This window comes from Cervus elaphus, chromosome 21 (genome assembly GCF_910594005.1).
Source record: "Cervus elaphus chromosome 21, mCerEla1.1, whole genome shotgun sequence".
In the NCBI taxonomy this organism is placed as follows: domain Eukaryota; kingdom Metazoa; phylum Chordata; class Mammalia; order Artiodactyla; family Cervidae; genus Cervus; species Cervus elaphus.
Genome location: NC_057835.1, coordinates 29,747,114 through 29,869,009, shown reverse-complemented (window position 1 = coordinate 29,869,009; position 121,896 = coordinate 29,747,114). Strand labels below are relative to the sequence as shown.

The following is a 121,896-nucleotide window of genomic DNA, read 5'->3' as shown; positions in this document are numbered from 1 at the left end:
GCAAATAGTCATACTCTAGGTTATTTATTTTGGAAATACTACTTCTCTTACATCAGATTTACCTTAAGAAAAGTAACTGTATGTTGTACTCTACAACACTACAAGTAGATTAAACTGGGAAGTGTCATTTTACTGTCTTTTGCCTGTAAATGTAAAAGTAAAGGCAACGACGTAAGAGTTGTATTTTCTCTCAAGACAGCACATCATCTGTGTGTGTTCAGCAGTTGGAGAAGGGCGGGGGCACGTGTTCTTCTGTCCCTCCCAGTGCTTCTCAATCTCCAGCAGAGACGTTTTCTGTAATTGGTTTTCCACATTTGCCAAGAGTCTGTTTCCTCTTAACATTTAACATGTTTAACAGAAGTCTTGTAATAGTTCCAAAAACAATAAAACTGGTCCCAGCTATACAAATGATACACATACACAACACATTGGGTTGGTTTTTTTTTTTTATCATGGTTTTGGTTTTGTTCTTTTCAATAATTTTCAGTGTCAAATCATGCGACAGAAGTAAAAAGGCTTCCTTCACATTAACAAAAGCCCCTAAAAAAATGCCATCTGAGGGCTGTCTGCACAGAGGCCATCCGGGACAGAAGGGCCTCTCACTGTTCTGCCCTTCTTCGTGATGATGAAGTGGGGTTACGGTTCAATTTAATGCTGTGTCATCAGAAGGAACTAAAACTTACTTGAGATGCATGCTTCTGAGGCATTGGTAAGGCAGTCCTTAATTTGACAAAGTCCATTTCTCACACTGTCAAATGTTAACATAAAAAAGCAACACTGTCTTATATTTGATCCCACTCACTATCACTCCTAAGAAGGGGGTTAAAACATCCCTACAACAAGTAGATATTGGACAGGTGAAAAGAATGTAGATTTCTTTTTCAATTATGACTTGATTGAAATATTACAAGTTGTAGTATTATTAAAGCCTCTTTAAGTGCTCCAAGGAGCTGGATTTAGGAAGGACTTTGAAATTCCAGAGAGGAATCAGAGGTACTGACAAGCTGGAAACTGTGGCACTGATAACAAAATCTCCTCCATCTCGTGCAAGGCATTCTAACCCTGTCTTCATCAGTAAACTGGAATCTAAAAGATAAGACTTTGGCAATAAAAATAAATAACCCAGGAGAAGGGATGTCCCTGTCACTGCAGCAGGGAACGTCCCAGAGCTGGCAGGGTTCTGTATCCTCTGACCCAATGCATGTCAGGGAAGCCTGTTCATACATTCTCCCATCCAGCCTGGCTGTTCTCTCAAGGAGCCCAAAGTTTTCTACCTGACCCCAATGGGCCCTGAACTAAAAGCCCTCTGGTACTTCAAGCCTGTTGGGAGTGACCAACAGTGCAGCATCGGGGTGACCAATGACCTCATCGGAAATGCAGAGGCTCAGGTGAACCCCGACCTGCAGAATCCGAGCCTGCATGTTAACGTGGTCCGAGGGGCACCCCCCACCGCCCAGTTGAAGACCAAGCAAGAGTGTCCAGAGCTGGTGAAGTGGGAACCACCCCTTCCCCACCCCCCCGCCTTGGATCCTGTGGGTGTCATGTGAGCAGCTGTGTCCCAGGAGTGGGAGATTTGAGGGGGAATAATAAAGGGGTACTTACCTCACAGCGCCCCATCAATACATGGAGTTCAAATTATGTCATCACCAGTAAGGTCAAAAACAAGACAAAACAAAGAATTGGTGGGCGTGCTTGTCAGCCAGTGGAAAAATCTTATGTTTCAACCTGCACCCATTTCTTAGGGTTGCTGTTTTAGCAAAGAATTGGGTGACCCTGCAAACCCAGCTTCTTTCCTGAAGCCAAGACACTGGCGGGCGGGGCCGCTCCGGCCTGGGCACTGGGCGCATGTGCGCGGCCTGGTCCAGCAAGGTGGTACCCGCGGTCCTTGGCTCACTGCCCCAGCGCTCACCACTCTGTCCTGGGTGGCACGTGGCCTCTCCTGGGGGTGTGCTTCTTCACAGGGTGTTTCCTTCCTCTGGAAAAAAACAGTCGTGTTGGATTAAGCTCCCCTCCCGACCCCCAACCCTAGTGTGACCTCACATGAAAAGATATCATTTCTAAATAAGGTCATGCTCTGCCAGCCTCGGGGATGCGGAGGTGAGAATACAGGGGAGAGGGATGTGGGGGAGAGGGCAGAGCAGCCTGAAAGTCTCGCAGGATGTCTTTCCAGCCGGACTCTATGACACCCTCGCCACCCCCTTTTCAATCCCGTGGCCCTGGCACAAGCCCCAAGCGACCCTGACGCAGACACAGCCTCACTTGCCACCCAGCGCCATGGGCTCCAGGATCCTGGCGGGGGGCCCACCTTGCCAGCCCGCACTGCCCCCCAGCTGGGGAGGCAGGCCCCAAGGGTGCAGGGGCACCGCCTCGTGGGGAATCATCCGAGTACAGCGACAGCGACAAGGTCCCTTAACCACATCACGGCGCACACTTTTATTGTTCTGAGGTCCCTACACCAACCTCAGAAGTTTCAAGTTAGGGGCTGTTCACTCACTCATCAAATATTTTTTTCTTTTTCTTGGCCTCGCCATGTCACATGTGGGATGTATTTCCCCGACCAGAGATGGAACCCGTGACCCTGCATTGGGATTGCACAGTTTTAACCACTGAACCGCCAGGGAATTCCCACACTCATCTAACATTTGATGCCGAGTTGGTACAAAGCCTTGTATTCAGCACTGTGGGATTTGAGGGTTTTGCTATTAAAAACAAACATCAAATTAAATAAATTTGGGAAATTAATCCAAGGTTGCAAATAATTTTTTAAAATCTTGCCAATTATATTTTAAAATTGCCATCATAAAAGCAAGGACTTCAATTACTTTATATTTATTTAAAATTTGCATTTCTTTGAACAGGTAATAGAAAAAAGTACTAAGGATGATCATGAAAAATAAATGTACCTCCCACAGGGGCAAATACTATTTCTTGAAAACAGCCATTTCAACAGCAAAGAGGTAGGAAGAAAATAATCTTAGAGAAAAAGAGATTTTTCAAAAAAAGAAACAGTTGGAAAAAATATATGGATGAATAAAAATATAAGTGGATGAATAAAAAGGAAAAATATATTTTCAATATATATTTATTTTTTCAATATATTTGTGAATTATTATTTTTACAATATACTTGTATATATACAAAATATTTATTTCAATACATGTTTTTACAATATGTATATGTATACATATATATTTTTTCCTTTTTTCTTCATCCATTTTTTTTTACAAATATTTTTTAAACTCCTTTTATGAATGAGGCATTGTTTTAGATGCAGGAGATACATCAGCGATCAAAACAGTTAAAATAGCATTCCCTGCCCTCTTGGGCTTTATGTTTTGGTGAAAACTGAATCTGAAATTGAGACACAGGAGTCCAGGTAGGTGAGGCTATAGGAAGAGTGTGCCTCTGCGGCCAAGAGCCACCTGGTGTCCTGTGGGCACACGTGACACGAGGAGGGTGTGAGTTTAGAAGTCGCCCACCTGCCTTGCCCAGGACTGGTCAGAGCCAGGCCAGGCGGGCCAGCTGAGGGTCTTCATGTGTGGTGCTGAACAGACTCGAGAAACAGTGTCTGACAATGGAATTGGTCCAGGTGTGAGTGAAGATGCAGGAGAAGGGTGTCGAGGTGGAGGTTGGAGTGATATTATGGGACGGAGAAGAGAGTGATGTTTAATGTTTTGATGGGGTTTCTGCTCATGCAAAGAAACCAGCTAAATCTGTCTGCCATTTGCATGCTTCCTTCTTCCTTCTTCAAGCATCTGGGTGGGGCTCTAACCTAGGGAGCACAGTTCAACAACTGTGATGATCACCAGGCTCTGCCTGTGATTCTCCCGTGAGATCTGGTGAGAAGCATGCACCCCACTCTCCACGTTTTAAAAAAATTAATAGACTTAAAAAAATTAATTTACTTAATTGGAGGCTAATTACTTTACAATATTGTAGTGGATTTTGCCATACCTGGCATGAGTCAGCCATGGGTGTGCATGTGTTCCCCATCCTGAACCCCCCTCCCTCCTCCCTCCCCACCCCATCCCTCAGGGTCATCCCAGTGCACCAGCCCTGAGCACCCTGTCTCATGCATCAAACCTGGACTGGCGATCTATTTCACATATGATAATATACGTGTTTCAATGCTATTCTCTCAAATCATCCCACCCTCGCCTTCTCCCAAAGAGTCCAAAAGTCTGTTCTTCACATCTGTGTCTCTTTTGCTGTCTCTCATATAGAGTCATCGTTATGATCTTTCTAAATTCCGTATATATACATTAATATACTGTATTGGTGTATTTCTTTCTGACTTACTTCGCTCTGTATAATGGGCTCCAGTTTCATCCACCTCATTAGAACTGATTCAAATGCATTCTTTTTAATAGCTGAGTAATATTCCATTGTGTATATGTACCACAGCTTTCTTATCCATTCGTCTGCTGATGGACATCTAGGTTGCTTCCATGTCCTTGCTATTGTAAACAGTGCTGTGGTGAACACTGGGGTACACGTTTCTCTTTCAATTCTGGTTTCAATGGGATTGCTGGGTCGTATGACCCAGTTTTCTAAGTTTTTTTAAGGAAAACTTAAGGAAATAGACTTTTTTTTTTAAATAGAAATTTTAGGTTTATAGAGAGGTTTCTATGTACTTCCTCAGCCATCCCCATATTCCCTATTAGCATCTTGCCTTAGTGTGATAAGTTGTTACAACTGATGAATGCATACTGATATATTTATCATTAACTAAAGTCAGTGTATTGGGGGCTTCCTTGGTGGATCAGATATTAAAGAGTCTGCCTGCAATGCGGGAGACACAGGTTCAATCCCTGGGTTGGGACGATCCCCTGGAGAAGGGAATGGCAATCCACTCCAGTATTCTTGCCTGGAGAATTCCATGGACAGAGGAGTCTGGCAGGCATTTGTATTTACTTTAATTTCTGCCGCACCATGCATCATTCAGGATCTTAGTTCCCTGACGAGGGATCGAACCTATGCCCCTGGCAGTGGGTGCATGGAGTCTTAATCACGGGACTGCCAGGGAAGTCCCGGGAGAACTCATCTGTACATTGTCTCTAAGGTAGAAGGGTGGGTCGTGGAGCCAATCAGGGCAATTTGTCTTGTGACGGAACTAAAAGAGCCCACCTGCTGGGCAGGACACCACGTGGAAAACTCAATTAGGCCGTAAGCAGGGACTCCCATAGTTATTATTTTTCAATGATTTGGATGCTAAATATGAAAGAATATCTCATTATATTATCTAGTAGCACATTCATATGATTCACTCTATTTACTTGGCAAATACCCAGTATTTGCTGCATGTTCATTTACACTGAATTGAATCAGGTGCACACTGAGTGAATATCTGCTGTTTATTCCTGGATGACATTTCATAGCTAAAAAAAAAAAATGAAAGGCTGTTTTTTAGGATCATGAACCAAAAGAAGTACAGAAGAGAAAACAAATAGTTGAAAAATAAGCATAAATGAGAAATGATTAAAATAAGTGGAAATCATAAAATGCCTAAGATTTGGTCAAATAAAAAGCAAAATGAGCAGAAATTTCCTCCCTAAAATGCGCTGAATTTAAAAATGCATAAATCAGATTAATTTTAGATTTTTGAAAACAAACTGAGCTCCTTAAACTTCTGTTTCTGGTATTAATGTCATTATCATAAAAGTCCTTGCTGCACAGACATATCTTGTTCCTGGATGACAGCATTTAATATCATAACAATGTGGATTTCTCCCCAAATTAAACTATACATTTAAAACAATTAAAAAAAATTAAAAGCCCCCCATAGAATTTTGGAGGTTTTGAGAGATGGTGCTAACACAGAAATGTAGTCACCTGTGACACGATAAAAATGTCAGTAACAAGTCAAATACGCACATAAAAATGTTTGTCTGAAGTCAAAGCAGTTAAATGGAATGAGAGAAAGAAGAACTGCTTAATAAATGACACTGAAACTAGAGATTTTCAAGTTGCCAAAAGTGTATTTTTTAAATGAAAAATCCCACTGTCGGTAACAGTACAGGAAACAGAGCGCTCTCACGGTCTGGTGGGACTACAAACTGGTACATTTCTGGAGGAAAATTATTTATATAAAAATCTATACTATCATCGAGTCAATGGGCATGAGTTTGAACAAACTCCTGGAGACAGTGAAGGACAAGGAAGTCTGGTGTGCTGCAGTCCATGGGGTCACGAATAGTCTGACACGACTGAGCGACTGAGCGACTGAACAACAAGAATTTCTGCCTGAGGGCTAGTGTGCCTCGTCCAGGGCAGGCCTGGGGGCTGAGGTCCTGGGAGCAGTGCTCACCTGTGAAGGAGGGGCCCTGGGCTGGGGCATATCCTTCTGTTTCTCAGAGGGTCCCCGGTGGGCAACGAGCCTGGGGCACCTGCAGCAGCAACACCTCTGCTAACGCTGCCCATCGCAGGCGTGGTGTCCTCTCCCCTCCGATTCTGCAGGTCTTCACTGTGCCCCTGACATCCTCTTCCTTAAAACTCACTTGTACCCAAATCTCTTCTTTGTGGGGAATCAAAACTTAGAGAACAGTTTCCCAGTTTTCTTCTTTTGTTTACATTCTCTGCAGAAAATAGACTGCACTTTATAACACGTTATAAAGGAAGGCAAAGTTTTTTGAAAAAAAGGAATTCACTGGGGACTTCCCTGGTGGTCCAGGGCTTAAGGACTTCACCTTCCGATGGAGGGGGTGTGGGTTCGATCCTGAGTTGGGAAGCTGAGATCCCACATACTTCAAGGTCAAAAAGCCAAAACACAACCAGAAGCATGTTGCAACACATTCAATAAAGACTTGGTCCACATCAAAAAAAAAAAAAAATCTTAATTCAAAAGGAGTTCACTGGACTTCTAGAAAAATGAGATAAATTGAATACATGCATTTACCTCCTCCCCAAGGTCTCAGCAAATGGCATTAAAGAAATAAAATGGACAAGCACACAGGGCAATGAGGAAAGGAGAGGAAGTTGGCCGTGTACAAGGAATGCCCACAGTACTCTGACTGAGGAGAGGGAAAGTCTGTGAGCAGGGAGCCAGTCACTGGGGAAGAGGAGCTGGAGGCACGAGGCTGGCTCCCATCATCTCCCACTGATGCTGAGCCAGGGTGCCCATCTCCATCCCTCTGAGCACAGGGCCTGGAGATTGACAGGGATGCCAGGCACCACAGGAGCAGGCGAGGAGCAGGGCTGAGAGCTCCAGGGAGGGGATTATCAGAAGGGGACGGGTGGGATGAAGGATGGTTATTTTTACCTTATGCCTTCTAATACTATTCATCGTTCTTTTTAATTAGTTTATTTATTTCTGGCTGTGCTGCGTCTTCATTGCTGCACGGGCTTTTCTCTAGTGGCAGAAACTGGGGGCTACTGTAGCTGCGGTGCTCAGGCTTCTCATTGCAGTGGCTTCTCTTCTTGCGGAGCACAAGTCCTAGGCACGTGGGCTTCGGTCGCTGAGGCACATGAGCTCAGTAGTTGTGGCTTGCCGGTTCTAGAGCACAGACTCAGCAGCTGTGGTTCACGGGCCTAGTTGCTCTGTAGCATATGGAATCTTCCCGGACCAGGGATCAAGTCGGTGTCCCCTGAATTGGCAGGCGGATTCTTACCCACTGAGTCACCAGGGAAGTCTGACTATTCATCTTTTAAAAAATCTATGTGCAAGCATCATTTTAATACTTAATAAAATGTTGAAGCCATGTTTTTGTTATTTAAATGCAGGAAAATCAGAACCAGGTTGGGCGCTAAGTACTATTAGATCGTCAGACTGATTCACACACACACTTGTCCATCGTAGATGTCGTCACAATAGCCACAAGGTGGAAACTGGCCAAATGCCCGTCAGTGACTGAATGGACAAGCAAACTGTGGTTGATCTACTCGATGGAACAGTATTCAATCACAACCAGGAATGAAGTACCGATGCATATTACAACATGTGTGAACCTTAAAAAACATGCTTAATGAAAAAATCTGACACAGATGGCCACATATTCATATGATTCCATTTATGTGAAATGGCTAGAATAGGTAGATCCACGGCCACAGGACACAGATTAAACGGTCACCAGGGGATGGGTGGAGAGGTAAGGAAGAATAACAGATGAATAAGTATAGGGTATCCTTTGGGGATCGTACTGGCTTGTTCATGCCCCATGTGACCGCCAAAGCCTAGCTTCATCATAAACACAGACTAGGCTGATTAAAGGGCCGATTGGCTCCCTTTCTTACTGTCTAAATCCACAATCCAAAACCACATTGGTTATGGACTGAATAGTGTAGCTCCCCTCCCAAATTTGTGTTGAAATCTTAAACCCCAGTGTTTTAAGATTGAGTGTGACCTCACTGGGAGATACAATCTTTACAGAAGCCATCCAGTTACAACGAGGTCATTAGGGCAGGCCTCAAACCATACGACTGGTGTCCTTGTGCAAGGAGGAAGTTTGGATTCGAAGAGAAACACAAAGCAATGATGATGCAAAGAGATACAGGGATGACAAGGCCATCTACAAGCCAGGCGAGAGGCCCAGAACAACCTTCTCTCACAATCCTCAAAAGGGGCTAGCCCTGCCAACACCTTGACCTTGGATTTTTAAGCCTCCAGAACTGTGAGATAATAAATTTCTGTCATTTAAGCCCCCCAGTTTATAATACTTTGTTATGGCAGCCCTAGCAAACTAATAAAACATTGTACATAATCCTTTTTACCTTAAAAGGCATATTGGTTGCATAAACATGTTACCTATCATGTAATGGCTGGTTGCATGGAATAAACTCGTGGTCCTCTGAGACAGTAAGTTCCTGTTCCAGTGGACAGGTCCCATGAACAGGCAGCTTTTTGGCCAAAGCCCCTGACAGAACCATCTCTGACCACAGTCGTTAGCAAAGGCTTTCATAATTCTGATTGCAAAGAGGATGCTGAATTTCAGTGCTTTAACATAAATCAGCACCAGCTTGAAAGCCGGGTATGACATGAGGTCTGGATATTTGTATTGGCCACTCCCAACACACACACAGGTGCATGAAGACACAGCCGAGGGCTCACTCTGTGGCCAGTTTTCACGTTCTTATGTGAATTTGGTATAGCAGCTCCTGGGGACTGGAATGTGGCAATTTGAATGCAAAATCGATTGTCAAATATGACTGCAACAGTCTTCTCCCTGGGTGAGTGACCATCTCACCCTCCAGCTAGTTGTCTTCACTCTTGTTCTGGATGCTCTGTACCTTGCTGGCAATATTCAAATGATCAAAAATGATTTCAGGATCTCAAACAACCCCTCTTGATTGGCTTACGCCTCCCTTTTAATTTGTTCTCCCTTGCTTATTTTCACAACAAGAAGGATGTCATTGCTGAACTTGTTTTATCTCCACTTCCACCGTCAGCATCACAATCGTAAGATCACTCTTATACACATTTGACACCTATTTCAATTTTAAACTGAATTCTGCGCTTAAGTAACATTAAAAACTGTATCTTTAACATCACATCAAGGAAGTCCTGCGTTGTGTCTGGTTTTTCATGCAATCTCTAGGTAAAAATGTTTCATATTTTGAATAGCAGCTGGATGTGTAAATTATTCCAAAGCAGGAAAATGTAAAAATAACATCCCTACAGATTAACTTTGCTTCTCTCAGGATGTACGCGTGCCACACAGTGAAGCAGGTGGTACATTTCCATGAATCCAAAGCTTCAACATGAACTTTCACCTAAGGGACACAGACAACCCGTCAAAAAATGTCTTCATTCATTGGATATAAGGGACGTATTAATTTCCTAGGGCAGCCATAACAGTGCTGCTGAGTGACTTGAAATAGCAGGAACTTATTCCTTCACAATTGTGGAGGCTCAACCCCTGAAGTCAGGAGTTCGACAGGGCTGTAACCCCTCTGGAGCCACAGGGGACTCCTCTGGGCTGCCGGTGGCTTGGTGGCCATCTCTCGGGCTCCTGGGTTTGAGGCTGTCTCGTCACACAGCCTTCTCCCCGTGTCTTCACATGGCCACAGTCCTGCTTTAGTATGACTTCATGTTCATGCATCAGATCTGCAGCCATCGTATTTCCAGAAAAAGACAAATTCTGAGGGACTAGGGGCTAGAACTTCAGCATGTATATTATGGGGGCAGGGATAGGGAGCACGATTCAACCCATTGAAAGGGGATAGGGTAAACTTCACATATGTAACTTTTGAGGGCAACTCATAAGGCAGCATTTTTGTTTGATGGAGATAAATTCTTATTTACAAGAAAGTGCATACTGCACACCGTTGTTTAGTCGCTAAGTCGTGTCTGACTCCTTGTGACCCAATGGACTGTAGCCCACCAGGCTCTGTCCATGGGATTCTCCAGGCAAGAATACTGAGTGGGTTGCCATTTCCTTCTCCAGCAGGTCTTTCTGACCCAGGGATCAAACCTGTGTCTCCTGCATTGCAGGCGGATTCTTTACCACTGAGTTACCAGGTTAGCCCATACTGCACACAGGCACAAAGAATTATAAAGCAAGTACCCCTGTAACCCCCCTTCAGGCCAAGAAACAACACTGCTACACCAGAGATGCCCCGCATACCCCTCCTTCATCAACACCCCATCAAGGACCCATCCAGCACCCCACATTGCATCTAGTTGTCATGTTTGTCTCCTCCAATCTTTGACTGTTCCTTATCTTTCACAGCCTTGAATTTTTTCTTTGGCTATGCCATATGGCATGTGGGATCCTTCCAGACCAGGGATCGAACCTGCACCCCCTGCAGCAGAACTATGGAGTCTTATAAATCATTGGACCACAAAGGAAGTCCACAGCCTTGATAGTTTTGAAGCGTACTGGCCACTTACTTTGTAAGGTTTTCCTCAATTTGGGTTTGTCTGAGGTTTCCCCACGGCTAGGTTGAGGTTATACATTTTGGGCAAGAATTCTCCAGCATTGTGCCATGTGGTCATGTCACTTTTCCATACTATAGAGGTCCAATCATTAGTTTTTATTTCGAGTTCCTGGTACATTATGTTTGATTTTCGTTATTTTCAGAGTATGTAAAATATTACTATAGTTTTGAGTCAAACAAAAATGTATATTGAAAGGTGCTACTTGTCCCCAATACCCCATTCCTGTTCCTCCTTACTTTCTACTCTGAACTCAGCCATTCTCTGTATGTAACCAGTCTTTTGAGTTTCTAGTATTTCTTGTGTTTCTTCTGCACAGATGAGCAGGTACATATGTATTTTCTTCTACTGCCTTTCTTATTAAATGAAGGATGGCGAACTGTAGACATGCTTGCGCGTTGCTTTTCTCACTGAACAATATATCCTGGGAGTGACGACGTCAGCACACACTTTACACAGTGGTGGAGGACTGTATCGTGTGATGTTCCAGGTCACTGAAGCATTCTATGTGTAGACACAGGCCATTTTCAATTATCTTGCCATTACAGCCAATGCCGCAGTGAGCAGCGTTGTGCACAGGGCTTTTGCACTGCTGGGAAGTATCATCAGGTCTCTTCCGAGAAGCGGGAAGGCCAGGTCAACGGCTAAGCGTATCCTGGTTCCATAGGGATTGCGAGTTCCGCTCCAGAAAGGGAACATTAAGTCTGCACTTTCACCAGGAACAGGAGACATTTCACCGACAGAATGTGTTGTCATACTTGTATATTATAAACTTCTTCCAATCTCATAGGAGAGAAATGGTACGTGTTAATTTCCATTTCTCTGTTTGAAGTTTATTTTTTGGCAGCACTGTGCAGCACGTGGGACCTTAGTTCTCTGGCCAGGGGTTAAGCCTGTGTCCCCTGCAGTGGAAGCATGGTCTTTTTTCACTTTGGCTACAACACTTCAACACCATTGGTCTTCACTGAGGTATGTGGGATGTATAGTTCCCTGACCAGGGATCAAACCCGGGCCCCTTGTGTTGGGAGCAGAGAGTCTTAACCACCAATCACCAAGGAAGTTATGTTTTGTTTGAATTTTGAAATACATTTTAGGGACACTTCTGTTATCTTTTTTTTGGTGAGCTTTTCTCCTAGCAGGTTTTTGCCTCTTGTCTTTCAGTTTTTAAGAGCTGACCTGATGATTTTCCAAAGCTAACGAACACCAAGTATATACACTGGCACCTTGAAGTTTCTTATCCTGACTCCAACCAAGTGAGCCCTATTGTCTAGTATATACCAACACGACACGAGAAACTCTACTTCTGGGGTTGAACACCAAAGTGCGTGTGAACTCTTTCTAAGAAACACAGGGAGGTATAGTTCAATTACATATCATGGAAGAGGGTCATTTTTTCCATTATTATGGTTTCCTTTCTGCATTATTTTTTAGCTCACAGTCAAACCCTGGGCTGCCAACCTTAGTACTGTGCTTAGATGAGGTTTCACTAGCTACAAGAGAATAAATGTTTAATGTTTTCCAAAGCCAAACAGAATTTTTGGAGTGATTAGATGTTTTAGTATCATATACATTCCTACTCTATTAGAAGAAAATTACAGACTATTTCCTGTGAATAGGCTACTTTTAAAAAGTATACACACACACACACACACACACACACACACACACACACACACACACACACACGTATGTATAAGCCAATCATTCTGCTGCACACCTGAAACTAAAACAATATTCTAAATCAACTCTATGTCAATAAAAAATTACTAAGTGTATGAAGATAGAGTTTTGCTTTCACATGTTGTTTGAATTGTATATCTAAGTATATGCTCTTTCAAAAATTTGGTCTTAATTCAGTTTTGTTAAATCCAGAAGGCAAATTATAATGCTGTCTTTATGAAGATTACCACTTTGTGATGTTACATGTTGAGACATTACAAGTTGTATTTTTTTTAGTGATTGATTTTCTAGCTCTTAAAACATGTCCATGGATGCTACAAAAACTGATCAAAGACCACTTAAAGACTTGAAGTTTTAAAAGGTTCGGTTCCAGGCATCACCATTACATTATTTGTGAAACGGGAGAGTGGAAACCAGAGAGTAATGCTGCTTTGTCGACTGAAGTCAAGGATTCATCACATGTTTCTTAATGGCAGGTGAGGTATGCAGAGAAAGTGGTGTTAACTACGGAGAAGCCCCCACATGCCCCTCCTGCCCAAGTCCCGAGGCAGGGAAGGCTGTGTATAGGGGTTGCATTTGAGGGCTCCAGCTCTTCTTAGGGCTTTCCTGGTGGCTCAGGTGGTAAAGAACTTGCATGTAATCCAGCAGACTCGGGGTAGATCCCTGGGTCAGGAAGATCCCCTGGAGAAGGGACTGGCAATCCACTCCAGTATTCTTGCCTGGAAAATCCCATGAACGGAGGAGTCTGGTGGGCTTGTCCATAGGGTCTCCCAAAGTCGGATGTGACTAAGCACACATGCACGCTTTTCTTAGGTTACTAAGATACATGTGTTTTGTTGTTTTTTTACCATTACTTTCTGTTTTTATACTTGACTTATAGAAGAATTAGAGGAGACAGCATGGAAAAGGAATATGTTAAGCTTCTGGAAAAATTAATGGCAGCTGAAGAATCATCCTCTTCCTGGTTGAGTGGAACAAGTCTTCATTGTCTCACCTTGTCCTGCCCACCACTGATGAGTGAATGGGAAGATTGGGAATTTGGTAAGACCACTTCCAGGGAAAAACAAATATAGTAAAAATACTCAGGAACCTCAATTTCCCCTCACCTTTCCCTATGCCCACAAGGAGCTTGTGAAAACTAAGACAGCGTTAGGTGACTTCTCCCAAGAGCAATGTCAAAGCTTTGACAGAGCATAGCTGAATCTTCAGGGAAGACAGGCAGAAAGGTGAAGTCAGTGAGTAGATTGAAAGTAGTTGGTTTCATTCTTAAAAATACTTGCTTATATATATCATCAATAACAAAGAATTTTAATACTGTTGAAAAGATTACCACATTCTAGCAAAATTGTTAAAAAGGGTAGTGTTAAAACATTCTGACCCTTTTAAAAAATATGCTTAAATACACGCCAAAGCTGTGGATGGACTAAAAAAATTAACTTCTTAAAAAAGGATGTGGTCATAATAAAAAAAAGAACATTTTTATACATAGGATTTTATTTTGCACTGCTATAACAATTTCATTATAGACCAAGGGAGATAAAAGAAAAAGGGTAAAACCACCACACTGAGTAAATTACTAAAGCTTTTCTACTTTTAACAGGATTTTCCATCTGGTAGATTTATTGTCATATCCCCTTCAAAACAGACAAGATGCTTACCATATTTTAAAGATTATAGGTTGCCACTGAAAGAAAAATTTTACACAGTCACTGTACATCAAGGTTGAAAAACTGTCCTGCATGAAAAATATACTTAGAAATCATGTGAATAAAAGGAAAAGAAAACATTATTGTTGAAAGAAAGATTAAAGTCCTCGCAACGTGCCATCTACACGTGGACACTCGATCCTCCTGGAGTTGCTCAGGTGGAGAGAGTCCGTGCTTCTGCCCAGTTCACTCATCATACTGTGTTTTTACCCAATGGGATACATTAAGGCAAACAAATCCTTCTCTGAAGAGATCTTAAAGAAACTGTGGACAAATAGCAAACTTTTGGCATTAAAACAGGTTAACACATACACAGCCTTTAGTAATAATGTACATTTAAGCATATTTCTCTTGGACTAGTGACAAGGAAAAATGAACATGCTTGTTAACAATGTCAAAAAGTTTTAAAATTCAGTGTCCAAGCAATTCCTAATGATGCTTCTGTAGCTTTAAGCTCTAAACAGTATAGAATTTATGCAAATGCATTAAAGAATTCAAGCTTGGCAAATTACACCCAAGCAGGTTATTAAACTATATATACAGAAAGTAAATGATAAATACAGAATTAAGAGTCCTTCTGTTTTCCTTAGAGCCTTGAAAATTGACAAACTTTTGAGGACAGTTCTATAATATTAAACATTAGGTAACCACGCATGTGGGGAAACCTAACTCCACAAACTGATTTAAAATACTCAGGATGACTCTGTAGTGTTTCATACAATTCAGTTCGTAGGTAGGGGCACGAGACAACATTTAACAAAAATAATCACATCAATTGACCTAGAAATCAAATGCAAATAGATATGAATACAATCTCCAAAATCTGTCTTTTTAAGTGAACATTAACCATTTATTCAAAGTTATACAAGAATTTGAAGGATTAAAGTCTTCTGTGACATAAAGCCATTTCAAATAGTTTCATGTCTCAGCTGAGCGGGAGGAGAGGGTGAAAGGATAGGTGAGCAGCCCCTTTCGGGCATCGAGACCGTACAAACAGACTCAACAGCAGCCTCCCCCGGCCTGCTGTCCTCCCTGACTGCCTGCGTGTGTGGCATTGGTAGCAGCATGCTGAGGGCCAATTTTAATGCCATTTGCCTGCAATAAAAGAGAAAAGGATAACATAAAGGTTGAGTTTAAGAAATCCTTTGGTTTCTTAATGGTACGATATTACCAAACAACTAAAATATATTTTTAAAACACATCTATTAAGCAAATTTTTGGCAACATTTAAGACAGTATCTCTCAGGGAATGTTTCTTCCTTTTAAAGTAATACTGTGGAAATATTCCTGAAGACAATTCCTTATCACGGCCAGGTACTAGGTTAACAGAAACTGGAGAGCTGCTTTTAAGGGAATTCTCACAATGGAGAGACTGTTTAAAACGAAAGCATTAAAGGAGGAAAATGTGCAAATCTTATGCCGCTCTCACACAACGGACAACCTTTCCTCTAGACAGCGTTTCTGCTCCATGTTGAATCAGCTGTACAGGCTAAGGGCATATGAGTGTTCTGTGTCATCAATAATTTCTATGATCCCCAAAGACATGGCAGCTTGCCAGGAACCCACACACAGAGTGGTTCTTTCATTCATCAAACTCACACTTATGTCTTAACCCTCACTCCCTCAAGTGGATTTTACCTAAAAATACAACGCACGGAGAAAAGTAATACAGTAGCTTCAGAAATTAAGCTCTTAAGGAAACTCGACGTCACAGTAAATCTCAGATTTATAGTGCTTGGCAGTTGTTCTGCAACAGTAGTAGCCTTGGGGTTTCTGGCACTGGCTGAGTATTGACAGCAGCTGATGTGGTTTCTTTTCGCTCCTTTGACTCCTCTTTAATAAAAAGCATGCCCTATGGCTCATTGGTTTTGCCCCCTCTGGGCTGGTAGCAACTTCTTGAGGAATCAAGGAGTCAGACTTGGCAGTAGGCCAAATAAATCGCACGGCCTGTTGGCTCCTGACAGCACGTTACAATCAAAGCCGCACCAGGCACAGTAAAGCAGTCAGCTACTATATGAAACCAGACAGACACAATGAACGCCCCCTTGTTCACAGAGGCCCAATTACTGTTCCATTGATACGGCATTAGTCTCTGAATGGTATCGCCGCGAAATTAACTCAAGATCTACTGCCACAGAAACTTTATCACTACAGATTACACTTTATCACTACAGATTACAAGAAATCGAAAAATCAAGTACTTTTTGGAAATCTTGGGTGAACTGTTGCTTGTTTTAGCAAAGAATACTGAGGCAAATAAAAAGAGCCTCTTGTGTCCTGGCCAAGAGACACACACACACACACACACACATAATGTCCTCCCAACACAGGGCCTTCCTCACTGCACCTCGGGGAGGTATAAGGGCTTTTCTCTCGGAAGCAAGAAATCCTAACATGGACTGGCAAAAACATTTATGTAAAAGTAAATAATATACCCTGTTCACATAAAAATTCTAAAATAAATAAAGATAAATGCATGGTGGGGATTTAGGTCAAAATGATGGCCTTTGGTAAACACTCTGAATTATTTGCTTCAAATTTTTATATTTTATCCTAATCACGTTGATCAAATCTGGCTCAGAATAATTTTAGAAAAAGAGAGAAAAAAAAAGCTACCCACAAAAACCAAACAACCAGCGCCAACTGCCAATTACATGTATTAACTCGGTCTCCTGAAAACACGCTATGCTGAACTGGGAGTAATTTCCAAATTGGGCATTTCCCTCTTCCGCACCAGACAACAGAGAGAGCATCCTGCACGAGGAACACTGCACATGCATTTACACACTAGGAAATTATTCCCCAAAGCAGACGACACCATATGGATGTGTGGATGAAAGTGGATTTTCTTCTCTTTGGAGGATTTCTATTATTTTGCACTGCTTGCAATAAATGGATAGGGTCACTTACTTTAATCTGTTTTCATAGATAAACTGATGCTTTACAAAACATAAAGATTCAGCTATTAAACAACATATAACAAACTTTTAATTACATGATTATAAACTAATATTTAACTGACAGCATAGATCGATTTTAGGAATTTTTAAAAATATAAATTGACTCCAAGTAATTAAAATTAAATTCTAGATTAATTAGTAGCCAATTGTATGTTTATACCTCATTATTAATGTCAAAGACTCCTTCTTGGATTTTTTCATAAATTTCTTTTGCTGTATTAATAAATGCCTGAAATATAAGATAGATAAGTTAATTTAAATTATTTAAAACCACATAGTAAAAGAACATTATATAAAAAGGTCTATAAAATATCACAATGTTCAACATAAGAAAATCAACCAATGTAACACATCACATTAATAGAATATAGGACAAAAATTATATGGTTGTTTTAATAGATGCAGAAAAAGCATTTGACAAAATCCAACACCTTTTCACAATAAAAGCATTCAACAAACTAGATATTGAAGGGGACTTCCTCAACCTGATAAGCCACATCTAAGAAAACCCAGAGCCAATATCAGACCCAGTGGTGAAGTGGTTCAACAAGACGAGGATGTGTGGGAACTAACACAATCAGTCATAAAGTAGAAACAACACACCTGTTCACCAGCTGGTGAATGAAAACCAAAATGTCGTGCAACTCATACATTGGAATAATATTCAGCCCTAAAAATATAAAGTACTGATTCATGAGATAAGCTTGATGAACTTTGTGAAGTAAAGTAATACAGATATGAAAGGTCACATAGTATGATTCCATTTACGTGAAGTATGCAGAAGAGGTCAATCCACAAAAGGAAAATAATTATTGGCTGCCAGGGATTACGGGAAGGGAGGAATGGAGTGATGAAAATATTCTGGAAGACAGTGGAGATGGTCGCATGACTCTGAACATACTAAAATCCACTGAATTGTACCCTTTAAAATATGATATGTGAATTGTATTTCAAAAGAAAAAAAATCATGGCTGGGCAAAGGGGAGACCAAAACATAAGAACAGCACACATGGAAAAACACATCAGCTAGATAAGCTGCACAGACACCCATGACGTAACCAGCTTATTCTTGGAGGTCACTGTTCCACACAGGATCCTGTCTGGCAGACAACGTGTTACTTAACATACAGTTCAGGGGGGAAAGAGTCAAAGGGTACTTATAAAGAGATAAAGGCAGTTCAACTTCTATGTCATATTGAATCAAGTTTCACCCTTTTCCCATGTAGCATACTACTAACTGACAAAAAATTAGTGATAGAACATTGTAACCAAATGAAGTCTCCAAATATCAAAATTAATCCAGAAACAGCCTATATTTAAGATAATAAGATATTTTACACATTATTGCCAATGCTACAGAAGATGTATACAAACTCTGCTTTTAAACCACCAGGTTTGAGAGATAATAGTGTTAATATTATATTCAATTAGCATTTTATGAAAATTCATAAAAGAAGGTTGTTCTCCACTACTACTGATACAGACAATTCAAAATTTAAAAAGTAAACAGGTCCATGGAGCAGAACACATCTTACCTTCCGTCTTTTCTACACTAGAAACAACTGACTGCTGCACTTGCCACCAGAGCTTTTGTTTCCTAATTAACAGGACTGATATGTTTTCACCTTTAAAGGCCTTACAGCTCCCCAGAGTAATCAATCTCCTGCAGCTCAATTACTGCACCAAGAACACCCCAGCCGGTGCCGGGACGTGCGCGGCAGTGGCGGGGGCACAGAGGTATGAATATGCATCAGCTCTAAGTGGCTGATCGAATCATCAGAGAGGGTCATGAGAACTTGCAGCAAAATAATGAGAAGAATTAATCACTGCAGATTCACTAGGCACTCAGGAAGCCAATGTGCTTTTCATGTGTGCGCGTTGGAGTTAAAGTGAAGGAGAAATTGGCTTTCAGCCAACTATGAATTGATTCACATTCCTCAAAATGGAGGTTATCCTTATAAGTAAGGGAAAACCTAACTCTATTTCCAATAACATGTCAATTACAGTGATGGCTGGGCTAACTAAACACTGAAGTCAACAGATTCATAAATTCACAGGGTTGGAATCCTTTTCAGGGGCACCCATACTGTGTACGTTTCACTAGAACATCAGACAGAACTACAAGGTCGCATAAATGAACTATAACTTCATATAAACAAGCATTTTTATTATGAAGATCATTACACGTGCCGATGGATGTAAAAAAATTGACTTTTTTGCCAATCTGTTGATGAATTAATTTAAAAACTGGCTTAAGAAAGCTACATTTTCTAAATCACTAATTTTATCACTTAAACAGTACTTAAAGCTTTGTTAAGCAAGCACCTTCAAGAATATTTGTACCCAATGGACGTAGGATGTATTTTATATCTGAAAGATATGCAATTAACTCAATTATAATTAAATATAACAGTTATCTTTTATAATTCCCATCATCTCAATGAAATACTATTTGGACAATACTACATTTACTTGTCATCCAACTCTGATTACATGTTAAAGACACTGAAATAAAAATATTTTCCACTTCTTTCAGCACATTATAGAGAGGATATTATATAGATGGATTGTTTCATTTATATCATAGCAAGGATTAATAGTTAATATATATTACTAAGTGATTAATGATCAATTTTAATGATACCTTAAGAGTTTAAAATCAATGTAACAGATGTAGGCAGCAGTATACCTCTTTTATACACTGAAATTGAGTTCCTAAATATAGTGACACATTAACCAAATACTGTTAAGGTTTAGTAGAGATAAAATAAAACTTCTAAGAGAAGAGCCTTGCCTGTCACAGATAATAATTGTCCACTAAAGCTTCAAAGCATTTCAAAACTCAGAAAGAGATACATATCTGTTATAATAATTGACTAGAATTTTCTTTCATTGCTCATTTCACTCCAGTCACTAAAAATCAGTCTGCATATATATTCTCCTTTTTGACTGGAGGATAATTGCTTTACACCGTTTCTGTTGTACAGCAGCGTGAATCAGTTGTATGTACACACATATCTTCTCCCTCTGGAACCTCTCTCCATCCCCCATCCCATCCCTTCACATATATATTTTAAGAAACAGATGTAATAGTCTGAAATACCTATAGAACACAGAAAAAAAAATCGAAGTAATTAACATTAATAATATTACAAAGCCTTTACACCAGGCTCATGTTTTGCCTTTCATTTTTTTTTTTTCGGTTGCACTGCATAGCATGCATGATCTTAGTTTCCTGACCAGAGACTGAACCCGGGGCCCCGGCAGTGAACGCGCCAAGTCCTAACTACTGGTCCACCAGGGAATTCCCTAAAGCTTAGGCTTTAATAGGACAGTCTTAAATTGCAATTCCTTCCAATTTTAGACATCATTTTAACTAGTTTTACTTTTTCTATTCCCCAGGCTACCAACGCAAATTATGAAAAGGAGGGGAAAGAAGACGGGAAAGCGAGCGAGTGAGAAGGATGTCTTGAGTGGCCGGTGGCGATGCGCATGCGCAGCATCGGGAGCCAAGCCACTCTTCAGATTGGCTGCGGAGCCGTGGGCCAGTGCAGACCGGGCTCACGGCTCCTGATGGAAGGGGGCACATGTTGACCAAGATGGCCCAAGTCAAGAAGGAGAAAGAGGCTCAGGATTTGCTGTTTAGCGTAAAACAAAACACATTTTTGAAATGCCTTCATCATTCTTACAGATTTCAATGTTTACCAGGGAAAGACTGTGTAACAATTAACTTATCTGGAATAGTTATTTCCTTACTATCAGAAAAGTGAAGCAAGATGATGGCAGAACTCCAGAAAATTTTCAGCACTGGTTAATTAACATAATACTTTGAAAACATGACATCCTAAAGATCCCTGCAGCTTTCTGCGACACATTAAGTCAGAACCACAAATGTTACATTCATCTCTATCCATGTTTCAAATAGTCAAATCTGAATAAATAGGTTATAGGACAGGAAAAAAAAACCTGCTAAGAAGCTGATGTGAAAGGATTTCATTAGGCCTGTGAGACAATCCAGGCACATCCATGGTTGAGAAGTGTAAACAGATTTCCTTGTAGCCAACCTACCCTGGCGAGGCCTGACCTCCCATGCAGCGCCCACGCAGGCACCTGAAGCCCCACTCTCTCCATTTCCCATTAGCTCCCCGCTCTGCTCTCCTCTGATTAATTGCCGTGTCCAGTTCCTTACCTTTATTAGCCATTAACTGCCTTCCACTTCAGACATTAATCTTTCAACCCCTAGCAGTAGTTACCTGAGTGATGCTTGATAATACCTTGCCTTACTGAGGTTAAGTTTTCAGGGACTTCTATAGCACAAATTAAAATATACATAACCACAAAGAAATAGAGTGCATATCCCACCTACCACCTGGCCAGTATCCAAGGGCACCTACTCCATTGTTGACTGAACTGGTACTTCTTGGGGCATGGATGAAAGGTTTGTGGATAAGGGCAATGTAGATAGATCCTACTGCTGCTGAAATGAACCAGTTTAGTCAAAAGGATCTCAGCACGAGTGCTGACATTTCAGCTGCAGATGCAGGAAACGTAAACCCTCTGCCCTGGCTGAGAGAGGGAGGACGCGTGCAGGCCAAGCCGGGGGCAGGGCCGACTGTGGACACTGAGCCCAGAGTGCCTGCTCAGCCAACAAGCGGGAGCACAAAGGGGAACATGAAGTCATGGTTTGTTTTTATTAAGGGCTTTACAGTTTTTAAGGCAAAATATTGAAAATAAATGGTCTAGAACAGAGTAACATTTAAATTACTTGTGTAACATGCTGCCACCTGGTGGCTAGATAGAAGTTACAGCATTTGTCGTGCTCGCTTCGGCAGCACATATACTAAAATTGGAACGATACAGAGAAGATTAGCATGGCCCCTGCGCAAGGATGACACGCAAATTCGTGAAGTGTTCCATATTTAAAAAAAAAAAAAAGAAAAAAAAAAAAAGAAGTTACAGCATTTGTTAGGTGACAAAAATACATAGAAGTATCTCAGTTTTACTTAGACATCTAGAATAGATGTTAAAGAGCAAAGTGCCCTGTAGAATAAGCGACTCTTCGGTTCTCCCTGAGAACTGGGAAAAAGAGCTAGAATGTTGCTGAATTCTCTTTTCCATTGCTTAATCAATGCCATGGACAATACTGGTGTTCACTTGCCAAAGCTTCTATTAACCCATATTTACCAAGTATTTACTGTATGGGTCGGTCACTATGCTAAGTGATTTACACTGGTTTCATTATTTCTGAAAAGAAGTTCAAAATATGTGTAAAAATGAGGAAGTTACTTTTGTGAGTTGAAGCTGTACATGTAAGCTTGTTAGCAGAACAGAAGGTGGGGCTCTGAACCAGGCTTGGGAGGCGGGTCAAAGGTCAGTGTGGCCTCTTACCACATGCAACCTCTCTGTAAAATGGGGGCCACAATGATGCCCATGCCACAGACTTGTTGGAGGAAGAAGGTTAAGCACTAAGACCAGCGCTTGGCTCGTAGGTAGACCTTGGTGCAGTACCCACCACCAGGTATATGAGGGCAAGGGATAGCTATGGGAACCACAGGAGAAGCAGGTACAGCAAGCAGAACCCCCAGGGAATGAAAACATCCTGATTAAATAAAACTAAGTATCAAAAGGTAAACTAGCAACACATAATGTGTACAGAGTGAGTTCTCAAGAAGAAAGTGCACTGAGATAAGACTTTGATATTATGCAGAGATAGGACAGTCCTGTGAAAAGGACATCAGACTAGAATTTAAGATGGGGCTGTTTACACATGAAGCTTCTTCAAATTCTGTGACTGATTCTATCTGCTTTAGCTTCAAGGGAGAGGCCTCCCACACACAATGACTTCTTACAGTGTTTCACGGACACCCTGCAGGGGCCACCCCTGGGGGGATGAGTGAGGAAGGAGGGTGGCCAGTGGCAGGAGAACCAGGGCACAGCCCCTATTCCACAGAAGAGCCGTTCTGCTCTTCTTTCTTTCATCTAGTTTTCTGTGTTCTATTAGGAGAGACAGCAGCTGCTGAATCTACTGACCTGTAATAATTCTCACTGTACAGGCAGCACAGACTGAGCTGCAAAAAGAGAAACGACTTGCCCAAGAACAGGCAGGCAACACTGGAGCAGAAGCAGGATGAAGATCCTGCCCACATTTATCCTCTTTTTACTAGGATCTCTTATCTTCAATACAACTCAAAGGAATTTTCATTTATTTTGCTTACATGGCCATTAAAACTGAACATAAAAAGCACACACTTCTCATATCCTTTAAAAAAAACTTCTAGCTAGCTAGAAGTTGTTTTGGATGGCTAAGTTTGTTTTTGTGTTACTTATAACACAGAGATATATTTAATTCTGTGTTAATTTAGTTCTTCCATTCAACAAGCGTAATGAATACCTGATTCATACCAGGCACTGAGCATGCAGTTACATACTCAGGTACATGCATGTTTTGATCTCAAGGATGTGGTAACACAGGACAGATGTAAACCCAAGATTGGAACACAGCACAGAAACTTCCACAACAGTTGTTTAGAAGGGTAATGTGGCATGACTGCTTCCATTGGTAAAACAACCGCCCAGAGAGAAAGTCCTGTGAATGAAGGCCTGAAGGATAAGTAAGCTCCCACTCATTTATTAGAAAAATCAGGGGAGGAAAGACCACCCTGGACAGAGGGCCACATTTTAAGCTTAGTTAACATGGAAGCTGGGGACAGTGAGCCATGGGAGATGAGGATAGAGAGGTGCCCAGTGAACTCTGAAAAGGGAAGAAGTCTGGGGACAAAATCAGAGGGTAGCTTAGAGGAGGAGTTAAGAGGAGGCAAGGCTGGTGACAGGAAGGCCAGTAAGGAGTTTAGGACAATAATCAAGCTAAGAGGTGAAGGCCTGACAAATTGTAACAGTGGCAACCAGAACAGAAAGCAAAGATTAAACTTAATATTGCCTTTGGAGAAATTAACAGGACTTGACAAAGAACACGGAAAGGATGATAAGATGTTTAAGGATGACTCCATTTTTGGCTTAAGTGACTGAGATGGAAGGTTATGTTGTGAATCAGGTTTTAAGGAGAGAATGCAAAGTTTATTTTACACACATGGAACTCTCCCACCGATGGGAGCCTTGAGAGCTGGTGATCTATAGAGTTGTGTGAGTGTTTAAATGTGTGACATGCACATAGCAGCATTACAGTCTTCAGAAATGTCTAGCTTCCCTGGTTTAGAAGTAGAGAAATTGGATGTAACTTTGAAAAGTTAGTCTGGTTCTGATCATTCCTGAAGTTCCCTAGGATGATGGCCAAACGGGGGTGGGGGTGGGGGAAAGAGGAGAAACATTCTGATCTTTGGAAGGGAGCAGTAAACATTTATTACACTAACCCCCCCAGAGGGATGCTGGAAGCTTGCTAAGGTCAGGTCAGATTTACAGTGAAAAGCCCTGTGGAGAGTACATCATTCGAAATGCCAGGCTGGATGAAACACAAGCTGGAATCAAGATTGCTGGGAGAACTATCAATAACCTCAGATATGCAGATGACACCACCCTTATGGCAGAAAGTGAAGAAGAACTAAAGAGCCTCTTGATGAAAGTGAAAGAGGAGAGTGAAAAAGTTGGCTTAAAGCTCAACATTCAGAAAACTAAAATCATGGCATCCGGTCCAATCACTTCATGGCAAATAGATGGGGAAACAATGGAAATAGTGAGAGACTTTATTTTGGGGGGCTCCAAAATCACTGCGGATGGTGACTGCAGCCATGAAATTAAAAGACGCTTGCTCCTTGGAAGAAAAGCTATGACCAATCTAGACAGCATATTAAAAAGCAAAGATATTACTTTGCCGACAAAGGTCTGTCTAGTCAAAGCTATGGTTTTTCCAGTAGTCATGTATGGATGTGAGAGTTGGACCATAAAGAAAGCTGAGCGCCGAAGAATTGATGCTTTTGAACTGTGGTGTTGGAGAAGACTCTTGAGAGTCCCTTGGACTGCAAGGAGATCAAATTTCCTTTAGTCAATCCTAAAGGAAATCAGTCCTGAATATGCACTGGAAGGACTGATGCTGAGCTGAAACTCCAATACTTTGGCTACCTGATATGAAGAGCCAACTCATCGGATAAGAGCTTGATGCTGGGAAAGATTGAGGCAAAAGGAGAAGAGCGCGGCAGAGAATGAGATGGTCAGATGGCATCACTGACTCAATGGACATGAGTCTGAGTAAACTCTGGGAGTTGGTGATGGACAGGGAAGCCTGGTGTGCTGCAGTCCATGGGGTCAAAAAGAGTCGAACATGACTGAGTGACTGAAATGAACTCAACGGCCCTGTGGAGCTCACAACGCTGAGTACAGGGCTAAGGGGACAGCAAACCCCTCAGTTTACACCCACATTCCAGCTCTATGAAACACCTGTTCTACCACTTACAACACAGCCCAAGGCAAGGAAGGTGTTATCTCACTTGGAATTCAGTCTGTAAATCTCCAAGTACCAGGAGAGGACACCAGTATTAACAAGAAGCCTTGAAACTGGTCTTCTTGGTTACTGAAGTATCATCGTCACGTGCTTCCCCCCAAGACAGAAATCCATTGATCCTTCAGGTTAGATGGCTCGGCAGATTACTACAATCTGTCTCTGGGTTAGCACACTGTATTTTCAGTTATCATCTTGGCTCTTATCTTCAGTACATTAGCAGCTAAGTCAGGAATTTCCAGCCCTGATTTTTCAATAGTTTAAGATATTTTTAATTATTAAACTTTTCCCTCAATTTTTTTTCACATTTATGTATTTATCCTGGTTTCCCACAAATTTCCCATCTTAACTTTAAGAAAAACTGATGAATATAGGGAAAAATCACCCATCAAATGGCTAAGAAACTGGGAAGAATATCTGACACAGTGACAACAGTTTGACAAAGAATATTTCATTGACACCACAATCATCTTTGGGTCCTAGAGGGAATGCAATAACGTCAAGTTTTGGTAATTACAACTTTGAGAAAAAGAAATTTTAATGTAGAGAGGAAATACAAAGAGAAAAACAAGGTAGGAATTATAGAAGCAAATATACCACTTTTAGAGTATTTGGACATCTTTAGAAAGTTGGCCTGCTGCTTCTGGGAAGGGGTACTTTCTGTCGCCTGCCATAATCTTTGAGGCAGTTATTCCTGGGTCTAAAAAACCCTTTCAAACCACAAAGACTCCAGGTAGCTACCAGAGGGAGCTCCCAATCAAAGGAGAAGCCAGTCTATTCATCAGTGTTTTCAAGAATCTCACAGGTTTTAGAACACTTAGGGCAAAGAAGGTTTTGGACAGAATTGCACCTACAGATTAACAAGTGGGACCAAAGCAGAAGGTGACTAAAGACTGCAGGGAGAGGAGAAGGGTTAAAGAAATTAAGTGAATACTTAACCATCCACACATTTATCTACTGTGTAGGGAAACAACTGTGCTAGATATTTGGAGATGCCAAGATAAAAATATGGTCTAGGTTTCCAAGGAATTCTGTCCTTATGTTGAGCCAACGTGAAAACAAGAGTCATGACAGAGTCATGAGCGTGTGAAGATAAAGCCATGACCAGAATGACCCAGGAATGAGTAAGCACAGAGAAACAAGCACAGAAGGGGGACTGTGTGGGTGGTGGAGGGGGCGGTGTGTGTGTGTGTCCCACGTCACAGCATTCCATGAGGAAGGAGACTCAACGACATCCTTGAAGGCTCAGTAGGAAACGGGGCATTTCAAGTGCCGAGAACACATTCTGTGGATGCACTCCCAGTTTAACATGAAGAGTGAGGAGGGGTGGGCTGGCAAGTGAAGGGCCTGTTTTCCAAGCCAAGGAGTTTGTTTCTGAAGTGGTGAGGAACCACTGGAGGGTTTTAATAAAGCTGGAGAGTGACATTCAGTTTTCCTTTTTTAGAAAGGTGTTATAGGCAAGAGTGTGGAGGACTGAAAAATGAAGATGGGGAGTCCAGTTAGGAAGCGATCATAGAAGAGGACAGTGTGGAGAGATACTTAAACTAATAGGCAGAAATAGTAATACACATGTGGAGAGCAACACACAGCAACCGAGTGTGAAGAGGCAGGGAAGGGGGGTGCCCTGGGATACAGGAAAGGGGACTTCGCAGACGAGGGGAGAGGAGGGCCAGCAGTGGTCAAAGTGGAGATGGACATACAGCCTAAGAAGGGTATTCCTGGATTCAGGCGATAATTTCAACATGGAAATAAAAGACAGTAAAGGAGTCTGGGAGGCACAGATAAAAAGAAGATTATGATATCATGGAGCTAAGAAAAAAGAAAGTTTATAGAAGAGTGAGTGGTCAGAAGTATCACATACCCCCCAGGGACTATCAAAGGTAAGAAGAGAAAAGATTTGTTAGGTGAGGCAACTAGGAGGTCCAGCAAGACCCTGGCTGTGATGGCCAAAGTCAGACTGGGAACCTAGCTCTGAAAAAGAATGAGGAAACAGAGTGTGGCGCGCCGGCTGCTCACTGCAGAGGCTTCTCGTGTAGCAGAGCACAGGGTCTAGGCCCATGGGCGTCGGCAGTTACAGCTCTCGGGCTCCAGAACACAGGCTCAGTAGTTGGGGTAAACAGACTTAACTGCGCCATGGCATGTGCAATCTTCCCAGACCAGGGATCAAACCCGTGTCCCCTGCATTGGCAGGTGGATTCTTATCCACTGTGCCTCCAGAGAAGTCCCCTTTTTGTGTGATTATAGATGATACTGTATTTTAAATTTTGGTGTTCATTGTAGATACATAGAAATACAGTAGATTTTAAAAATATGCCTTGCATACTATCAACTTGCTGACCTAACTTATTAGCTCTAGTGTATTTTGTAAATCCCTTGGCCAGAGGACTGGAAAAGGTTAGTTTTCATTTCAATCCCAAAGAAGGGCAATGTCAAAGAATGTTCAAACTACCACACAAGTGTACTCATTTCACAAGCTAGCAAGGTAATGCTAAAAATCCTTCAAGCTAGACTTCAACAGTACATTAACTGAGAACTTCCAGATGTACAAGCTGGATTTAGAAAAAGTAGAGGAACCAGAGATACCAGAGATCAAACTGCCAACATCTGTTGGATCAAAGAAAGCAAGAGAATTACAGACAAACATGTACTTCTGCTTCATTGACTATGCTAAAGCCTTTGACTGTGGGAAACTGCTAAAGAGACAGGAATACCAGACCACCTTACCTGTTTCCTGAGAAACCTGTATGCAGGTCAAGAAACAACAGTTAGAACCAGACATGGAACAACAGACAGGTTTAAAATTGGGAAAGGAAAAAAAAAAATAAAAAAAAAAAATAAAATTGGGAAAGGAATATATATCAAGGCTGTATACTGTCACTCTGCTTATTTAACTTATATGCAGAGTACATCATGCAAAATGCTGGGCTGGATGAATCACAAGCTAGAATCAAGGCTGCCAGGAGAAATATCAACAACCTCAGATATACAGATGATATCACCCTAAAGGCAGAAAGCAAAGAGGAACTAAAGAGCCTCTTGAGAAAGGTGAAAGAGGAAAGTGAAAAAGCTGGCTTAAAATGCAACATTCAAAAAACGAAGATCATGGCATCAGGTCCCGTCATTTCATGGCAAATAGATGGGGAAACAATGACGGACTTTTATTTTCTTGGGCTCCAAAATCACTGTGGATGGTGACTGCAGCCATAAAATTAAAAGATGCTTGTTTCTTGGGAGAAAAGCTATGATAAACCCAGACAGCACGTTAAAAAAAGCAGAGACAACACTCTGCCAACAAAAGTTTGCATAGTCAAAGCTATGGTTTTCCCAGTAGTTATGCACTATGGAAGAATTGGACCATCAAGAATACTGAGTGCCAACGAATTGATGATTTTGAACTGTGGTGCTGGAAAAGACTGTTTAGAGTCCCTTGGACAGCAAAGAGATCAAACCAGTCAATCCTAAAGGAAATCAACCTTGAATATTCATTGGAAGGACTGATGCTGAAGCTGAAGCTGCAATACTTTGGCCACTTGATGCGAAGAGTCAACTCAATGGAACAGACCCTGATGCTGGAAAAGACTGAAGGCAGGAGAAGGGGATGAGGATGAGATAGTTGGATGGCATCAATGAGTTAATGGACATGAGTTTGAGCAAATTCAGGGAGATAGTGAAGGACAAGGGAGCCTGGCGTGCTATAGTCCAGGGGATCACAAAGAATCGGACACGACTGAGAGACTGAACAAAAACAAATTCTTGGGATTTCTACAGAGATAATCATATCATCCACAAATACAAACAATTTATTCCTTCCTTTTTGAGCTGTATGCCTTTATTTCATGTCTTTATGCCATGTACTTAAATCTTCTGGAAGGAACAAAACAGAAGAACACAACTTTCTGGATTGCCACTTACTCCTGAACCCAATCTGAGGTAATATGAGGCAAAAATGAACCAAGGGGACCCCTGCTGCATCATTCCTCAGATCCCAGGGTCTCTAGCTGGTTGGCCTTCTTCTTGCTACTTTTCGGTCTTCTTATAACTGTTTTACATATAATGCTCAGAGTTTTAGTTGTACTCAGCAGGAAAAATAGGTGGAAAGTCAGTCTACTCCATCTTCCCAGATGCAGAAGTCCTTTGGTTATTATTTTCATGTTCAATTAGTTTCTAAGTTGTGTACAGATTCAAGTTTGATTTCCTTTGGATCATAGAATGGACTTCCATCTTCTTAAAATATTTTATCATGAAACATTTTTAGCCTTTAGGTAAGATCTCACATGTTATATTATGCAATGCTTATCTATGAATCCTTTAAAATGGAATCTAAAAAGATTATCTCCTAATATCCTTGGCTTCTGAGAGGTAAATTAATTTACATGATTAAGAAAAGTGCTGCTCTCTCAAGAGTATGGAAAATTCCTGCCCTGATCAAATTTAAACAATTATTTTCATTATTAACCACAGATACAGAATTTTTGTAATAACGCTGCCAAAACATTAATGAAATATACTTCATTTAAATGTTCAGTCAAATGACAATAGTAATTTTCTACTTATAAATAAACACCTACTGTGACTTGTTAAAAATTAGAAAATGAACACAAAGGCTTCAGAGTTAAAACCAGAAATTCAGAATTACTTTCCGGTAGTGGCTGTCTTGTCATCTGACTTCACAGGACAGCTCTTTCATAAAATACAGATAGTTCTGGTTTTAAGGTTCTCAAAATCAACACGAAAATCCACTGTTAATAATCAATAAAGATATGTTTCCTATGTCTTGAAACGACCACAACACACTAGCCCCTCCAGTTTCAAATCCAACCTCTAGGAAAGGAATGCATCACTGAAACAGGCAGCTTTCTGTCTATTTTAAGTTAAACAAGAGGACAGAATGGATTTCTCTCTGGGTTTGCTGTGTAAAGTAAAACATTTTCATATGTCATCAAGTTGCAATTAATTGGCAACACAGGTAAAGCATTAGTTGGAACCTGTAAGAAACATATTAAGGACAATCACAGAGCACCTCATTAAGTGGAGATGAACAGGATATCTTACCTAAGAATTCTTCAGTGAAAATACCAATGCTGCTGAACTACTATAGTCAACTTCCGGGTTCAACAGGTAATTAGACGAGTATTATTCCTAATAAATATGTATTCACTGTTTACTATGTGGAAGGTCCCGTGGCTTAGGACCCCTATCCTTAAAGCAAGTGCTTCTCCAATCATTTCTGCAGCTTTTCTGCAGCTGCTTTTAAAATTCTTACCCAGAAGGTGGAAACTGCAGCATTACTCTGTGCAAACTACATATTTTCTTAAGTCTCATTTCTCCTTTTTATGAACTAGAGTGTAGTCATACATTTACCTTAGAGAGGATTGACTGCCTACTCCTGCATGTGTAGTATATAAATCCCATATCCCACATACACAAAGCACAGAAAAATATGGTGTGTTCAGAAAACTTCCACAGTTCAGGTTGACAACAGAAATAATTAAGATACCACAAATCTTATTTATTAAATATGGCAGAATTCCCATGTTTAATATAATGTTATATAGCAATAATACTTCCTCTATTTAAGCAGAAGTGGATGCAAACAGCTACAAATGTTTAGCGTCTTGAAACATTTCCAAATTTCATTAGTGTTCTTTTTTTCCCCTCTTCAACCACATTAAAAAAGATTTTAGGCAAAGTATATACAAAGATCTGTTAAATCATTCTGACTTCAAGAGAAGGCTCAGAATATAATTTGAGAATCTGATATAACATGAATGTTACAAGGTATTTCAAAGGAAAGAAATTTTGTACTTTCAACAACTATCTGTGTCTAAAAAGCCTATGGGGTATAACCAACAAATGATTAACAAATGATTGCTATTACGTAGAAAGATAAACATTTAAAAAAGGCCTTTATTTACCTCTTCTACATTAGAAGCAGTCTTAGCAGAAGTTTCCATGAAGATAAGTCCGTGTTCTCGTGCAAAAGCTTCACCTTCTTCTTTTTTTACTTCTCTTCTAGATTCTAAATCACTGAACATGGGAAAGAAAGGGCTCAGCTATCAACCAACACAATACAATTAGATTCAAAGTTGTGCTGACCATTTTTCCAATTAATTTTTCACACATAATAATTAACTGCATTATCCTGTGTATTATGAGAGTCAAAGTGCACACTGCTTAGTTTCAAAGAACTAACAATCCAAGCAAAGAAAGATTCTAAGTTAGAGTCCTAGAATGCTAAAACCAGAGAAACTCAAAGGGAACATCAAGCCTCAAATCCCACCTTTGAGTACAGTGGGTTACGAAAGAAGGGAACTATCTTACTCAACATGATGAGAGAGCAAAATTACACTAGACTCCTCATCCTTCAGCCAGACTCAGAGTCTGAATATGATTAAAAATAAGACACAATCCTCAGAAATTACAGGAAGTTGACTGATAAAATTCAAAGTACTACTGAAACATTAATTATTCATCCTAGTTGGTTTAATTCCCAATAAAACTGTTAATCAAAGGAGAGAGAGAAAAATAGAAGTCTAATTTAGAAATTTTGGACACAAGTACGGTATCCATTTTTATCATACTGGAATCGTATTAGTTAAGGTAGGGGTAAAAAGTAGCTGTCTCTTCTTCAAGTGTGTTTTATTGTAAAAAAAAAAAAAAATTAAACTCAGTCTGCATAACTGGATGAAGATAATCTATCCAACTGAAATCTGGGGCCCTCCTGCGTGCCAAGCCATTTCCAGGATCTGGGGACAGATCACTCATCAAATTAGACATAAAACACCTCGCCGCACCCCCTACCCCCGCCGCCCTGGCCACCTCATGGAGCTTATATTCTAGCAGGAATAAAAAATAAGGGTTGGGGGACACCCTCAACAGTGATATGGCAGTGTGCTACTGAAATTCAGCTCCCTTATCTTATCTCATTCTTAAGAGTTTTGTTATCTGAAATTAGCCTTAAGTTACACAAAATCTTCAAGAAAATACTTTCCCTTAACTGCCCTTCATCCCATTTTATGTGTATGCCACATTTTATTTAAATAATCCCTTATTTGGGGATATTTCAAGTTAGTCACAAGTTTTCCCTACCAGCATCTCTCATGATGTTTGCATTTGCAAATGTTATATTAGCAGAGGGTTAAGGGTATGTACATATAAGGAGTTGTTTGAAAAAAAGAAAGTGGCACTTCAGTGTTCACTTCTTCTGTTTTAGCACCCATTTCTTCAGTTTTCCAGGCATAAAATCATATTGTGGTCTTTGACTTTTCACCCCATTAATCCCACTTAAATCACTTTTACTACTTAAGTAGTAAACCATTTTCTTAACTTATGCTTTCTTGTTTAGGGTATTCTAATCCTTTACCTATTAAAAACTTTCATCTTTGTAGACTCTGCTTTCTAATTTCTTGTATAATCAATTCCAAATGCCACAGTTAAGAAAAATCTATGTCATCTGTCATTCTGACTAGGTCACTATCTTTCTCAAATGGTTCCACTGGCTCCCTACAGCTTAATCCACCTAACTCAAAAATGGCTTACTCTCTGTCTCCAGGTTTACCCCAACTCCCGTTATCTGATAATAATCCCATTTATCTCTGTTCATTGCCATTCACTCTTTGAATGTCATACATTTTTTTTTTCTTAGTTTCTTCCCTAAAATGTCTTTCCACAGCTAGTGTATCCTAAAGAACTACCCTTCTACAATCATTAGAAACATGTTTGGTATACACTATAGTTTGCTCTTTCTTTTCACAACTGAATTACAGGCAGCAACCAAATTTAAGCCACCAGTAAGTAGCTTCTCCAGTGGCTCAGGGGTAAAAAGCTGGCCTGCCAATGCAGAGTTTGCTCCCTGGGTTGGGAAGATCCCCTGGAGAAGAAAATGGCAACCCACTCCAGTATTCTTGCCTGGCAAATACCATGGACAAAGTGGTGGGCTATAGTCCATGGGGTCGCAAAAGAGTCGGACATGACTTAGTGACTAAACAACAAGCTGCCCCCGTCTCGTTTTAAACACAAGGAAAACACTGGTAAGATAAAAGTGTGAACTTTTCCTTTATTACTCAAACATTCTCCTCTTACTATTTCACACATCACCACTGAATGGTAGTATGAATACTTCCATATTACTGAATACAAAGACCAAAGCTTCCCTCCAATAGCCTTAATCTTAAAAGAATTTTGATATTTGAGGGGAATGACAGAATCAATCCCCCATGGATATGGAGGAACAATTGTATGTTCTCTTAACAGCAAACCTCAATTAAAATAACACTAAAAAAATTTAATTTATGCCATTATAATATTTAATTATGTTACTTTCTTTTTAACAGCTTTACAGCAATACAACTAACATAAAAATAAAATCACGTTTAATAGAAAACTTGATGAGTTTGATATGTGTATACCCGGTAAAGCCACCAGTCTCCTTATTCCCCACTGTAATTCACCCTTTCCTTCCCCTGTGCCCTAGGCAACTAATGATCTGCTTTCTGCTACTAAAGAATAGTCTGCATTTGCTAGGGTTTTATATAAATGGAAAATAGCATGTCTCCTTTTTCATCCTTTTTTCTCGGGTAAATGCTTAGGAGTGAAATGGCTAAGTGGTATAGCAAATGTGTGTTTATTTTCTAAAGAAACTCCTAAATTGTTATGCAAAATCATTGTATTATTTTATATTCCCACCAGCAGTATGAGAGTTTCAATTTCCTCTAAATCCTTACCAATATTTGTTAAGTTGATCATTCTCTATGTAAGTAATGTTTGACAAAATCAGAATCCCTAAAATTTTATATGGTTTCTTCTACAGTTTTTTTTTTAATACCTTTAGCTCTTACGTTGAGGTCTATAATCCATTTCCAGTTAATTTTTGTATATGGTGTGAGGTAAGAATCAACGTTAATTTTTTGCACATGGTTATTCAACTGTTCCAGCACCATTTGAAGAAAAGATTACCCCTTCCCCTACTGAACCATGGCATCTTTATCAAAAAACAAACTACCTGGGTATAGACTGACTTCTTATTTCTCACTTTGTTTCAATGATCTATGTCTATCTATGCCAATATCAGACTTATTACAGTAGCTTTATAATAAATCTTGAAGTCACTTTACTGAAACCAGCAAATCCTCCAATATTAGCTATTCTATGACCTTTGCATTTTCAAATAAATTTTAAAATCAGCTTGTCAATTTCTACCTGCTTAAAAAAGACTGAAGCATTTTGAGATTACAATGAATCTGCAGACCAATTTGTGAAAAGCTGACATCTTAAAAATATGTATTTTCCAATCCATGAACATGGTATATCTCTCCATTTATTTAGATTTATTTTTTGCACTAGAAGATTCTACAGATAAGAAAGCAGTCATCTAATAGAGGAAGTTTATGAAGACTATGGTAACTACAGTTTAGAACTGGTAAATCAAACAGCTGTGAAAAAAATGTTTTTTTAAAATTGTTTAGGGATTATTTATTTTTTGAGACACAGTTGACATGTAACACTGTAAGTTTAAGGAATACAACGTATTGACTTGAAGCATTTATATAACACAATATGACTACCACGGTAGCATCAGCTAGCACTTCCATCACATCATGTATCATTTGATTTTATGGTAAGAACGTTTAAGATCTTGTTTCACAGCACCTGGTACACGGTGCAGTCCTGCTAACTATAATCACAGCGCTGTACATGAGGTACCAGAACTTATTCATCTTCTAACTACAGGTCTGCACTCCTTTGGCCAACATCTCCCCAATCCATTTGTTTACACTACTCTCTCATTATCCCTTTAATATCTAAAGGATCTGTGGTGATGTTACTCTTTTATTCCCAATAGTGATAATGTGTGTCTTCTTTTCTCAGTCTTCTCAAGAGCTAGCTTTTAGTTTTACTGGTTTTCTTTTCATTAACCTCCTTATTTATTTTTGTTTACCTTAGGTTTACATTGCTCTTACCTTTCTAGTTTTAATCTTAAGGTGAAAGTTTAGGTTACTGATTTGAAACTCTTCCCTAATAAAAGTGTTTTGTGTTATAATCTCCCTCTAAGCACTGCTTTAATTGCACCCCACAAGTTTTCAATAATTGTAGATATATTAAAGAGAAACGAACTTATGAAAAACAGATACTAAAGCAAGTAATTCTTGTCCATGGAAATGCAAGCTGAGCCCTGGTGGAATACAGCTATCAATCTATGAATTTTGTTCAGTTTTGTATCCATCTGTAAATTCATTTCAGCATTCCTTATTTGATTATAAACGTGTGGCATTTTGAGTTCTCTTTTGAACTAATTGTACCATCTTACTGGTTCCCTCATTAATGGATGAAATAAATAAAAGCTTTGTTGTGTTTATTACCATATAAGAGTAATACTTTTACTTTTCTAAAAATATTATCTTTTAATACTATTTTATAAACCTGAAGAATGAATGAATTCTGTATCTAGCAATTTAAAAATACTAGTTTTAATTGTTACCACTGTAATTTTCTACTAAATTAGTGAAAACTTTCCTACACTCTTGAAAGTTTATAGAAACTACGGTCAAGAAACTGTTTTCCTATGTATTATACTATCATTTAAAACAAACACAAAGACATTCACTGCAATTAATATAAGGTAAAATAAGATTGTAAAAATACTATTAAGATGACACTAATATGTAAGTCCTAGAGGTAAGCTTAAAAGTACTAAATATGGTATCTATTAAACAATATTATTAATAAAAGTGCTTTGGCCTTCAAGTAGAAACACACATGATTAATCCATGTATTGCATTAACTCATGTAATACATATTAAATCACGATAAAGGGAAAAAATGTTTTTCTGAGTTCTGTATGGATCCTTATTTCTACTGCCAAGTATTTTGGATAATACCGAACAGTGACCTAGCCACCAAACAAATCAGTGGGTTTTATTTTAAATTACTAATCAGATAAAACTCCATAAAAATATTATTTAAAATACAGCTTCCAACAAAAACTATTTCAAATAATAATAAATCCCAATAAAGCTTATGATCTGTATTTTAAAAACCAAAAGAAACTTCTTAATATTAAAAAAAATTTCTTAATTTAAGAAATCAATAACTTATATTTTGGACAATGTACAAGACAGGCACTTTAACAGTGACCACATAAACAGCTATCCAGTCTTCACCATTAGGCAATAAAGATTTAAAGATATAGTCTTTTTACCTTTTATTTCCAATAAGCATAATGACCATGTTGGAATTGGAATGCTGGCGGGCATCTTCTAACCAGGTTGTCAAGTGGTTGAATGTGTCTCTCCTAAACATAAATGACAATCTGATGGCTATTTTCGAAGTATTTTCCCTAAGTGCTATACAATGAACAGTATACATTCCATTAAAGATTGTTTTTAGCCATATGCAATGAAGAAACAAGAAACAGATTTTAAGTACAGTATCTGGAGTCACAGCTCAATGACTATAGTTCAGTTTAGGAATTAAATGTAACCTCACTTCAGGAAATTCCAATGTATAAATATCATTACCAAACTGATCAACTTGGGATGCTTATTTATATAAGAGAGCAACTCAGTTACAGATTTCTGTAGGAAATTTAAATTTAATTCAAGATACACAAATTTTAAAGGCAAGTAGTCAGGACATAAAGGCAAAGCTATACTTTTACTACTGATACTTGGAAAAATTCTCTGCGTTGCCCACTGAGCAGAACCACTTGCAAGTTCTCACCTTGTAATATCATACACTAGCAAAGCCCCTGCTGCTCCTCTGTAATACGACCGTGTGATGGAACGGAAGGACTCTTGCCCTGCCTGTGAGGAGAGAAGAAAAGTTTGAGAGTTCCCTTTAGTAAACAGCCCTCTGTGTTTCCTTATTATTCACATGTGGAATATATCGACAGGGAGATAATGAGTACATAAAAGGAAAAGAAGAAATCCTAACTTCACCAGTTTTAGGAAAAAGTCACGCAATACCACTACTGCTCAAGTCAACCAGACGCACATGCAATCCACACCCCGCCACCCCCCAAAACAAGACCTCGAAACCTTTTTTGGCAATCCCTGACAACCCAATTTACTGAATGGCTTCACAATACATGAATCATTATTAGAACACAGAATGGACTCCTAGCAACTAAGCTCTGAAGACAAATTTGAAAGGAAGCAAATAACCCAGAGCCTCACATTTGAATTCAATAACCCACTCCCTGGGGCAGCTGTTGACACTAGAATAAATAAAGTCCATTGTAAATAAATGATGAATGACATCTTTACGCCCACCATCTGCTGGTGTAAAGGTTGTTGGAAGGCCAAGGATGCAGATTTTATCAGTTATATCATAAACTGCAGTGAGCTTTCAACAGTGATCAGATGGAATTCTTTGAGCAATCATTTTATTATGAAAAAACAGAAAATGGTTCTGAATTTATGTAATTCTTTTCTCTACACTTAATCAATTTTCTCTGTATTTGATATATAATGCTTGTCAAAAGGCAAGAGGACATAAAGTCATCTTAATACCCACTTGTGAAAACAGACTTCAGAGATACTAGTTAATTTCTCTCTTCTACTAGCGGCATTAATGTTCTGCTTTTTAAGAAAGGGTGGTGTGGGATGTCTTTTGCCTCTGAATTTAAAATTGGGGACAGTTCTTATCGAAAATAACTTTTCATTTTTAATCATTTCAACCTTTGAGAAAAAAAATGGCATGTAAATTAAGTACACAACAAAGTCTGCTTTCACAATTTTTTAATTAAAAATCTACTAGCTCCTTGCATTCTGAGTTCTGATCTTCCAGTGTAAATATTCAGTCCTTCCCACCCTCAGAATGCACATGGACAGCTCGGGTTCTGCCCTGTTCTAGTAGTAATACTCAAGCGCTGTCACTGTGGTTCTTCCTATCCTCCGCCTAGCACTGGGTCTGGCAAACACCAGACATGCAGAGAAAGCCTGCTGAGTGAAAGAATGAATTCTAATGTCTCAGGCAAATGCACAAAACGATTATCACTCCATTCTGATGTCACATCCATACTGATGTCCGCCTAAATGAGTGGACATTAGTAGGTCCTGACATACTAAGATTCAGTAAAAAAGAACTTCTCCCAGTGGAAACTAAAGAATGAGACCTTCTTTTGGTAACTTAAAAATAATTCTGGCAGTATGTCTTGTGAAAAATTAGATACTGAGAAAGCCATCACATAAAAGGGCTGTAAAAACAGCCAACTCGTTTCACAGAATTTGAGGTTAAAACACTAGATACTAGCTGGAAGTAGGAAACTACTTACAATTATTTTTATATAATTTATTGAGACACAGCTTTCAAAAAAAAATTCAAATCCAAGTTCAAAAGGCAAGCCTTATGGGAATTTCCTCTTCAACTGCTTAGTATGGGAAAACGAAGGACTAGATTTTTAAGAGATTTACTTCACCGTGAATGATATATACCAAGGAAGGATTATGTGGTAAACAATACAAAAAAGCTAAGTATCTTATGTGTTCAAGACGAAAATCACGTTTAGAGCTCTTCTACATCCCAAGTCTATACAAAGAGCAAACGTAAAAGTTCTTTAAATGGATCTTGGTGGGATCTTTTGTGGGATGAATTAAAATGAATATAGTTGACCCTTGAACAACATGGTTTTGAACTGTGTGGATCCATTTATATGTGGAGCTTTTTCAATGGAAAATAGTCTGAGGTTAGTTGAATCCACGAACATGGAAGAACCGGGGATAGGAAGAACCATGGAGAAGAAGGGCCAACTATATAACCAGATTTTTGAGCGTGGAGGGTTGGCAACCCTAACCTCACACTGTTCAAGGGTTAACTGTACATTGCTACAGATCATACAGAAGAACTATACTGAGATCTAAAACTTCAGGGTTTATAGTCCAAATAAGAAATAGTAAAACGGAAACAAACTTAGGAAAAGCACATATTTGCATATCACTTCCATTCCTCCTGAATTGTTTTACAAAGAAGAAACATATTGCAATATGGAAATAATGTATATTATGCATCACTTTATACTAAATCCACTGGATCTGGATCCTGCCATAATTACAAAATCAAACAAAAATTCAACCAAAAAAATGACATTCCAAGTGACTGTCATGAATGCAGCTATGCATCTTAAAATCTATGATTACTCTGTAATAAGCAAAGATCAGTATTCAGAAGTTTCTTGAGACCGGACTTGTAGGAACAACATCCCATACTCTGGCCTACTGAACAACTAACTGCAGAAAGCTAGCCCAGTGGTTAATGATCTTGATCATATTAAAGTAAAGTAATCTAGTCTTTAAAAAACACTTTAATGTAAACCTGTCCAAAGTGTGATCAACTGATACTATTTTAAGTGAAAAGAAAATCAATATAGGATATATAGATGTTTTTCATCCTCTTCACTATAAGATGGTGGCTTAAAGAGATCTTAGAAGTTTGAAACTGAACAAGATATAGAATTATTTGTAGAAAGGGATTCCTAATAGCAGCTAAGGATATAAAGATTCCCCCAAATTGGCTTCCCTATGTGCCTTTCTGTTGATAACAATTTCTGTAGTAACCAGTTTGGTAATTTAACAACTCCTCCTCTTCTGTTACCTCCATTAATATACAAGTCTACATGCATCAAACTAGTGTTCAAAAATCTTTACCCTGAATGTAAATCCTAACCTCTTGGGCATCTGATTTCTATTTGTTTCTCTAGAATTTTATATTATTATTCAATAAAAGTCTTATTCATACAGCCATTTTTTTCCTACTGGTATTCTATCCATATTCTGAATATTCCTGCTTCTGTGCCTCTATTTTAACTCTTTGTCTGAAAATTTTTCTCCTCTTTCTACTTCCCCAATATCTATTCCCTCTGAGGACCAGTTCAAGCTCCATAATCCTCTCACAAAGCTAGGAAGCTTGTCCACCACAGCCTATACTTAGCCTTTTCCCCTTCATGTGATCATTTGGGTCTAATACTATTGATTAGATAAAATGAACACACTATTCACATGCTTATCTTTTTTCCTCCTTAGATCTTCTTGAGGGATAGCCCAATTCAGAATACTGAAGTTTATTTATAGCAGACATTCAAATATGTCATCTTCAATGATCCCAAACAGCCAATCAAGTTAGAAAATTAAAAGTTGTGAGAATCAATACTACAGTAATACCTTTTAGTTTGTCAGTCATTTATCTAACAACTCCAGTTACATGGAACACAGCTGAAAGCTAAAAAGAAAAAAGGATTTCTAAGTAGCCAACTAAGCTGTCCAGGGCCCAAACAAGGAATCTCAGGTACTTTACTCAACTTACAAATCTAGACCTGTGATCAAGGACTGCTGTTATCAAGGAAAAAGATTCTGAGGTTTACATGCAAGGGTAAGACTTCTGGTTTGGATGACTGCAAGATTAACAAGAATCACAGTAATTTTTAGGCTGTCTTAGTGTCAACAGCAAGGATGGAGAAAAAGTCAACCAGGACTATTTAATTCTAGGTTTTTTAAGGGAATTTCATATAGAAACTTAAGAAGATTCTGGGAAGAGAAATAAAGGTTGCAAAGATCTAAGAAAGAAGAGATGTTGAATGCTTTGACAAATTTAAGAATATTTACTTTGAAAAAAGACTTCAGAGGATGTAACTGCTGACTTCAGATTCTTTTAACGCTGTCATGTAAGAAAAGCAGATCACGGGAGGTAGACATTAATGTAGAGCGACTTCAAGTAAAGTATGCAAGGCACAATGTATGAAAAACATATTAAAGAACAGTAAGCAGTTTAGTTCACACTACAGTGAAGGATTTGGGTTGCACAAGAATGTTTTATTAGCTAAGGAAGCAAACTGGTTTCTGTAAAACAATCACTTCTGGAAAAGAAGAGAAACTATTAATATAGAAGTAGAAAAGATTTCCTTTTGGTTAGAGATCATTAATTAAAATCTCTAGGAAAGAAGGGAGTTTGTGTATTTTATTTTTCTCTTTTCTGTGCAGTTTTGAAGTTACATTGCTTGAGAGAACATAAATCCAGAAAGTTATGATATGCTACAGGTTGGGGGTGGGGGAAACACTAAGAAATGGTGAATGCATAAATTTGCACTGCAGAAAGAGGAAAAAGAAAGCATAAAAATAGAGTCCCATATATGATTCTCAAACAGAGCAAGACAGAGATTTAGGGTTTCCCATTTTGGGATGACTGTGTGGCATATAGGAAAGATGAGGAAACCTAGGTCTCACGACAGCCTTCAGAAATTCGCTCGGCGTTCTTAAGAATCCAGTCTGTGAGACTGAATATTCTTCAAGATACCTTCTTTCAGTAATGGCTATTAAAGGTGACAGGTGAGACACTAAGACTGTAAGATTAGGAAAAAAAAAAAAGACCGGGGGCATGTGGCAGTAAAATTCCCTGTATTTTCCATTTCATTTACTAGTTTAGAGATATGCTGTTTGTTGTCCTAAACCTTTCGGATTTTCTCAATTGGGGTTCAGCGAAGACTTAAGTCCTAATTGCCCTAAGGCAGTGGTGCTTACAGTGGGATACCTGGACCTCTGGGAGTCCCCAAGACTCCTGAAGGGCCCATGAGGTCCTCCATTCTCCAACTACCTATTTGCGTGAGGTTGTATTCTCTTCATCAGTTCAGTTCGGTTGTTCAGTTGTGTCTGACTCTTTGTGACCCCATGGACTGTAGCATGCCAGGCCTCCCTGTCCATCACCAACTCCTGGAGTTTACTCAGACTCATGTCCATTGAGTCAGTGATGCTGTCCAGTAGCAAACTGGGCACCTACTGACCTGGGGAGTTCATATTTCAGTGTCCTATCTTTTTGCCTTTTCATACTGTTCATGGGGTTCTCAAGGCAAGAATACTGCAGTGGTTTCTATTTCCTTCTCCAGTGGACCACATTTTGCCAGAACTCTCCACCATGACCCATCCGTCTTGGGTGGCCCTACACAGCATGGCTCATAGTTTCATCGAGTTAGACAAGGCTGTGGTCCATGTGATTAGATTGGTTAGTTTTCTGTGACTGTGGTTTTCAGTCTGTCTGCCCTCTGATGGAAAAGGATAAGAGGCTTATGGAAGCTTCCTGATGGGAGAGACTGACTGAGGAGGAAACTGGGTCTTGTTCTGATGGGCGGGGCCATTCTCTTCATAGACTTCAACAAAACAACACACAAAAGACTTGATGCAGAGGGCGACACAAGAATCCAGCTGTCTTCTACTAAGCAGAGTGTAAAGACAATTTTCAAAATGTAACAAAATGACACTCTTCACACTGGAAAATAGATTTTTGTCTTGGGAAAATGGTCAATTTCCATAAAAATTGCATTTTTTACTCTAATATACAATGAGTTTATCAGGGTTATTCTACAATCAATCAATAATGAACTGTTTAATAAGTTTCTCAGCCTTAAACTCTAGTGATAGTGATAGCTATAAGCCACATAAGCAAAGGCTCTTTGAGGTCTCTACATATCAATTGTATACAATGAAGTACTTCTCTTTTATGCAGAAGATGGGAAAATAAAGAAAATACTCATGCAAATAACTTTCCGTGGTTCAGATGAGAAACTGCCATTAAAAACTATGTGACAGGATATTGAACTTGCATTCGATGAATGTAAACGACAGGATTGGGAGCAAGGTAGCATCAAGTGCTCAGGACTAAATCCTATTTTTAGAATAAACCAATAAACTATCACATCAAGTGACTCTAAGGTACTGACATTCATATATTTTAATTCACATGTATACTTTAGACAGTATACTGCTTGTTTTTCTTAAAAACACAGTTTCTGAAGCATTTCTATTTGGATCCCATAGCCTGAGCATTTGCTCAAATATGTTCCCCTACACCTGACACCTAGGGTACCGCTGTTGAAAATATTGCATGATAAAAATGAATCTTTTCTGTTACCACATTTTATGTCATGGTTGCAGGTGTCTAACAAACCATAACAGTCATAAAATAACATTAAAACTGAACAAACACACAACAATGTACTTTTATAAAATGACTTTACTGAGGTCATACAAGGTATCTGCGCTATACTTACCGTATCCCATATCTGAAGTTTTATCTGTTTTCCATCAATAGTTATCATTCGAGCACCAAACTCAACACCTGAATAGAACAGAAAGTGTTTTGTTAGGCAAATTAGTGGGAATATATTTCACATTTAAGGATTTTTTTTTAAAAAGGGTATTTCTAGGACATGCTATGCCAAATGATACACAGATTAATAAATACATCTTCCATCCTTAGAAAATGTATAAGTTAAGGCAGAGGTATTCATAAGACATAGGCTAAGAATATAATTAAACACTAAGATATCTGAGTCTTGTGTAGTCAAGACACCAACTGTGGCCTTCATGTTTTGCAGGCTCAATAATATTAAAAATAATTAGACATGAGATTCAAGAACCAATTTCTTAAAAACTATTAATGTGGTTTAACAATCACTAAAATGGATAGATGAATTTCAACAGCATAGTCTTAGTTCCATCACGGGTTATCAACCAGGAAAGAAATCTCCAAGTTCATTCACTAGAGATGACACTGTTTAAACATATTTTCAGACATCGCACCATGAATAAATACACACAGAACCATACAGTTTTATATAAATGGGAACACACAAATGCTGTCCTGAAATTTGCTTTTCAGTCACTATGTCATAAACATTCCATACCACGAAGTACTTTTACAATAAAAAAATTATATAAAACTATACCATTATTTTTAATGGCTACATAATAGTCCTGTGTGTTATGTATCTTTAGATATACATGCATTTTATTAAGTTGGTACTCTATTGCTACAAATTTTGGTTGTTTTCAAATCTTCACTAAGTAGTTAATGCTGAAATGAATTTTTTGCATATATTTTTCAACTTATGATGATGAGTTTTGGCAAATTACAGGAGACAGGACTGCAGGTTAAGGGAATACAAACTTTACACTTATCAGCTTACTACTTTGGCTTTTTTCCTTGCATTTACCATCTTTTGAAAATACGCATTCAATCATCAAAATAGGAGGAGGAGAAAAAGAGGAGCTAATTTCAGAAGAGCAAACAGCTGTGAAGGAGACTCTGCAAGAAGTCTATCACTTACATTACACCAAATCATTACTGCTTGGAGTGTGTTCTTTCAGTATTTAGATCAGAGTCAGGGTGACGGGGAGACACACATGGTCCCCAGAAACCAGATGTCATCCTGGCAGAAAAGCAGCTTTTAGTTGCCCAGGGAAGGGCACGCTGCCCAGTGCCAGAATTTCATTTCAGCATCTCCTATAATTCCCCCAACTGTGATCAGGAAGGTGAGATAGAAAGGTGATTTACCCTTCCAGGATATGTAACTTGATTGAGTTTTTATTCTGTATTTTATTATTTATTCCATATTAAGTGCAAAGTCAATACAAAGAAACTAATGGTATGTTTCTCAGACTCAGAAATACAGGAAAGGCACAGAGAAAAGACCTAGGAGTCAGGATATACTAGAAAGAAAAATGCAAAACTGTACAATTAACCTCATATAAAACCACTACAGTGTTTACACATCTACCTATCTATATTCATATAGTCATATACCATCTATGCCACAGGATGGGGGGATACCCAAAACAACAATCCACCAGCTCACTCAGTGACATGAAAATGAGTGGCTGAGGAAAGAAACTAGTGGCTAAGGATGGTACAAATGCTCTTTGAAATGCCCACTATTTAAAAGTTATGTCCTAAAGCACAAAATTCTACAGATAGCAAGATAGTTGACAAAATGGAAGCCTTTTCATCAATCTATTGTAGCCACAGAGAGAAATCCTGTTTTTCCTCCCACTGTCATATAAAGGCTTTTAACCACAATCCAAAAACATCTGCATTGCTCAATGGGATTCAAGATTTCTTAAATCCAATACATAATGTCAAATTTGACGAAAAAAACAATGGCAAATTTGAAACAGACCCTTGACTGACACCATGGATGGGTAGGCAAGGCAATCAAGGACCAGCACCCTGAGCAGAGGGATGAAGGTACTCAAACTGACTGGCAACCATTCCATCCTTTGACAGGAGGATGGCTGTTATGGTTTCTGCTTTCCAGCCTCTTAGGATGCTTCACTCCTGCCCATTTCCAAGTCCACGTCCCCACCCTCTTGTGGATTCTATATAAAACTCCAGACACTCTAACACATCCCTTTGCTTAACTTAACCCACAGTTGAGTTTTGGCATATTTAGCCCTTTATTCAAAGTATATATACACAGAGACTACTGACACTTAAAAAGTCTTCAAAGATTTTGCCTATAAAAACACACCTAATTTTATTTATTTTTTCCATTTATTTTTATTAGTTGGAGGCTAATTACTTTACAACATTGTAGTGGTTTTTGTCATACATTGACATGAATCAGCCATGGATTTACATGTATTCCCCATCCTGATCCCCCCTCCCACCTCCCTCTCCACCCGATTCCTCTGGGTCTTCCCAGTGCACCAGCCCTGAGCACTTGTCTCATGCATCCAGCCTGGGCTGGTGATCTGTTTCACCATAGATAGTATACATGTTTCAATGCTGTTCTCTTGAAGCATCCCACCCTCGCCTTCTCCCACAGAGTCCAAAAGTCTGTTCTGTACATCTGTGTCTCTTTTTCTGTTTTGCATATAGGGTTATCGTTACCATCTTCCTAAATTCCATATATATGCGTTAGTATATTGTATTGGTCTTTATCTTTCTGGCTTACTTCACCCTGTATAATGGACTCCAGTTTCATCCATCTCATTAGAACTGATTCAGATGAATTCTTTTTAATGGCTGAGTAATATTCCATGGTGTATATGTACCACAGCTTCCTTATCCATTCATCTGCTGATGGGCATCTAGGTTGCTTCCATGTCCTGGCTATTATAAACAGTGCTGCGATGAACATTGGGGTGCACGTGTCTCTTTCAGATCTGGTTTCCTCAGTGTGTATGCCCAGAAGTGGGATTGCTGGGTCATATGGCAGTTCTATTTCCAGTTTTTTAAGGAATCTCCACACTGTTCTCCATAGCGGCTGTATTAGTCTGCATTCCCACCAACAGTGTAAGAGGGTTCCCTTTTCTCCACACCCTCTCCAGCATTTATTGCTTGTAGACTTCTGGATAGCAGCCATCCTAACTGGTGTGTAATGGTACCTCATTGTGGAAAAACACACCTAATTTTAAAACCATGTTATATGAAAATCAAGACTGTTTCTAAAGCAGGAAAATACAGAAAGATTGCCATTTTAACTTCACTTATTAATAGAGTCAGGACAGAAAACAAAAACAAGAGGCCAAGAAACTAGTTTTAAAAGGCTACTACTATATTATCCAGGAATGAGATAAAAAACTGACAAGCACAGTTGATTACTGAAAAACTATGATTTCTGTTTTCCTATCAAGTGAAACAGAAACAAAGAAGTCAATTTTAGCTTCAAAAACAACTCTTCCCAATTTACCTTCTCATAACTGGGTTCATTCAGTGCAGGCTTTACCTTTGTATTCTATGTGGTAAAAGAAAATGCTGAAAGCTGAAGTGTCCTAGAAGTTTTAGAAACAAGCAAAAACCCCAAACCTTACACATCTCCTCTGGACTGTAAAAATTTTAAATCATTTTAGTTAAGTATATATTTGTACATGTGTATGGGTATGTATATGCTTAAGAAGCTTATTTAGAAAGTTTTATTTCTTTTTTATGAGATAAACCATCATCCCCTACGCCCCTGAGCCTCTCTTCCCAGATACATTTTCAATTAACAGCCAATTCTGGCTGCCAGAGAAATTATCTGTGGAGCCAAAGGCCAGGCCTCATTTACCTGACACTGTCAGGGAGTGATGCTTATTTTTTCAGATGTTACTCACTTCCAACCTTCCAGGACAAAACACTCTGAGCGTAAATACACACTTTCTAAATTACCTCTGGATCGTGATTATCCTTGTAGAGTAAGTGCTTGCATCCTTGCATAGTAAACATTTATTTAGTATTTAACAACTGATACCAACTAATTGTGTGACCCTGAGCAAGTTACTGTATCTCTTCTGTTTTAGTTTTTATTTGTAAATGATATTAATGATACCATTAGTCATTAATACCCATCTCATAAAATTTCTTCAAGATTAAGAGTTATTACATATGTGGAATCTAAGAAATGATACAAATGAACTTATTTATAAAAATGAAAATATAGGCACAGAAAACAAACTTTCGGTCATCAAAGGGGATGGGGGCGTAGACATAAATTAGGAGTCTGGGATAAACACAGACACACTACTATATATAATATAGGTAAACAACAAAGACCTACTGTATAGTACAGTACTCAAGATCTTGTAATAACCTATAATGGAAAAGAATCTGAAAAAGAACATATATATGTATATATGTAAAACTGGTTCACTTTGCTGTACATTTGAAACATAACACTGTAAATTAATTTACATTGTTACATTAATTTAATTAGTGTTAATTAATTAATGTTAAATTAATTTACATTAATTACATTAATAAACATTGTAAACTTCAATTTAAAATAAAGTTACCACATGCCTTAGTTACCATATACTTATTGCCTGGCACACAGTAAGTATTTTGTATGGATCCATTATTATTTCATACTATACTCCAAGATTTCTAACTAATGATGACACGTCACTCATGAGGTGACTACTGATGACAGCCCCAATGAAACAGGACCCCCTGCCAGAGCCAGGGCACGTGGAGGTGCAGAGGCAGAATGAGGCTCCTTCCCTGAGATGGTGCTGCCAACCAGACAGCAGGATGGTATCAAGTTAACAGCCATAAGGAGCCCTCCTTAGACCGTCTTGAGAAAAAAAAGGATCTAGATCTACTCCTGGAACTTAGAAACTGCAGAGGTTCAAAACAGAGACTGGTGGGGAAGAAGGCTGATACTCCTAGAAACAACACTATAGATACTAGCAAAAACAAAAGGTATAGATATTAGCTAAGAAAAAATTATGACTTACAGATAAGGCCAAAATGTCTACCTAGAACATGCAAAATAATTAAACAATAGTCATGGTGGGAAAAACCTGTTTGCAATAGCAACAAAATCCATAAAATACAAAAATAATGTAAAAGCACAAGACCTTATGTAAAACTTCACTGAAGAGCATTTTAAAAGCCAGAATAAAAGAAAACATCTTATGTGTATAAATAGCTAATTTTAATACAGTAAAAACATAAATTGTCTCCAAACTAGTCCATAAATTTAATATATTTCCTACCAAATTTTAAAAGCCTCACTAAAAATTTTGCAATTTGGCAAACAGACTAAAGTTCAACTGGAGAACAAATATACAAAAATAATTAAGAAAATTCAGAAAATTTTTTAGAAATTTAGAAAATGTTTAGAAAAGGAAAAACGTCAATCACACATTAAATATCTAGAAAGTGACTGTAAATGCCAGTATGATACTGCCTCGTAAAATAGAAAAAAGAAGGAAGAGAAAGTCCCCAAACAGGCTGACATACATACAGAGATTTAGCAGATAACAAAGGCTAAACCAAATAGGAAAGAAAGAATGGCTGATTCAATTAATGGTGTGGGGCCACAAGTTATGTAGGGATTAAAGAAAATAACCTACATGACCATATACCAGATGAAGTATAAATTTATAGTATGAGAATATTTTAAAGAATACGCATATAATTCATATACGTGAAAGGGCATCCCTTTCTTAGTAAGACTTGAAAGTCATAACAAAAAGCATCAATGAACTTGACTAAAGAAAACTAGTAGTAGAGAGGGCAAAGATAAAAACACATAATTCAAAGAAAAGACACAGAAGTGTTTCTCAAACATATTTTAAAAAGTTCAGCCGCACTAAAAACTAAAGAGTTGAAAAGTCAAATAGCAACTTTTCTCCCTCCAATTCACAAATATTAAAGCCATTCATAAGCTGCAGTCACAGCAAAGAACAGGTACTTTAGGACATCCGTGGAGGAAAAGCAAATGAGAACAGCTTTGTATGTGTGTTTATGATATATTTAAAAACTCTAGAAGGTGATACACATACCAAACTCTTCACAGTGGTTGTGGAGGGCCAAAGGCAAGTTTACATGGGGAATTTAACCTTCTTTGGATTTTTACAGTGTTTTCATAACAATCACAACCTGTCAGGAAAATATCTTTATGTTCTAAGATCAGGAAAATGGTCTTTGTTAGATCTGAACCAGATGTTCACAAGGTCTTTTCAGCTATCTTCCTAGTTCTTGGCAATGACATTCTAAATAACTTCATCAGAAAATTGAACCCCAAATAAATGAGGCATAGTTTTAATTGGTCTCTTGTGGGGCACCTGATATGGGAAACGATACCACCTTTTCCCCAAGAGTATCCTTTCACTTTCAGTAGTCACTTCTTAGAGGCTGACGGTTTAAAGTGAGGGAGAGAGGAAGCAAGGTGTAATGAACATGTAAATGGCCTAGCTTCTGGATCAGTATTTGTCAAACTGTCCACTCGTAGGTAGTAAAATAAACACAGTGGGAATGAGTGGGCTATAACTAAGAGGAGGGACAAAGCAGCAGAGGGTGTACACAGGAGTAATTATAATGACATAACTATAAGGCTTAGAATTAAAGCTGGGTAAGGGGAGAAGTAAGAAAGCAAGAGGGGTGAGAGTACAAAGATGGCGGAATCAATGGATTTTACATCTGATGGGGTAAATAAACTTTTAGCGTTAAGAACTAGAAGGTGTGTGAGCTCAAAGGACAGCAGGGGTGGTCAGATAGCCAGTCACAAGAATCCAAGACTCTGGAGTAGTTCCAGACGCTGTTGACAGAAAGGTCCTGGGCAAGACTGTGCGGGCAAGGAGCTCAGTGGAAGCAGGATCACAGAAGAAGCGCAAGTAAAGGAAGTGAGGGGCCAGGATGTGTGCGGGCGTGTGCACAGGGTCCACAATATGAAGCCTATTTCCACCTGGGGAACCCACACACATATTCACAAAAGCCATTGGTCCAGTGATTCTCAGCCTTTAATGCTCATGTGAATCACCTAGAGACCCTGTTGAGATGCAGAATGGGAGCCAGTAGATCCTGTAACCGGAGAAGGCAATGGCACCCCACTCCAGTACTCTTGCCTGGAAAATCCCATGGATGGAGGAGCCTGGTGGGCTGCAGTCCATCGGGTCGCTAAGAGTCGGACATGACTGAGCGACCTCACTTTCACTTTTCACTTCCCCGAATTGGAGAAGGAAATGGCAATCCACTCCAGTGTTCCTGCCTGGAGAATCCCAGGGACGGGGTAGCCTGGTGGGCTGACGTCTATGGGGTTGCACAGAGTCGGGTACAACTGAAGTGACTTAGCAGCAGCAGCAGCAGATCCTGTAACAACCCTCACACAATGCTGATGCTGCTGGTCCAGAGGAACAGCCCCTGAGCCACCCTCTGCATGGCAAGGCTGGGGTCTGGATCCTCAGTGAAATTGTGCCCAGGAAGTTTTTTACAGATGGCTCTTTGATTCCCAGCATAACAATTCTCACTGAGATAGCAGTCAAAGGGTAAGGAACATTTTATATAGTCTTCCCTTGCCTTTTATTTGCCCTTTGCTAGCAGTTAATAATTCTTCATCACGACCCAACCTTAACCTTGTCACCTTTCTCTATTCATCAAGCAAAAGTAAGTATGCAACAGAATCAAGACACTGCCTCATGCCTACTTTAGCAATCATTCTACACTCCTAGAAAAAGTATGTACTAAGGACCTTCTAAATTATTTCTATGTCAGAAAAATAAATTCTTGTGATGGGTGTCATGAGTATAGTAGTTGGTGTCCAACCAGAAAAACAGAAACCATACTTAAGTATTGAAAACAGAGGGGATTTAAAGTAGGGAACTGGTTATGTTGAAGGCAGGGCTGAGAAACCCAAGGAGCAGAAGGTAAGGCAACCCAGAGATCAGGAACAGCCGGAAGCTGCTGCTGTCCCCAAACTGGGGGGCAGAGAGAGAAACCAGGATTTCCAGAGCCCAGGAACCAGACCACCAGTGACCCTGACAGGCAGGGACTTGTACTGAAGCCATGGAGGACACACAGTAAACCCTGGCAGAAAGGGGAGAAGACCCTCAGCTTCTTTCTGCTTTTCTCCTCCGAACTCCCAGGGCCTCCCATCAGCGAGCCCAGAGGAAAGCCGGCCAGTGCGGTTACATGAGTTAAGGTTTGCTGAGAACTCCCTCTGATCTACTTCCCCATCTCTCTTCACAGCAGAGCCTGTCCTCTGACAGCAGCGAGGCTCAGGCCTATCCTCCCTACTGGGTGTGCTTCAACGAAAAGGAAGACACTTTTGACAGTACCCTATAAAAAAAACAACATGTCTCGGGACCGAGTCATGCCTAAGAGGTGGCCTCAAGGTGCAGACCTATTAAAGAGCAGATCCCTACAAAAAAGGAGCTCCCCCAAGTTAAAATGCATCATGAGAACCAGCATGAAAGAGCAGCACCTGTCTTACCCATCATCAGCAGACATAATTAAAACTACCAAGATGAAAATGGAATCTGCATGTTCTTACTGTAAGTAGCCAGTGAGGAAAGATGTTTAATACATGCACAAATACATTAGGCTTGGCTGAATACCATCAACTGATCTAATAATCTGATTTATAAACTCTATCTTCAATTTGGTACTTTAAAAATACACAGGACATGAGAATCAACTTGTTAGGAATAGTGAGTTAATGACACCTATAGAAAATAAGCAGTCACTGGCTGAAAATACACATTAAGCTATTAGTTCTTAAGTTTAACTAGATTTCCAATTACCTTATTTATACATGGTTGACTAATCTCTATTGCAGCCATAGAAGAAGAAATCTAGATTCTTTAGCTTTCGGGGTGTAATTTTTTAAAACAGATTAAGGACCCTGAAATAGCACACTTACTTAAAGTTTTTAGTTTTTCACTTAATTTTATACTTGTGCATATTAATGAATAATATCACTAAAAACAACCAGTAGAGCTAACAGTAATAATAGCTAAAATTTGTTGACCATCTCTTACCAGGAACTCTCATTTATTCTTCACAATTGAGGAAACTACAAAATGCTTGATGGTAGTTTTTCTGGATTAATAATTACAGGCTGGCCTGGAGCACTTACCACACTGTTAGGCACTGTTTCAATGCATCACATTTACTTACTCACTCACTGTTCGTAACGATTTTGTGAGATGGTCCTACTACTTTTCTCATTTTACAAACAAAGAAACTGAGGCATGGAGTGGGGAAGGGGTGTGTCCGGCTAGTGGCAGAGCCCTGATCCGAACTCCAACAAAACGGTCCACGGTCTCTGCTCTTACCCACCCCTGTCTTGAGATACACTGAGATATACTATCTCTCAATCTTCTGTTTCATCATTAAATACAATCAAGATCAAGTATGACTGTCTGCTGCATTCCAACCACTCTTACAGAGTGGTGTAATATCATTTTTACTGCAGATACAGATATTTTAAACCCAGTTGTGGAGACTAAACTCCAGTACAGCAACAGGTCTAGTTTCACTGACTTCTGACTCCTCACTAGCGCAATGAGCCCTCTAGCATATTCCATGTCCACTACCCCAAACTTGTGAGTGTGTCTCATCTCTTTGTAACACTTACCAATAGTAAGGTCATGCACTGGCTGAAACCTCTTGTCTGTAAACTGTAGCAATAAGCATGATTTACCAACACCTGAAAGTTAAAAGAAAAAAAAAATTAAGAGGAAAATTCACAGAAATTAAGAAATACTTCATAAAAGCACTTAGAAGAGAGACATTCAGGGTTCCCAGTGCTCTGAGAGCAACGTGCCATGCTTTCTCAGTGCTATACCACTGATGTGAGTGAAAGGTGGTGACCAATCCAAAACCTCCTTTTCATCCTTCATGCTCATTCCAGCATTTCAGCTTGGAAGATGGGAGTGGCAGGAACCTCCAGCAGACAACCAAGCGGCCTCCACCACAGAGCTCATGCGGTCAAGGGTTCCTGCACTCCTGCTTTTTCTGCAGTAATGAAATTTAAAAAACACAGTGCTTTCCTCTTTTTATAGTTTATTTTACCTTGGTCTCAAAAAACAAATAAAGAAACAAGAAATAAGTGTCTGGGATCTACTTTAGTGGGAAAAACTGCTTGTTTTATCTTCTGGCTGATTCACTTTGAAAGTGAAAGTCGCTCAGTTGGGTCCAACTCTTGACGACCCCATGGACTATACAGTCCATGGAATTCTCCAGGCCAGAATAATGGAGTGAGTGGCCTTTCCCTTCTCCAGGGGATCTTCCCAATCCAGGTCTCCCGCATTACAGGTGGATAGATTCTTTACCAGCTGAGCCACTAGGGAAGCATTGATTCACTTTGGAATCGACTTTAATCTGAATGGCATTCCTTCACTCTTATCATTGAAGTCTTGAATAACTTCCCAATTTTCAAGTTAAAGGCAAAATTTCTATATACATCCTACTTGCCCTCTGAGGAGAACTGAATATTGAATACCACACCACTTCCTACTCATTTTCAGGCCCATAACCTTCAGTTCAGTTCAGTTCAGTCACTCAGTCGTGTCCAATTCTTTGCGACCCCATGAATCACAGCACGCCAGGCCTCCCTGTCCATCACCAACTCCCGGAGTTTACTCAAACTCATGTCCATCGAGTTGGTGATGCCATCCAGCCATCTCATCCTCTGTTGTCCCCTTCTCCTCCTGCCCCCAGTTCCTCCCCATAACCTTACAGGAGACCAAATCTGCTTACTTGGTAGCATCGTGCACTTATGAAACACAAAGGCAGTCATCATTCATTCATCCATTCACTTATTCAAAAAGTCTCTGCTGAATGCCATCACATGGAAAATGATACGCTTGTTTCCTTACAATCTAGCACAGGGAGAGAAATTAAGCAGAACAAATGCCCAAATAATCTGTATGAACTGTAACTTAAAATAATTGTAAGTGCCATCTGAAGCAAGAAAATAAAGTACCATGAAGAAGAGTAACAGAACAGACTTCGTTTAGACTGAAGGGCTGAAGAAGGTCTTTCCTAAGTGACACAAACTGAACAGTTCAATGTCTTCTAGGTTATTCACTCAAATGAGAGAAGGACAATGAATACCTTGTCACTTGCTACCTGTCTTAAGGCAGAGAGAAGTCACTCAATAATTTTGCTGAATGACTGGCCCTAGTGTCAAGTGTCAAAATGAACAGTAACAAATCAAAGACAAATTCTGTGTGTGTGTGTATATATATAGTGCTTTTTTTTCTTTTTTAACTTTTGTTTCTTTTTTAAAAAGTTTTGGCCTTATGGGGCAGCATATGAGATACCAGTTCCCCTTGCGGTGGAAGCATGAATTCTTAACCACTGGACCACCAGAGAAGTTCCCCACATGGCTGTGTTTTAGGAAGTATTTTATTTGTTCAAAGTTTTTTGAACGTTTTAAGATTCTAGTTAACTGAATATAAGTTGGAATTTCAAAACATTTGACTTTTTTTCTCTTGTATTCTCTTTTATATTACAAAAGGCACAAACCCATTAGATTTCTAATACCCCTTCAACAGCCTTGCAGGTCTAGGAGAGAAAGGAAAATTACTATTTATTAAGTGTTAAAGTACAAAATAGGTGAGCAACTGAGATATGAATCTTCCGTTCTGCTTTTAAAAAGAGACTTTAAAAGTAGTTTTAGGTTCACAGTGAAACTGAGCAGGAAGTACAGCAAGTCCTCATAGCCTCCCTCCCCACGGGACACAGCCCCTTTCACCACCAGCCTCCTGCACCAGAGCTGTAACACTTGTCACAACTGATGAACCTGCCCTGACCTACCATCACTCAAAGTCCACAGTTCATATCTAGGTTCATTCTCGGTGTTCTCCATCCTATGGATTTTACAAATGTATCATGTATCCACTGTTACAGTGTCACACAGAGTACTTTCACTGCCCTAAAAATCCCCAATGCTCCATCAGTCCTGCCCCCTCACCACTCATCTTTTTACTGCTCCGTAGTTCTGCCTCTCTCTGACTGTCACGCAGCTGGAATCATAGGGTATGTAGCTTTTCCAGATTGGCCTCTTTCACTTAGCAATATGCACTTAAGATTCTTCTTTTTTCTTCATTTCTATTTTTAGCATTCAAAATTTCCCCATATGGTAGAGAAAAAAGTTATAATTAGAAATTACAGATCTTATTACTGAGGGACCTCAAGAATCATCTCACAGTCTGGTAATTACTTCAGTGATACAAGAACCTGAAACCCTCTTCTTATCTCACAACAGAGTATGGATTGCTCTGGTAATAGCAATACCACTTACTCTGACCAAGTACTGACTTCATTTTCAAGATACCATATTCTTAGGGAAAAAAAAAAAAAAGATACCATATTCTTTCTTCAGATAATCAAAGTATCTTTCAAAGCAGAGAATATATCCAAGTGCCACTATGGTGTTTCCCAGGTCTCCTTAGTCACCTACCTATTTGTCAGGATCAGTTAAGTTTACAGATAGCTTATCTTATTCAATATATGCTGACTTATACTATTTTAATTCTGGATAAAATACTTGGGGTTTCTGGCTCACAATCACGAACACTTTTCCAAATTGCCAAATTGAATTGGTTAGGCTTTTTCTCAGTCCTCAATTTATTTGACCCAGAAACATGATCTGTTTGTGCCATCAAATATTTCTATATAATTTATCTACCTACAACCTCCTTGAAAATGACGATTTCTGGCTTTTTCAGGCTATAATCATCTCCTTGGTCCCTTAATTCTGTGACAACTGCTCCTCTTCTTAAATACTGGAGGTTTCACCACCATTTCATCTTTGGTTATCTTTTCTCTTCAGCTGACAGAACTAACTCAGTCCTCTAGCCCCAACATACATCTATAAATTAGTGATTACCAAACCCATCTCTCTAGCCACCATCTTAATTAATTTCATTCTCATTATATCCAACTGCCTTCTGAACATGTCCACTTTAACTCTTTCAGGCTGGGAATGAAAACTTGTAAAACCTAATCCATTCCGTTTCATGTTCCTGCCTACCATTCTTCCAACAACTCAAGAGTCACCTTCAGTATTTCTTTATCTCTGAAGTTGGTTCCCAATGGATCACATCAACAAGAAAATCACTTAATTCCTTTTCTTCCTACAGCTAATGGCTCACCAATCTCATCAGTTCTCTCAGAAATACCTTGAATTCCATGCTTTCCCCTCTTAATCCTCAATGCTCCAATAAGGCTCCAATGGCTCTCAATAAGACATGGTCTTTCTGCCTTCCACCTTTGCCTCAAATCTATTTGTATAAACCTCTGAAAATTTTTGGTAAAATGCACATATATAAAATTTAAGCCCTCCAAAATACTAAACAACATTCTTTGAGAAATTGTTATCCCAACAGATCATATTCTCACACCACAGTCTAGAAAGCCTGTGGTTAAGCACAACACATCACCTTCTGTCCTCTGAGGTGACACCACATTCTTTCTCTGGCATCTCGCACCAAGGAACTTGTCACTTCTTGGCAACTCTAAACTCATGCTTAGAGATTCCAAAGCTTTCTTCACTAAAGCACTCCTGCTCCAAAGATGCTATCAATCCCCATGCATAACTAATATGGGGATTGGTTCCTTGGGTTTCCATAGTATTTCCTTTATGCCTCAAAAGCCTGGTTAGAATCCTAACTCTGTCACTTACTAGCTGTAACATGGGGCAAGGAAACTGAACTTTCTGAACTTCAAAATTCTATCTATAAAATTGGGGAAATTCCTATACTTTCTTTGGTGCACTGTTGTAAGAATCAGATGAAATAAATATAAAAGGGCTCCTGAACAGTAAGAGTTACCTGGGTCCAGTTTATAAACCTTCTCTGAGCTATATATTTAGGACATGTGCCTTTTTCTATAAGCACAATATACTTCAATAAAAATGAAAACACTGTGATGGTCTTTCTGATGCATCAACTTGACTAGGCCCCTTCCAATTCCTGGGTGCTGTTGTGAAGCCATTTGGTAAGATGTAATTAAATTATAAGTCCACCCTCAGTTTCATAATGGTGTAAGTTTCATTCTTTTGTATGTGGCTGTGCAGTCTTCCCAACATCATTTAATGAAGACTGTCCTTTCCCCACCGTATACTCTGGGCTCTCTTGTCATAAATTAACTGACCACATATGTATGGATTTACCTCTGGGTTCTTTACTCTGTTCCACTGATCTATGTCTATGTTGATACTAATACCATACTGTTTTGAGTACAACAGCTTTCTAAGATAGCTTGAACTCAGGAAGCATGGTGCCTCCAAATCTGTTCTTCTCTCTAAAGATTGCGGTAGCTTCTCAACCACTCTTTAACAGATCCTGCTGCACTTAACAGTTGTTAAGAGTTTCTACTGTGAAGTCCCCTTACCTTCTTCCTTTACTCAGGGTCCAATACACTGTCCTCAGCAGGCCTAAGTGCTGTGGTGAGAACTGACTACCTGATTACCACATCAATGCCAAACAATTATAAGTGACACTCATTAAAAATGCAGATTCCTAAAACCTCGCTCCAGAGAGTCTGATTCAGTCTTTGGTTAGGCCCAAGAATCTAATTAATAAACCTCCAGTGATGTTTTTAGGCAATGGAGCCTTCTCCACAAGGAGTATTGGTATAAGTGCTAGGGTATTCTACTGAAGTTTATTTTTCTAGTCCTAAACCAACTTCCACCAATTTCAAGATAATTTTAAGAAACTGATGATTGCTCCATTTTAAAAATCATAAGACAGTTTAAAATATGTGGGGAAAGCAAAGATCCAAAGTTTCATCCAACTTTTATCCTGAAATCATAGCTACACACTGTCATCTACAATGTTGGGTCCTCAAAAGCACAATGAACCAGATGGTCTATAAATGAATGACCTGTCTTCATGACTGAAAGTAATGCACTGAAGAACTCTATGTTTTAAAGTCATAGCAAAGAACTGACAGACCTCAAACACAGATGATGCAGAGAGGTGGCAATTTGGTGTAAATATTTGTGGCTTATTTTGCAAAGAGAAAATTTTATTCTTCATGCTCACATTCCAAACCAAGAAACCCATGAAACATGAAAAAACAATGAGGTCTGCTCCTTTCAATAGAAAATTAATAAACTCAGCAAGATACATTAAAAAGAATACAAGGTTTATAGTTGTGACACCAGTGTTCATCTGTATTATTTCATAACTTGTAACCTCAGACAAAATTCATTATAGAAACTAAGCTCCATTTCCACATCTGTAAAATGGGAAAAAGAAAAACATGGCATTTCTACTTCAAAGGAACATCATAAGGTTCAAATTCAAAAATTTTGAGTTTTGCATATTCAAAATTTTTAATGAATACATTAAAGGATTCTTCAAGATGAATACAGTTGAGGAGCAAAATCTCCAACCAAACTGATCTGACCTTGAGTTCACATTTTTAACTACCTAGTTCCTACAACTGAAGAAAATACTCACAATCTATAATTGTCTTTTAAATAAAATGACTTCAGAGTTGTTTTCACGCTGCTGGTTTCCCACACATCATCCCCCTTGCATCTGAGACAGCAATCCTCTCATTTATTGCGATTAGATACTGATCTGGTGCTGACTGGAGTGGGTTAAAGGAGACACGTCCAAGTCCCAACTCCTGGAACTTCTGAATGTGACCTAACTTGGAAAAATATCTTTGCAGGTATAATTAAGGATTCTGAGATGTGATCAGCCTGGATTCAGGTTGGGCCTAATTCCAGCGATAAATGGATGCACAGGGGAGAAGGCTGTCTGAAGACAAAGGAGGAGACTGGACTTGTGCTGCCACAGACCCAGGAGCCCCCAGAGCCACCAGAAGCTGGAAGAGCAGCAAGGATCTTCCTTGGAGCCTTCAGAGGAAGCACAGCCCTGCCCATCCCTGGATTTTGGACTGCTGGCCTCCAGAACTGAGAGAGAATAGGTTTTTGTTGTTCTGAGCCCTAAGACAAGTTTCTTAAAATTATTAAGCAGCCCAAGAAAACCTACAAAAATGCACTTGTGAGGAACAATTTTCCTCCCTCCCTTTCCTTGGACTCATTGGTCTCTCAGTCTTGTTGACTCTGTCTCTAATAATTCCTACAGTAATCAGTAAAAAATAAAGAGACTCAAACACCAGAAATATTAAAATAAGCGAAGAGGAAACAGGGAAGACAGCATTTATTTGAGAAACCTCTCAGTGAAGGCTGAGGGCAGGGAGGAAGGCACTCTGGACCGTTCTATGAAATGGCCAAGCCTTCTCCATCTCCAGAGCACCGATGGATTCTACCAGCACTGCCAGACCAGCAACCCCTAAGGACAGGAACACTTCTAATTCACTTTTGAAATTCTTCTCAGAACTGTGCTTTACATTTGGTAAACTTTTACCATTGCAGCCTCCTGTATTTCAATGTACACCACCAATTTAAGAGAGAAACACTGGACTATATTTGGATCCCATGTGTGACAATGGTAGAAAAAGTTGTTTCAGGTTTCAAGGCCTTGTTTGCTTATTGTATCACGGTAATCATACATTCACTTTACTCAGAAGGCTACCGCAAGGAATAAAAGAAATGGCACATAGAGAATAAAACACATCTATGCTTCCTTCCCATCCCTGGCACAAAGTCAGACTAACACTTCATTGCACGCTGCGGCCATAGTGCTCTCTACATACCTCATTAAGCACCTCTTGTATCATACTTCTATTATCAATTCACATGTCTACCTGCCTCCCTTAGGAGCAATAACATTTTGCATTTAGAAAGCCATTCTGCTGTGGCCTGGCTTAGAATTAATAGATGCTCAGTGGATGCAGGATTTATGTATTAAATGCTCGCTGAAAAGATCAAACAGTGACATACTCGCATTTTCTATATAATGACAAACTTAAGTCTACATTTTAAAAAGTCAATTTCTCAAAAAATTTTTATTCCCAACAATTTTTATTTATCTACCAACAAAAAACCACTGTTGGTAGAAAATGATGTTGGAGAATGAAATCATGACCACGTGACATTAAGAACTGCATCTCTGACACTATCCGCCCCTGAATTAAGTGTAATTTCCCTCTGAAAACCTGAGATCCCCAGGAAGTGTTCCTTCCTTCCATGCTCTGCCTCTGTCTTAGGGGCAGTGGCTGGGCCCTCCACCTGTTGTTCTGTATTCTTTAGAATTCTCTTAGTCCACTTGCCCATTACTCTAACCACACATTAGAGTCAGTGGTTCTTTACACCAGACTTTCCCTGTTCAAACTTTTGTGTAATTTCCATCTCCTAACTGGACTCTTAGAACTAATATGATTAATACATCCTTCATTAGAAGAAAAATTTAATTTGGTGAAGCTGAGGGTTTTTTAATATAAGCTGAGTTTAGATATTCTTAGGAAAGACCTAGCTTGTGCAATATTTTCAAGAAAACAAAGCTAGGTGCAATTTATAACTTTTTAAAATTTAAAAAATTAAATGGAGCACTAGCTAATTTACATAGAGAATAAATGACAGAATATTAAATTTAATAGCAAGTAACACAGCAGAAATGTGGTTAAAAATAGCATCCCTTTCCTTTTTCTCCTCCCACTCTTGGGATTTTCTCGAACTAGTTTGTTTTAACGGTGGAAAATGGCTTAGAGAAGAATCAGAATGAAGGAAACTGAAGTATACCTCTCGGAATCTTAGAAAGTCACAGTATGTCAGAAGCAAAGGGGTCATCTGTGCAATGTTCTCTAAACAGTAGGCTGTAACCAGTGAAATCAATTTACTGGATTACAACTAGCATTAAAAAAATGAACTAGAACAAAATAGCAAATACTAGACTACAGGTAGTCAATAAAGATAGGACAGGTGCTATATGCAAGCTACTGTCATACACACACACACACACACACACACACACGCGCGCCCACGCACTTTTTAAACCCTGGGCTGCAATGTAAGATGTACCTGTTACTGTGCTGATAAGACACAAATTTGGAAATTATTCTCCAGCATCTCATCCAATCACACACCCAGTGAAAGAACCCATCCACAAAAATTATGCTAGGATTCACGGCAAACAAATCAGCTAAAGAATCTAGAACACTTCTGTTTCTCTTTTAATGAATATTTACAAGGACAGGGATCAAGGAAAAAACAAAACTGAATCATCACAGCTGGGAATTTAACATAAACCAATAAACCAACCAACCAACCAACCTTGGGTACCGTGAGTCATCTACTAGGTGACAATTCTATTGCATAACCCTCTTTGTAAAAAGATTTTTCAAACAGGTAAAATGAGGATGACTCTGTATCCTGGTTTGCCAGGGACAGACTTAGTTACCCCTCGTGTCCTGATGAATTAGGGATCAGCCTGGATGATGAATTACATGCCTTCACTAAAGCGCTGATTCTCTAGTGTGCTCTCCAGAGCAGCAACATCAGCAGTACCTGGAAACTTTTAGAATGCAAATTATCAGCTCCACCCCGAACTTAATGAGTCAGAAACTCTGGGGTGGAGTCCTTAAATCAGTGTTTCACCAAGCTCTTCAGGTGATTCTGACGTGCCCTGAAGTCTGAGACTCACTGGCCTAGCTACGCTGCTGCTAAGTCGCTTCAGCCGTGTCTGACTCTGTGGGACCCCATAGACGGCAGCCCACCAGCCTCCCCCGTCCCTGGGATTCTCCAGGCAAGAACACTGGAGTGGGTTGCCATTTCCTTCTCCAATGCATGAAAGTGAAGTTGCTCAGTTGTGTCTGACTCTTAGCGACCCCATGGACTGCAGCCTACCAGGCTCCTCCGTCCATGGGATTTTCCAGGCAAGAGTACTGGAGTGGGGTGCCATTGCCTTCTCCAAAATAGCCAACTAAAATGCTGGTCTCAATGTCCAATCCTCTTTAGTTTTCCAGCTACAACTAACATGACACCATTATCTGCTTGGTACAATAGACAAGTAACAGAAAATAGTGAAGATATGCTGCACCTCAGTACAGGTTAAGTTCAAAACAGGGTTATCCTGGTTTCCACTTAGAATCTCTGGCAATTACTCAGCTTAGAATAGTGAGACTACCTGATACCTGCCTAATACCCAAAGGACCCACTTCAATATGAACAAGTAGTTTTTATTGCAGCTATGGACTTCTATAATTGAGTTCAAGCTAACACACTCTTGTCTTATGTAAAATATATGCATGACTTTTGACATTTTGAAGGTGAAAACAAGCTCCCTCTTCACACACAATCTTATTTGACCGTAACAGTAAGCCTATGACATCAGTAAAGCAGGAATGATAATCTCATTTTTTTTTTTGCCAAGCCACACAGCTTGTGGGATCTTAGTTCCAACAACAAGGGATTGAACCCAGACCACGGCAGTGAAAGTGCTGAGTCCTAATCATGGACTGCCAGGGAATTCCTGATAACTTTATTTTAAAGAAGAAAGAACTGAGGCTTAAATGACATGCCTCAAGTTAAAACACAGTAAGAAGCAGAATTGAAACTCAAAATAAGGTTTTAAAATTTACAATATTAAGTCATATTTTCCCACTGTACCACCCAACCTCCTGAGTTTGTTCTTCTCAGATACATATTACTACTTGCAAACAATATCTCCTCTAACTAAAAAGAAGCTATCTCACTTACCATGTATTAGCATCAACAGTAAGATAAAGAAAGGAAATATTCTATAAGCTTAAAGACTCTGACAGACCAGAAATTTAACGAAGGAAGAAGGTTTTAAAAAAATAATAGATCAGGTGTATCAACATACTTTAACCTGACCATTTTACTAATCGTTTCATAAAGTAAAGATTCCAAATAAGAACTTAGCATCTCACAAATAAATTTCAATGAAGGAGCATGAAGAGGATACTTTCTCATGATGCTTTGAAAGGAAGAAGGTGTCTGGATATAAACATACAATATAATCACCATACAGTAAGTTTACTGCACATGATGTCTAAGCAGTATGTTATGATGTCAATGAGTATCAAAATCAAAGACTGTAAGCAGAACGATCCATTTCTCGCAGTGCTAGGTTAATAAGAAGTACATGATAACAGTAATTAAATCAAGCTCCTTAAATCCCTGCAGACTTGATATCAGTCAACACAGACAATGTTGAGACTAGCTTGTTGAATTTAAGTATTGATACATGAATACTTAAATTCACAATTAAATACTAATATTCTTTCTAAATTCCTATTCTTAATGGAAGATGATTTATGACCTTCCATTGTGGTCACATTTGACCTAGGCTGAGCCAATCAGGTGCTCCTGTTCAGAATTTGGAATCTTGAAGGAATGCGTCAATATCAGGAACCAGAAAGAAAGAATCCACAGTGGCTACAGGGGAGATGCTGGACAACTGGCATGCACCAGCATCTGCTTCAGCAGGTTGTATTGACAGCAGGAGTCTGGCTGTGTCTTGCCTTCCGTGGTTTTGCCATTTTCAAGCTTGATTATACTGCCTTCCCATCAATTCTATGGAGCATCCTATCTTTCCAATAAAATGCTGCTCTGCTTAAGTTAACCACAGCAGGTTTCTGCTGTCTGCTAGCACAGACCAGGACTAAGAAAAGTGAGGACTGACCGAAGTAATAATGATTCAGCTATACAGGTTTTTAAAAAGAATGAGATAGATTTATTCGTGATATGTTAAGACACCCAAGATTTACCCTTACGTGAAAAAAAGGTGAAGAACAGCACAATTTGTATAATCATATTGGTGGGACTGGGACGGATGGACACACACACACACAGAGACATGTTTAAAGATGCACAGAAAATTTCTAGGATACACAAATCATTACTATACTATGCAAAATGGTGGAGTATTTAAATTTTCATTTTTCACCATAAACATTGTTTTTATTATAATTTTAAAAAGATCTGAGTTTTTCAAAGGACCTATTTTTTTTTTTTCCCCAAAGGACCTATTTTAACATCAAATACTATATAAGCAATACTTTCACTAGCCCCATCCAACAAACTCCAGTGTGATGTGGCATTTAAATAACTAGCAAAACTTCTAGTGTGACCATAAATAGTCACATTAAATACTGGTCTGCTAAGAAAATTAGAAGCCTGAAAGTAAAATAATGTGTTGTGAAACTGAAGATTTTGATTTTTTTTTAAATTTCCTTTTTTAACTCCTAAAAGCCACTAAAGAATAACTAATCAGTAGTACTTTTAACAAGACTTACTTTATGACTAAGGCTCAACATTGATAGATTCACATTCAAATCCAATACGATTTTTCCATTTCTTGGGTAAATTCTCCAAGTAAGGAAACTGTAAGCCAAAATGGATGGGGGGGGTGGGGGTGGGGGAGATCAAGAAAGAAAAAAAAGTTAAATGGTGGAAAGGCCTCAATAACTCCTGTCAGAAGTCTGAGTGAAGAGTTAGTTATCCCATTCAGAGATGGGGAATAAAGCTTCTTTTATGAAGCTGTACCCAGAGCATATGAAACCAACTCTTTATACCACACAATGCTCTTCATAGTGTGGTCCCAAGATTCCTGTATTCCTGAGCCTCCACAAATCCCGACAAAACTCCACAGGACCACCCTCTGCAGAACATTCCTGGTATAAAGTCATCCCACCTTCTTGGCAAAACAAAAGACTGAGTAGCTCAGTTCCATCCTCTGTTCTCCGTAAACAACAAATACACAAATGGAGGCCAAAGCACAAACTGATTCTACAGGATTATGAGGTGGGGAAGTTCTCAAAGTGTCTGATCGTGTCACATCTCATCTATCATTTGTAAAACGGGGTCAGGAGCTATGAGGATTACTGCGAGAAATGTATGAAAGCTACAGCACAGTCTTCAGCATACAGTGGGTCCTCAGTAAATGTTTACTCAAAGTCAGAACGTCATGAGCTGTTCACTCCAGGTAGAATGAATGAGTCTTCTCCATGCTCCTTCAGTACGCTGCATAGACAAGTTTCTATTACACCATCTTGTCATTGTGGCAAACTGGTCTCCTCCTTAGGGTAGGGCAGTCCTGCTCCTTTTCTTAACTCCAGCACCGGGAATGCCCACATAATACCTTAACTTTCTTTAAAAAGAAAAAAATATTCAAATCCAATCCCCTACTGGTTGCATAAATTTCATCTTCCATGTCCTAATGTGTCAATCAAACCTCTGCCTCAACAGCCCCAGTAACCGACCTACTCACCACTTAACACTCTTTCCATTTCACAGCGAGTCGTCTACTTGTAGTCCTGATTCTGTCTGCAAAAAGCCACAAAGGGTAAGTTGAAGCCCCTTCTTAATATGACAGTCACCTAAGTATTTGAAGTCATTGTTATATTCTCCTTTAAGTCTTTTTTTGTTAAAATGTTTCAGTTATTCTTCCTTTCCTAAATATGTTGGGAAATATGGCTGACACACCTCTGTACCACCCTGACTGGTCTCTGAGTACAGATTCCAATGAGCAGATGTCCCTCTGAACCAAGTTTCCATAAGTGAACTGCAGTTGAGTCCTGACTGAGCACAACTACTACCTGCCTTGTTTGTACATTACACTTTTACTGAGAGTCACATTTCTTCCTTTGTGGACTCATACTGAACTGAACTGGACTTAGTTATGTAAAACTTCTAAGTTTTTAGACATATGTTGCTATTTAACCAGCTACCTCCATCTTATTTAATAATTTTTTTTTAAGAAAAAAGTAAATATAGTGCTTTCACTCCATTTTTATTCAACTCCACTTTGTTAAATTTAGTCAGCCATTCTGGATTCTGTCTGGTGTAATCCACACATTAATTCTTTCAACCAAAGTGGAGTTTATCCAAGTTGTTGCCAATATAAAATGTAAAAATCTAGGACTGAATATAGCAGCATGCTCTCTTCAGGTGGCCTACATGGACAGTACTTAAGGATAGTTATTCAACCAGTTAAAAATCCACTTAGCTGCAAAACCAGAAGAAATTCTTCACCCCATACCAAAGATCAACCTGGAAAAGTGTTAACAAATATTTTTCTTAAAGGATTGGTCAATTATCTCACCAGGCAAACAATTACTACTGCTTCAGTTTATAACCTAATAACGAATTTCCCTATTTATTAATATTTGTATCAAGTAAAGCTTTGAACGTAAGTGGTTGTGGACAAATCTACTTTTACTTTGTCCTTTGAAATAGTTAAAACTGAACCAACAATACTTGGGCCAAACAGAGAAGATAACCTTTGACCAATAGATTCATTTATACTGAAGACTCCTGCAGATCTATAGAACCGCCTCTTTCCAAAAAGTTCAAAATTAAGAGAAACCTTGGCAAGGAACCTCAAGACACCATGAGTGAGTATAGGAAACAACTCTCCATCTTAAAACCTCTTTTCTGGAGACCAGTGAAAAAGAGCACCTCCAACCCAATATTCTTCTCATCCAAGTCTAGAAAAGACTTTTTCTTTTACAGAGTACAGAGAGAATTTCAAGATCAAAGAACTGCCATTTTGCAGGTTAACATGTTGTTTTGCTTCTTTCAACTCAGGTAATTATAGTTTAAAGTCAGCATAGTGAATACCTTTTTCCATAGGCAAGACACCCCCCCCCCCCCAAACACACAACTTAATTTTAGAATACTCAACATGTAAGAAAAAATATCTCTAAAATACTACCATTAATAAAGCACCCTGCAGCTTCAAAGCATCTGTGTACAATGTTTATTTCAAGCTAACAAAAATCCTGTGAGGTAGGTAAGTTAGCCAGTACTACTGACATTTTCTAGATGAGAAAACTGAAGCTAAAGATGTCTGAACTTTACCAAAGCAATGAGTAAGCAGGAGCCACCACCCAATCCAGATATTTTTCTAATCACAAACAGCAGGCTCTGAGGAAATTTTCAAGAGTGCAGTCTAAGCTAAAATACCCAAGAGGACTTAGAATAACGTATTATTTGCCTCCTAGAAGCATAGTAGTTACTGCTAAAGGTGAACAAATGTTAAGGGGGAGCTATCCATCAACGTTAATAATGCCAAAGGCTGCAGAGCAGGCATAAATGCACCACTTCCACTGGTTTATCAACTGTAAATAAATGAAGAAAAACTACCGACATTTGAGTTTCAAAGACAGCTACAAAGTTAGAGGAAAAAAACCCAAAACTTAGAACACTGGGGGACAACCCTATAGAGTGCACTAAGCCAGTAGTACTACACACATTTTACAAAGAGAAAACTCAGGAATTTAAATGAATTGTTCATTTGCACAAGTAAGTTATGGGCAGGTGTCCCCTTTCCAGATTGTCCTACAAGGACACTAGACAAGCCTGGGAGATCTGGCCACCATACCGTTTCCTGTGTGGGACAAGTGCGCCTCCCCGGAAGTTCAGAGAGGCAACCTGGGGCCCAGGCCTTGACACCTGCTTGTGACTGAACCAGGCTGGTGCCGGATGGCAGGAAAAAATTCAAATTCACTAATGATTACATTCTCCTGGTAAAAGACAGCCTCTCAGATTGAATTTTTTTAAAAAATAAGAGCACTGGGCTACACAAAAAACAGACTTTAAAGAAAGTGACATAGTAGGGCTGAAACAAAGATGAGAGTTGCCAGATAACCACTCTGGAGAGTGACTGAGATTAGCTGGTGGAGCTGAAGGGGACACCCCTCCACCTGCGGTTCCACCTGGAGGTGTATCTTCAGAGCTCTGGCACCTGCGCTCAAGGAGCCAGAATGATCCATGCGGAGCTGTCTTTTACACTGCAGCAGAATGATGAAAATTTGACTGATCAAGCAATAAATATCAATAAAATAGAACAAAATATATTAATATAGATAAATCCCTCAAAATAATGAACAAAACAGTTTCGGAGCAAGTACAGTAAATTCCATTAATATGAAGCTGAAAAAATACATAAAATACTGTGCATCATTTACAGATAAATACATATGTATTAGTAATCATTTGGAAACTTTCATAGGAAGATTAAATACCAAATCCAGGAGATTGGTTTCCTCTAAGGACAGAGGTGAAGTGTGTGCAATGGGTTTCAATTGTATCTGTAATGTTTATTTCCTAAACAAAACGAAAAAATCTGATTCCAAAGGAAAATGAAATGTATATACTATGCAAATATGAACAAAAAGTTTATATTTAATATTAATATCAAATACTCAAATACCAAAAACTACACTACTAAATACAGAACACGTATAAAGTGCAGGGGAACTTAAATAACAAAGGAAGAATGAACTCTTCAGCAAGATGTAAAGGCCATACGCACCTTACAAATTAGTCCTCAAGTTTACTGGGCGGGGGAAGGAAAATCAATTTGACAAAACTACAAAACAAACAAAAAAATCCCCCAAACCCATCCAATTATCATAACACAGGATATTTACATCTCACTCCCAAACTCAAAAGACTGAAGAATATAGAAGAATATGACTCATACAAATAGCAAGACTGATCTAACTGATGAGACTGGAACCGTGACTCCACCACACCCAAGAATACACTTTCCAAGCACACATGTAACATATAAAAACAGTGACCAAGTACTTGGCTTGAAAATTAGTCTCAAATACTAAAGAACCAATACACAGAATCTAAATATATTAAGTGAAATAAAGTAAAAAACTAATAATGAAAAGATTGTTTTAAAAAAAGAGAGAAAGGAAAGAACACCTTTAAAACAAGAAAAACACATTTCTAATTATCTTCAGAGTCAAAAGAGCAGCCATTAAGAACAAAACAAAGATTTCAGAGTGTCCAGTTCCCCCAGACTTGTTTAGTTTTTCTTGGATTCCTGAACATTCTAAATTCTCATCAAAACCTCTCTTCTTCAGCCAGTTGGAGTAGCCTTCTGTTCTTCTTAATCAAATGGGTTCTTTCCTAGAACGAAGTCAGTCTCTCTACATCATTACTGGACTTGGATGGTCATACAGACTACATTAGGCAAAGCCGATAAAAACAGATACCTGGAATAAAATGAATCCTGCTGAACAATTCTGAATCTTGCTAAAACAATGTTGATAAAGTAAGGAACCTTCCATAAAACATCAACCTGCAGACAAATATGGTAAGTACAAAAAAACACCAACAGAGGCTAGTGAAGTGAAACTCACTCAGTTGTTTCCAACTCTTTGCAACCCCATGGACTATAAAGTCCATGGAATTCTCCAGGCCAGAATACTGGAATGGGTAGGCTTTCCCTTCTCCAGGGGATCCTCCCAACCCAGGGATCAAACCCAGGTCTCCTGCACAGGCTAGGAAAGCAACCATGAGAGTCAAAGATGGCAGACTCAAGTTATCAGCTGGCCATAAATGAGCAAGCTACTCAAGGAAGTGGAAAAAAAAAAATCAACACAGTAACTATTATGTGAACATATTAGTTCACATGGAGGGTGAAAGAAATTATTTTTGCTATGAACAGCATTATCAAACACTATATAGCATTGGTCAAGCTTGGTTTAGTTTTTCAAATGCATATGGGGAAATTCTTGAAAACATTCAAAGAAGTATAAAAATGATAAAAAAAAAAAAGATAAAAAACGAAGATGAACTATTAACCATTTATCTAGTCAGGGTCACACATAAAATCTCACTTATTTATTCCATTTTATAGATGAAGACACTGAGATTTGGAGACTGAAGAGGCTGCCCAAGCTTACAGAGCTGCTGAGGAGCAGTGAACAAACTTTATCCTTGTTTTACTGACAGAATATTTCTGCCTGGTTTTGCAGAGTGGAGGTAGTTTCTGTTTTAGTATAAAAGTGAACTGAGGGACTGTGTACTTCCACATCAACTCAACAGACCAAGCAGCTGATAAGCCAACGCAAGAGGTATGATATGGAATAAGTGGGAATTAAGAAATGTGTACAACATGGGAGAGAGAGCATGGACTTTGGAGTCAGAAAGATCTGGGCTCAAATTCCAGCTTGGTCAGTTACTAGCTGTGTGATGTGACAATCAGTCAACCTTTCTTCACTGTAAAGTAGAGCCTTCCTCATGGATATAACTGTTCAGATTCAATGAGTTATACCCCTAGAAAAGGCCCCATATGTTCAAATATGCATGTGTGCTTGCTAAATCACTTCAGTCATGTCTGACTCTGTGAGACACTATGGACGGTAGCCCGCCAGGCTCCTGTGTTCATGGGGATTCTCCAGGCAAGAAGACTGGAGTGAGTTCCATGCCCTCCTCCAGGGGATCTTCCCAACCCAAGGATCCAACCAGCATCTATCCACATTTCTTGCATTGGGAGGCAGTTCTTTAACCCTAGCGCCACCTGGGAAGCCCATGTTCAAATATACTATTTGTATATTTACATTTTTCACTACACTGTATTCTTTTTAAGGGAACCAGAAGAAAATGTCTTTCAAGACTCAATTAAAGAATAAGTATATGAGTACACATACTTTTAAAAATTGATGATTACTATAAATAAGTAGATGAGAGGAGGGTTCTCTGCAGTGCAGTCAGTTTAGCCACCCAGTTGTGTCCGATTCTTTGACCCTGTGGACTGCAGCACGCCAGGCCTCCCTGTCCCTCACCCACCTCCCGTAGTTTGCCCAAGTTCACGTCTATTGCATGGGTGATGCTGTCCAACCATCTCATCCTCTGACATCTCCTCTTCTCCTTCTGCAGTGGTGCTAAATAGTGTCCACTTCAAAAAAGTGTACACAGCATGGATATTAATGTTATTTCTGACTTCAATTTATTGTTTCTACCTACTGCTTCTCCTCAGCCTGCTGTGGTAGGAAGGATAAAACCCCTCACTTCCCCCACTCCAAAATACACACACTCTAATCAATCCCCAGAACCTATGGGTATGCTACCCTACAAGGCAAGGGGACCCAGACAGATGTGATTCAGATTACAGACCTCAAGATGAGGAGATTATCCTTGATTATCCAGGTAAACCCAATCTAATTATGTAAGTCTTTAAAAGCAGAAAACCTTTCCTGGCTTCGATCAGAGTTTGGACGACTCAAGAAGAGTCAGAAACACTGACACAGAAGGACCTGACCCACTGTTGCTTTGAAGATAAAGCAAGGGGGCCCTGGGCCAAATCATGTGACTAGGTGGGTAGACTTGGGAAGCCGGGAACTGATGACACCAGCAAGAAAATGGAGACCTCAGCACAGAACTATTCTGCCAACAACCTGAATGAGCACAGACCCGCCAGAAGGGAACCCAACCTGCCAAGAACTTGAGGACAGCGCAGTGAGACACACATCGGACTTCTGACATGTACTGCCATGTACATGAACTTATGCAGAACTTCAAAACTCTAAGATAATCGATTTGCATTGTTGCAGCTGCTAAGAATATGGTGGTTTGTTATGTTGGCAACATAAGCTAATACACTCTCTCTCACTTGCATCTAAAACTGTAGACAATTTGTATGTAAGTGCCCTTAAATCCTTTTTGAAAGAAGAAATAAACTGGTCAATGTGTGCAGCCTAACCAGCAGAGGCTACCTAGCACATATTCATCATGTTCTGAGGCACTAACTCTGTGCCTTCAAGAACTTCACTCATCATCCATCAACATTCATTTTCTTCTTTTTTCCCTCAGATTGGACCAGAAACACAGTAACAGTCAGCTACCCCTGAAAATGGCAACATTTTCAAGAAAGAACTGGAGAAACTTAGAGCTACATCATAGCTATGAAAAGTAGAAGAGCTTGTGGGAGAGAAGAAATAGTTTGCCCCAAAGGACACAGCTCAGTTTCCTCATCTATGAAATGGTTACTTCACACAGCCAGTTAAAGGATTAAAAGCTTTCGAAGCTGTGCATGGACTACAAAAAGTGGGGAGAAGTCCTCCCAAGAGTCCAGCAGGTAGACAGAGTGCCAAACACTAACGTAGTGGAGAATTCTGTGTCAATTCACCCAGGATGTGCCTTAGGAGGAGTAGTGTTAGTCGCTGAGTCATGGCTGACTCTCTGTGACCCCACAGACTGTAGCCCACCAGGCTCCTCTGTCCATGCTCCAGGTAACAGTATCAGAGTGGGCTCCATTCCCTTCTCCGGGGGATCTTATCAACCCAGGGATTGAACCTGGATATGCCTTAGCAATTACTTAAAATCCCAGAGAGCAGAAAACCTGACAGTAGAAAAGAATTAATTTTAGAAAAAGTCAGGCAAAAAGGCTCATAACCAACAAGGAAAGGAGTGTCACAGTACCACTACAAAGACTGTTTTTTAAAAAATACACATGTCCAGGACTCGCTGCAGATCCACTAAAACAGTATCTCCAAGGGTGAGACCCAAGTCGTCTGAGTTGAGGAACACTGTAGGCATTAAAAAGGGTGACTCTAAGTGTTTGACAGCAGATGGTACTTTGCATCTCTTTGCTGGGTGTCCTTTACTTTCAAGTGAGGAATAACGGCGAGAATGTGGAGAATTTTAAAACCTGCAAATGAACGAGGCTGATGAAAAAAATGGGGAAGTGTCACAGAAAACGAAAAGTCAGAGAGAAGGACGGGGGCAGTCAGTACGTGGTTCTATCTTTTGTGGCAAAGGACTCAGCCTCCCAGACTGAGGATGAGCACAGAAGAACAAAATGCAGCAAGCACAGCTGGGCAGAGAGAGAGGGGAAAACAGCTGAGCTGGCAAAAGTAGGATCTGCTCAAGTCAACCAGCAGAACGACAGGCTAAGAGGAGGAGAGCTGTCAGATAACACGGGGAGGGGGAGCAGGGGGAGAGAGAAAGGAGGACGTTAATTTCACGCTGGAGCGGGAGCAGCAATGGAGTGGGGACAGAAAGGACACAAGCACAAGACAGAAGAGTGGGGCATGACTGGACATGAGGGGCAGGCTCACCGGGAGAGAAGAAAGAGGGAAAGGGATGAGGAACCTGGGGCCGTGGCCTCTGTGGCTCAAAAGGAAGTCTCAGGAGCAATATAAATATTAGGGGAAGCAGGCAGCAAATACACTGGCTGGGATGGAAAGGGAAAGGGGAGTCAAAATCCTGAAGGATAGTAAATAACATGCAGAAAGCGAAAACGTCAAGTAAATTCTGGGTGACATTAAAAGGTATGTTTCAGAAGCATAACTCTCTCATTTAATAAAACAACCGAACACATCCAAAAGCAGGCAGAACTAGACACTATAGTTTAGGGATGTGTTAAGTGAGACGTCTATGAAGAATAGCTAGGGAAGGACTAATACAGAATTCAGGTGAGAGGAAGCCTTGTGGAGACTCAAGTGATGAGGCTCTGTATTTCTCTTGCATGGGTGTTTGATTCAACTCTATTCTTTAAACTGTGTTAACATATAATATGAATTTGTTTTACATGCATGATATATAATTTTTTAAAAGTTAATGGAAGTTTTCTGCCTCCCAACTTCCCAGTTTGTTTTCTGAAACAGTCTAACAAACTTGCTCATATAACTATATAAAGTGATTAGTGTTTCTGGCCTTAGGTTTTGCAACATGAAGCTCCACTTCAGATCAAGTAACTCAAAATCACTGAGGGTTAGGCCACTGAATCCTTAAAAGAAGAAAAAAAAAAACACACCAAAAAACCAATACACCAGGTGACTCATAAGAATCTAAAGAAACTCAAATGAGACTGTCCCAGAGAAAGCGGTCTTCCTGCTGTTACAGTTCCAAACCTAGAGAATCAAATACTGTTCTTTCCCGGAATCCTCTGGGATTTAGCCTCTACCCTTTCTCTAGTAATTTCAAACTTTCAACCTCAAGTCTCCCCTGTCCTCATACACACACACCAGCCAACTTGATCTTGCAATCAACTCTAAACTTCTCACTCTTTCCTTCTCTTTCACATGCAAAGTCTTCAATAAAATGGCCCATGGTACAGCTCTGTTTTCAACTTCCCAGTATCACAGGGAGGTCTGGCGAGCTGCAGTCCATGGAGATGCAAAGAGTCAGACAACAACGAATATCACTATGTTTTAAAAACATCAATGGCTGAGCTACAAAGATGCACTTGCAATTATCTACTAGATATTTCCCCTTTGCCCACCTGGCAAATCAAGTATTATCTTCCAGGTAGAGCCCTGCAGCACCTTCCCCAAGAGCCCATCCACTTATCTATTAAACATGTCTGATACTGAATGCCTACCCTCACTTTTAAAACAAAGTCAAAAACATTCCAAACAAACAAAAAGATTATTAAGACGCTGCAGTAAAGGTGATCAAAAAGCACAAACTTCTAGCTACAAGTCCTGGGGATGTACTGTACAGCATGATGAATAGAGTCATCAACACTGTATGGAACAGCTGAAAGTTAGGAGAGTATATCTTAAAAGGTCTCATCACAAGGAAAAAACAACTTTCTAGCTGTTTTCTAACTTGTTTTCTAGAAAACAAGTTTTCTAGCTGAAACTTATTGTGGTAATCATTCTGCAACATATTTACTTACCAAATCATTACGCTGTGTGTCTGAAACTAAAACAGTGTTATACGCCAATCATATCTCAAATAAAAAAACACATTCAGATGTCAGGATAATGTGTGTTCAGGCTTGTTTATTTCGACTCCACTGACTGTACCCACCAGGCTCCTGTGTCCATGGAATTCTCCAGGCAGGAATACTGGAGTGGGTTGTCATTCCCTTCTGGGGATCTTCCTGACCCAGGAACTGAACCCAGGTCTCCTGCATTGCAGGCAGATTCTTTAATGACTAAGCTACGAGGGAATCCCTTCTTATACAACACTTGTCCTTAAAAGTTTTTAAGAAAAAACAGGCAAACCAAACTGTGGGGGTGGTTAAATAAAGAAGAGAGGAGGGAACTAGTACAGGGAGCTAGGGAAGGGTGGGGTTTGTTATCACCCTGAAAGAATGAATGAACAGGAGCTGCTAAGGTAATAAAAAACTCTGACCTGACTTTCACTTTGGCTGGAGTGGGGTTTTGGGGAGTGGAGCCCAGAAGAAAGGGTATTTCAGATAGAACACAACTAGGTTTGTGCTTCTGTGTACCAAGATTATAGGTTTATTACAATTTTTTGATTCTTCTGCATTTGATAATTATCTGCTTATGATATTAGTCCAGGCTTGTTAAAAACCAATTTCCACTTTATATCTAGGTTTAAATGACACATTTTCCTAAATGATTTTTCAGGAATGAGACACTACCCATGAAAAAATTTAAAGCTGTATTTTAACCGCACTTGGCCATATAGTAAGAAAAGGAACACTTCAGCAGCATGATGACCACGTGCAGTGTTTTCATATCTGCCCTTACTTTATCTCACTATGGGGGTCACGCTAATAATGATTGTCTCAATAGGCAGGAAAACTGAAAATCAGGAAAAGGAGTGATTTTCTTCGATTTAAAAATGCATGTTTTCCACACTATGACGTTAAAAAAAAAATTAGGATGGATCTACCATTATTGATTTACTATCATTCTTGTGTGTGTGTGGGGGGGGTCACATTAAGCGGGTCTACTTTGAATTAAGCAAACACGGTAAACGGGTTTGGTCAAAGTTGATATAAATGGAAAACGGCAGAACTCGGCTAAAAAATTCTGTCAAGTTATCAATGTATACTAATAGGAACATTATGGCCTGTTTGGCTATTCTTTCATTAATGTAATTAAGTATCTGGGGCCTACCTTCTACTAAGCTCTTCCTGGCATACAAAACCATGCAAAAACACCTTTTCTGCCCTCAAGAGGTATGTAATCAAACACAAATGCCCACCCAAGTATCTACAAAACAGTCAGGAATTAACACAAAGGGGGATACATCCAGATAAGGAGGTGTAGTCACTTCCAGTTGGGATATCAGGAATGCCTAACACATCAAAAGAACTTAATAAACGTTGACTGTGAAACCACTATGGAAGACTCTAGTCAAACTTTGAGGGCAGACAAATTTGACAGAGAGGCACTCCAAACAGAGGGAGCAGCAGTGACCAGGTAAACGCACAGGACCTCACGGCAAGAAGACGAGGGGGACTAGTGGACAGTGGGGAAGAAGGCTGACGTGGGGAATAATGCTTAGATGTGGAGGTCCCTGAAGGTCAAACAAATGAATGTAAATGGAGGAATGGCCTCCTAAGAGACCCTTCTGCGGAAGATTAATCTGACAGTTACTGGAGTGGGGAGAAAGTGACGCAGTGGACAGTCTACTGTCAAGCGTACTTGAACCAGGTGGGTAACAGTAGCAATGCAAGAATGAATGTCTTCCCTCTGAACTGCCTGGACATTGTTTTGGCATGAGGGCAAATTCCAAAAGAACCCAGCACCAACTTGCTAATATTTGTAGCCCCACTACTCCCAGCACAACTCTTCACCCACAGTAGATGTTTGGTAGGTTAAGTTGAAAGAGAGAAACCTGCAAAGGCTAATTTCAACTGTCACTATTGCTGATGTCCATAATAACCCTTCTACTTCCCAAACCCATTCGTATTATAGTTATTGTGAATTTCCTCTTCCAATCTCACTGTTACAACCTAAATTAAAACGTACCAGTAGGCTTCGAAACCCCACTTCCTTCAGTATTTTAAAAAGTATATAAATTTGCTACTGAACATGTGCAAAACATTGCTTTATCCAGGATTTTGCAAAGAGAACCATCAAGTTTCAATGCGCACGCCAAAAAACATTGCTGAAACGCTGTATTTACAGCAGAAAATCTTTCTTTTAGGCAGCAATCAACATGCCTCTTGTGTTACTTATTCAACGTGACATATTGCTAGTACAACCACAAGCCTCCGCTTACATTTCCAAAGTTGTGCAAAGGGTCCAAAGTTGTGCAAGAGTCATCACTGAAATCAGACTCTGGTATATTAATAGTTGTAACACCTGAACACGTCTTAGCTTTATTATTAGATTCACAGTAATGTCAAAAAAATCCTTAAATAATTTAAAAAATATATTTTCAATGAGTTTGACTACTTTATCTGTAAAATGAACTGAGATGTAATTTTAAGTGAAAAATAGCTGTATGTCTTTCTGCTTCAAATGGACATTAGGTCATCTGATTAATTGGCAGTTGTGGGCCTGGATTTCATGTATCGGAAAAAAAGCCAGTGTCCCCAACACGCACACGCACCCGAGAGCACTGAAGGGCTGAAGGGCCTTGCATTACTATCAAATAACGCCAGTTTACACGTGGCAAAAGTCGACAGAGACAGAACTCTTCCGTGCTTTAATGACCTCGAAAGGCATTCCCCAGGCGTCAAGTAATGGGATGCTACTTATTCAGACTTGGCAATTGAGAGTGATAAAAACACATATATACACACACACACATATATCTTTTTTTTTTTTTTTTTTTTAAATGTCTCCTTCTCAGCTAGCTGTTCCACGCCGGGGAGCGCTTTGCTCAGGCCGTGGCAGATGTGAACGGGTCGGAGAAGGTGGGATGTGTCAGGGAAGCCAAGACCCTCCTTCCATCTCCTTCTGCTCTCCCCGGGCCCCCCTTTTCCTTTCTCGGGGGCGGCGGCGAGGCCCAAGGTGAGGGGCTCCGGGCAGGGCGTGCAACCCTCAGAGCCAGGCCGGCTCCCCTGTAATCTACTCCCCAGACCGGGCGGTGAAACGGCTGTCACGGCCCCCGGCTGCAGGCCCGGCCGGGGCCGGGGCCGGGGCCGGGGCGGCGGGCCAGGCCGCGGCCGCTCGCAGTGCCCACGTCACCAGCTCCAGCACTGCGGAAATGGAGCGGCGGGGAGGCGCCCGGCGGCGACCAAACCCGCGCCGCGGCCCGATGCCGTTTGCCCCTCGGCCCCGGCCTCCGGGCCGCCGCCTCCCGACCGGTCGGCCGCCGCGTCCCGGGCCTCACCTGTGTCGCCGATGATGATGTACTTGAAGAGATAGGCGTACGCCATGGCCGCGGCCGCTCGGTGCCAGGGCACACGGCTCCTCCTCCTGCTGCTGCTCCTCCTCCTCCGCGCCCCTCACCCCGGCGCCACTCGGCCTCGAAAAGCCAGGCCCCGCCTGCCGCAGCCGCCGTCGCCGCCGCCTTCAGCCGCCGGGAGTGAGAGGCCGAGGGGAAGCTGGGCAAACTGACACCGACCGAGCCGAGGGAGACAGCGCCGGCCGAGCACACTCGAACAATAACAGCCGCCGCGGCTCCTCCGCCCCGCCTCCGCGCCGACCCGGAAGTGCTGCGGCCGCCGGCGCCGCCGGAGGAAAGGGGAGGAGCCCTGCACGCTGGCCGCGCCCCGCCCCGCTTGCCGGAGCCCCGCCCAGCCAGAGCCCCGCCCCGCCCGCGCCGGAGCTCCGCCCAGCGCCGCGCCTAGCCGGCCACGCCCGTCCTGCCGGTCCACCCAGAGCCAGGCGAGGCCGGGCTCCGGTCGTTCCGGCCCCTCTGAGCGGGCGACGCGGGCGGCCGGGAGACGCTAGGGGAGGGGAGGGGCCGTGTGGCTCCGTCGCCGCGACGCGCGCGGGGCCGCGTCCTTCCGCTCTGCGGCGGGGACGCGGGGGTACGTGGTGGAAGGCAGAGGTCGCGTTTGGCGCTGGGCCTGCCGTGGGCTCGTGACCAGGGGTTTGAAAATGATGGGACGGCGGGCGAGGGCGAGGGGTAGGAGGGTGAGGGTGTTTCTGCGCTGGAGGACGGGGCTTTGACAGTGAAAATAATGGAAGCATACATCTAAAACCCTAAATCAGGGAATGTGAGGGAAACCTTGGCGTACCCCTGCGGTGGAATACTGCGTGGTCTTAATTAAAAGGGAAAAACCTGACTTCTGCCAAGTAAAAAGGCACAGGACTTAGTCTATAAATATATACTTAATGCTATATATATTTATAGATACAGCGGCTATATGTAATAAGTGATATATATGATATATATATTTGTGTATAAGCTGTATTGTTATGCAAATAAAAATAACTTTTTTTTTTTTTTTACTATTGTGTAGAAAAATGACAGGAATACAGTTAAATACCCTTATGTATATAGTCTGAAAGGACACAACTGAGACCAAGGGTCGGAGGGGATATAGTTGGGGGAAGATCTACTTTTCACTGAATTTTTCGAGTGCAGTTTGAATTTTATCATTGCTCATGAATTACCTATTGAAAAATGCACTCAAAAGATTACAGTGACTTCTTCATTCATTCAACTGACACCAAGTACATACTATATTTCCTGCACTGCTGGGCATTGGAACTAAAAGCAGAGTCTGTTCTAAAAGAACACAGATTTTGGAAGAGGAGATGGAGGACAGGATAGTGTCAGAATAGGTTATCTAAAGTAGATGGTCTGAACCAGACATACGAAGGATGAGTAAGAGTTTGTCAAAAGGACAAAAGGTCAGGAAGGGAACTGAAATTTAGGCGCAAGAAACAATGTACAGAGGTCCTGAATCTGGTTTAGGGAATTCAAAATTGCCTAAGGGAGCTCATTTGCTAACCCATGGCCTCTGACCTTGGCAGTGGAAGAAGAGTCGTTGTTAGGGCAGAAGTGACTGGGTGACCGTGGCCCTGGTTCCTGTTGCCTAATACTTCCCTCTCCCTTTTGAAACCTGTCATTCTACTGCCACCTTCATGCGGGGATGGCAGTGGTTGGCTGGTATGTAGTTGAATGGCCTTTCGTTTGACATGAAAAATTACCAGGCATTTCATAACCTGGTTCACTTTGGTTTGGGAGGTGGGAGAGACAGTCCCTGCCCAAGTCCTCCAGAATTTCAAAGGTCATTTTGTCCCTCCCATCTAAGTGCCTTCACTCAAATCTTTCCTGATGACAGACACCTAGAAAGTCCCCTCCTTCCAGAAAAGACTCAGTTCCCTGCTGTTCACAAAAGTATGTTCTTTATCCATAGTCTGCACAAGACCACTCTGTGAGGATGTTACCCAAAGGACTAGCATCCTTACAATCAAAAGCATTCCCATGCAGTTACAGGAAGTGAGCAGTGGGAAAAGTCACTGGTGTCAGGTCATGCGGGGGCTACCAGGGGTTGGTAGCCGGGCAGTTGGCATGCAGCAGTTTACTCAGTGAACACAAGAGGAACTGGGGAAAGAAAGGTCAGAATTGTGTCTGTAAAAAAAATTATAGAAAGGGTATGTATGGAGCTATAGAGGCAATAAAGTGTAAAGAGAAGGATTCAGGAAACCTGCCTTTGACCCTGGCCCTACCACAAACGGATAGAATGATTGTGACAAATCTTTTGGCTTCCTAGAGAGTTTTGATGCACTCATCAATAAAGTGATCAAAGACCTTACCTGAAAGGTCTATTCCAAGTCTGAAGTCCTTCAATTTTATGTCTGTCCATCTCCAGATCTAAAGCACCTGTAAAGAGGTAGTAATCCTCTCATGAAGATGCCGTGGCCACAGGAATCAAGTGTTTATTGTTCTTCCGGAGAACTGAGAGGCATCAGTTATCCGTTCCCAGGAACTGTAACAATCAGTGGCGTTGAAAAGAACAAGGACTAGATTTTCCAAGTCCCTCCCTGAGCCTCGGTTTTCTTTTCTGGAAAATATAGAGAATAATTGCCTCAAAATTATTGCCTTTTCAATTTAGGATCAAATGAGATAATGTATGTGAAGGTATTTTGTGAATTCTGAAAAATGTATACTTAATATGAGAAACCCTTAGTGCTGCATAATTTTTAAAAATTACCTTGAGGAAGTAGAGGCCTTATCAGTATACAAATTCATGTTATAAAATCAGCTCCACTCCTGTCTCCCTAGTTTATGTCTCTGTTTATTTTTTTCTATGTGTAATTCATATTTTATTATATTTTCTCTAAGCCTATATGCTATCTTAAATTCTCTTTGAAATAATACAGAGTATAAATAAAAACCACACAAACTTCATCCAAGCATTTTATTTAGCCCCCAAAATCCAAAGACATTTTTTAAGAAAAATTTCATAGGCAAAAATGATAGAAATAAACCTTTCTTCCTTTAAATCGTAGGATACTTCCTAGGATTTTCCATTCAGTTTATTTTCAGCTATTTCACTCCCCTGAGGATGAATTCTGAGCAGGATGAATTCTGAACCTCGTCACTCAGTCTTACATCACATGTGGTCTGAAGATCATGACTGAAATTTAAAGATAGTCTACATTTTCCAAGGTCTCCTTGTTCAAATTGTCCACGACAGTTTTAAGTAGAGCATTATATCAGAATTTTAAATTTGCTCTTCCCAATCAAACTTTTCATGTGTTTAAACTTTCTCTGGTTTTGATGGCTCTCAGACTGTGGGAAGAGAGGTGGGGGGAATGGGATAGGAGAAGAGTGGTTTGGAATACTGTCATCATAGGTTCTTACTTTGGTTTCCATGGTTTCCTTGGGAGCCCTTGATGCGCTCTGGGAGCCCTGTGATCCCTGAGAAATGGTATGCACAGTGTTGTATGTATTTGCATATATATAATTTTATGGGAGAGATCCCTGCATGAGTTCATGACCCAGAAATAATTAAGAATCATGGTGAAATGCTTTCAGCCATTTCTAAACACCATGCCAGAACTAATTTTCCTGCAAATACTAATAAGCTCAGTACCAGTTTTGGAGGAAGAAAGAATTAGGTTCAAATCCTGAATTTATCTCCTATCAGTTGAGTGATCTTGGATAAATTACTAAACTCTCTAAGCCTTAGATTCCTCATGAGATGACAAAAGTGCAGTGTCTAGCAAAGTGTCAAGATCGAAGGAGTAACTAAGTCAACACTGAAGTCATTTCTGCCTTCCCTTCATCCTCTGCCTGTCCTCCACCTCCAACTTGTCACTAAGAATTGTAGGAGTTAAATAAGCCCAACAAAGACACTGCCTGGAAGAAGATTAGAGTCTCTTTGTGCTAAGTCATGGGTAGTTTTGGCTTGATGAAGGCTAATGGGAGAGGGACAGTGTTATCTTAGAGGACAGAATTTTGTTCTGGGAAATAAGGGTAGATTTTACAGGAGGGCCATCTAAACTGAGCCTCAAAGGACATTATCTTTCATGGTTACTGCTTTAAACCTAATCATTCTAAATGCTTCAACAGCCCTCTCCACTGTACTTCAATCACCTTACCCATCTCATCAGCCATTTATATTCTTGCCGGGTAACACACTTAGTACTCCCTATCTCACTTTTCTACTTGTGACCTATTTCTGACCACTTGTCAAAGCCAGAGGTGACTGTTTTCCCTCTTCCATTCCATTCTGCTCCCCCTTCAAAGGTTTACTTGAAGAGTCAAAATGGAATGATTGCAAATTCACATCCTTAACCAAAGTGTGTGCAGGTGAGTGAAGAAACTTTCTATGTTTTTTTTTTTTTATTAGTTGGAGGCTAATTACTTCACAACATTTCAGTGGGTTTTGTCATACATTGATATGAATCAGCCATGGATTTACATGTATTCCCCATCCCGATCCCCGCTCCCACCTCCCTCTCCACCCGATTCCTCTGGGTCTTCCCAGTGCACCAGGCCGGAGCACTTGTCTCATGCATCCCACCTGGGCTGGTGATCTGTTTCACCATAGATAGTATACATGCTGTTCTTTTGAAATATCCCACCCTCACATTCTCCCACAGAGTTCAAAAGTCTGTTCTGTATCTCTGTGTCTCTCTGTTTTGCATATAGGGTTATCGTTATCACCTTTCTAAATTCCATATATATGTGTTAGTATGCTGTAATGTTCTTTATCTTTCTGGCTTACTTCACTCTGTATAAGGGGCTCCAGCTTCATCCATCTCATTAGGACTGGTTCAAATGAATTCTTTTTAACGGCTGAGTAATATTCCATGGTGTATATGTACCACAGCTTCCTTATCCATTCATCTGCTGATGGGCATCTAGGTTGCTTCCATATCCTGGCTATTATAAACAGTGCTGCGATGAACATTGGGGTGCACGTGTCTCTTTCAGATCTGGTTTCCTCAGTGTGTATGCCCAGAAGTGGGATTGCTGGGTCATATGGCAGTTCTAATTCCAGTTTTTTAAGAAATCTCCACACTGTTTTCCATAGCGGCTGTACTAGTTTGCATTCCCACCAACAGTGTAAGAGGGTTCCCTTTTCTCCACACCCTCTCCAGCATTCATTGCTTGTAGACTTTTGGATAGCAGCCATCCTGACTGGCGTGTAATGGTACCTCATGGTGGTTTTGATTTGCATTTCTCTTTCTTTTATATGTTGTTGTTCAGTTGCTCAGTTGTACCTGACTCTTTGCGACCCCATGGACTGCAGCACGCCCAGCTTCCCTGTCCTTCACCATCTCCTGGAGCTTGCTCTAACTTTGTATGTAGCTTAGTTTTTTTAATCAGTGGACTTAACAATGATAGAACAGGATCTATGTAAGTGCGTGAATGAGAGAAACAGTGAATATTATAACAATAAGCTCATTTTATAAAAGCATGGATTAAAAATATAACATAAACTATTTTGAATTAATACAAAATTTAAAAGCAAACTAAAAACCAAAATTGTGTTCTTAAATTACCCACTTTTCTAAGCCGTTAACAGTGGCCTGGAGAAAGGCCCTGTATTGGATTCCAGGAGGTCTAATTTATAGTCTTTCTTGCCACCAACAAGCTGACCCTGAGAATTTTTGTCATATACTCAATAGAAATAATAATTCCAGTTGCTAATAGAATTGCTGGGAGGTACATGTGAGGGAACTCTGAAAAGTACGTTATTCCTGGTAGAAAGTCTATATACCAAATCTCAGTTGAATGATTTTCTGAAAATGTATCTAAGTACATTAGAAGACTGACCCTTACAGAACCGCATTAACATCAGCAATATTTTATTCTTTGCATTGCTGGGTTTTGTCAGCAGGGACTAGATCATGCAGTTACTTCAAACCCTTCCCTCCACGTATCCTTGCTGTGTTTATTGGTAGGGGCCCTTATTTTGGAAAAGTCAGAATCATTATAAGAATGAGGAACCATAAGGCATATACCTCATGTTGTGCGAAGAGAGAACCAATTACCACTCCCATGAGTACTTCAATTTATTTTAATCATTACCATAAAGGTCTTTAAATTTTTGATAAAGGGAAAACCATTTCTCTCCATTTTTGAGGACATGATAAGCTAGCTATGTCCCAATGGGAGGTGTGGACACAGAAAACCTTCTGTCACTGATATCTTTTGTTAGAGATGGGTGCCAGGAACTATGAGATCACATTTCAACCTTCTTCCACCTCCCCTTCCTCCCGTATCAGGAAGATCCCCTGGAGAAAGGAATGACAACCCACTCCGGTATTTTGCCTGGAGAATTCCATGGACTGAGGAGCCTGGCATGCTGCAGTCCGTGGGGTCTCAAAGAGTTGGACATGATTAAGTGACTAACACTATCCTCCTGTATACTCTTTATCTCTGCATCTAGTGATCTCATTATCAGAATTTTCAACACATGGAGTGAGAGAGGAAAACGACTATCAAAGAATCACATTTTCACTTCTAAAATGTAGAAAATAGAAGTCTATTTTTTCCAGTTTTTTTGATTTAAAAAAGTTATTAAAAGAATAAGTCTTTTCTTCCAAAATTGAGATTACCTCTAAAGACTCACATTTAAAAATCTGCAAGGTTAATTTAGATTTGCCTAAGAATAATTGCTGCACTTCTACTCTTTTAAAAATTTCTCAATTTAAGGAATCTGGGGATCAATTCTCAACAATTTCTTCAAATAAATAGATTATTAAAAACTACAGTATAACCTTAAAACAGCAATAAACATTTATTCTCACCCAAGGTTTGTGCATCAGAAATCTAGGAGCAGCTTAGCTCAGTGGCCCCAGCTTGGAGGTCTCTCATGGGGTTGCAGTTAATCTCTGAGCCAGAGCTGTAGCCGGCAGACACCTGAAGGCTTGACTGGGGCTGGATGGTTTATTTCCAAGGTGGTTCATGCACAAGACTGAGGCCTTGGTTCTTTACGACCTCCCAGAGAACTGCTTAGTATCTTCGTGACATGGAAGCTGATTTCTCCCAGTGGGAGAGAGGTGAGAGAGTGAGCAGGAGGCCCAAACCTCAGTATCTTTTATGACCTATCCTTGGAAATCACTTCTGCTGTATCTTAGTTGCTCAACTGAACAGCTGGACATTTGGGTCTGGAGCTTGGGGGAGTGGTCTGAGCTCCAGGCAGAAATACCATATAGCTAGTATGGTTATTGGGGCCAAATAGTTTTTCAAGTGTCTGATAGACACTTGTGGTTCTTCTGTTTTTTTTTTAAACCTCTTAATGCGTTTATCTTTAACATTTTTTTGGACATTAAGTTTCCCTCTCTATAAAAAAGTGTTGGTGGTTCCATCCCCTCCCCCACCCCCACCAGCCAGATCAGTCCCTGCTGCAAGAGCACTTTTGTTGCCCCTGAATCTGGAAATAAATATCTAAAGAAATGACATCAAGTCTTCATGTTGAGCGATGGCACGAAGTGGGCCCCAGAAACCTGTCAGGCAGAGCGTTACTGGGTCTGGACAACCTCAAGGTGTCGTGGAGAATGTGGGGGCTTGTTGCTGTTGTCACTGTCCCTGGGCGCAGGGACCGCGCCGAGGCTGCCTGCAACCTGTCCAGGCAGTTGTCCAGGGCTGGGATGCCTGCCTTCAGGCCTTTGCGCTTGTGCGTCTCCACCACCACTTGACTGGGGCGGCTGGTGTTGTTGAAGGGGTCGCCAGGCAGGATCTGCCTGTGATCGAACACACACTGGGGGAAGGCCTGGCCACCCGTGTTGGACCTCAGGTCAGCGGTGAAGCCAAAGGACTCATTGACAGGCAGGTAGGCCTTCATGACAAATATGGGGGTGCCAGCCAGCTGGGTCTCCTCGAAGACGTGGCCCCGCTTCCTCTTCAGGACACGGTAGATGCCACCAGCCACTTGTTCTGGACACTGGGTCTCCACAAGGTAGATGGGCTCCATGAGCCAGCGCTGGGCGGTCAGCACACTGGCGTACAGGCAACGCCGGGCCATGGGGATGATCTGGCCGCCCCCACAGTGGATGGCATCAGTGTGCAGCGTCACATCATGAACGTCAAAGCACATGCCCCGCATGTTCTTCTTGCACAGCGCCCCATCCTTGGTGGCCCACTGGAAGCCAGCCACCACACTGTCTGTGATTTCATTGAGGTACTGCATGCCCTTGGTGATGTTTGTGAGGATGCTGGGGCCCATGCCGTCAGGGCCGAAGCACCAGATCTTGTGGGCCTCAGCCACATCCCACTTATACTTCTCGGCCAGGTAGCGGGCCTGCTGCTTGAGCTCGTGGAGCAGATACCTCGCCCTTGTCGATGCCCTTGGCCAGGCCGTCGGGGAAGGGCCGTGCCTTCATGTAAAACCCATTGTGCTTGTTGGGGGACTTGGACAGGCAGAGCATGTTCGACTCCTAGCTGACAGTCTCCTGGTACCAGACAACTGGGTCAGATTTCTCTTGATGGGGATGCAGGCATGGTCCTCCTCCACATCCTTGAGGCAGATCTCCAAGTGCAGCTCCCCAGCCCCCCATGATGATGTGCTCCTTGGACTCCTTGATGATGCACTGCACCATGGGGTCTGACTTTGGCCAGCCACTTCAGGCCCTCCACCAGTTTGGGCAGGTTGGCTGGGTTCTTGGCCTCCACAGCGACCCTGACGACAGGATTCACACTGAACTTCATCACCCGCGTGTTGTGGGCATGCTCAAAGGTGGTGATGGTGTCAGTCTTCACCAGAAACTGGTCCATGCCCACCAGGCCCATGATGTTGCCTCACATCCTCAATGGGCTCCACATAACTGCCCATCATCAGGATTGTTCTCTGGATCAGCTTCAGGTACAGGTCCTCCTTCTCCCTGGGAGTACAGTTGGGCCCCATGATGCAGACCTTCTGGCCGGTGGACACCAGCCTTGAGAAGACTTGGCTGAAGGCATAGAACCAACCTTTGTCAGAGGTTGGCACCATTTTGGAAGTGTATGTCATGAGAGGGCCTTTGGGATCACAACTTTTAATGCCCATGGCTGCTTCATCATCTAGGGGCCCCTCGTACAGGAGCTCACAGCGGTGTTTCTGAGCCATCACAGGGGAGGTCAGGTGGATGGTGATCATCTGCAACAGGGCATCCCCAGCAGGCAGCCAGCGGCACATCACAATCTTCAGAAGTTATTTGCCCTCCTTATCCTTACCTTCACTGTCCAACTTGATGTCCAGTTTTTCAATTAGTTTTGCCGTCTCCTCTTTCTTGAAGTTCATGATTGGATCAAACACCTTGAAGATGGGGCCCAGGATGAGCTGGCAGAATGTCCATGGCAGCTTCTTGTCGTTGGGGTTGTTGACTAACTTGCTGAACTTGCTGGTGGGTGGATCAAAGTACTGGTCTCCCCACAGCTTTTTCATTATGTCCTCCACCTTCTTGGCTTGCTCAGCAGGCCCCAGCTGGCCTTCACCCTTGGCAACAAACTTGGCCACATACAACTCTGGAAACGGCTTCAGGGTAAAGGCCCAACTGTGGAGACCAGACCTGAAGCCAACAATACCGAGGACAAGGTTGATTATGATATTGCTCATGGGGCCGCTCTCACCCTCGCCATAGGTGGAGATGATGCTGCTGACGTTCCCACGATGCAATGGAAGGTCTGGTAGAGCTCCTCGGGTTCCTGCTGCAGCTCAGGCAGGGCCCAGTCCATCTTGTTCATCATCAGCACCAGCTTGATGCCCTTGGCGATGGCCTGGTGCAGCACCGTCTCTGCACACACACACACACACGACACGCAGTCCACCACCACCAAGGTGCCGTCGGTGACATGGAGCACAGTTGTCACCTCTGAGGAGAAGTCCATGTGCCCAGGGGAGTCGATGAGTTTGATGAGGAAGCCAGAGCCATCCTTGCTCTGCTTGATGAAATTCAAGTTGTTGTTCTCTGAAGGCTTGTAGAAAAGGGAGACGGCCGTTGACCTGATTTTGATGCAACACTCCTGCTCATCCTTCTGGGTGTCAGTGAAGCAGGTCTCCCCAGCCTGGGCAGAGGTGATGATACCTGCCTTGCACACCAGGAAGTCCATCAGAGTGGACTTGCCCTGGTCCACATGGGTGATGACGGACATGTTCCTGATGTTGGCCTTCTTGTCCGTGATGGACTGGATCTGGTCTACTGTGAAGTTCACCATGGTGGTGGATGGTGGTGGGTTCTCCCAGGCAGATCCAAGTGAGCTAGTTTGTGCCGAGGATGGCGATGATGATGCTGGAAGAGAACCGGATCTTCTATTATGTAGCATCTATGTGAATGCTCTACCTGTGTATCTATTAAGTATCTGACAGTTATTGTTAAACTTCACACACATTTAATACAATTGAAAATGTGTAACAAACCGCCCAAATAATCCAATCTTAACAAATCTAATAGTTTTTTAATTAATCTATGTATTTTTTGCATTTTACCCTGAGAGTTTTATTTTAACTTGGAGTATAATTGACTTTAAATGTTGTGTTAGTTCCAGGTGTGCCGCAAAGTGGTTCAGTTATACATACATATGTTCTTTTTCAGATTCTTTTTCCTTACAAGTTATTACAAAATATTAATATAGTTCCCTGTTCTATGTGGTAGGTCCTTGTTGGTTATCTATTTTACATATAGTAGTATATATATGTTAATCCCACTGATAGTATTTTTTAATTTAAAATATTTATTTAAAGAAAAACAATAATAATCAGAAGTGAAAAAATGTGAGAAAGTGAGAATTCTTTTATAAACCTTGAAAAGGCAAATTGAATCAATTTTTGAAAAGATAGTGAAATGAGTATCATAATGCTTTAATATTTGCAAACTCTTTAACCTGAATTTCCAAATTCTGTTAATATAGCTAAAAAAATACAAAATAAATATACAGAGAAAAAAAATATTTTTGATAGAAAAAGAAACTGAGGTTTAAAGAGATTAAATAATTTCTCATATCATGATAGTAAGTGACAGTGCTGGAAGCTGGTTGTGTGGGTCTGATGAGAGTTCTGACCTCCGCATACAAATTTAGAAGTCATTAGCATATAACACGTAAGAAAAACATATTTGTCCTCCACAAGGAATTGATGAAAGCTTTATGTCCATGAAAAAGGGTTATATTCACTGTCCCAAGAGAACTCACAGGATGGTATATATAGTAAATCAGGCTTAGAAACCTGATTTCTCTGCACATCAAGAGTGAATCCATCTTTCAGAAATGGCTCACGTTAACCTAGTTTATGAATCTGATTTTTAAAAGTAGAATGTCAATTGCAACGAGAAATCACTCTCCCAGAGATGGGAATACATAAAATTAATGCCACTAATTTTTTCTTATCCTAGACAGAGAGTAAAATGTATGGAAATATTTGATGACTTTAAGCAGAGGGAACATGAAACATTCATCTTATGTTTGGGATGGCCTTTCTGGGGAGAAGAATCTGTGACTCCTAGTGCCTTTCATTTTCTCACTCTTTTCGTCAGCCCGACTACACCCTGATGTCTCATTCTGATCTGCAAGCTGTATCTGTTTGGCCTCCAAAAGCATTTGTAAACCTGGCTCAATGGCCTTATGCCTGTGTGCTCAGTCTCTCAGTTGTTTCTGACTCTTTTCGACCCTAATGGCCTTACTCAAGTACCAAATACTTTGATGAGTCAAAAACTCCCCTAAGTAATGTTTCAGTTAAAGTGAAAGTGTAGTTGCTCAGTCGTGTCTGACTATGTCACCCCATGGACTGTAGCCCACCAGGCTCCTCTGTCCATGGAATTCTCCAGGCAAGAATGCTGGAGTGCGTCGACATTCCCTTCTCCAGGGTATCTTCTCAACTGAGGGATCGAACCTGGGTCTCCTGCACTGAAGGCAAATTCTTTACCTTCTGAGCCACCAGGGAAGCTATAATATTTCAATAGAGAATATGAATTTTTATCTCCAAGATTTTTGTTTTTTGAGCCTCTAAGACTGACTAAGCCTCCTTCTGATGGACTTAGCTGATTCAATCAAATTACCATCAAGTTCTGTCCCCAGGACTCAACCTGTATCTTTAAGTCTCTCCTGTAACTTCATTTTGCAGTATATTAAGCCCCCAACTCATTAATTACCTGCCGTCTGATCTACCAAAGACATTGATCCCATCTGCACTTGAGTTCCTTAGTCTGTAGAATGGAAAAAATAGTATCAGAATCATAGGATGACCGTGTAGCACCTTGGGCATGAGAAGCTCTCTGTGTGTTATCTGTTATTTTCACCACATGATTGTCATCATTGTTAACATGTTGAATTGTCAACATTAATTCTCAGGGGACAAACTTACATCTAAGTTCTTGGGCGAATGCTTGCTGTAAAACCCGATGACTGTAATGTCAGTCATATGTAGTTCTTATGCTAAGAAAAAAAATGGCACGGTGGGCTCTGTAACATGAGCTTCAAAACTGAACTGAAAAGCAGTAATCAGAAAGATTTTAAAAATTAGGAAACATGGTGTTTTGGTGTTCTCATTTTTCTTTTAGCAGTAGATCCCATTAGTATTCTAACTCTTATGGCAGAAAGTGAAGAGGAACTAGAAAGCCTCTTGATGAAAGTGAAAGAGGAGAGTGAAAAAGTTGACTTAAAGCTCAACATTCAGAAAACTAAGATCATGGCCTCTGGACCCATCACTTCATGGCAAATAGATGGGGAGACAGCGGAAACAGTGTCAGACTTTATTTTTTTGGGCTCCAAAATCACTGCAGATGGTGAATGCAGCCATGAAATTAAAAGACACTTACTCCTTGGAAGGAAAGTTATGACCAACCTAGATACCATATTGAAAAGCAGAGACATTACTTTGCCAACAAAGGTCTGTCTAGTCAAGGCTATGGTTTTCCGGTGGTCACGTATGGATGTAAGAATTGGACTGTGAAGAAAGCTGAGCGCTGAAGAATTGATGCTTTTGAACTACGGTGTTGGAGAAGACTCTTGAGAGTCCCTTGGACTGCAAGGAGATCCAGCTAGTCCATCCTAAAGGAGATCAGTCCTGGGTGTTCATTGGAAGGACTGATGCTGAAGCTGAAACTCCAATACTTTGGCCACCTCATGCGAAGAGTTGACTCATTGGAAGAGACCCTGGTGCTGGGAGGGATTGGGGGCAGGAGGAGAAGGGGACGACAGAAGATGAGATGGCTGGATGGCATCACCGACTCGATGGACATGGGTTTGAGTAAACTCCGGGAGTTGATGATGGACAGGGAGGCCTGGTGTGCTGCAATTCATGGAGTCGCAAAGAGTCGGACATGACTGAGTGACTGAACTGAACTGAACTGAAAGTTCATGGATAGCTGCTCAGAATAATGCTTTAAAAGTGACAAAAAATAAGAATTACAGAAAAAAAAATTGTATTAGAATTGTATTAAATATTCCCCAAATAAATTTCTGTTAGAGAAATATGTGCACTTCTTTATGAATATATTAAAAACCAAGATCTAAGAAGAGATCTAATAATGATCATAATTTAGCAGTTGGGACGTGTGTAAATGATACAGGTTATTTGTATCAATTGTATTCTTAGATGACAACATCCATATTCCTGTTAGTGACAAAGCCATAGATACTGCTAATATACCATAGTGTTGGCAACAATCATCACTGAATAAAATGTTAAATTTCAACTAGAGTTAATACAAATAAATATCCCCTCATCCAAGGGGCATGTTCTTTACAGAGAGACAGCAAGACCTAAGAGCCTAAGAAAGATATTAAATCAGGTAGGTTACTTGCTGTGGTAAACAATAGAAAATCCAACATTTTGAGATTTATTATTGACTTAAGGAATACAGGTGATTTATTGCCCTTGCTCAACAGAAGAACTCTAGAGAGGAGCAAAAAGTTTTACAAGAAAATTTCCAGGGTGAAAAAAATCTATTTCTTCCAGATGTACTCTCTCCAGAGAGCTCCCTAGCAAACCTCTGTTTTCACTTCATTGACCCAAACTGCATACTTATTCCTGGACCATGCCCTGTGGCAGAGAAATTCCATTCCATTGGCTTACCAACCACTGGGTGAGTTCCTGAACCGTCATTTGCAGGAAGCATCGTGCTCCCTCTGGACCAGTTGCTCAAGCAGAGCATTGGCATTCAGGTGTGTGTTGGGCATTTTAGGTTGCTAGAAAAACTGCAAGAGGAAGTTAGGGGTGCAGAACATCCCAAGATGCATGGGAATGAGTTGCCCAGCCCCAAATACCATTGTGCCTGCTGCTAAGAAATATTGCTGTAGACACCACCCTTGAATGTCACTGGCTTCATAAAGAGCTGTGGTATAATAAGAAATACATTTGGTTTGTTTCTATTCTTGGCACATAGCTCCTAAAACCCTTGTAATTTCCTGAGTGATCAGTCTTTTGTTACTCGTGTGTGTGTGTGTGTGTGTGTGTGTGTGTGTGTGTGCGCGCGCGCTTAGTTGCTCAGTTATGTCTGACTCTTTGCGACCCAATGGACTGTATAGCCTGCCAGGCTCTTTTGTCCATGGGGATTCTCCAGGCAAGAATACTGGAGTGGGTTGCCATGTCCTCCTCCAGGGGATCTTCCCAACCCAGGGATTGAACCCAGGTCTCCTGCATTGCAGGCAGATTCTTTACCATCAGAGCCACCAAGGAAGCCATTGTTATTTATGAGGAACTCCTTTTTTTTTTTTTCATTTATTTTTATTAGTTGGAGGCTAATTACTTTACAATATTGTAGTGGGTTTGTCATACATTGACATGAATCAGCAATGGATTTACATGTATTCCCCATCCTGATCCCCCCTCCCACCTCCCTCTCTACCCAATCCCTCTGAGTCTTCCCAGTGCACCAGGCCCGAGCACTTGTCTCATGCATCCAACCTGGGCTGGTGATCTGTTTCACTATAGATAATATACATGTTTCGATGCTGTTGTCTCGAAACATCCCACCCTCGCCTTCTCCCACAGAGTCCAAAAGCCTGTTCTGTACATCTGTGTCTCTTTTTCTGTTTTGCGTATAGGGTTATCATTACCATCTTTCTAAATTCCATATATATGCGTTAGTATGCTGTAATGTTCTTTATCTTTCTGGCTTACTTCACTCTGTATAATAGGCTCCATCTCATTAGAACTGATTCAAATGAATTCTTTTTAATGGCTGAGTAATATTCCATGGTGTATATGTACCACAGCTTCCTTATCCATTCGTCTGCTGATGGGCATCTAGGTTGCTTCCATGTCCTGGCTATTATAAACAGTTCTGCGATGAACATTGGGGTGCACGTGTCTCTTTCAGATCTGGTTTCCTTGGTGTGTATGCTCAGAAGTGGGATTGCTGGGTCATTTGGCAGTTCTATTTCCAGTTTTTTAAGAAATCTCCACACTGTTCTCCATAGCGGCTGTACTAGTTTGTGTTCCCACCAACAGTGTAAGAGGGTTCCCTTTTCTCCACACCCTCTCCAGCATTTATTGCTTGTAGACTTCTGGATAACAGCTATCCTGACTGGCGTGTAATGGTACCTCATTGTGGTTTTGATTTGCATTTCTCTGATGATGAGTGATGTTGAGCATCTTTTCATGTGTTTGTTAGCCATCTGTATGTCTTCTTTGGAGAAATGTCTGTTTAGTTCTTTGGCCCATTTTTTGATTGGGTCATTTATTTTTCTGGAATTGAGCTTCAGGAGTTGCTTGTATATTTTTGAAATTAGTCCTTTGTCTGTTGCTTCATTTGCTATTTGCTATTATTTTCTCCCAATCTGAGGGCTGTCTTTTCACCTTGCTTATAGTTTCCTTTGTTGTGCAAAAGCTTTTAAGTTTCATTAGGTCCCATTTGTTTATTTTTGCTTTTATTTCCAATATTCTGGGAGGTGGGTCATAGAGGATCCTGCTGTGATTTATGTCGGAGAGTGTTTTGCCTATGTTCTCCTCTAGGAGTTTTATAGTTTCTGGTCTTACATTTAGATCTTTAATCCATTTTGAGTTTACTTTTGTGTATGGTGTTAGAAAGTGTTCTAGTTTCATTCTTTTACAAGTGGTTGACCAGTTTTCCCAGCACCACTTGTTAAAGAGGTTGACTTTTTTCCATTGTATATCCTTGCCTCCTTTGTTGAAGATAAGGTGTCCATAGGTTCATGGATTTATCTCTGGGCTTTCTATTCTGTTCCATTGATCTATATTTCTGTCTTTGTGCCAGTACCATACTGTCTTGATGACTGTGGCTTTGTAGTAGAGCCTGAAGTCAGGCAGGTTGATTCCTCCAGTTCCATTCTTCTTTCTCAAGATTACTTTGGCTATTCGAGGTTTTTTGTATTTCCACACAAATTGAGAAATTATTTGTTCTAGTTCTGTGAAAAATACCGTTGATAGCTTCATAGGGATTGCATTGAATCTATAGATTGCTTTGGGTAGAATAGCCATTTTGACAATACTGATTCTTCCAATCCATGAACTCGGTATGTTTCTCCATCTGTTTGTGTCCTCTTTGATTTCTTTCATCAGTGTTTTATAGTTTTCTATGTATAGGTCTTTTGTTTCTTTAGGTAGATATACTCCTAAGTATTTTATTCTTTTTGTTGCAATGGTGAATGGTATTGTTTTTGATCATCCAGGAGTTTAAGCTAATGGGATGACTTAAAACTGTGTCCCTACATATCCTCAGGATGGGGCTGGTCACCAGAACGGCTGAGTGATTAGAATGGTTGGAACTTTCAGGACCACCCACAAATCTCCAGGAAAGGGAGGGGGTGCTGCAGATCAAACTCTATATGAATTTTTTTTGTTGCTAATTTTCTTTGGAATAAAAATTGCTTTACAATACTGTATTGGTTTCCGCTGTGCAGCAAAGTGAATCAGCTGTATGGACACATGTATGTGTGCATGCACTCAGTCGCTCAGTCTTTGCAACCCCATGGACTGTAGCCCTCCCATGGGATCTCCCAGGCAAGCATACTGGAGTGGGTTGCCATTTCCTTCTCCATCGGATCTTCCCAACCCAGGGATTGAACCCATATCTCTTGCATTCCCTGCACTGGCAGGTGCATTCTTTACCACTGCACCACCTGGGAAGCATACATATATCCACTCTTTTTTGAATTTCTTTCCCACTTAGGTAACTACAGAGCACTGAGTAGAGATCACTGTGCTATATAGTAGGCTCTCATTAGTCATCTATTTTATACATGAAATGAAGTGAAAGTCACTCAGTCGTGTTCAACTCTTTGTGACCTCATGGACTATACAGTCCATGGAATTCTCCAGGCCAGAATACTGGAGCAAGTAGCCTTTCCCTTCTTCAGGGGATCTTGCCAACCCAGGGATCAAACCCAGGTCTCCTGCATTGCAAGCAGATTCTTTACCAGCTGAGCCACAAGGGAAGATTTTTATACATAGTAGTATATATATGTCAATCCCAATCATTAGAACAATGAGACATTGATCAGCTTCTGGGTCGGTGAACACCTGGAGGTCCTGGGAGGGTGGGACACCCAGAGAGTGTGGCTCTTTCGTCTGGCCGTTCCTGAGTAGTATCCGTTTCTAAAAACCAGGTAAATGTTAAGTACATGTTTCTCTGAGTTTTGTGAGTCATTCTAAAAATTATCAGACCCAAGGACTCCTTGGCTTTCTGGGAACTCATTTATGACTGGTGGGTCGGCAGGAGGCCCCTGGACTTGAGATTGGTGGTAATACAAGTGGGGGAATCTGGTGGGACTGAGCTGTTAACCTTGGGATGTAATGGTGTCTCCAAGTTCAGTTCAGTTCAGTCGCTCAGTTGTGTCCAATTCTTTTCGACCGTATGGACTGCAGAATACCAGGCTTCCCTCCCCATCAAGTAGAGAGGATCAAAAGTGTAAGTGCTATTCCTCAGCCTTTTCTGACTCTTTGCGACCCCATAGACTGTAGCCTGCCAGGGTTTTCTGTCCACGGAATTTTCGAGGCAAGATAGAGTCAGAATTGAATTAAATGTGCAGGACACTCAGTTGATTGCCCACTGCACCTTGTAGAGTTGCTTGAAGGTGATGGAGAACACTTTGTGGGGGGTATGGATATCTGAGCAGAAGTGTGGAAAGAATGGGAAATGGGTTCAGGGAAGACAACCGACTATAGCTGCTACAGATATTATAGATCTCAGAAGCAGAGAGCTTGCGGTTTAAATCCTGGTTCTGCTTCTTCAACGCTGTGTGATCTTGAGCAAGTTAATGAATGTTTAAAAGCCTTATTTTCTTTAATAAGTAAAAATGGAATAATAAAACCTACCTCTGAGATTTCTGAGAGGATTGATAAGAGAATGTATGCAAGCCTGTTAAATGTCCTGGTCCCTGGAAGGGATGCCATAGAGTGTCAGTTTCCTTTCTTCCTGCTCTTATATGCCTGAATTTCCAGGATAGCTATCTGATAGGATCCAAAGGGATCAGTACCTTGCTGTTTCCAGCAAATGTTTTTGAGGTGCTAAGATCTTCTAATGAGAGCACGAGCCGTCATTTAAACCATTAAATTAGGAACATTACAGATGGTCCCAGAACAATGTGTTCAGTGTCACAGATGGCTCATAACAGCAAGTCAGTAGTAATAAGCAAGAAGACACATATCAGTTTTAGCTCTGGGCTTTCAACTGCTTCTTAGATATACTAGTACTGTATAAAATAAATAAAACGTGTGCACACACATGTTTGACTTTCTGTATACTTCATTTTTAATTATTTTATTATTATTACTACTATTTTTTGGCCAGGCTATGCGGCTTGCGGGATCTAAGCTCTCCAAGCAGGGGTTGAAGCCAGGCCACAGCAGTGAAAGCGCTGAGTATAACTATTGGAACGCCAGGGAATTCCCTCTATATGTTCCAGAGTCAGGTGAAGATGCGTAGGAAAATGACCTTGGTTCCATTTTATTTTTAATTGGAGGATAATTGCTTTACAATGTTATGCTGGTTTCTGTTGTACAATAACATGAATCAGCTGTAAGTATACATATATCCCCTCCCTCTTGAGCATTCCAGGTTTGAAGGCATCTTCTTTCCTTTAAACAGAGGCCTTTGTGCACCCTGCATCCTGCCTTCCCTGTCTGGGAGAGAACACTTATTTTTCTTTCAGAGTCCACGTGAATGATCAATTCCTCTGGAAAGTCCTTCTGATTTTCCAGACTAGGTAGGAGCTTCTGTTTTTGTTCTCATAGCCTCGCATTTTTGTTATCTATTGATGTATTACAAACCATGACTACATTCAGTGATTTAAATACTCACAGGCTATTATTTTCCATGATTCTTTGGGTTGATCCGGTGGTTCTTCTGCTTCTTGACACTTTGACTGTGGTGCAGAGATAGCTGGAAGGTCCCGAGGCCGACCTATCACACTGGACACCAGCTGGGAGCTCAGTTGGAGTTGTTGTTGATCAAGGCCCTTGGTGATCCTCCGTAGGGACCATGCATTTCCAGAATGGCAACTGGATTCTAAGAAAGTGCATTCTAAGAGGCCCAGTCCCATTGAGCAAGTATTCATCAAACCCCTGCTGGTTCTGTGTACATAATCTCCCAACAGTCACAGTTAATTATGTGGCCAAACCAGTGTCAACATGGAACAAGGCTTGGTTCACTGGGGGCCGAAGTCTGCCATATCCAGCGAACCTTTCCTTCGTAGGACTCATTATTGTTTGCAATCATGTATTTGTATGTGTAATTATTTTTCCCTCTCAGTAGGTTCAAAAACTCATGAAACAGGATGTATATATATACATATATATATATATATATATATATATATGTATATGCTAATTATCGTGGAACAGAACCTTAAATGCAATTGAAATGTTTTGCTGAAGCCCATGCATGCATGGATACTCAGTCACTTCAGTCATGTCCCACTCTTTTTGACTCTATGGCCTAGACTACCAAGCTCCTCTGTCCATGGGATTCTCCAGGCAAGAATACTGGAGTGGGTTGCCATTTGCTCCTCCAGGGGATCTTCCTGATCCAGGGATAGAACTCATGTCTGCTGTGTTTCCTGCACTGTAGGCAGAGTCCTTACCGCTGAGCCATCAGGGAAGTCCTGCAGAAGTCCAAGTGACTGAGAACCTAGCAGGAGGCGCCATGTGCAGGTCTTACAAAAGGGATTGGTCCTGTCCATTGTTAGTTGATCACCTACCGCCACATTATTTCAAGGATAATTGTAGGTATTCTGTGTTCCCTCTCATCTCAACCTGAGGAAGAAGGATTTCAAAATTTATTTGGAGAACTTAACATGTGATCCTTGAATTTTGATGCACCATTCCTGTGAGCATCCCAGTGCTTGCACGAACCAGGGTTGTTTGTGGGCATCAGACCCTACAAGAGGATTGGCTCAGGATTGTCCTGTCAGGCAGCCCCTCTGAATAAAGGAATCTGTACACGTCCTTGACAGACACCCAATGATGTTTTCTACCAAAAGACATTAGCTGCATTTATCAAGTGCCTCTCATTCCAGGATGTCACATATATTTTTTCTAATGTGTAGGACAACCCTGCAAGGTATGTAGATTTTATTCATGTTTTACAGATGAGAAAGCAAATTGAGATTAAAATACATACCACCATCATAGAGCTGATAAATACCAGAGCTGTGTTTCCACCCTAGGTCTGTCTGTCTTCAAAATTCCAGTCCTTTCACCAGCGCCCCCACTGTCACAGTTCAGGCGGATATGGAGAAGACGGCCATGTGCAGCAATGAAGACCCAGCGGTCTGGGCCTTCTCTAGTTGTGGTGAGCAGGGGCTACTCTCTAGTTGTGATGCATGCGCTTTTCATTACAATGGCTTCTCTTATTGCAGAGCACGGGCTTTATGTGTGTGGGCTCAGTAGTTGCAGCTTTCGGGCTTAGTTGCCCCAAGGCATGAGGGATCTTCCTGGACCAGGGACCAAACCTGTGTCCCTTGCATTGGCAGGCTGATTCTTCACCACTGGGTCATCAGGGAAGTCCAATGCATGTCTTCAAAGACTGATATGGAGAACAAATTTGGGATATATTTGATAGGGATCAGTGCCTATAAAAAGAAGGGGGTGGAAGCAGCGTTGGGCAGATGGAGAAACTGCAGTGCAGGCATCAGGAACCATGTAGCAGCTCTGGGACACGTAGTGTCCACTGTGTGTCACCCTTCTGGCTGGAAGACTGGACCTGATACCTCTGCCTTATGCAGGCATAGGATGTGGGTTGCCCCCATGTGATAGTTAATTTTGTCAACTTGATGGGGACATGGGGAGCTCGCATACTTGGCTAACTGTTATTTCTGGATGTGTCTGTGGGGGTGTTTCTGGATGACATTAGTGTTTGAACTGGTAGAGTAAGTGAAGCAGATTGCCTTCCCCATGTGGGTGGGCATCATCCTATCAGTTGAGGACCCGAATAGAGCAGAGGTGTGGGGGAGGGGTGGATTTGAGGTCTCTGCCTGGTGGTGGAGCTGGGTCTCGTGTACTTGGACTGGGACTTACACCATCACCTCCCCTGGTTCCCAGACCTTGTGATTTGGACTAGAATTGACACTCCTGTTTTTCCTGCTTGCAGATGGCAGATCACGGGGTTCTCATCATGTGAGCCAGTATCTTGTAATAAATCAATCTCTCTCTTTGTGATTTCTATCTTTTTCAGGGCTTTCCTGGTGGCTCAGTGGTAAAGAATCTGCCTGCCAATGCAGGAGATGCAGGTTTGATCCCTGGTCTGGGAAGATCCCCTGAAGAAGGAAATGGCAACCCACTCTAGTATTCTTCCCTGGAGAATCCCCATGGACAGAGGAGGGTCCCAAAAGAGTCAGACACAACTTAGAGACTGAACAACAACAACAATCTTTTTCTATCTCTGTATCCGATTGACTCTGTTTCTCTAGAGAACTCTAATACACCCAGGAAGCATCTGTCCTCAGGCCGGGTTCTCTCGGCAGCTGAGACCAGCCCCACAGTGGCTGACAGGTGGGGTTATCTGCTATCTGCACACCCCAGCTGGCAGCTCGTCCTTCCTGCACTTGGCAGCACATCTCCACGTCTCCTGCACGTCTGAGCTATTCATTTGTGGCATTTTTATTTTTTGACTTAAATTATACCTTATTAGCATTTATGTTTTAACAAAAATTATCTTGATGTTCATTTACTATTTTATCAGATTTGAGCATGTGATTTAAAATCTGACTGCTGCAAAAAATAAAAAATTAAAAAAATAAAATAAAATCTGACTGCTGGTTAAAATGATAACTTTCATGTTATGTATATTTTATAACAGTAAAATAATCTATGACTCTTACACATTACTTATATGGGAATCTAAATTCCTTATCATGGTCCGTGAAACCTATCCAAATCAGACCTGAAACTATATTTACAAGCTTCTACTGTTGATCAGTCTTGCCCCATTCTCAGCCTCCCATCCCTGACTGCTCCTGCTTCTGGACAATGCTTCAGTGATATTCAACTTGTCACTGATCCCCAAACAGTCCATCTTAGTGTCCATCTAATTAGCGTTTTTGCACAGCCTAGATTATTTGCATTATACTTCCCTGACTTCTCTGCCTGATGATATCCTACTAATACCATTCAAGACAAAACATAAAGGGGGCTTCCCTGGTGGCTCAGAGGTAGAGAGTCTGCCTGCCAATGCAGGAGACATGGGTTTGATCCCTGGTCTGGGAAGATCCCACATGCTGACGGGCAACTAAGCCTGTGTGTCCAAGCCAGTGAGCCCGGGAACTGCAACCACTAAGCCCATACTCCCCAGCTACTGAAGCCGGCATCCTGGAGCCTGTGCTATGCAACAGGAGAAGCCTCCTCAATGAGAAGCCCTTGCACCACCCCTGGGGAGAGGCTCACCACAGCTGGGGAAAAGCCTGCACAGCGATGAAGACCCAGCACAGGTAAAAATAAAATAAATAAATAAAATTACATTGATAAGACAAAATATAAGTTTTATTTGACTCTTGGCAAATTTTCTATATCCTTGGCTTTCCTGTTATGTGGCTTCTAAGGATTCTTGATTTACATATAATGCAGGTGTATGATTGCATTACACATACATGTCACGTCATTGCATTGTGTCAGGATGGTTTTGGCTGCAAGTAGCAGAAAAATAGAGAGGTTTTGCCTCTCTCTTGGTTCCATCCCTTCTAACCAATAATTCTATTTAATGTAAACACTGGATATATAGTGGCTACGTGACACAATTTGGCACCCTCCGTCTAAGGTCATCTTCAGTGAGATCTGGCAAACATCGGTGAGGCACCATGTTCCAGCCTGTGTATCGTATGAAGAGCCTAGGAAGTCAAGATGAATGAGGGAGGGAGGCGTCCAGACAACCGAGCAGTGAGCAAGGTGACTGTGTCACAGAGATACCGGATTGCTGCCCTGCGCAGGGAATTAACTGCTGCTTCTCATCTGAGAAGCCAGAGGGATGGGGGGAGGATTCCAGGTGGAAGGAACACAAGTGGGGCATGGAACAGGAGTTCAGGCTGCGGTTGGGGATGATGAAACCCTTGGCTAGAGCACAGAGCATATGCAGGTGGGCACCAAGGAAAACAACTCCACAGAAATCTGGGGCGGCACCGTGGAAAGCATTGTTCAGAGAGAGCTGAGTCATCGAGGCTTTTGAACAGAACTGAGGCTTGCTCCTAGTCCTGCTCCATGACTGTCTCCCGGGGAGCATCATGTCAGCCCTTGTCTGCATGGGCGTCTTAGTCTCATTCTTTTTTGATAGTGAAGGCTCCTTTTAAAATAAAAAACAAAACAAATAAACCAAAAAAGCCCTGTCCTTGAACTGGGTCTCTTTCTAATAACTTTCTCCTAAACAACCAAGCCCATGAGAATAGGCTAGAATCTCTGTGTTGTACTCCCTTACTTCTTTTTGTGTTTTTTCTGGGGGGGGGGGTGCTCAGCTGGCGGCTTGGGCGTTCCCAGGTGGCCCTAGTGTTAAAGAACCTGCCTGCCAATGCAGGAGATGTAAGAGATGTGGGTTCAGTCCCTGGGTCAGGAAGATCCCTTGGAGGAGGGCTTGGCAACCCACTCCAGTATTCCTGCCTGGAGAATCTCAAGGACAGAGAAGCTTGGCAAGCTATAGTCCATAGGGTCACAAAGAGTCGGACATGACTAAAGTGACTTAGCACGCATACACTATGGCTTGTGGAGGTTTTATTTGCCCCACAAAAGGTTGAGCCAGAGCCCTCAGCAATAAAAGCCTAGAGTTCTGACCACTGGACCACCAGGCAGTTCCCACCCTCACTTCTGTCATAGTTATACCTCTATAGATTATCTATGCATGTGTGGTTAGTCACTCAGTCGTGTCCGACTCTTTTTGACCCCATGGACTGCAGCCCACCAGGCTCCTTTGTCCATGGAATTTTCCAAGCAAGAATGCTGGAGTGGGTTGCCATGCCCTTCTCCAGGGGATCTTCCCAACCCAGAGACTGAACCCAGGTATCCTGCATTGCAGGTGGATTCTTTGCGGTCTGAGCCAACAGGGAAGGTGGCAGATTATCTATCTTTCTAACCACACACGCAAACACACACACACACACACACCCTACTGGTTCTGTTTTCTCTTGCTATTTCCTTCTTCAGGGGATTTTCCCTTTCTCTGGACAGCCTGAACCAACAGCAGGGGACCTCAAATTCCAGGTGCGTTAGACTCACAGAAGCTGTCTTTCTCGTAATACCAAAGATGCAGTGAGTCCCTTTCTCACAGTTTGGTTTCATTAAGTCTGGGATGGGCCTGAAAATGTGCATTTTCACAGTCTCCTCAGTTGCATCTCATGCATGTGGAGAGAGAGTCACATTTGAGAAACACTGCTCTGCATACTCTTTCTGGAGGATCTCATCAATTCTCCTGTCTCTAATGTTATCTATGAGATGATTACTTTCAGATCTATAGCTCTTGGGCAGAACTCCCCTGATTCCAGGTTTCTATAACTGTTTCACATTCAACTACTTGTTCTTTAAGCAACTAATCTCTCTATTTCCCCTATAACATCTTTTTATTTTTTCAATTGATAATTTCACTTTATTTTTAATATTTATTTTTATTTATTTGTGTATTTGTCCACACTAGGTCTTAGTTGCAGCACAGGTAATCTTTCATCTTTGTTGCGGCATGTGAGATCTAGTTACCTGATCAAGGATCGAACATGGGCCCTCTGCATTGAGAGCATGGAGTCTTAGCCACAAGACCAGCAGGGAGGTCCTTGTAACATTATTTCAGTGAAGGACACCAACATGTATCTGTTCATTTAAAGGAAGAACCTGGGAGCCCTACTGAAACCCTTCCTCCGCTTCTGCACTTCCCTAGTATCTTTTGTATCTTCCCCATCTTTCCACCCCACTGCCATTGCCATGGTCTGAGCCCCCAAACCTCTGAAGCCTGGGCAGTTGCAATTAACTCTACCCCCAACTCATCCGCTATCCTCCCCATCCAATCTCCCCTGTTTTGCCAGATCCATTTTCTAAAATCAAATCTGACCACAGTTAAACCCTATAATTGCTTCTACAGCCCACAGGATAAAGCCTCAATTCCCAGGATGACGTAAAATCTGCCCTCTTCGTTTAGCCCTGCTCCACTTTAGGGTAATGCCTCCCTTCCCTCTCAGGCTTGTGCTGTACCCAGCTGTTTGTGGCTACCAAAACACACGAGGCTGTTCTTGGCATTTTTGTGATACTGTTAAATTGATTCATCCACCTAGAATGTGCTCTCTGTTCACGCAAAATACTTTTCACTCATCTCACAAGACTCCCGAGTCATCTTTGCCATCAAGCCTTTTCTGATATTTTCAGGTAAAATCAAACGTTTCCAGCCTTACTTTGATAATATCACCTGAAATACTTTTTTGCTCATATTCATTCACATTTGTGATGGTGGTGGTGGTTTAGTCGCTCAGTTGTGTCCAACTCTTTGTGACTCCATGGACTATAGCCTGCCAGGCTCCTCTGTCCATGGGATTTATATGGGTAGCAGGAAAAAAATGGCAAATAATTTCCTATCGGATTGGGAATTAATTGTTCACTTTTATATCCTGGGCACCCAGTACAGAGTCAGACATAAGGTACAGATTATGTGTATGCCTGTTGAATAAATATATGAATTAAGTATAGTGGAAAGTACATTGTTCTTAATAAGGTCTGAGGATCTAACATATATCATCATGACTATGGTTGATAATACCATATTGTATAACTGAACTTTGCTACAGAGTAGATCTTAAATGTTCATACTCCCCTCCAGAAAAAGAAAAAAAAGGATATGTATATGAGGTGATGGGTATGTTCATTAATTAGGTGGGAGAAATCTTTTCACAATGTAAACACATCACATCTCGATGTACACTTAAAATATCTTACAATTTTATTTGTCAATAAAACTGGAGAATAATTATAAAAAGAAGAACATTGTTCCAGAAGTTCAATTGTGTGAGTCTACTCCTGGCTCAACACGAATGAACTTACTGCCTAGGACCAGTGATTAATTCTCATGCACTCCAGGTAGCTTTGTGGTTTGCTGGAAAGGAAGTAGTAAAAACAGCAAAACGATGACAGAATGGACATGTGATCCTGCTGAGACTGTCATGAGCCCCTATAAAAATTATTATCGATACTGGTTTATGTACCAATAATCCATGTTCTGTGATGTCATAATGTTTTTAGTGCTAAAAGGATTGGGGCAAAGAGTGACTCATGGTGCAGAAATAATGCAGATCTCCTTCTGATCAATCCAGAGGGTATAAAAAGAGAGACACGGGGGTAATCAGAAGTCAGGTGGGGGTGTTCAGCCCACAGAGGGATGGAGGGGACCTCTGCATCACACAACATGCAACTGGTATAGTTGTGGGGAGGGGCTCCCCCTTGTCTCCCATGCAGGGCACATGCCCACGAACTGCTCCATCACTGATCATGTCCCCCTTGTCTCCCATGCAAGGCACATGACCACGAACTTCTCCATCACTGATCATGAATTAGAAGCCCTGGGTGGCCCTTGGGTTATCTGATTCTATGCCAGGTTTAGGGTGGATCTATTGTTTGAAAAGAACCATGTGTCCATGCTTCCTTCTGCTCAACCACTGGAGGAAAAGCAAATAAAAAGGAGAACTGGGATTCTCAACTAATCATTGTTTCGATTTCTTTTCCTTGATTCAGGCACAATCCCCCTGAAAAGTTAAAAAATGCCTTTTACTTGAAGCATGAGTAGGAATGTCCCCCTTTCTTTGGGAGGGGGCAGGGAAAGGTGGTTTAGAATTAGCCGTTAATATAACAACAACAACACAACGCAACAATAGTAGCAGCTACTGTTTGGAGGACAGATATTAGAAGGGCTTGGTACTAACCATGTGGCACACATTACTTACTTAATATCTGTGATAATCCTATGTGATAAGGTCACTTGTTACCTCTCTTTACAGATGAGTAAATAGGCTCAGATGGATTAAGGAACCTACCCGGAGCCTTACAGCGAGTTAAGAGGCAGAGCTGAGAAACAACCCAGATCTGTCTAACTCCAAATTCCTCCTAACTACAGTCTTCTCTGAAAGTATCCCAATTCCATAGCATATGCTCAAAAATTTATATTGAGGATTCTATCAATATATTCTTTGAATTTCATCTTTGAATTGACTGAGCAGTTATATGCATAGACATGTTCATGACACATAAGAAAACGTATGACAACTGGAAAATATGGGTCCTTGGATTTTTCTGATTAAAAAACCCCCCAAATGTGGGACCTCCCCAGCGACTCAGCGGGTAGAACTCTGTCTTCCAATGTAGGCTGCATGGGTTTGATCCCTGCTTGGGGAACTAAGTTTCCACATGCCGCAAGGTTCAGCCAAAAAAACCCCAAAACTACCACCAACAAAAACCAACCAACCAACAAAAAACCCCCCAAACAACCAGCTAACCAATCAACCAACAAAGATTTCTTATGATAGAAACTTTCTCAATACTGGTGAAGCCACAGGTTCATGGACTTGTGAGTCATCTGTTGGATCAGTTTTACCCTCTAAGGTACACTCCATTTGCAAACACTTTATCAGTGGGAGATTAATGCATGAACTCTAAAATTCTTAAGAATTATTTACTGTACATTTTACTTGCTCATCAGCTATTTTCCCCACTTATGGGTCTGACCAATCATTGCTTCAGATATGTTATATTTCCAGTGATAATGTTGTTCATTCACTACTCATACAAATTCATTTCTTCTGAGCCCTGTCTTCCACTGAGTGCTGCTTCTAAACATTGTTCTTGTGATTAATAATTTTTCACTGCCAACTGCTGTGATTCATGGGTAATAAGCCTGGTAGTTGAAGACATTCTGGTTTTTTTTTTTTTTAATATTTATTTGTGGGCTTCCCCTCTGGCTCAGTGGTTAAGAATCCACCTGCAATGCAGGACACACAGGACACATGGGTTCAATCCCTGGGTCAAGAAGTGAGAACCCAGTCCAGCATTCTTGCCTGGAGAATCCCATGGACAGAGGAGCCTGGTGGGCTACAGTCAAAATATGTATTTGTATTTACTTATTTATTTGTTTGACTTCCCTGTGTCTTTCTTGTGGCATGCAAACTAAAATTAGTTGAGTCATGTGGGATCTAGTTTCCTGACCAGGGATTGAACCCAAGGCCCCTGCATTGGGAGCACTGAGTCTTAGCCACTGGACCATGAGGGAAGTCCCAGGAAAGATATTCCTATTTTCCCCTTAACGTGGCTATTCCAACACTGCCTTCTGGTTCACCCCTCTCACCCTCTTCCTCTGAGAACACCTGATTGTTGTTGAAATCTAAGCTCTGTGAGTTATAGAGAAATAACATTCCCTGTCTAAACACTGCCTCCATCCAGACGCAGATGATTCATCCAGAAGCACTGGCTATACCCATCACCCCCCAGGACCAGCTATTACTCCCTAGTCTTGGGGAATCAACACCTCCAGGCTTCAGATATCTGTGGCTCATCTTTATCCTCTTGAAATTAGGAAGCCAGGTTCCACGCTGCTGCCATTCATGACAGACCCTAAATTCCCACGGAACACCAGCATAAAAATTGTTTCCAGGCAGAGACCTAGGCTTGCCTGGTGGCTCAGTGGTAAAGAATCCACGTGCAAGGCAGGGACTCGGGTTCGAACCCGTGTCTCTTAGGTCTCCTGCATTGGCAGGTGGGCTGTTTACCTCTGAGCCACCTGGGTGTGTGTGTGAGTGTATTCATAATGCGTTTCTTATTATATTTTGTAGTAATAAATGGGGGTTCTCTACTTGCAGGTGAAGATTATGATTTGGTGGATCATATTTGGAAAATATCGTGTCCCTTGGACTGCAAGGAGATCTAACCAGTCCATCCTAAAGGAAATCAGTCCTGAATATTCATTGGAAGGACTGATGCTGAAGCTGAAACTCCAATACTTTGGCCACCTGATTCAAAGAGCTGACTCATTGGAAAAGACCCTGATGCTGGGAAAGATTGAGGGCAGGAGGAGAAGGGGATGACAGAGGATGAGATGGTTGGATGGCATCACTGACTCAATGGACATGAGTTTGAGCAAGCTCCAGGAATTGGTGATGGATAGGGAAGCCAGGCATGCTGCAGTCCATGGGGCCGCAAAGAATTGGACATGACTGAGAGACTTAACTGAACTGAAAGGCATATCAGTCTCTGGAGGGATCAGGGTAGGTATGTGTGTGTGTTTTATCTTATATAGTTGATTACACAGTTGTGTTAATTCTGCTCACAGCAAACTGATGCAGTTTTACAAATATATACATTCTTTTTCATATTCTTTTCCATTACAGTTGATCACAGGATATTGAATATAGTTCCCTGTACTACACAGTAGGACCTTGTTGTTTTATGTGTAAAACAACTTTGTTGTTGTATGTGTAAAGTTCCTGATTATAACATAGTTCTCTTGCTACTTCCCCAGCACTGGCACTGGTGTACATGCACACACACATACACACACACACACACACACACACACTCTGCTGTTGTTGAGAACAATCATGTCTTATGCATCTGAATAGCTCCCTATTCCTGAAACAGTGCCTGGCACTTGGGGGTACCCAATCAATGCTTATAACTGTCAAATGGCAAAGCTTTGAAGGTTAAAAGGTGGAATCTATGTTGTTTTCTTTCACCATGCCTGGCACACACTTGGGACTTGATAAATCACTGGGTGTGATTGTGATGACTTAGTGAAAACAAAAATATAGCCATGAGAAGCTATATGAATCAAGGGCACAGGTGTAATGAACAGCCACAGAGTGGGGCCGGCCCTCACAGCAGAACAAAGCTCTCTTTCCCCCTCAATGCACTTCAACAAACCCATCCAAAGCAGGAAACCTCAGGGACAGAGTGGCTGTCATCTCCCTAAGTAATAGAGCCTATCTCCTCTTAACCTTTGTGACCCTCAAAAACCAGTAAATTCCTTCTTTTATCTATCCCAAATCCTTTATATTACCCTCTAAGCCAATTTTCTGTTGTACTGTATTCAGTGGGAATTGAAAACAGCTGGTCACCATCTGCTGTAGATTAATTCTTCATGTACTTGAAGCCTCTAATTAGGTCATTGCTCAGCCTTCTCTTCTCCAGGCTAAATATCTTATTTCCTTTAGCCCTTCCCCAAAGGTTTTATTTTCCAATTATTCAATTGTCTTCCTAGTGTTACTCTCAACATCAGGCTTTGTGTTCTCCGCACACCTCAAGTGGAGGAGGGCTGATCAGTGTGAAGGGTTATAGGTGTTGAAGGTCACCCCTGCCACTTCTGAGGAGTTTTTTTTTTTTTTCCCTGTGAGTTGTTTACTTTCAGAGGGCCATTTAGAAATGAACAGCAGCCTTTGACTGCCATGCTGAAATTGGAAACAGAGGAATCAGACGGTTGTGCTTTGCTTCTACACTAACTTCAGACATGCTAGCCCATCACCTTGACTGCACACCCCAAACTATGAGATGGTCATTGCAAATCTACAAGCAGTAACTTCACTCCTGATTACAGATGCATCGCTAGAATGGCACTGTGGAAGTGCCTTGGGAGCCTGGAAGGTCAGTGACAGCTGCAGCAAGAGTTTTAGCCTGACCAAGCTCAGGAAACAAGAGTCTGGTAGAGAGAAGTGTCCTCCCTCTTAAGTTCAGGAAATAGCCCGCACAAGGAATGACCCAGGTGTCCAAGCACCATTCTCCAAGGCAGCGGTTCTATTACCTGTCTCCCTTCTGGAATTACGTATATACAAGCCATTCTGTAGTGTCCAGATTTTTTATGAAATACAGAAATATTTCATGGATTGATTGATTTTCGAAATGATTGCAATCATATCTTCACTTCTGGAGCTTTCTTGCTCTGTCTCTCAAAAGTGTGTTGAGGGACTTTTCCTGGTGGTCCAGTGATTAAGACCCTGCCTTCCAATGCGGGGGCTGTGGGTTCAATCCCCGGTCAGGGAACTAAGATCCCTGTGCCTTGAGATAGAAAAATGGAAACACAAAGCAGAAACAATATTGTAACAAATTCAATAAAGGTTTAAAAAATGGTCCACATCAAAAACTAAAGTGTGTTGGACTTTTGGTTGGAAGAAGTTATCCCCTGTTTATCTGTCCTTTAAAGAACCCATCGTTACTCAGAAATGATGACCAGGCTAGATAGTGTACTTTGCTTAATGCTATAGACCCTCCCTGCCAGCTGAGAGCATCAGGGCTGGGTCAGAAACAGCCCCGAATGCGTGGATTCTGTGATGGAATGTGCACAATCCCTTCAAGAGGTGGACAGCAACACTCTCGTCTTTACGGATGACACAGACACAGAGAAATTGTCTTTAAATGTGTTTACAATCCCTTAGCTTCCCAGGTGGCTCAATGGTAAAGAATCTGTCTGTAGTGGAGGAGATGCGGGTTTTATCCCTGGACCCAGACGACCCCCTGGAGAATGAAATGGCAACCCACTCCAGTATTCTTGCCTGGAATATCCCATGGACAGAGGAGCCTGGCGGGCTGTAGTCCACAGGGTTGCAAAGATCTGGACATGACTGAGCCACTAAGCATGTACACTTGATTGCTTAGATGGCAGAAGTGAGACTTGGTTTCTGGTCTGTTTGGTCTCTAGTGTCATTATAACCTCCTCTGCATGCTTGTTAAACTTCAGACCTCAGGATCCCATGCTCAGATTCTGAGTCAGGAGACGGGGCCCAGGAATCTGTATTTTCAATCCAGTACTCCAGCAGAGCTGATGCAGGAAACCCAGGTCCCATGTGTAAAAAGACACTGTCTAACTTGGTCCCCGGATGAGGTAATCTAGGTCACTCTTCTTCAGACTCTGTTGTACATCTGCCCGGGAGCTGGTTGAGAAGAGGCTTGGATTCCACTTCACAGCTACTGAGTCAGAATCAAGGAAGGGTTGAGTCCAGATGCTCTGTTGTTACTGTGCAACCTGCGGTCTATTCTGTTGTCGTTCAGTCTCTCAGCTGTGTCCGACTCTTTGTGACCCCATGGACTGCAGCACGCCAGGTCTCCCTGTCCATCACCAACTCCTGGAGCTTGCTTAAACTCATGTCTATCGAGTCGGTGATGCCATCCAACCATCTCATCCTCTGTCGTCTCCTTCTCCTCCTGCCTCCAATTTTCCCAGCATCAGGATCTTTTCCAAAGAGTCGGGGTCTGTTCTGAGTCATGCTGAGTATTGAAAACTGCTTCTGTCAGTCTTCCTGCCAGAGATTTCCTATCCCCAGCACTTCTAGATGCCTTTGTGGGAGATGGAGTCTGGTAGGGTAAAAGACAGGAGGCTGTGGGCTTAGGGGTCTTGGCTTCCTGATTGTGGAAGGAGCTCTTGACTAAGAGAACAGTTGAGGTAACCCCTGAGAATGCCTGTTGCCTCACCTCCCATGGAAGAAACCTTTACCCTAAGGATGAAAAGCCATGGTTTTGAAAGTCAAGTGTTGCATTTGCTATCAGAAGTCCAGCAAAGAGATAGCCATTCCTTGAGGTGTTGTAGCAGGTAGTGTTACCTTGGCAACATAGCAGGGGACTTACCAAGAAGACAGATGACAGATGGACAGATGGGCAGGTGTCATTTCTTGGAGAACGCAGGGGTGACAAAGAGGTTTACTAAAATGAGCAACTTGAAAAAAGACTCGGCACCCTCAGAAATCCAGTCATCGAAGATGAAAACTCAGAAGTTTTGGTTCTATGAATACATTTTAAATCTACAAAATATGTTTTAACAGCAGGGGCAAAAGTGTCATCACAGATGTCTGAGAAATCTTCATTCTATGGACCTCCTTTGCAAGTAGCTTTCTAGTAAGTCACATTTTGTACCATATGCTGGTAATATACTGTGTGTGGGGAGAATGAGTGGAGTGTTTGCACTTAAAAACCAAAGCTATGCCAAGATGATTAAACTGTCACTGGATGACCTGGAGAGAATTGATTGGATTCAGCAAAGCAGTTTCTTGAATCAGTATTTATCAGGTAGGTAGGTGGTAATAAGTTTGAAGGTTTGTGTACATTTGTATTTAAATATCAGTTTTATAACATTCTGTTTAAAAACAAATCTAATTTTAATTCCCTCGATGAATTCTGACTCCTATTTATTTAATTCATTCTTACTTTGAACTAAGGGAAGGTTATTACTTGACACTTCAACATCTATACTCCATCAATTTCCCAAATACATGATAACCAAATCAAGATTATTGGGGTGAGGGGACCCTCTGGACGTCAATAATTCAGCTTCACTAGTTGTTAAAGTACCACATTTAAATTATTTAAAGAGGAAACATATGCATTCTATACAAATGTTTATCTCATCACTTGATAAAGATCAAGCAGTGTTTTCTGCTAAGTTAGGCAGTAAACAGATGCCGACCTTATCAGCTAGGGCAGGGGAATTCCTTACATTTTTCTTGTTTGAACTGGTCCCTGAGCTCTAAGAATGGGAAAAAGAATGACACTTTACACATGCCTCTGAACACTCCTTGGGATACATGGAGAGAATGCTTCCTGTAGAGAGGTGTGTTGAGCTGCTCCTCAATCCTGTACAATTATACTCTTCTTCCTCCTGACTTGCTGTAATTTACCTGTTCAAAGTCTCCCTTTGCTTCAGAGCCTGGTAAACCTTCCAATCAGAGCATCTCTCTGCCTTGTGTGTCTTTGGAGGCATCTGGTAATTCCTTTTCCCTCTTTGTCTCAATACTACCCTGGGTCCATGCATTCCATGCTGCCTCAGAGATCACATCTTCAGCTTTCAAGGATGACTCTCCCTCACTGCTTCTTCCTGTGAGATGCGGAGCTCTTCAAATCCAATTCTGAAGCAGGCAGACTTGCTCAGGATATCAACGAAGAGCGGAAGTAGGCTCATGACTGTGTGGGACCCACGCTATCTATTCCTGGTCACCAACCCCCCCGTACCCCCAAATCCCACCCTTTCTTTATGTCAGCACTGAGGAGGGTAGTCGTGGTGAAAACTGAGACCAGCCTTTAAGGTGTGACCAAGTGAGGCAATTGTAATTCCGTGACAGAAACAGGTTGGGATAAAGATGGTCAGAGTGAGATTATGACCTAATTAATGATCTAACATGCTCCACCTGTCTTTTTAGTGAGTCTGTGTTTCTAATCATGCTAAGTATCTTCAGTCATGTGTGACTCCTTGTGACCCCATGGACTGTAGCCCACCAGGCTTCTCTGTCCCTGGAATTCTCCAGGCGAGAATACTGGAGTGGGTTGCCATTTCCTTCTCCAGGGGATCTTACTAACCCAGGGATACAACCCAGGTCTCCTGCACTGCAGATGGATTTTTTTTAACCACTGAGCTACCAGAGAAGCCCTTCTAATCATTCCTGTAGGCTAAAAGTCTCAAAATGGAGCTTGTTTCTACAAAAAAAGCAATGTCTCAAATTCTGGAATGAAGCTCTTTGTTACTTAGGACTCTACTGCTTACAAATCACAAAAACTGATTTGAGCTAGCCTGAGCAACAGGGGAGACTTTGTTTTCAGGGTGACGGAAATCAAAGGGCAGGGCTGCAAGCTGGGACTTGGATGGGTGCTAGAGAATGGAGTCCATCGAGGGTCAGTCTATGCTGGCCCTTGCTGGGTCTCTACATTCTTGCTCATCCCTTTCTCTGCCGACTGGTTTATGCTGCTCTTCATTCTCCATATTGGAAGTGTGGGCATGGCCACAGTCAAATCGTCCGGTTTTGTTTCGTCCATCCAGGAGGGAGCCTGGCTGAAGCGTGCACATATCTGGTACGAAATGGTGGCGGGAAGATTGGACTTCATTGTTGTTGTTTCATTGCTAAGTTGTATCTGACTGTTTGTGACTGTATGGACCATAGCCCTCTAGGCTTCTCTGTCCACGGGATTTCCCAGACAAGAGTACGGGAGTGGGTTGCCATTTCCTTCTCCAGGGGATCTTCTGGACCCAGGCATCAAACCCGCATCTCCTGCACTGGCTGGCAGATTCTTTACCACTTTACCAGGGAAGCTCCAAGATGGGAATAGCCGCAATAAAAAACCTCCCACTTAGAATACAGAAAAAGAAGAGTGCTAAAAGTCCACTGGTGAAGAGTCCAGAGCCTGTGCCTTCTGTCTCTGATAAATAACAGGATCCCAGAGTCTCAGGAACATCAGTGCCACCTCACTGCTGGTGGTGCTGTGAGTTCTCTGCTCTGTGGATCTGGAGGTCCTCAGCAGGTCCTGCCTGCTGGGTGCCCGTGTCCAGCGCCTTTCCTACCCTATTGTGGGGGCATGGGATGATGTGTGTGTTCAAAGCAGCCCGCTTTCTGTTGGTGCAATACTTGGACTTTGGGAGTGATTTAGAACCTGAGAAATTGTGGGACCTCCACTTTTTTTTCATTCAGTCGCTCAGTCATGTCCGACTCTTTCTGACCCCATGGACTGCAGCACACCAGGCTTCCCTGTCCTTCACCATCTCCGGGAGCGCGCACAAACTCTGTCCACTGAATTGCTGATGCCATCCAACCATCTCATCCTCTGTCAAGCCCTTCTCTTCCTGCCCTCAATCTTTCCCAGCATCAGGGTCTTTTCCTGTGAGTCAGCTCTTCCCATCAGGTGGCCAAAGTATTGGAGCTTCATCTTCAGCATCAGTCCTTCCCTAGGACTGAGTATTCCTGGTTTTTGTTTTTCTTTCCTGTCTCCAATGCAACTCCCTTAAATCATTCTTTAAAATTCTGGGGGCTCCATTTGTTAATAACCACTGGAAGAAATCGTATGTGTCTGTCTCCTAGCATGGGGGCAAGGCACGCTCTCCCTTGCCCCTGGCTTTCACCTGGAGTGATGAGTTTCCTTCTTAATCTGCCCTGGAATGTTGCCCCAACCTCATCTGTGAGCTGCATCACCTGTGTCTGCCAGGGGAGAGTTGGGTCTAATCCTCCGTTCCTCAAAGGCTGTCTTCTAAAGAGTCTATCCAGGTCTCGGGAATGAAGGGTTGAACAAAGAGCAGTGATTATTCATTCACTCCACTCCCCAGCCCTGGAAACTGGACAGACTCGCCACATACCACACATGGGCTGCCTTTCCAAAGCAGGATGCAAATGGTGCTGGTGGAAGCAGTTGCATATTCTAACAATATAACAATTTCCACCATTAAACACAGTTTAATAGGATTTAAGGTCCATCTAGTCAAAGCTATAGTTTTTTCCAGTAGTCATGTACAGATGTGAGAGATGAACCATAAAGAAGGTTGAGTGCCAAAGAATTGATGCTTTTGAACTGTGTGTTGGAGAAGACTCTTAAGAATCCCTTGGATAGTGAGAAGATCAAACCAGTCAATTCTAAAGGAAATCAACCCTGAATATTCATTGGAAGGACTGATCTTGAAGCTGAAGCTCCAATACTTTGGCCACCTGTTGTGAAGAGCCGACTTATTGGAAAAGACCCTGATGCTGGAAGAGATTGAGGGCAGGAGGAGAAGAGGCGGCAGAGAATGAGGTGGTTGGATGGCATCAATGACTCAATGGACATGAGTTTGAGCAAACTCCAGAAGATGATGAAGGACAGGGAAGTCTGGCGTGCTACAGTCCATGGGGTCACAGACAGTTGGACATGACTTGCTGACTGAACAATAACAACAATGACAACAACAAGATTTAGAGACACTTCCTTGGTGATCCAGTGCCCAAGACTTTGCCTTCCAATGCAAGGGGTGGGGCTTTGATCCCTGGTCTGGGAGCTGAGATCCCACATGCCTCATGGTAAAAATAAAACCAGAACATAAGCAACAGAAGCGATACTGTAACAAATTCAACAAAGACTTAAAATAGTAATATTTAAATAATGTGCTCTCTTCCTCCTCCCAAAGGTCTGCTCACACTAACTGGTCTTCTGGGCTGAACTCTTAGCCCTGGAGTCAGGATTCATCCTCTGACCCCTGTAACTCTGGGCTCCTTTCTCAGCCGTGTGAATGGTGGCATCACTATTGTTTCCACGTTTGTCTGTTGCTCCAGTCTTGGCCCATTTTCCGCATGATCTCTGATCTCACTCCAGCTCCATAACTCAGGAGATTTTGTGCATCCCCAGGCTTGGGGTGGGGGCAGGGAAACACACAGTGGGGAAACACTTCTTTGCCTTCATTTTTGCCAAGTCTGTACTCAGCACTTGGGTTTTGGATCCTCCCTACTGTGATCAACCTAACGGTGCTGTCCATTAAAAAAAATATATTATATATATATATATATTTATTTTTGACTGTGCTTGGTGTTTGTTATAGCACAAGGGCACATAGGATCTTAGTTCTCTGACCAGGTATTGAATCCACTTCCCCTGTGTTGGAAGGCAGATTTTTTAACCACTGAACCACCAGGCAAGTGCCTGGGTTGTCCGATTTTAAAAAAAGACAAGGGTGTCATGGTTTGGTTGTTGTCTCCCTCCTTCCCTCTTCAACTTGTTTCTTCTTCTAAAGATTTATGCTAAGTCACTTCAGTCATGTCTAACTCTTTGCAACCCCATGGACTGTAGCCCGCCAGGCTTTTCTGTCCATGGGATTCTCCAGGCAAGAATACTGGAGTGGGTTGCCATTCCCTTCTCCAAGGGACCTTCCTGACCCAGGGATAGAACCTAGGTCTCCTGCAATGCAGGCAGATTCTTTACCAACAGAGCCACCAGGAAAGCCCATCCCCATTTTACAGTTAAGGAAATGAAGGCTTAAAGAATTTAAGTGGGGACTTCCCTGGAGGTCCAGTGATTGAGTCCTCCTTCCAATGCAGGGGATGTGGGTTCAATCCCTGATCAGGGAACTAGGACCCCACATGCCATGGGGCAACTAAACACGTGCACCTCAACTAAGATGAGATGCAGTCAAATCAATGAATATTTTTAAAAATTAAAAATGGGGTAAATTGAGAGAATAGCATTGACCTATATACACTACCAGAGAAGACAATGGCACCCCACTCCAGTGCTCTTGCCTGGAAAATCCTATGGACGGAGGAGCCTGGTAGGCTGCAGTCCACGGGGTCACGAAGAGTCAGACATGACTGAGCGACTTCACTTTCACTTTTCACTTTTATGCATTGGAGAAGGAAATGGCAACCCACTCCAGTGTTCTTGCCTGGAGAATCCCAGGGATGGGGTTGCATAGAGTCGGACATGACTGAAGTGACTTAGCATTAGCATAGCATATACACTACCATGTGTAAAATAGATAGCTAGTGAGACGCTGCTCTATGGCACATGGAGCTTAGCTCAGTGCTCTGTGATGACCTAGAGGGGTGGGCTGAGGGGGTGGGAGGGAGGCGATATGTGTGTACTTACAGCTGATTCACGTTGTTGTATAGCAGAAATGAATACAACATTGTAAAGCAATTTTACCCCAGTTAGAAAAAAAGAGCTTAAGAAACTTAAGGTCACTCAGCTAGCAAATGATGACGGTAGCCACTCCTGCAGCCATCCTTGGAATCTGTATAGGAGAACAGTCACTGTTACAAAGCCACGTTCTGTGTTTCTTGGCTTTCATTAAAAAATAGGTCAGGCGTGTGCTTTTCGGACAGTGGTTAACAGTGTCATTCGTACTATGACATAGTCTGTGACCAAAAATATGTGCATTAGTTGAAAAAAATGGGAGAATATCTTCAAATCTGTAATAAAAGTCACTCAGAAAATATATTTGAAAAGTCAGCTCTCTTTTCAGAAATTGTTTAGCATTATATATGAATATAGCTAGGGACTTCCCAGGCCCTCTACTGGTTAAGATTCCCCCTTTCAAGGCAGGGGGCATGGGTTCGATCTCTGGTTGGGAAACCAAGGTCTAAGCTAGAGAGTAAGGCACACTTGCAACAGTTGAACTGTGTTCTGTTTCAGTTTCCTAAAGGATTTCACAGTTGCATTTATGGATATGCTTTCACATTGAAGTATTTGCATAAGAAAAAGCTTGTGATTAATTACATAAGGCCTGAGTGTTCGTCTGTAAACTTGAAGAATCGCTGTTTTTACTTATTCCTTGCTTCTCAGTAAAACAATCAAAATCAACTATATTTGGGGACCACATGCACACATTTCTGCATTAGTACTTCTTTCCCTTCCTACCGCCAAAGAGATAACTCAGAAATCACTCCAATTAAACTTTTCCAAAGTGTTATCTGTGAACTGTGATTCAGAATGCTTCACATACTCCTGTAGCACTCTGCTTTTCGTCTAAAAGTATGGAATTGAAATGCAAGATTTTAATGGTATAATGGGAAGAAGGCGAGATTTATAATCAGAAAACTAGTGTTTGCATTTTGGCTCCAATATCTATCAGCTTTGTGACTTTCCAGCATCAGGTTCCTTTTCTGTCAGATGGGGACATATTTTTTATGTTAGTATAAAAATATGGAGTCTAGGGAAATAAGGAGTTGATAGAAGCAGGGGGAAGGGAGTGGGCGAAATTGGAAAAGGCGGTCAAAAGGTAAAACTTCCTGTTATAAAATAAATAAGTCCGGGACATTAATGTACAACTTGGTGGTAATAGTAAATGACACTGTATTTATATTTAAAAGTTGCTAAGAGAGAAGATCTTAAAAGTCCTCAGTACAAGAAAAAAATATTTTTAACTATGTGAGGTGACAGATGTTAACTAGACACTGTGGTGATCCTTCAGCAATATATACAAATATCTAATCATTATGTTGTACACTTGAAACTAATATAATATTTTCTGTGAATTACAGCTCAATATAAATCCCACTATATATATATAACAATAAACCTATTGTCACATCACTTTTGGTGGATTAGATACCTGGAGAGTTTCCTAACCACAAAAATTCTCCATAAAAATACAGTGTATCTAACCAACAAACTCAGCAGTGGCCACAGGACTGGAAAAGGTCAGTTTTCATTCCAATCCCTAAGAAAGGCAATGCCAAAGAATGCTCAAACTACTGCACAATTGCACTCACTTCACACGCTAGTAAAGTAATGCTCAAAATTCTTCAAGCCAGGCTTCAGTGATATGTGAACCGTGAACTTCCAGATATTCAAGCTGGTTTTAGAAAAGGAAAAGGAACCAGAGACCAAATTGCCAACATCCGCTGGATCCTCTAAAACGCAAGAGAATTTCAGAAAAATATCTATTTCTGCTTTATCGAAAAGCCTTTGACTGTGTGGATCACAATAAACTGTGGAAAATTCTGAAAGAGATGGGAATACCAGATCACCTGACCTGCCTCTTGAGAAACCTGTATGCAGGTCAGGAAGCAATAGTTAAAACTGGACATGGACCAATAGACTGGTTCCAAATAGGAAAAGGAGTACATCAAGGCTGTGTATTGTCACCCTGCTTATTTAACTTATATGCAGAGTACATCATGAGAAATGCTGGGCTGGAAGAAGCACAGGCTGGAATCAAGATTTCTGGGAGAAATATCAATAACCTCAGATATGCAGATGACACCACCCTTATGGCAGAAAGTGAAGAGGAACTAAAGAGCCTCTTGATGAAAGTGAAAGAGGAGAGTAAAAAAGTTGACTTAAAGCTTAACATTCAGAAAACTAAGATCATGGGGATCTGGTCCCATCACTTCATGGCAAATAGATGGGGAGACAGTGGAAACAGTGTCAGACTTTATTTTTTTGGGCTCCAAAATCACTGCAGATGGTGACTGCAGCCATGAAATTAAAAGACGCTTACTCCTTGGAAGGAAAGTTATGACCAACTTAGACAGCATATTAAAAAGCAGAGACATTCCTTTGCCAACAAAGGTCCGTCTAGACAAGGCTATGGTTTTTCCAGTGGTCATGTATGGATGTGAGAGTTGGACTATAAAGAAAGCTGAGTGCCGAAGAATTGATGCTTTTGAACTGTGGTGTTGGAGAAGTCTCTTGAGAGTCCCTTGGACTGCAAGGAGATCCAACCAGCCCATCCTAAAGGAGATCAGTCCTGGGTGTTCATTGGAAGGAGTGATGCTGAAGCTGAAACTCTAGTACTTTGGCCACCTCATGCGAAGAGTTGACTCATTGGAAAAGATCCTGATGCTGGGAGGGATTGGGGGGCAGGAGGAGAAGGGGACGACAGAGGATGAGAAGGTTGGATGGCATCACCGACCGACTTGACAAACATGGGTTTGAGTAGACTCTGGGAGTTGGTGATGGACTGGGAGGCCTGGCATGCTGAGATTCATGGGGTCTCAGAGTCGGACACGACTGAGCATCTGATCTGAACTGAACCAACAAGGACCTGCTGGATAACACAGGGAACTCTGCTCAATGTCAAGGGGAAGTGTGGAGGGGAGAGGAGTTTGAAAGAGAACTGATGCATGTATAGGCTTGGCTGAGTCCCTTCACTGTTCACCTGAAACTATCACAACATTGTTAATTGGCTGTAAGTTCAGTTCAGTTCAGTCGCTCAGTTTTCATGTCTCCTTGCGAACCCATGGACTGCAGCACGCCAGGCTTCCCTGTCCATCACCAACTCCCAGAGCTTGCTCAAACCCATGTCCATTAAGTCAGTGATGCCATCCGACCATCTCATCCTCTGTCATCCCCTTCTCCTGCCTTCAGTCTTTTCCAGCATCAGGGTCTTTTCCAATGAGTCAGTTTTTCACATCAGGGGGCCAAAGTATTGAAGCTTCAGCTTCAACATCAGTTGGCTACACTCCAATTTTTTAAATTGGTTATACTCCAATACAAAATAAAAGGTAGAAAAAAATATAGTGTAACAATATTTCCTAAAGAAATAGTATTTCCTAAATACTATTTAGGAATAACTATTTCCTAAAGGCCCATGTCAGAAACATCCCCTGTTAAGTCCTTCACATCTGCAATGACATTAAATCCCCATGACGCTCCTCCATGGTGAATAACGTTATCCTTTACTTATAGACGAAGAGACAAAGGCTAGGGACTTCCAGACATGCATGTACTTATTAACAGGTAGAATCAACGGTGAAGAGCATCCAGACAACTTCTTGGCAGGAAAAGGAAGCTCACACAGCTGAACTTTGTTGTGAAATCTTGTGTTCCCTAGTTCTTCTTTGACCAAATTTGTCTTCAGCACACAGCCCAGGACAGTGTCCGGCAAAGGCTTCCGTCCTGTCCTGGTTCTGAGTCGTCCTCCTCTGGGGTTGCAGATAAAGGCAGGCCCCTCTGCTAAACCTCTTCCAGTTCTTGTTGGCCCAGGTTTGTTATCTCTCAGTCCACACTTGGGGTTGTATGTTTGCATCCCTTTCCTCCTGAGTCCCATCCTCAGGCCGATTTCCTTCTTGTCTGGGACTTCTTCCTTTATTCTGAGGTATCCATTCAGGATCACTATCTTACAACATTGTCTGAAAAACAGACACACATACATACGAAAACACCCCCTCTTTCTTTGTGTAAATAGAAAACTGTTCTCTTCTGTCTAAGTTTGTGAATTTATCTTCCCAGCTCTTTACTTGACCTGGCTTTAGAAAGTGGGCTTCCCTGGCGGCTCAGTGGTAAAGAATCCGCCTGCTAATGCAGGAGGTGCAGGAGACGCAGGTTCGATCCCCTGGAGAAGGAAATGGCAACCCACTCCAGTATTCTTGCCTGGGAAATCCCTTGGACAGAGAAGCGACATTGGGTTTCAAGTCCAGCTATAGTGCTGGGGTCTGTGGGTTACTTTATCCATGCCCTTCATGAGAGTTTGTGTGATGCACACCATCCCTCTGTGCACCTTCACGTTTCCTTATTCTATGTGTGAAGTTTGCTGTGCTTTCAAGCTCACTATTTCTCCAGAAATATAATATAATCGACTGATTCTCCTGATTGCCTAATTAACAGTCACACCCCAAGTTGGCCTCCTGTGATATTTCTTGGGTCTTCTTGGATTGGCGTTTTGGGTGTTTCTGATCACATTTCAGCAGTCTCTTGGATTAACCGGATGACTAACCTCTTACATGAAACATCGACTTGCCAGCAGAGCACTTTGGGGACAACTTCTTCCCATGTTCTGGGAGGGCACCCCTCCATGTTGCCCCCCCGGCTCTATACACTGTGGTCCAGGGAAAATGAGAGGTTTTGGTCTCTTTGTCCTTCAATCCCCAGCATTTTCTTGCTGCCCCTCTTGGAAATTTTCCTCCTTCAGACAGCTGGCCTTCACCTTTCTTGGCAAATGTCAAGCAGTGAAAATTTAGGTCTTGGTTTCCTTCCTTCA

General features: G+C 41.2%; 1 protein-coding gene, 1 non-coding gene and 1 pseudogene across 3 annotated transcripts; 1 reads left to right on the top strand and 2 right to left on the bottom strand.

Moving 5' to 3' along the window:
- Positions 1–14,026: 14,026 nt before the first annotated feature.
- On the bottom strand, positions 14,027–78,459 carry RAB2A (RAB2A, member RAS oncogene family). Of its 2 annotated transcripts, XM_043879177.1 has the most exons (9): positions 78,317–78,451; positions 65,793–65,848; positions 53,270–53,341; positions 43,697–43,764; positions 37,384–37,466; positions 36,863–36,955; positions 31,581–31,692; positions 17,377–17,445; positions 14,027–15,351 (listed from the first exon to the last, which is right to left on the bottom strand). In XM_043879177.1, exons 2-9 carry the CDS (start codon positions 65,809–65,811, stop codon positions 15,256–15,258), a joined length of 612 nt encoding a protein of 203 aa, XP_043735112.1. In that variant the 5' UTR covers positions 65,812–65,848; positions 78,317–78,451; the 3' UTR covers positions 14,027–15,255. The 2 variants fall into 2 exon arrangements, with proteins under 2 accessions (XP_043735112.1, XP_043735111.1); XM_043879176.1 differs by lacking the exon at positions 65,793–65,848 and having other exon boundaries at positions 78,317–78,459.
- On the top strand, positions 22,033–22,139 carry LOC122679735. The gene has a single exon (XR_006336521.1). It is a non-coding gene; the product is annotated as a U6 spliceosomal RNA (small nuclear RNA).
- Positions 78,460–85,811: 7,352 nt separating the features above from the next.
- Positions 85,812–88,550, bottom strand: LOC122679090 (annotated as a pseudogene).
- Between the last annotated feature and the right edge of the window lie 33,346 nt (positions 88,551–121,896).

Bases quoted from the DNA above. Each gene is read 5' to 3' on its own strand.
- RAB2A (XM_043879176.1), bottom strand. From the start codon at position 78,362: ATGGCGTACGCCTATCTCTTCAAGTACATCATCATCGGCGACACAG. The intron at 43,765-53,269 runs GTAAGTGTTACA...TGTTCTATTCAG, and splicing joins AGTGCATGACCTTACTATTG to GTGTTGAGTTTGGTGCTCGA. The intron at 15,352-17,376 runs GTATAAACATAC...CTTTTATTGCAG, and splicing joins TCTTTGACATTAATAATGAG to GCAAATGGCATTAAAATTGG.